Source organism: Canis aureus, chromosome X (genome assembly GCF_053574225.1).
Source record: "Canis aureus isolate CA01 chromosome X, VMU_Caureus_v.1.0, whole genome shotgun sequence".
NCBI lineage: Eukaryota > Metazoa > Chordata > Mammalia > Carnivora > Canidae > Canis > Canis aureus.
The window spans coordinates 101,219,837-101,360,551 of NC_135649.1; the positions used below are offsets into that span (position 1 = coordinate 101,219,837).

Sequence of the window (140,715 nt, forward strand, 5' to 3'; positions counted from 1 at the left end):
CTCTTGGGGATCCCTGGGTGGCGCAGCGGTTTGGCGCCTGCCTTTGGCCCAGGGCACGATCCTGGAGACCCGGGATCGAGTCCCACGTTGGGCTCCCGGTGCATGGAGCCTGCTTCTCCCTCTGCCTCTCTCTCTCTCTCTCTCTCTCTCTCTCTCTGTGTGTGTGACTATCATAAATAAATAAAAAAAGGAAAAAAAATAAATTACTCTTTTCTTAAAATATGTTACATTTGGGTTTCATGTATTTTAATGGTCATATATACTCATTTATCTTGGGTACCCATTCTCAGCTTTAATAGACACTGGAAAACACTTTTTATGAAGTGATTGAACCAATTTACAATCCTACCAGCAGTGGTTGAGAACTAAAATTTCTTCACACCCTTTTCTAATATTTTGTATTTTAATTTTTTCCTCTACATTTTGGTCAGTACACAATATTTCATTGTGCTTTTAATTTGCATTTCACTCATGACTAATGCCTTCCAGAAACTTTCTACACCATCTTATTGACCATTTAGACATCCTCTGTATTAACTTGGTCGGCCATAACAAAATACCACAGACTGGGTGGCTTAAACATAGAAATTTGTTTTCTTACAGTTCTGGAGGCTGGAAGCCCAAAATCATGGTGCCTGATAGTCAGTTTCTGGTGAGAAACCCTTCCTGGCTTGCAGATATCAGCCTTCTCACTATGTCCTCACATTGTAAAGAAAGAGTTCTCTACGGTGCTGCTTCTTATGAGGACACTAATCCTAAAGGATTAAAGTCCCACTTATGACTTCACTTAACCTTAATTACCTCCCTATATGCCTTATCTTCAAATACAGTCACGTTGAGGGTTTGGGCTTCAATATATAGATTATGAGGGACACATAAACATTTAGTCTATTGCATTCTTTTTTGTGAAGTCCTTGTTTACTTATTTTATCTAAATTTCAATTTGCATTGTCAATTCTTTCCCTGTTGATATGAAAACATTCTTTATGTCTGGATATCAGTTCTATATTGGATTGACATATTGCAAATACCTTCTCCCACTCTGTGGCTTGCTTTTTCATTCTTTTTTTTTTTTTGTATTCCAAAAAAACTTTATTGGCAGTGAAATTTGAATTTCATATAATTTTCACAGGTCACAAAATATTCTTTTGATTTTTTTCCCCCTCATATACATAACAATGTAAAAACCATTCTTAGCTTGGGTCCATACAAAAACGAGCAGTGGCCCAGGTTTGGCCCACAAGCCATAGTTGGCTGACCCCTGGTTAAGTCAGAGTTGGCTGCCACTGCTTAATTTCTGGTACCAAGGATTTTTTGCTCACTTACCTAAAAGCAATTTCATTATCTCCACCTCTAGTATTCCCCACCCCCAAGACTTGTTTCATCCTTCTCTTTTTTTTTTGTTATATTTTTTATTGGAGTTTGATTTGCCAACATACAGCATAACACCCAGTGCTCATCCCGTCAAGTGCCCCCCTCAGTGTCCATCACCCAGTCACCTTATCTCCCCGCCCGCCTCCCCTTCCACTACCCCTTGTTCGTTTCCCAGTTAGGAGTCTCTCATGTTCTGTCGGCCTCACTGATATTTCCCACTCATTTTCTCTCCTTTCCCCTTTATTCCCTTTCACTATTTTTTCATTCTTTTAAAATGTCTTTTTGGTGCTTACTTTGAAAGCGCATATACTAAAATGCCATTTTATGAATGGAAGTTCTAAATTTTAATAAAGCGATTTATCAGTCTTTTTTCTTTTTGATTAGTATTTGTAATGGTTTTTATGAAACCACTGCCTACTCCAAAATCATGATTATATTCTCTAACATTATTTTTTAGAAACTCTGTTGGTTTAAATTGGCTTTTATGATTATGATATGCCTAGGATTGATTTTGTGAATGATGGGAGGTAGGGGTTAAGTTTCATTTTTTTCTCCATCTGTACACCCAATTGGTGCAATCATTTATTGAAAAGATCATCTTTTCTTCACTGTATTGCAATGCAGTGTAAGTGTGGGTCTGCTTCTGAACTCTTCATTCTGTTCACCTAGTCTGTTTATCTCTGAGCTTATAGTACACTTTTAAATCACTGAAGCTTTATTGTAAATCTTCATATCTGGTAGTGTAAGATATTTAACATTGTTTTTCTTCAACCTAGCCTTGATTCTTCTGGGCCCTTTGTATTTTCATACATTTTAAAAATCAGCTTGTCAAATTTCCACAAGCAAAATCTAGTTATTGGAATTGCACTGCATTTACAGATAGATTTTGGGAGAAGTGATATCTTAGCAACAGAATGTCATTCAACCCATGAACACTGTATGTAATGTTCTTTTTGGTATGTCTTGCCTAAGTATTCAGGAGCTTGGAGTTTGGCAAATGCCTCAAAAGGGGAAAATGTTCACAGAAAACAGAGCTCAATTTTCAGCAGTTTTCTCCTTTCCAGCATCTTATATTCTCAGGTTCTGACTTTTTGGTAGTCCTGAGCTCCAATTATTTTCAATGAGACAGCCAGAAGCTCTAAGCTGCTACTTCTTTTTGAGTCTCAAAGTTTACACTCAGAGTCTTTAACTTTCCTAGGGGAAAGAAGTGAGGAATGCAGGACTCACTTAAACACACCTTCCTTCTCTTCAAGATCACTGTCCTTTAATTACTAGCCACAATTATTATACTCTGATGCCTTATATCATTGTGTGTCTATGTTATCTAACTGCCGATACTCTGTCACAGTTGGAAGAGGAAGTTCTGACACTTTTAATTTTTTTCCTATTATGGTCTCTATAACCTTTATTCTTTTCTAGTATCATCCTTCAATACAGCTTTGTTAACAGGAATAATTGAGCATCAGACTTGTTAGAAATGTCTTGAAAAATGCAGTAAAGGATGAACCATGATTAAAGACAAAAACAAACTGGGAAACACTTAGAGGAGCATTCAAGGCATTGATGTCAAAGCCAAAGTCAGTGGGAGGTGTTTTGCACAAGAGGTGACAAAACCAAGTAGGAAATATAACTACTTCTTTCCAAACAAGGGTTTTTCAGAAATAATGAAATGCTGTGCGGTTATACAAGATACAGATTTGAACAACTAGAGATCTTTGGTTTGAATCATATCCTCTCTAGGGTAAAGCCCTATGAATCATTCTTTCTTATATAGATAGCAGTCTTGTTCTTAATTTTCCTTACTCTATTTCTCCTGAATTCCTGATTGGGTTATCTGCTCATTATAATATAGTTTTACTTCATCTTATCTTGTGAATGACCACAGATTGATACTAATTTTAATTAAACTACTCTTTTTTTTCCAGAAACTTTTGAGTGATCCACACTTCTGGTAATCCTTAGTATTTAATGTCCATTTAGTTCTGGGTCTCAAAAAGTCAAGGATTATTTCTTATAGGATCTGAGGACTACTTATGGAGGTCTGTGGTAAATAAATAAAGGCTACACCATCTTAACATACTGAGTATGACACATACTCAGTATGTGACACATGCTTTATAATCATTATTTCATTTAATACTCACAAAATAGATACTTATCCCCATTTCACTGGTGAAGAAACTGAGATCTGGTGAGATAAACAGCTATCCTCAAGTGATAAAATGGAAAAAAACTAATATTTGAAAAAGCTGTCTGATTTTAGAATTTTCTAGTATATAAAATCTAATTTCTTGCCAATTATATCTCTTATTGAAATTTAGGTTAAGGGCCCAGGCATTTTCAAGCCCTTACCTAATGAAAGTAATGGAGGATGCATCTCTATTTTATACTAAATTATTCTCTTCCTGAAGCATTCCATGTATAGGTATTTTAGGGAGAGATGATTTCAATGCTTTAAAAAGTACATGTACTCTAAAATAGATTCAGGCAATTTGGCAGGATGGAACTGTCAGAAACTAATTATTATTAATTTTTATTTGTATTCTATCTGAATAACAACCATCAGGTTTATTCACACAAATAACTGAATCATCTACTGTAATAAATTTACTTAGGAGAAAATAAAACCAGGAAAGCTTCCTATTTTACAAAGAGTGGATTATATTAACATATTGGCCTATAACTTTCTATTGAGAATTGGCAATGTTTGTTCCATATAGCTTAATATTGCCAATAACCTGGTATGTGACAGTATAAATCATACAAACTCAATCTGCTTGAGCTTTGTCAACTAAAAAATTAGAGATTTGGCTAAAATTATCTCTAAGGTCACTTACAGTTTAAGAAATTATCTCTTGTATTACATATGTATATTTGCATATGTCAGTGTGATATACAAATAACAATGCCCTGTGTGTGGTTCAATTTTACCCACAGTATAGAATTCTACATGTAATGCAATTTAAGTACAAGATTTAATTTTTCAATGTCTATAGAAATGCTGCATAAATAAGGAACTCAACTATAGCATGGGAAGACACATTAAGTCTTCAAAAATTAGGTACTAGTTCATGTTTATGGAGTAGCTGAAATGTAATTTTACATCATAGAACATAGATAAGACTTGGTCTAGAAATCTTATGACCTAAATACTTAATACAAGAAACTCTTAATCCAGACAGGCAATTTCAGATATCTTATAATCAAAGCTAAGAAACATTAGATGTTTTAATAGCCTTACAAATTTAATAGCTTTAGGAATGTCTATAATTACCCGTGTTAGCAGCCAAGATGCCTCTCAGCCAGAGGCACTCAGCCTTTAATAGCCAGCAAGCCACTTTGAATAGGGTTGAAAACACTTTTAAACCTTTTGGGGTTATTAGGGATAATTAAAAGTGGTTGGAAGTGTATAATATCATTTATCAAAGCTCTAAAAGCTGTGCCATAAGAAATATATCACAACATTAGCAAATCCAGTGCATATACTTCATTCATTGGTTAAGATATAACCAAATAAAATAATCTGAGTAACTTAAATAAAAATATTTTTAAATTTTATTATATATAATCTATATCATTTAGGTTGTATTAAATAAAACTTAAAACACAGGTATATATGCATAAACACATGGATATATATATTTAAGCAATACATATATATGTATAATATATTAAAAACATATATATTATGTGTATGTGTAGTATGTACATATAAAATATCTAATGCTTATTTGCTTATTGCCCAAAGCTGGGAAGCTAGTTGACCTCTAGGGATACCGTCTTAATCTTCTATGTCACTTGTAATAGTTAGTCATTGCTGTGTCATACACACACAAACAAATATAGTCATTTCATCTGTGTAACTTCCACTAAAGACCTTAAGTGCTATCGAATAACGTTTCTACAAATATTATTCTAATGATCGTAGCCTATTTTTAAAGGTAAGAGCCACTATTTTACTTTGACCTAGATTCACAAAGAAAGCCTGCCCTGCACTGAATCATTGTCATTATTAGTGATGACTTAAGTGCTTCTCATTGTTTTAATCAAGAGAAAATTACTATGTATGAAATTTCTAAAAATTTGAATGCTATGGGATTAAATTGCCTGACATAACCTATAGTTCCAAGATAAGTAAACAAGTGTGACTTCAATATATTAACCATTAAATTGCAGTTGGTTACAATTTGCCAAAAGTTATAAAGAGCAATCTCAGGCTATCTCCAAGCACATGTAACATATTTATTTAGTTATGCTAAAGGAAATTATATGTTTATTAAATAATTTAAAACGGATATGCAAAACACTTACATGGCAACAAACAGCTCCATCATTCATCAACCAAAACAAGGTCAACATACTTCTTCTTCTATGATCAACAAAAAAATTAAATGGGCCTCTTTCTCATGCTTTTCCTAGAACCATAAAAACTTCAGAGAGCAAAACATACAGTTGGATGGAGATGAATTCCTTAGGAAGTAGTTGAATATCTAGATCGCTATCTCAGCTCACAAAATAAGTATATGTTACTATTATAATTTGATTTACAGTTTAAAACCCAAATCTTACATACTGAACCAAATAATAAGATCAATCAATGGTTAATCTCCAATGTGCTGGTATCATTTTATGATATTGCACAGAGCTAAGTAGAAATTTTCCTTTTGCTGCATCCCAATAGTCAGCATTTCTACATGTCCAGTGTGCTAGAGCACACACTAAGCCTGCTCTTCATCGCAAATTAGCAGGCCAGTTGTATATAAAGAGTAGAAATTACCATAATTCACACCCTTTAAGGGGCATAGGGAATGGCCTCCTCCTTTTCACAACCAAACTTTCAGAAATGCTTAATTCATTACCGACTCCCTCATATTCCTAAATTTCGCCAATAGGTTTCATGTTTTTGTATACAAATATTTAGAAGAATTAATTCAACTGTGCCCACCTTAAAATCAACATATCTGATCTTATTACTACCTTAACACTTGGCAGAAATTTACAGCTCTGAGGAGAGAAGAGACAAATAACAGAGACAGAACAATGGGGAGCAGGTGAGTGGTCATCTTGATTTTGGCAGACCAATAGACGTCATGGGAAGAGGGTGAACCAAGAATTACATGAAGTGGGACACCTGGGTGGCTCAGCTATTGAGTGCCCACCTTTGGTCCAGGGTGTGATGCTGGAGTCCCAGGATCGAGTCCCACTTAAGGCTCCCTGCATGGAGCCTGCTTCTCTCTCTGCCTACATCTCTGCTTCTCTCTCTCTCTCTCTGTCTCTCATGAATAAATAAATATTTTTTTAAAAAAGAATTACATGAGGGTGAGAAAGAAACTATACTACAAAGTCACCCAGGAGACATCCTTGGAAGCAAATAACTGTTCATTTACATATTTCTAAGACATTTGTAGGAGGAGACCCACACACACTTACAACAAATTAAACAGAATGGATTTTGTCTAATACTGTAAATATACTACAGATACTTACAGAGTCTCTACAATATCTATAGTATCACTGTATATTGCTTATTTTATATTTGAGCAGGATATATACATATTCTTTTGAATTATTGGAAGTAATCACTAAAAAAGCTTACTTAAAACTCTTTTGGGAGTTTTGTTACTCACATTCACTGGCCTCAGTGAAGCCACATTTTGTTAAAATCATTGTGATCCAAGGAAACAGCACTTTTGAAAGATATGGAAATAAATGTCTAGATAGATGAATGCATAAGGAAGATGTGGCATATATGTACATATACACACATGCACACAGCACACACACACACAGTAATATTATATAGCCATAAAAAGGATGTTATCATGCCATTTGTGACAATGTGGATGGACCCAGAGGATATTATGCTAAGTAAAATAAGTCAGAATGAAAAAGACAAATACCATGTCTATTCATTTGTTTTTTTAGAGTGAAATCAAACACAAAAAGCAGAGTCATACCAATAAATACAGAGAACAAACTGATGGTTGCCAGAGGTGGGGGTGGGGCGGGAGGAAGATGGGCAAAAAGGATGAATGGGAGTGGGAGATAAAGACTTATAGTTATGGAGTGAATAAATCATGGGAACAAAAGACATGACATAAAGAATATAGTCAATGATATTCAATAGTCAATATAGACTCTATGTATGGTGACAGATGGTAGCTACACTTGTGGTGAGCAAAGCATAATGTATAAACTTGTTGAATCACTATGCTATACATCTGAAACCAATTTAACATTGTGTATTGACTATATCCAAATAAAAAAAATTAAAAAGGGAACCAAGCATGTAGGAAAGCACACGTGAGTTACACAGAGAATCTTCCAGACAACATTCATTTTAGAAGATACTATTTTTACTTGCATGAAGCAGTAGTGTTTTGTAATCCTTTGCAAATGAAAAGAATATATATTCACAATAGACAGAGTAGAAGGGCTAAGTGCATTATAGTCCTAACAGTAAATGCTATGTATGTGTATGCTATAATTATAAATAGAAAAAAATAACCTATCCAAATCCAAACAAATATAATAGGGAGTATTTCTGAGACAATCTGGTAACTTAAAAGACTATATATTGGTCAGTGGCATAAATAATATGGATGTTGCACTGGATGGTATAAAGTGACATTCAGATCTACCCTTCAGAACTGAGGTACTCATTCCCCCTACTCTTGGACTATTACCTGATGGCAGTTTACAGCAGAGACCTTCCTCAGGAATTCTCCTTAAAGGGTAATACTTCACTTAAATTTATAGCTGTGGCATCCAATGACTGATCTATGCATTGTTAGGACAACAGTGGAGGGCCATCCCAGCTCCAGAGCTCCCCAAGGGTGATGAGGCTTCTTTACTGAATGCATGCACTGTAACTTAACTTCTTCCTTTGCCCCTTTGGGCTACCTTCATTCCCCCTTAGATGTTGATTCTGAGGGCTTTTCTCAATCAACCTCCTACCAGCAAAACTTCATTTCAGAATCAATTTCCAGGATATATAACCTAACACATGTGCCTTAAAACAGGCCTATAGCCATCAATGTTAAGCCATGTCTGGTGAACTGGTGGCCATGCATCAACAGACATCTACGTGGATGATGATCTGAGGCCTTAAGAGAGAATTCAGTGGGAGGTTAGAGGCAACCAGAGAGGCAGCTTGATCCAGTAATCACTCCATAAGGGTCAGGGAAGAGCAGCAACTCTAAATACTCTGTGGTATCATTTACTCTCTTATGCCTTCATCAGAAGTGGGAAACATGGCAACAGTACCATTTTAGAAGCTAAACAGCCTGAGACACAGTCATTACTCATGGATACACCTATGCACAGCAGAAGAAAAGACAAGAACAGAGGGAGCAGAAATGCACCATGGATACAACATTGTAGAAGACCAAACATTTTAATGAGAATGTGTGATGCATTCCCTCTGGACTCCAACAAATTCTGGGGGATTAAGTACAAGTGGACAGAACGTCTACTTTAATAGGTTGGCCCAAAGCCAGTGAAACCTGGGTTATATGAAGAAGTGACAAGGTTAGAATAGACTGGCTTGGAAAATAGAAGCAAACCACTTGAGTCAAAGAATAGTATCTACCATGGACAATTTAAAAAACCCCAATCTGTGCAAAAATGATAATTTCACCTTTCTTGACTGAGCACCTTACTGCTATTCTCTTAAGAATTAACAGTTCCACAGTTATATAATAACAAAGCTCAACCTCCATATTGTTTATACATAAGTGCGGAGATGGGTAGTCAACTCCATACTGTGCACACAGTTCTGTACTGAACAAAGGAGGGAGACAGGATAGGAGAGTGGTCAAGAGCAAGAACTCTGAAGTCAAACTGAGTTTGAATCTCAGCTCTGCTAGTAATTCTTATGGCTGCTTGTGGGCCAAAAGTATAAGAAGTTTCTAGCACTCAGAATTCTGAATTTACATAGTAAGTATAGGAAGGGCTTGCTGCCCAGCTTGAGAAATGTGGTCAGCAGGTAATATCCAGCTGGCAGCCCCTGCAGGGTCAGCCTCAGCTGCTGTAAGCAGCCTTATAGGAGGCCATTCTCTTCCCAGGGGCAGCCTATGCCCAATAACTGAGTGAAGCAGAGGTGTAAAGGTCATGCCTTTTCAGCCCAGAGTGGTACACTCTGATGGACACTACTTAGTCCAGAGTCCCCCCTTACGTTGGCTAGGACCAAGACTTCGTCAGGCTTCATCCAGATCAGCTTCTTCCTCTGTCCAGTCCTGCTTTCTCCCTCTTCCTTTTATAAGTTAGTGATTCCAAATAAATGTCTCCCCACTCCCGATCTCTAAGCATTTGTTTCAGGAGAACCCAATCAACAGTGTGTTAAACTCTTATCATACAAATTCATATTCAGTCATACAAATTCATTTATATATAAATGTCCTTTACAAACCAAATGTCAATTTGGGGAATTGTATTATTACATAAAATATTCATAAACTTTGTTAATAATGGCAAGCATCTGACTACTGGTAAAGGCATAGTTGCAGTTTTATGAGACCATAATAGCACATTTGAAATAAATGTAAAGTACTATTAGCAAACTAGATATTTAAAATTTGCAAATTTTTCTTTGGAAAGCTTCTGGAATTATTACCATAATACCAAATAAATTACTCATTAATTCAATCAACAATATCTACTGCGTATTAACTACCTACTAGATCCTGGGTTAGATATGGCATATAATAAAGCTGAAATGATCCCTGCCATCATGGTGGTCTGGTGGGGAAGAAAGATAATGAAAAAACAATTAAATTGATATACATACAACTTAATGATATCCAGACAAGGCACTTAGTACTATAAAAGCATATAGCAAGGGTAAACTTACTTAGTCTGGAAAGACAAAGTATGAATTTAAGCTAAGATATAAAGGATGAGCAGGTGTTAGCCATATAAAATGGTAAGAAATAGTGTCTCAGGTACTGAGTTGAAAGAATCTTCATGAAAGATTCATTCTTTCTTAGCATCCTACTGGAGGATGTGCTGTTAAAAAAAGTAATGGGGAAGTGATGTTACCAAGGTGGCAACATAGGTCATTTCTTCACTCCATCTCACAAGAACAACTAACAGCTATTCATGAACACAACACAAATGAGAGAATCCTAGCACATGGAAGTGAGGCTACAGCACATCCTGGCACCACAGAGACTACAATATGGCACTAGACAGGTACTCACTTGTGGAGTGGGTCCACGATAACTGCATTGCCCCTCCCCAGAGTAGGGTAGCACCATGAGGAGAGGTCTTCCCTGAGCCTCCAGGTCATCCGGTGGGAAAGGAGAGCCTAGAAGTGACAACTAGCACCCCTATCATTGTGAGCTGCTTTGTAGAGGCCTCTACTCTGGTCTTGCACAACAGGGATTGCAGGGCAATCTGCACAGCTCAACCACTGGGAATCTGTGATGAAAAAGAAGGGCTGGGCTTGCAACAACTAGCACATGGATCTTGGTAGATCCAGTTCATGTTTGCAAGTAGTAATCCCAAATAGCAGCTTTGCTCATTAGCAAAACCAAGTCAGTAGTGCACTCTGACCAGGAAACTCATGGTGCAGATTGCCTGATTCAAGTCCTCTGTTGAGGAGTTTGGCAGTCCTTGAACCTGGTTTGTCTATAACCCAGCAAGCAGCTGAGTCACAGCCCAACCTATGAGGGAGAGCGTTTCCCAGCCCAATATGACCAGGGTGGCTGGTGAGAGCACCTGGAAGCTGTTCAGCCCAGCAATGCTCAAGCTGAGATGTGGACTGGTACAGCTGATCACTGCCCAGAGCAAAGCCAGTACATGCATGGAGGTTTCCCCTGGTACACACAGGCAGGGGGATTAATTTATAGCCATGGCTGAGGGTAGCTTCTGGCCCCAGCCAACTGCAAAACCTACAAGGAAAAATTCTGGGAGATGCCTGGAGTGACCACTACCTGTCAGGCCCAGCCAAGTGATGTGAAACATAGCCCTGCTCCTGTGCTCCTGGGCTGAAACCAACCAGAAGGGCTGGCAAGAACACTCGGAAGTTATAAAAGCAACATAGGAAGCAGAAAGGTAGGCAAGAAGAGTTCAGCACCCACAAAGCAAAGTCAATAACCTGTTCAGCCTAGGAACTTGGGGGTACCATTGGGCTTGAGATAAGACAACAAAGAGACTTAACCAGCTTCAGAATTGCTGTTCCCTGAAGTGCTCAGGCAGAGATACTAATTCATAGACCTGCCCATTCATAAACACAGCCATCAGCCTGCAAAACCAGGGAACCTGGGTGGTTCAGTGGTTGAGCGCCTGCCTTTGGCTCAGGTCATGATTCCAGGGTCCTGGGACTGAGTCCCGCATTGGGCTCCCCACAGGGAGCCTGCTTCTCCCTCTGCCTATATCTCTGCCTCTCTGTGTCTCTCATGAATAAATAAATAAAATCTGTAAAACAAAACAAAATAGGGAACCTAACCAGAGTACATAGTAAGCAGCATATCCCAACCAAAAGCCCTGCTTCCAGTGGCACCTGAACAGAAGGCATGGCCTGTGGCATATCTTATCTGCAGAGTAAAACCAATATACCAGTCCACCAGGAAATCAGTACATAGTTTTGCTTGACAACGAGATGTACAGGTGCTGGGTCCCACCTTGCTGCCTTGCCAAGGGAAGAAAGCTAATTCACAGCCCTACCTTTTACTAAAAAGTACCCATTCCTGACCATCTAGTGAGCCTTACTAGAGAATCCAGACAACTGTGTAGCCCATCCTGTACCCTCAGTTGGGTAGGCAACTAAACCAGGAGTCCTATCCAAGCGTTCTTAGTCATGGCACAATGCCTATCCCTGATTTCAAAGTTCAAATAGTTGCCTTGCTCCAAAATAAACCATAATAGCATGCTCTACCTGCCCAAGAATATTACCATCATACACCCAGTAACTCAAAATTAGTTGACTGGCAAAGATCTGTCTCAACCAAAGTATGTCTGTAAAGTCTGGAAGAGGAACCTGATTACTCAAATGCACAGAAGCCAACATACGGAATCAAAAATAATGAAAAAATCAAGTAAATAATATACCAGCAAGGAAACTAATAAAGCTCCAATAACTGACTCCAAAGAAATGGAGATCTATGAACTGTCAAAGAATTCAGAATAATCCTCCAACAAACTACAAGAGCATAGAGACAGAAAACTAAAAATAGGAAAATAGTTCATGAACAAAATGAGAAGCTTGACAAAGAAATGAAAATCATAAAAACCCCACCCAAACCAAAACAGAAATCCAAGACATGAAAAATGCAATAACTGACCTGAAGAATTCAATGAGAGGTTTCAAATGCAGACTTGACCACGCAGAGGAAGCACCCAAGAAATATTTTCTAAGATATACCATAAGTTACACCACAGAAAAAGTCTCAGCAAATTCAAGACTGAAATGATACCAAGTACCTTCTCTGAATACAGCTGCATGAAACTAGAAATTAATAACAAAAGGAAAACTGGAAAATTCACAAATACAAGGAAAATTAACATTCCCAAACAATCAGTAAGTCAAAAAAGTTAAAGGAGAAACTAAAGAGTTTCTTGAAACAAATGAAAATGGAAAAAAAAATGGAAACACAATATTCCACAACTTATGAAATGCAGCAAAAGCAGTTTTAAGAAGAAACTTCATAAATCAATTTCTATATTAAGAAACAAGAGGGCACCTGTGGGGCTCAGTGGTTGAGCATCTACCTTTGGCTTAGGTTACAGTCCTGGAGTCCTGGGATGGAGTCCCATCTTGGGCTTTCTGCAGGGAGCCTGCTTCTCCCTCTCCCTGTGCCTCTGTCTCTCTGTGTCTCTCATGAATAAATAAATAAAATCTTAAAAAAAAAGAAACAAGAAAGATCCAAATAAACAATCCCAGCTCTACACCTTATAAAATGAGGAAAGAAACACAGAACCCAAAGTTAGCAGAAGGAAATAATAAAGAGGAGATCAGAAATAAGTAAAATAGAGAACAGAAAAACAATAGGAAAGATTAACCAAACTAAGAGTTGGTTCTTCAAAAAAGATAAACACAATTGATAAATGCTTAGCTAATCTAACTTGGGAAAAAAGAGGACCCAAGTCAACAGAATAATAAATAAAAAAGGAAACATAATAACTAATACCAAATAAATGAAAAACTCATTCAAAGCCAGACTTATGCAATACCAAAACCAAAGACACCAAGAAAGAAAGAAGAAAGAGGAAAGAAAGAAAGAAAGAAAGAAAGAAAGAAAGAAAGAAAGAAAGAAAAAAAGAAAGAGAAAAAAAGAAAAAAAGCAAGCAAGCAAATTACAGGCTAATATCCATGGTAAACACAGATGCAAAAATCCTCAAAGAAATATTAGCAAACCAAACTCAATAGCAAAAGCATACACCACAATCAAGTGGCATTTATTCCAGGGATTCAAGAATGGTTCAGTAGCCACAAATCAAGAGGGGGGCAAGATGACGGAGGAGCAGGGTCCCCAAGTCACCTGTCCCCACCAACTTACCTAGATAACTTTCAAATCATCCTGAAAACCTACGAATTCAACCTGAGATTTAAAGAGAGAACAGCCAGAACACTACAGAGAGAAGGGTTTTCGCTTCTAGCAAGGTAGGAAGGCAGAAAAAAATAAAATAAAATAAAATAAAATAAAAAAGAATCAAGTGAGGGAGGAGCCCCGCGAGGAGCCAGGCTAAGGCGGGGTTGGGGGGCTGCGAGAGCCTCTGGGACAGGAAAGCCCAGCCCCAGAGAAGCAGGAACTTTAAAACTCCACACCGGATTCTTCCTGGAGGGGAAGGCGCTCAGCAAGGAAATCAAGCAGAATCGCAGGAGGGGCAGTGGAGCCTCCAGTCTCCCCAAGTCACTAATAGAAGAAATGCGCCTGGGCGGCAGCACACCGCACACCGTGGGTAGAGCTCAGTAAAGGGCTGGAGTGCACCCGGTGGGGCCTCGCGGAAAAGCCGGGTCAGGGCTGCCTTCGGGAGCCGTGGCCCCAGGAGCGCAATTCCAGAGGTGCAGGCCCCGGAGCCCAGGGCGCCAGGGGACAGAGCCCAGGATCCTGTGCTCCCCCCCCGGGACAGGCGGAGGCGGGGAGGGCACAGAACAGCGAGGACTCTCCTGCCGCTGGGCGCCCGGAGCTATGCAGATCAGTGCCCCCCGCCCCCGGAACATTCAGGCCAGCGCAGACTGGGGGCTGTGGTAGTTACTCTGGGAGCTGACTCCAGGGCTGGAGAGCTGGCCGACACCCGTGGGGTTGTTACCCCTTGGGTCACCCTATGCCTGGGAGAGGCAGGGCCGCCAGGGAACAGAGGCCTCATGGGATAAACAGCTCCCACTGAGCCCAGCACCCTGTGGGGGGGGGCAGCTCCCCCAGGTGCACACACTTGAGAATCAGCACAGCAGGCCTTTCCCCCAGAAGACCAGCTGGAAGGACAGGGGAAGAGCAAGTTCTTGGCTGAACAGCTCTGGAAAGCTCCAGGGGAGGTCGAAGGATTTACAGTATATAGTACTAGAGGGGACCCCTCCTTTTTTCCCCCTTTTTCTAGTACAACTCATTTTTATATCAGACTAAAAATGTCCAATATTTCTCTTTTCCCACCTTAACTACAATAATTTACAATCTCTTCATTTTTAAGTTTCTTCCATTTTGACTTTAGTATTTCTACAATTACAGGTATTAGATATATTTTCCACTTGTAGATTCCCTTCGACATAATTTAATTTTGGGAGATATACAAGATATGTTTTTTTTTGTTTTGTGTTTTTTGTTTTCTCTGCCTCATTTTGTTCTACAATGGTGGAATACCTTCTAAAACATGACCAGCATGGTATACCGTGCTGGTTCATTCTGTGAGATTACATTCTCTCTTCATTCCCATTCTGCCCCCCTCTTTTACCTTGTTTATGTTTTGGTAGTCAATGTTGGAGCCTTCTACAAGTATTTCTGGTTTATATAAATTTGGGACTGATCATCTTCTAACATACAGAACTTAATACACTCAGAACCAAGAGGATCACCCTCTAGGACCCCTCAGGTAGACTACATTCTCCCTCCACTACAACTTCTTTACTACCACCATCTCCCCAGTCCCCCTCCTTTTTTCCTTCTTTTTTTTTTCTTTACTTTTGCTCTTTTTCTTCTTCTTTGGGATTCTTGGCCTTTTATTTTTTACTTCTTTGTTTTAAAATTTGTTTTTCACTTTAGTGGTCCTTTTGTTTTATTTCATTCCAATCTTTGTTTTCATTTTCTGGTCTCTGACCTCATCAGAATCATCTAGGGTGAAATTTACTTAGGTTGTGGTTGATATTCTTGACTCAACCCGCTTATACAGCCACTCTGCACTGAATAAAAAGACTAGAAGGAAGAACTCACAACAAAAGAAAGAATCAAAAACGGTACTCCCTGCCACAGAGTTACAGATTATGGATTACAATTCAATGTCAGTCAGCCACTTCAGTAGCACAATTTTAAAGCTACTAGTGGCTCTGGAAAAAAGCATAAAGAATTCAAGAGACTTCATGACTGCAGAATTTAGATCTAATCAGGCTAAAATTAAAGATAAATTAAATGAGATGCAATCCAAACTGGAGGTCCTAACGAGAGTTAATGAGGTGGAAGAAAGAGTGCGTGACATAGAAGACAAGCTGATGGCAAGGAAGGAGCTGAGGAAAAAAGAGAAAAACAATTAAAAGACCATGAGGAAACGTTAAGGGAAATAAATGATAGCCTCAGAAGGAAGAATCTACATATAATTGGGGTTTCAGAAAGCACCGAGAGGGAAGGGGGCCAGAAAGCATATTTGAACAAATCATAGCTGAGAACTTCCCTAATTTGAGGAAGGAAGCAGGCATTCAGATCCAGGAGATAGAGAGGTTCCCCCCCCAAAAAAAAATCAATAAAAAAACATTAAACACTTTGACATTTAATAGTGAAACTTCCAAATTCCAAAGATAAAGAGAAAATCCTTAAAGCAGCGAGAGAAAAGAGATTCTTAACTTATATGGGGAGAAATATTAGATTTACAGCAGACCTCTGCACAGAGACCTGGAAGGCCAGAAAGGGCTGGCAGGATATATTCACGGTCCTAAATGAGAAGAACATCCAGCCAAGAATACTATAACCAGCAAGGCTCTCATTCAGAATAGAAGGAAAGATAAAGAGCTTCCCGGATGGGCAGAAACTGAAAGAATATGTGACCACCAAATCAGCTCTGCAAGAAATATTAAGGGGGACCCTGTAAAAGAAAGAGGAAGCCCAAAGAAATAATCCACAACAACAGAGACTGAATAGGTATTACAATGACACTAAATTCATCTTTCAGTAGTTACTCTGAACATGAATGGGCTAAATGATTCCATAAAAAGATGCATGGTTTTGGACTGGATAAAAAAGCAAGACCCATCTATTTGTTGTCTACAAGAGACTCATTTTAGACCTAAGGACACCTCCAGCCTGAAAATGAAGGGGTGGAGAACATTTACCATTCAAATGGTCCTCAAAAGAAAGCTGATGTAGCAATCCTCATATTAGATAAAGTTCATACCAAAGACTGTAGTAAGAGCTGAAGAGGGACACTACATCATACTTAAAGGGTCTAACCAACAAGAAGACCTAACAATCATCAATATTTATGCCCCTAATGTGGGAACTGCCAAGTATATCAATTATTAACCAAAGTGAAGAGATACTTAGATAATAATACACTAAGAGTAGGGGACTTCAACACAGCACTTTCAGCAAATGACAGATTTTCTAAGCAAAAAATCACCAAAGAAAAAGAGCCTTAAATGATACACTGGGCCAAATAGATTTCACAAATATATACAGAACAGATATATACAGAACTTTTCATCTGAACGCAACGGAATACACATTCTTCTCAAGTGCATATGGAACTTTCTCCAGAATAGACCATATACTGGGTCACAAATCAGGTCTCAACCGATATCAAAAGATTGGGATTGTGCCCTGCATATTTTCAGACCACAATGCTTTGAAACTAGAACTTAATCACAAGAAGAAATTTGGAAGAAATTCAAACACATGGAGGTTAAAGAGCATCCTACTAAAAGATGAATGGGTCAACTGGGGAATTAGAGAAGAATTAAAAAATTCATGGAAACTAATGAAAATGAAGATACCATTGTTGAAAATCTTTGGGATACAGCAAAAGCAGTCCTAAGAGGGAAATACATTGCAATATGAGCAATCCCTCAAAAAATTGAAAAAAACTGAAATACACAAGCTAACCTTGCACCTAAAGGAATTGGAGAAAGAACAGCAAATAAAACCTACTCCAAGCAGAAGAAGAGAGATAATAAAGATTCGAGCAGAACTCAATGAAATAGAGAACAGAAGAAATATAGAAGATATCAACAAAACTAGGAGTTGATCTTCAAATGAAACAATAAGATAGATTTACTATTAGCCGGGCTTATTAAAAGGAAAAGAAAAAAGACTCAAATTAATAAAATCATGAATGAAAGAGGAGATCACAACCAAACCAAGGAAATACAAACGACTTTAAAAATGTATTATGAACAGCTATATGCCAGTAAATTAGACACTCTAGAAGAAATGGATGCATTTCTGGAAAACCACAAATTACCAAAACTAGAACAGGAAGAAATAGAAAACCTGAACAGGCCAAAAACCAGGGAGGAAATTGAAGCAGTCATCAAAAACTCCCAAGATGCAAAAGTCCAGGGCCAGATGGCTTCCCAGGGGAATTCTATCAAACGTTTAAAGAAGAAATAATACCTATTCTACTAAAGTAGTCCAAGGGATAGAAAGGGATGGAATACTTCCAAATTCGTTTCATGAGGCCAGCATCACCTTAATTCCAAAACCAGACAAAGACCTCACCAAAAAAAGGAGAATTATAGACCAATATCCCTGATGAACACAGATGCAAAAGTTCTCAACAAGGTACTAGCCAATAGGATCCAACAGTACATTAAGAAGATTATTCACCATGACCAAGTGGGATTTATCCCCCTGATACAAGGTTGGTTCAACACTTGTAAAACAATCAACATGATAGATCATATCAACAAGAGAAAAAACAAGAACCATGTGATCCTCTCAATAGATGCAGAGAAAGCATTTGACAAAATACAGTATCCATTCCTGATCAAAACTCTTCAGAGTGTAGGAATAGAGGGAACATTCCTCAGCATCTTAAAAGCCATCTATGAAAAGCCCACAGCAAATATCATTCTCGATAGGGAAATACTGGGAGGCTTTCCCCTAAATTCAGGAACAAGACAGGGATGTCCACTCTCACCACTGCTATCAACATAGTACTAGAAGTCCTAGCCTCAAGCAATCAGGCAACAAAAAGAAATAAAAAGCATTCAAATTGGCAAAGAAGAAGTCAAACTCTCCCTCTTTGCAGATGACATGATACTGTACATAGAAAACCCAAAAGACTTCACCCCAAGATTCCAAGAACTCATACAGCAATTCGTCAGTGTGGCAGGATACAAAATCAATGCACAGAAATCAGTGACATTTCTATACACGAACAATGAGACTGAAGAAAGAGAAATTAAGGAGTCAATCCCATTGACAATTGCACCCCAAAGCATAAGATACCTAGGAATAAACCCAACCAAAGAGGTAAAGGATCTATACCCTAAAAATTACAGAACACTTCTGATAGAAATTGAGGAAGACACAAAGGGATTGAAAAATATTCCATGCTCATGGATTGGAAGAATTAATATTGTGAAAATGTCCATGCTACCCAGGGCAATTTACACATTTAGTCCAATCCCTATCAAAATACCATGGACTTTCTTCAGAGAGTTGGAACAAATCATCTTAAGATTTGTGTGGAATCAGAAAAGACTCCAAATATCCAGGGGAATAATGAAAAAGAAAACCAGAGGCAGGGGCATCACAATGCCGAATTTCAAGTTGTACTACAAAGCTGTGATCATCAAGACAGTGTGGTGCTGCCACAACTACAGACACATAGATCAATGGAACAGAGAACCCAGAAATGAGTTCTGTGAAGAAAAGCTGAAAACTGTTTCTGTAAGATCAGGAACAAGACAAGGATGCCTATTCTCGCACTTTTATTCAACGTAGTAGTACTGGAAGTCTTAGCCATAGCAAAAAGGCAAGAAAAACAAAGAGAAAGCATCCAAATTGTAATGAAAGAAGTAAAACTATTAGTATTTGCAGAGGACATGATACTATATGTAGAAAATCCTAAAAACTCCATGAAAAAACTATTAGAATAAATGCATTCAGTCAAGTTATAAGATACAAGATCAATATAAAGAAAACTGTTGTATTTCTATACACTAATAACAAATTAGCAGAAAATGAATTGAGAAAAAAATCTCGTTTACAATTGCATCAAAAAGAACAAAACATGACTATATTAAACCAAGGAGGTAAAGGACCTATATATTGAAAACTATAAGACACTAACCAAAGAAACTGGAAGATGACATAAATATGTAGAAAGATATTCCATGTTTATGGACTGGAAGAATTAATATTGATAAAATGTCCATACTACTCAAAGTAATCTACAGATTCAATGCAGTCCCTATCAAAACTCCAATGTCATTCTTCATAGAAACAGAAAAATCTTAAAATTTATATAGAACCATAAAAGACCCAAATTAACTAAATCAGTCTTGAGAAAGAACAAAGCTGGAGGCATCACATGCCCTGAATTTCAACTATATTATAAAGATATAATAATCAAAACCATATGGTATTGGCATAAAAATAGACACACAGATCAATCAATGGAACAGAGAAACCAGAAATAAACTCTATTTGCAGGGTTAATTAGCTTATGACAAATGAGGCAAGAATATATATTGGGGAAAGGACAGTTTCTTCAATGAATGGTGTTGGGAAAACTGGACAACCACATGCAAAAGAATCAAACTAGATTACTATCTTACATCATACATAAAATTTAACTGGAAGTGGATTAAGGGCTTGAATATAAGACCAAAAATCATAAAGCTCCTAGAAGAAAACATAGGCAGTACATTTCTTTTTTATTTTTATTTATTTTTGACAGTCACACACAGAGAGAGAGAGGCAGAGACACAGGCAGAGGGAGAATCAGGCTCCATGCACCGGGAGCCTGACATGGGACTCGATCCCGGGTCTCCAGGATCGCGCCCTGGGCCAAAGGCAGGCGCTAAACCACTGCACCACCCAGGGATCCCCAGGCAGTACATTTCTTAAGATAAGGGTTGGCAATGATTTATGGATCTGACTTCAGAAGCAAAAATAGACAATGGGACTACATCTACCTAAAAAGCTTCTGCACAGCAAAGGAAACCATCAATAAAATGAAAAGGTAACCTACAGAATGGGAGAAAATATTTGCTAATCATGTATCTGATAAGGGGTTAACATCTAAAATATACAAAGAACTCATATAACTCAATAGCCAAAAATTCAAACAATCCAATTAAAAAATGGGCAGAGGACCTGAATAGACCATTATTTTTTCAGGGGTCTGGTGCAACAGAAACACATACTGATGATACGAGTATACATTAATACAATTAATTTAGAAAGCATTTTGGGTCTATCTAGAAAAAGTAATGATATGCATACTTTATGATCCAGTAATCCTTGTTCTGGGTATATACCACTACACTCTTGTAAATATGTGCCAGAAAAATGAGCAATAAAATTCATAAAAAAACAAAAACAATCAGCAACTGTCTGCCCATCTATAAACAGAATATTGGTATCAGTTCATGGAATACTATATAACAATATGCAGGATGATTTCCAGCAAAAAAACAAAACATGATTGTATTTCAGAAACAACATTTTGAATGTAAAAGTTTTCAAAAATTTCATAGAGTTAATATTCAATTTATATAAAGATCCCAAACATGCAAAAATTAAAGTCCATTTTGGTGATTTAGATACATATATGTTAAACCTCTACAAAAAGGCAAGGGGTGATAAATATTAAATTTATATTAGTGGTTTCTTTGAAGCTGGAGGCAAGGGGATAGTGGTGGGGAAGTCCCCAAAGGGAATTATAATGTAAATGGTAGTGTTTTACCTTTTTAAATAGTGGGTGGATGCATGAATATTTACATTGTTGCAAATCTTCAAAACTTATACACTGTATTTAAGATACATCCAATAATATTTTATAGATATTAAATGTTTATAAAATCTTTAATATTTATATCTAACTTCAGTTATAATATTAATAACTATAAACAAGTTTGCTATAAATTATATAGAAATTTAGAAAATGTTTCATGACATGTAAAATGCACAATCAGAAATATACAACTTTAAACATGAAGTTTAATTTTCATTTAATATTTAAATTTTATAAATATTTTGAAATACGATTAATATTCAATAAAAATTTAAAAGACAAGTAATATAGGAGCACCTGGGTGGCTCAGTCAAACATCTGCCTTTAGCTCAGGTCATGATACCAGGATCCTGGAATAGAGCCCTGCATTAGGCTCCCTGCTCCGTGAAGAGCCTGCCTCTCCCTCTCCCTCTGCCACTTCTGCTCGTGCTCTCTCTCAAAATACATACATACATACATACATACACTCTTTAAAAAAATAAACAAAAGACAAATAGTATGAAAGAAAGACTAATAGGACCTCAAGGGATTCTTATTTGATTGTTACCAAGTGTTTGTATAACTCAGATAAAAATCATAACCAAACACAACAACCTTCCCTTCATCCTTATTTCCCCCAAATCCATAGCTTCATCCAATTCCCATGTACCTCACTTTCAAATATTCTTAAAGGGAACATCCATATATTGTGCTTACATGTATTCACTGACTTACTCTCTAAATTCTAAAGAAACTGCTCTCATATAGCTTACAATCAAGCCCTAATCACTGCATCCAAAAGTCCCCAGTCTTCAAATAATCTGGTATTTTCACATTTTGTCATTGTTTGGAGTTCTATTCCTTTGACTTAAGGCACCTATTTTTCCTGATTTTTGTAATTCTCTTATCACTCTCCCAATTCTTTTCACTGCTTCCTCTTCCTTTCTACCTCATTATCCTCCCAGGGTTGTCATTTACCCTTCCTTTCATTTTATCCTTGGCCTCAGCTCTCATTTTCTTTCATTTATTCCTTATACTCCATTCTCAAGTAGGTATTTGTATCTTGCTATGATTCCAATTCACTCAACGTACCTGAAAACAAACTTATTATTCTTTTTAAAAATGTCTTCTTTTTTCTATTTGTTTTAGCTTTATTTAAGGCATCATTATGCTCTCAGTCACCAAACCTACAATCCTTGAGTCATCTCTGTTACTTTCCTTCACTACACACATTTGATGGTCCCCAAGTCACTCATTCATAATTTAGATTGCTATTTTTTCTGATCCTGAAACTTTCACTGTCTAATGCTACTGAGAGGAAATCTAAGATGGGGACCGACATGTTTCTATTGGATGGACCCAAATGGAGATTTTCATTGACTTTAATTAGGATAATTTCATTAAAGTTGTTGGGACAGGAAAGTTTTTAAAATACAAATCGTAGGTGAGGAACTAAAGTCATCAAGGAAAGAAAAGCAAAACAAAACAAAAACATTTTACTAGCCAAGAGAAAGGATCCAGTAAAAGCTTTAATACTATACAGAGAACATGATAAGGTTGCTGAGAAAGTGGGAGGTCACAACATTAAAGCAGTGTTGGTGAATCTAAAATCATGTTCTATAAAAATTTTGCTGACAAGTTTTACTATATTCCAATGCCTCTACTCTGATTAGCTATTTCATAGTGTATGCCTTTAGTAACAATATAGGCCAGCAAGATGGCATAGCTGAGTTAGGTAAATCTGCCACCTCTCAGAAAATTTCCGCAAAGCACATGCTCTACAAGATGGTGAACTACTTATGATTGGCACATATCTGGCACTCTATAAATGCCAAAAGAACAAATAACGAATGCCATTTTGATGAAGAACTACAAGTGTTAGTTTGGTATTTCATAGAAATTTAGATTTAACCCATTGAGTGTTACTGTTTCTTGAGCCTGTTTCCTTCTTGGCTGCAACACTTACCGGCTAAAGGTCACAAGCTATTTCTATTTTCCTCCTGTCCTTTCTTGGATGCCAACAGATGCAGTATTTTGGCATATTTGCTACCTTAAATCTTCTGTCCAGAATCATAAGCCAGAATCAATGAAAGAAACACGGATAAAAGAAAGAACATTAAATTCATTTGGGATTTTCATTTGAGTAATGGACCAGATTCAACCACTGCAGTACAGTACCATGAAAGTGTCACAGAAATTTATGGAGATTCTGAGGACGAGGATGGCTTATCACTTCTCAAAGTTCGGACACCAAGCCAAAAAGACTAAACCTCTGCTCTTAGTTGCCATTTGAGAAAGGAATGCTGGTCAAATCACTATTTCTTCTAGGGCGCAATCAATTAACATGCTATGTTTCTCTTATATATTCACTTTTAACTTGGCAAATCTTCAGCTTACATGCTCAAGTTTAAGATCGTTAAGAGTTGGAATAAAGGATATTTAACATCCTTCAAAGTACACTCCAATGATCACCACATTTGTCAGGCATCTCTTCACACTTGAATTGAACCCAATACAATAATTTTATGGCTTTCATATTTTTCAGAGATGTCCAATAGTTTTAATTGCTCAATACTTTATGTATTGTTAGCAAACATAACTCCACCGTTAACTGATGATGTTGAAGACCAAGAAGTGGAATGCTTAAAGGTCCTTTTTGTATTCTGTTCCATTTAGTTGTAATTTCTCCTTAAAATTCAGTACCAAGGATACTCTACCTTTTTATGTTCAAAATTCAAAACTCACAAAAATATAGAACTTGGTCCCATTGTAGAGAAAGAAAGCCATAAATATTATACAAGCTAGATACAGCTGCTGTTATGCCTCCCCAATATTCTCTTTTCAAATATACTGCAACTGAAAGATTATGTCTCTCTGACTCAAAAGTAAATAATAAGCACAGAATGGTGATTCCCTCCCTGGAATGCATGTTTATTTAAAAAATAAACAAGTCACAGGCCAGCAGTTATGTTCTATAGCTTGGTGAATGAGTTTTCCTTAGGAAGATAAAATAAAACCATTGACTTCACCAGTTGGCAGTCAGCCACAACAACTGACAACAGCCCTGATTACAGTAACAGAGACTTACATGTAGTGTTGCATGAAATTTGTTGACCTGCAGAATGCCAGCAATATTCACCATCTTCCTTCCTGCCACAGGCTGACAACCATCTTATGCCTTAACACCAATCATCTCTGTTTCAAAACTTAAAACCACAATTAAAAAGTTTATATATTATTTTTAATCATCACAAGCACTACAAAATATTCTATCTCTGAATGATACCTTGGATTTATATTTATGTTTCATGAAACTCAAAAGTTTTCTTTCCAATCAAAACAGCAACAACTTAATGTGAAACTGAGGGGAAATAGTACATAAATCCTGTATGTGCATAGACTATGTATGTATGCTTTGCTTTAACACCTGAATACTTAACTTCACTTCAAGTTATCTATATAAAATAAATGTTTCTAAAATATGGTACTGAACTTTCCTCCTGACCATATTAAAAGCCCTCTAGGAGGATAAAAGCAATTTTGCATTAACTATAAAATAATGATAATCAAATAGGGAGATACAAGGTAAAGCAGGAGCCAAAACTCTCAATGTGTAAATTAGTATAGTTTACTTCCAAATGAAAAATATATGTCACATAAACTTAGAAATGAGGATGATAGTGATTTTTTTTAGAGAAATGAACATTATGCATATACAACAATGGGAAAATTGCTACTTTATTATAAATAAAGATATTTACTATCTTTTTATCTAGTAAATAAAGATATTTACTTATCTTTATTTTGTTGCTAATCAAAACTAAGATAAAGAAAATTTTAAAAGGTAAAATCTTATAGGAAACTATATTTCATTCAATCTACATAAACAGTTCTCTCACCTATATAAAATCTTAACAAAAGTTATATGAAGGAGAGTTCTTCATAGAAAGTACAAAATAGAAGCTCTGGCTTCTAGGATATAACAACATAATAACAAGACAAATGATATATTGACTTTCCCTCTCCACTTATATAAATACATAGATGCAATATATTCATATATAACTATAATATTTATAAAAGTATAAATTCATTCACTCATACCCACAGTTCCCACATATATATTCAAATAAAATGTATCAGTGAATTCAAGTTTACATACTATTCAGTATATTTCATTTATTGGCTCTTTCATTTATAAAAGTATCATCAAGTGTTTGTTATATGCCAGACAATACCACTTACTGAAAATATTCAGATAAATCAGATATGGCTCCTGCCACTATTAAGGTTAGAGTGGGCATTAGGAAGGATATATAATGCCAGTCACTTTATTAATTTTGAAAAATACTCAAATGATTAAAGAAACATTTTGTTCAGGCATTTCATGTTTGGAGCATCACAACAACTACATTTCCTGATTTGGAATTGCATGCCCCCTGGAGCAATCTACTCTTTTTCTTAGATTCCAATTACTTTTACTAATAGAAAACTAAAATTGAGTTGTTTTCCTACCTCACCAGAACCCATTTCCTTACTTTTTCCAGAAAAGATCCAGCCCTCTTTCCCTTTCCTTTTCTATAGCAATGAAAAGGTTAAATGCATATAAGGGGTGTATTAGGGGAATTTTATCACTGCTATATAAAATTACTGTTTTAAGTGCTGCCCAGACCATAATCTATAAATAAAATTGGAGATTGCTTAAAAAAACTTATGAAACAAAGTGTGAGGACTGGACTTTCCCATTTATGATGTTCTTGCTTACTCATCATCCCTAACAGTGTACACAATTCTGAAATACAGTGAACAAAATATTTTAAAATGAAAACATCTATTCCTTTGATGCTATTTCCATTCTCCTTCCTTTCTTATCGGAGTTCATACTGCAGGCCTATTATTTATATTCTTTGTCTATTTGGAATTGTGACAAATTTCTGGTGATTCGTACTTAATCAATTACCTGGGAGATGAAATTTGAATCTATCAATAAAAAACAAGGAGTTGATAACCTTAATTAAAGAAGGAAATAATGATTCACTGAGGAATATGTCTTGCTTATGCTGACTCACACAATAGGAATCCATTGTGTAAATAGAATTATGAAAGATTTCTGTTTTGCATGTCTTTGAAGGGAGGAAAACAAATGCTTTTTAAAAAAAGCTAGTGGAATAATCGCCATGTTCAACACAATGAAAACTCTCCATCTAAGCTAGAAACAGCAAAATGAGGACACATACATTAGAATACCTTTGTAGTAAAATATATGCTATGAACTCGGATGCAAAAGCCAGAAATAAAGCATCCATGGAAGTTTAAGAGACTGAGCTTGGAAGATACAGAAATAAATGCATATTAAAGATGTTTAAATACAAAGCATTTTATATAAATTCCAAATGTTATGCTCTGTATTTGGAACTCTGCTATACTTTTGTACTCAAAATTATTATAAATTCCTTTGCATATATCCCAAATTAAATTTTTTGTAAGTATGTTAAAGGATCTAAGAATGGATTTCAAGGGCTGTGGAAACCTCCTGAAGTTAAGTACACCATCTGCACTTGAGTTTAGCAGAATTATACTGGATGTTGTTAGTGGTGGGAATATATATGAAAATTTCAAAGTTAAATTCAAGCCTAGCAGGCTATGGGGATTTGGAGGTGATTCCTGAGCATTAAGAAAGAGAATTTTAATACCTTTCCAAATAATATTGGTACCTAATATAAATACTGTTTATCATTTTATAGGAACTCTTATAAATGTCTGAGTTAATTGAACTGACCTTCATAATAACTATATAATGTAGGCACTATGATTATCTCCAATTTACAGATGAAGAACAGGTAAGTAACCTGTTCAAGGTGACAACATGTAAGTGATGGCATTCACCAGTTGATGGGGATAAAGGATGAGGGTTTCTTTTTTTTTTAGGATGAAGGTTTCTTAAAGTAGATTCAGAAGAACATAGGTTTGTTTCTGTTGTTTTACCATTATGCCAGAATCAGACCAGATTATAACCACATTTAATTCACTTTTTGAAAATGGCTTGCAAGGTTTTGTTTTTATTTTTTATTTAACAGAAATGCTCCCAGAAGGCAGGCTCTTTTAGAAAAGAGTAAAGAACTAATATTATTGAGCATCTGTTATGTTATAAGCATATATGCTGTCTAATTGAATTATTAGAATAACACTGCATATTGGGTGTTAATCCCTTTTTACATATGAAAGCACTGAAACCAAGAAAAAAAAATCAGCTACTTGTCAAGATCACAAGCAAATGAAAGGCCTAAGTGGAATTCAAACATGGTGTTAAATGACTCTAAAACATGTCTTTTTGCAAATATAACATACTGCTGCCCAAAAGGTACGAAGCAAATTTACTTGGTTAAAATAATTAACCTTGAACACAAACATCTTCCAGAATTTTGAAATAAAATTATAAAAAGAGAATTAAAACAACACTAAAAGATTTGGTTAATAAAATTATCACAATTAACAGGTACTATCAAAAGACACTTTTAAGAGGTTAATTTTTATTTATTTATTTATGATAGTCACAGAGAGAGAGAGGCAGAGACCTAGGCAGAGGGAGAAGCAGGCTCCATGCACCGGGAGCCCGACGTGGGATTTGATACCGAGTCTCCAGGATCGTGCCCTGGGCCAAAGGCCTGCGCCAAATCGCTGCGCCACCCAAGGATCCCAACACTTTTAAGAGGTTAATTTCACTCAACAAGCATTGTGTTAAATTCCAGCTGGTGACATAACTGAATTTTTTCAGCTGAAGAACAGAAATAACTTTAGTAATTTTAAATGCCCCATTCTGGCCTGTAATTGAATAGCTCTCCAGGAAATACATCTACTCATAGTACAAATATGCGAAGTATACTGGATGATAATGATGCCTTTAATCTAGAATTTGATACATTTATTTTAAAAATGGACTTTGATGTTTTAAGACTTCAGTAACTATAGGGAACATAGGGGCACTGGTAAACACTTATTTCACTTGATCATAGGATGCCAATGAGGAATAAGTTTTACCTTCTGCTCTTTAAAAAATTTCATATCAAATTAGTTGTTTTAAAGACTAGGAGTTTAGAATAAGTGGAATAACATTCAACCAAGTCAGTTAAGGCATTAATTTGGAATCACCATTATTAAGTTACTTAAATACAGCAAGAATATACACACTTCTAATATTATAACATCTCTCTTCTACTTTTTACTGTTTTATACAAATCTTTGAAAATTAAAGTAGGTTCTAGAATTTAATTTCTACTTCAATTAATTGGATAAAATGAAATGTAGTTGCATGAATCTTATACATAATACAGTTTAACTTTTTATTACTAATCAACCTGTAAAGTGAAATAAAATTCATATATATATTACATTTACCATTATAAAACTTAACAGAGTATGTGTCCCATTACTGTTTGCTATAAATGAATTTGTGGATGAATTATGGTTTTCTACATACTTTCTTTATAAAATTGGAGACAAATATCTCTTGAAAAGACTTGAAGCAGTAGATACAATAAAACTAAATTTAAAAACTCAGGGTATAGGGATCCCTGGGTGGTGCAGCGGTTTAGCACCTGCCTTTGGCCCAAGGCGCAATCCTGGAGACCCGGGATCGAATCCCACGTCGGGCTCCCGGTGTATGGAGCCTGCTTCTGCCTCTTTATCTCTGTGTAACTATCATAAATAAATAAAAATTTAAAAAAACTTTAAAAACTCAGGGTATAAAAGCCACATGGTTATTTACTTTTTTAAATATTTGCTACCACCACCGAGATCTGCACCTGTGGCAGCTCCACTTCAGTTTCATCCTAGGCTTTAAGGCTTACCTCAGCAGCACACCTACTCCACATAGCTTAGTATCCAAGGGGTGGGGGTTGGGGGAGGCCTTGGCCCTGGGAGGGAACCACCACATGCTTCCTCCTGACCTCCTCCAATCCCTCTCACACATGTCACTGACTGCCAATGATGACCAGTATGGGCTCGACCTTCCAATGCCATCTATTTTCAGGGCTAGTTGATTCAGCAGGTGAGTTGTTACATAACTCCTTGGCAGATTCCAATTTCCATGGCCACTGTCCTACTGAAAAGCCACATATTTAAAGGAAACATAACATTTAAATAAGTATTATTATCTGTTCACTGCTACCATTATTGTTATTGTAATAATTTTATAAGCAATATAGTACCTCTTAACGAAGAAGTCTTTAGATTAAGAAGAATCACAAGGCTTAGGGTGGTGGTTCTAAAATATGATGCAAATTCTTTCTCCTTCTTCCCATAAAAAAAGTGGAATCTAATTCTCCTCCCCTTTAATGTGGGATGGTCTTAAAGGGTCAACTTTAAAATAGTAAAGTAGAGGTAATGCTGTGACTTCAAAGGCTAGGTCATGAACAGCAAAGCTTCTGTGTGGCTCTTTCTCTCTTGGGTGGCTCACTATGGGAGAAGCCAGCCTCCATGTTTTGAGAATACTCAAGTAGTGCTGTGGAGAGGTCCTTATTGCAAGGAAATAAGTTCCCCTACTAAATTAGCACCAAATTGGCAGCCATATAAGGGAGCCACATTGGAAGCAGATATTCCTTCCATGCTAATCCTTCAGGTAACTGAGTCATCAAAGATCTGGATGCAAATATTGAGTCGGAGGAAGCACAAATGTAAAGTTTCAAAAGGGTAACAAACCTTGGCATATAAAGTGTGTTGAAGAAGCCAAAATATAGTCAGTATGATTGCAGCATAATGAAAAAAGGGTGAGTAGGAAGAGAAACTGGATGGTGAGGTAGACTTATGAGCTGAAATTCAGTTACTGTCACTTCCAGGTACCAGTACCCATCTTAGTTCTAATAAGTTGGTGTCTCAGAAAAGGATTGCTTAAATCAGAAAAGCTAAAGAAACAGCCATTTCTACTTACTTAGAACATTTCTGGAAGGCACATTCACATTGCACTTGCTTGACATTTAATCTGATTTTTAGATTGGCAAAAATGATAGGTTGAAGTTGCTCTGTGTAAGTCATAACACCTCATTTGATAGCTTGCTGAATAGATGAAAGTATTATATCCATTTCAATTCATTCTTTCAGTTCATGTCCATGAGTACCAGCTAAAATATGATTGCTGTCACATGCAAAAAAATGCATAACCTCTGTAATACTATCAGAACTTTATTGCTATTATTTTTCGAAGATATGAACTGAATAACACCTTACATGTTTCTTCCTCTATCACTCATATGCTTATGGAGAGGAAACAATCATTATTTAAACACTTATTAAAGACAAATTCAGGCTCAAAATGGAGGATACATTAATGGTTTTAATAAAAATAAAAACATTTTCATCTACATTCTCATTTTTAAGTCACAGATGCTAGAAAATGAAGTTTTGATTCTTATCTCACTTTATACAGAGTAAGGGCCTTACTCTCCTTTCTTAAAATAGAGCTGATTGAGGGAAGAAAGCCCTTATTTCCAACTATGTTATTAAGTCTTCTACCTGAGTCAAGTCACAAACTCTTATATGCCATCATATTCCAGATATGTTTTAAACGGGTTGCTAAGCAGCTTATTGTAGAAAAAAAGAGAAACTTGAAAATAAAGGAGATAGGTAGTCCTGAAACTTAATCTATAAATTAAGTGCATAATTAATCTCAGCAGGGATACATAAAAGTACTTTAAAAATCACTATAGCTCTTTGTCTTGATTAAATGTATTACATATATATTTTTAAGGGACTTGACTGGAGGTCTCAAGTTAGATGAATTCAAAAATGGATTGGGTTGAGGTGGATTAGCATTGAAGTAGATGAGTTGAAGAAAGAAATGCACATAGAACTCACCAAAGCACTGCCTAGGGAAGACTGAATCTTGATCATATGTATTATTATGGTCCCATCAAAGAATGCTTAAGCTACTGTAGGGGAGCAGAATTTGCCACCCTAAACTGTCTCTTTGACACGAAGATTAATTTAAGATTATCTTTTTAAAGATTTGAGAAAGAGAGAGAGCATGAGAGAGTGTGGGGGAGGGGCAGAGGTAGAGAAAAAGAATCTCAAGCAGACTCCCTGTGGATCTCAGGACCCTGAGATCATGACCTGAGTTGAAACCAAGAGTCAGACATTCAAAAAACTGAGCCACCCAGGCGCCCCTTAAGTTGATTATTTTTAAGAAAAAGACCCAGTTAGTTCTTTTTACCTCCCCCTTAAATGCCTAAAAGAGTTTAGAGGACTTGCTCTGGGAAGAGAGGTACTACATAGATAACTACAGTATAATATGAACTGTGTGTGGTAGACAGGGAGGAATTTAGCAAAGGCTGTTTGTTAAAATTCCTATGTATGATTATTTCTGTATGGCCCAGCAAACATTTGTTTACCAAATATTTACACTTGTTCATCTTCCTATGAATTGCTTTCCTTCCCTTTGAAGTTCCAGACCCCTATCCCTTCTCCTTAGCTCTAGATGGCTGATATACCTCATCTTGCCTGACTGCCTTTGGAATATCTCATGGGTATGTAGATTCCCCCCATGTATGAAATTAGTTTTTCTTCTGTCATTTTAATCATTTAATCTGCCAAAAGAATTAGGAGAGGGAGGGGGAAAATTTCCCTGGCCCAATACTACTTTATAGTTCAAGGACGCTTCCTAAGACTCTCTTCTCTTAGCAGATTCCATGCTTCCTTAGCAGTGGCTGGGTTCTAGTATAGTTTCTCACTATACACCTGCCTATTTATGTGTGTATGTGTGTATATAATATATATATATATATATATATATATATATATAAATACATATACACACACACTAGTCATGTCAACATATGTTCTGTTGCATAGGAACTCTGGTATACAGATGTAGGTAAGTAGATAGATATATTTTTATTTTAATTTTATAATTAAAATTATTTTTCACACAATTCTAAGCTTGGTGAATATAAATATAATTTTGAGTGATGAATCTATTATTGTTATGCTCTTGAGATCCATTACCTGAACCAAAAAGTCCACAGACCTAAGCCTGGACAATGGTAAACTAACCAAAATAATGTCCTCCAGTGACACCTTTGGGTACACAGGTATTCATTTTTTACACTTTACATTGCTTTGTCCTTCTTTTGGGTTTATGAACAATCATTTGACAAATTATTCTCAATGGATCTTCTCTGAGTTTTCTTCTCTTTGGAAGGGGGTCCCCTAATACGCACATATTCCCTTCCCCCTTTGGCAATAAAGCAATTATGGGCAACCTACTGAATAGGAGAAATTATTAGCAAATCATGTATCTGATAAGTTAATATCCAAAACATTTAAAAAACTCATGCAAGTCAGTAACAAAGTAACAATCCAATTTAAAAATGGGCAGAAGACTCGAATAACATTTTTCCAAAGATGACATACAGTGGGCAATGGACCCATGAAAAGGTGCTCAACATCACTAATCATCAGGGAAATGCAAATCAAAACCACAATGAGATATCACATCGCATGTGTTAGAATGGCTAGTATCAAAAAGGGAAGAAATAATAGTTGCTGGCAAGGACACAGAGAAAAGGGAACTCTTTCACACTGTTGGTGGGAATGCAAATGGGTGTGACCACTATGAAAAACAGTATGGAGGTTCCTCAAGAAATTAAGAAGAGGATTATCACATTATCCAGCAATTCCACTTCTAGGTATTTATCCAAAGAAAACAAAAACTTAATTTGAAGAGATATATGAGCCCCCACGTTCATTGTAGCACTATTTAGAATAGCCAAGATATGGAAACAACCTAAATGTCCATTGATGGATAAATGGATCAAGAAAATGTGATGCACAGACACAAATACACACAATGGAACATTATTCTGCTCTTAAAAATAATAAAATACTGCCATTTGTGATAACATGGGTGGAGCTTGGATAACATGGATAACATGGGTGGGCATTACACTTAGTGAAATAAGTGAGAAAAGGAGAAATACCATACAATCTCAGTTATATATGGAATGTGAATAAAAAAATCAAGCTCAGCTCAGAGATACACAGAACTGAATGGTGGTTGCCAGAGTTGGGAGATGGGAGTGGGGTGAAATGGGTGGAGGGAATCAAAAGAGACAAACTTCCAGTTCTAAAATAAATGTCATGGGGATGTAATGTACAGCATGGTGACTATGGTAAAACAAACAAACAAACAAACAAACAAACCAGAATTGTTTATCTGAAAGTTACTAGGAGTAAATCTTAAAAATTCTCATCTCTCTCTCTCTCTCTCTCACACACACACGTGCGCTAAGTTCTGTAACTATGTATGGTGATGAATGTTACCCAGACTCACTGTGGTGATCATTCTGCAATGTATGCAAATATAGAAGCATTGTGTTATACAGCTAAAACTAATATAATGGTTTATGGCAATTAAAAATAAAAGTTCCAGCAAAGCAGATTTAAAAGAGCCTTTATGGTAAATCACTATTATTACTTCACTTATGTAAATAATGCCTCCAAGTTTATTGGAATTAGACAATTTGCAAATAAATTAGTCCTGTGGTAATTTTTGATAAAAATGAAGATGATCACAGGCAGAAAAATTATGTTTCAGTAATATACCTTTGTGGATATCAGATTCTAGTACTGTTAATGACACTGAGGTTTTGTTTTCTCCCTATAAATGGACTAGATTCTGAATTCTTCTGGTTTCCTCCAATATTTTGCCAGAACTCTCCAAACTAACATTTCCAGTTCTCACTGTTTTGACTTGGAATCACTATGAAATTAAAACTGTGTTTTCACAAAGTAGTGCATACTAAAGCTGGACAACTTAATGTAACCTTCAGAAAAATCACCACAACAGCTCATGTGTGGACAATCTTTGTGCCTGTTGCTATATAGGTCATTCAATAAAGTTCAACAGAATACCTGATGACATAATCAAAGACATTCAAACTGCAAACTAGTAAAATCTATCAGACTCAAATACCATCCTCGATTTATTGTCTAAATATGATTCAAATGCAGCTTTGGAAATTTTCTCAACTGGCTGCTCTCCAAACTCAAAAAGTGAACTTATAATTTTTTGAACTATTAACCTTTGTTTTTGCTTCCATGGAAAAGCCTCTCATTAAATTACCTGATTATTCACATAATATAGAGGCCTAATTTAGATAGAAGCTCACCTGTAACATCATATCTTGAAATAAAACAACTTCATGTTCATCCTGTCCAAAGTAATCATTGGGATATGTGTTTGCTAATATATCATGTTGTCCTACACATAACTTTAAAAAATTATAACTTAAGTATATAGCAATACAGGCCTACCTCAAGGAGCATGAAAAATCTCAAATAAAAAAACCTAACTTTACACCAAAAGGAACTAGAAAAAGAATAATAAAGCCTAAAACCAGAAGAAGGAAGGAAGGAAATAATTAAGATGAGAGCAGAAATAAATGATAAAAACTAAAAACAAACAATGGAACAGATCAATGAAACCAGGAACTGGTTCTTTGGAAAATAGCAATAAAAATGATAAACCTCTGGTCAGACTTATCAAAAAGAGAGAAAAGACCCAAATAAATAAAATCACAAATGAAAAAGGGAAATAGCAGCAAACACCACAGAAACAGAAACAATTATAAGCGAATATTATGCAAAACTGTATGTCAAGAGGTTGGACAACCTAGAAGAAATGGACGAATTCCTACAAGCATATACATTTCCAAAACTGAAACAGAAAAAACTAGAAAACCTGAACAGACTGATAACTAGCAAAGATATTGAATCAGCAATCAAAAAACTCCCAACAAACAGAAGTCCAGGACCAGAGGGCTTCACAGGTGACTTATACCAAACATTTAAAGAAGAGTTAATACCTATTCTTCTCAAACTATTAAAAGAAATAGAAAAGGAAGGAAAACTTCCAAATTTATTCTATGAGGCTAACATTATTCTGATATCAAAACAAGCTCAAGATGTCACCAAAGAAGAGAACATAGATGCAGAAGTCCCCAACAAAATAATAGCACACCAAATCTAACACATTAAAAAAAATCATTCATCACAATCAAGTGGGATTTATTCCTGGGTTGCCAGGTTGGTTCAATACTCACAAATCAATCAATGTGATATACATTAATATAAGAAAGGATTAGAACCAAAGGATACTTTCAACAGATGCAGAAAAAGCATATGAAAATGTACAACATCCATTCATGATTAAAAACCCTCAACAAAGTAGGCTTAGAAAGAACATATTTCAACATAATAAAGGCCAAATATGAAAAACCCACAGCTAACATCCTTCTAAACAGGGAAAAACTGAGCTCTGGATGTCCACTCTCACCACTGTTATTTAACATAGTAATGGAAGTCCCAGACTCCGCAATCAGACAACAAAAAGAAATAAAAGCATTCAAATCAGCAAGGAAGAAGTCAAACTTTTACTACTTGCAGATAACATATTACTATATATGCAAAACCCCAAAGACTCCACCAAAAAACTACCAGAGCTGATGCATGAATTCAGTAAAGATGCAGGATACAAAATCAACATACAGAAATCAGAACCATTTTTACACTTTACACTATTTTACAATAGTGAGGCAACAAAAAGAGTAATTAAGGAATCAGTCCCATTTACAAGTGCACGAAAAGCTGTAAGATACCTAGGAAGAAACCAAGCCAAAGTGGTGAAAGATCTGTACTCTGAAAAGTATAAAGCACTGATAAAAGAAATTGAAGACAACACAAAGAAATGGAAAGACATTCCACACTCATGGATTGGAAGAAAAACCTTGTTAAAAAGTCTATACCACCCAAAGAAACCAACACATTTAATTCATACCTGTCAAAATACCAACAGCATTTTTCACGGAGCTAGAACAATCCTAAAATTTGTATGGAACCACAAAGACCAATAATAGCCAAAGCAACCTTTTAAAAGAAAAGCATATGGGATTCCTGGGTGGCTCAGCGGTTTAGCGCCTGCCTTTGGCCCCGGGGTGTGATCCTGGAGACCCGGGGTTGAGTCCTGCATTGGGTTCCCTGCATGGAGCCTGCTTCTGCCTCTGCCTGTGCCTCTGCTTCTCTCTGTCTCTCTCATGAATAAATAAATAAAATCTTTAAAAAAATTAAAAAAAGAAAAGCATAACTGGTAGCATCATAATTCTGGACTTTAAGTTATATTATAAACTTGTAGTGATCAAGACAATATGGTACTGGCACAAAAAAAGATCAATGGAATAAAAAACCCAGAAATGAACCCACAACTATATGGTCAATTAATCCTCCACAAAAAAGGAAAGAGCATTCAATGGGGAAAAAAAAAGACAGTCTCCTCAACAAACAGTGTTGGGGGAAATTGGACAGTTACATGCAAAAGAAGGAAACCAGATAATTATCTCTTACCATACACAAAAATAAACTCAAAATGAATTAAAGACCAAAATGTGAGATCTGAAACCACAAAAGTCCTTGAAGAAAGCACATGCAGTAATTTCTCTGACACGGGCCATAACAACTTTTTTCTAGATGTGTCTTCTGAAGCAAGGGGAACAAAAGCAAAAATAAGACATTGGGACTACAGCAAAATAAAAAGCTTCTGCACAGCATAGGAAACAATCAACAAAACTAAAAGGCAATCTACAGAATGGGAGATATTTGCAAATAACATACCTGATAAATAGTATCCAAAATCTACAAGGAACTTATAAAACTCAACACCCCAAAACCAAATAATCCAATTAACCAATGAATAGAACACATGAACATTTTTCCAAAGAAGACAAATGTATGAAACGATGCTCAACGTCACTAATCGTTAGGAAAAGGCAAATTAAAACTACAGTGAGCTATCACCTCACACCTGTCAGAATGGCTAAAATCCACAACACAAGAAACAACCGGTGTTGGCAAGGATGTGGAGAAAGAGGAACCCTCTTGTACTGTTGGTAGGAATGCAAACTGGTGCAGCCACTGTGGAAAACAGTATGGAGTTTCCTCAAAAAGTTAAAAACAGAACTACTTTATAATCCAGTAATCCCACTACTGGGTATTTACCCAGAGGACACAAAATTACTAATTCAAAGGGACCCATGCACCCCTATGTTTATAGTTTCATTATTTACAACAACCAAATTATAGAAACAGCCCAAGTGTACATTAACTGATGAATAAAGAATACGTTACACACACACACACACACACAGACACACATATACATACAATGGTATATTACTCAGCCATAGAAAGGAATGAAATCTTTACATTTGCAACATGGATAGAGCTAGAGAGTATAATGCTAAGTGAAATAAGTCAGTGTGAGAAAGAGAAATGCCACATGATTTCACTCATATGGGGAATTTAAGAAACAAGAAAAGAGAAAAAGAAGAGAGGGTGCAAACCAAGAAACATGCTTAACTCTAGAGAATAAATTGCCGGTTACCAGAGGGGAGGTGGATGGGGGCATAGGTTAAATAGGTGATGGGGATTAAGGTATGCACTTGTGATAAGCACTGGGTGATGTATGGAAGTGCTGCATCATTATACTGTGCACCTGTAACTAATATTGCACTGTAACTGAAATTCAAATAAAAACTTAAAAAAATTATAACCCACTTTAGTTATTTTATTGGTTACATCTTGGCTCCTGGGAAGCTCTGATCTGGGGAATTTTCAAGTCCTTGGCTATTTTTCTCCTAATAGTAATCATATTAACCTCTCTAATGTGTTATATACTCTCAAAGGTTTTAAATGCCTGTCAAAAGCACTCACACACCAAATGGTAGCCATTAGGATCAAATAATAGAATGCAACCAACAATAATCACATATAGGATGAAAACAGTGACTACATGACCCTCTGGCCTGATGACTCGACTAGTGAAAACAGCAAATATATTTCTTTGATTTGATTTCATCACGGTGGTAACTGAAATAATGCTATACTCTTAGGTGACACTTAACCTACTTAATAATCAAGAGGAGAGGCTGAGGTGGGGATTGTTAAAATCAAAAACAAATGGAGACCAGCCTTGAAAATTTCCTGAGCAGGCAAAGCCAGTTTAGTCATACAAACAAAGCTTAATTTAGCTTATTTTGCAAAACTAACTAACCTGGGTCATTTCTTGCTTAGGCCTTAGAAAATCTTTTTTTTTTTTTTTTTAATTTTTATTTATTTATGATAGTCACACAGAGAGAAAGAGAGAGAGGCAGAGACACAGGCAGAGGGAGAAGCAGGCTCCACGCACCAGGAGCCCGATGTGGGACTCGATCCCGGGTCTCCAGGATCGCGCCCTGGGCCAAAGGCAGGCGCCAAACCACTGCGCCACCCAGGGATCCTGGCCTTAGAAAATCTTAAGCAAAACTTAAACTGTTTCCTTAGGTTGATATGAGGTAACCAATGACCAATTCCCCATTGTTTAAGAAAATTCTAATACTATAACCAATCACTATGAAGAATGGTCACTGCTTTCTTACTATACAAGCTTCTTTATAACAATATACTGCTGAACCTCCATGTTTTGGTTTGAGTAGTCCTAGTTGGTGATAGGTCTTTTGGTGTGTGTAAACTTTACTAATTACCATTTCAGTGATTCACTGGTTTCACTTCTGCTATTTCTAAATTTTTGACAGTGAACCCAGAAGACTATAGGCCAAAAATTCTGGTGGGAAGCACCACCCTTGCAGCATTAGTGTGACCATACACTCGGAGGCAGGGGGTGTCCTTTCCACCACTTTACAGACCTCCAGATGTGAGCTCAAAGACCCTCATGGCTACTAGTCTGTCCAAGAACTGGTAGCCCAAGAGCCTTTGAAGATCTAGGCTACCCAATGGCAAAGGAACCTCTAGCTCTATCAGCAATCATTCCTCCCACATGCTAGTGCCTTGGGATCCTTTTAGAAACCCAATTGATGTAAAATCCACAGTTCCTCCTAGGCCATCAAGCCTCAATACAGCCCATCCTTTGAGCCCAGGAGTGTTCTGGAAACCTACCCGCCACCTTGGTGGTACTAGGAGCACTTCCGGACACTTTCTGCCCTGGGGATGGTGCCCTAAGGGCCTTAGATGAAACTGTACACAAACTGTATTCCAGGGTATCCTTTATGGATACCCTTGCTGTAGAATACAATCCTTGTTCTCGGACAGCGGAGACTCATGCGTCCTTTGTCACCTTAATTACAACATGCTAGTGCCACAGAAATCTTCCAGCCACAAGACTTCCTGCCAGCTAGGGTTCCCGAATTCCTTCAACCTCAGCTTGTACGAATGCTGAGGAACTGAATGCTCTTAGGGGATCACTCTGTGAAAAGGAGAGCATTTTCGGTTACAGCATTGGCATCCAGTAGAAGCAGCATGAGTCTTTCGACCCTCGGCCAGCTCATAAGCTCAGGAATCATGAGCCTTCCCGGCTACTGTCTCTCTCTAGCTCAAGTGCCTCAGAATCTTCCTGCCAGGAACCTGTCCGCTTTTCAGGGTTCCGCGGGTCCTTCAGTTCCCCATGCAGTTCTTATGTGGTGGAAACTCGGGCAACTCTTACTAAGCTGTCAACAAGCCCTTTGGTCTGCAGACATCTCTGCTTAGGCAGCTTAGCTATTCTAGAACTTCTTCACCACTTTGCTGGTGTCACAGGGTAGAAGCAGAGGGTGAGATGGGGACTTCTGGACACCTGCCCTGGCAGCTCTTTGGAAATGAGACATCGCTCCCAAATCCCTTGCTGTGGAATATATATGGTTCTTTTCAGAACTAAATTTCCAGTTCCCTGGAGCTGGGGCCCCTCCCCTTTTGTCCGACAAACTAACATATCATTAGCATCACAAAAGCCCTTCCTCCCTAAACAGCCCAGAGCGTTCTTTTTGCCTGTGGTTGAAGTGGGGGACCCGGTAATTTTCTGGCCATTTACCCGACTGCTCGTGATTCCTATCGGTTCATTAATCTGAGCCCTTTCAGCTACCATACCCCCCCTCCCGCCTTACCTGCCTGAGTATCCTAAGGAAGATTCCTTTATTTTTTTTTAATTTTATTTATTTATTTATTTATTTATTTATTTATTTATTTATTTATTTATGAGAGACACAGAGAAGTGAGAGAGGCAGAGACCCAGGCAGAGGGAGAAGCAGGCTCCATGCACCGGGAGCCCGACGTGGGATTCGATCCCGGGTCTCCAGGATCGCGCCCTGGGCCAAAGGCAGGCGCCAAACCGCTGCACCACTCAGGGATCCCCTGAGGAAGCTTCCTACCACCAATTCAGCCACCTCTCTAGAACTCCAGAACTCTTTCTGGCCCGTAATCAAGGATGTATTCTTCAGACTATGTTCCTCCCTTGAGGCTTTGGAACCCAAAAACAACTTTGGGCACCTGGAGTTCTTCCAGACACGTTTGGTCCAAGGCGCTGGTCCAGGGGCACTTCCGGAAGCCTTCCGCCCTGGCACGGGTGACTTGTGGGTCCTTGATGAGACCATGAACCGAGCCCATGTACTGGATTTCAGGGGAACCCTTAAGGGCACTAGCTTGCTGTGGAATACGTGGCCTTATAAGAGACCATCCATCTAGAACACTGGTGCAAGGGGCTCCTTTTCACTACCCTACCTTCATCTCTGCAGTGTGCTGAGGGACCTTCCGCCACCAGACTTCCAGCCAGGTAGGGTTCTGGAATTCCTGCCGGCCCTCAACCTATATGCATGCTATTGAGTCTAAAGTTCTTTAGTGACCAGATAGCCTACCTGCCTGTGATGTTAAGAAAAGCACCCTTGGTTATGGCACAGGCCACTTGCAGAGGAAGGGTGGGCCTCAACCACATTTTAGTCAGCTGGCAAACTGATGAAGTGAGATCCTCCTCGGCCACCATCCGCCCATCCAGCTGGTGCCCTATGGTAACGTTCCTGCAGATAACATAACCCCTCAATAAAGTTCCGGGATTCTTTAGTCCCTGCCCAGGAGGGTTCTTATTGGTGGAACCACGGGCTCCTACCACCGTATCAACAGCAAGAAGCCCTTTTACCCCGGATCCATTAAGCTATCGCTCCCTCTCGCAGCCCCGGACTCTAGCATGTACATTCCTGACCCTTCATTGTTGCCTGTGGTGGAGCACATCTGGACATCATGTTCCCTGACACTGCTATCCTGATGGCCCTTTGGGCAACCAAACTGCCAGTGTCCTGCGGTCCCGTGACCAGAATTAATCCTTGCTGTGGAATATACTGCACTGCTGGAAACCATAGCAACAGCTTCATGGTGCTTGGAGTCCACTTTAGCATGACGTGTTAGGGTGTCATGAGGGCCGTTCCAGCCCTAAAAGTTTCCATGTCCTTCCTGCCCATAGTCCATATGGGAATTCAGGGATTTCTCCACAATCAGTCTGACCACCTGATGTTGAAACTGAAGTACATTGTGTCAAAGTACAGGCCTTTCTCTGAGGTACCACGGGTTCCTTTCACTAAGCAATTTGAGCCCTTTTGACCAACCTCCTTTCCCAGGTGCCACTGCTCTGGTGAACCTCAGACCACCAACAGTTCCCTTGTTCTAGGATTCCACTGCTCCTTCTGGCAGCCCTGTGCCGTTCACATGGCTGGAAATCAAAGGTTCTTTGGCAACCATCCTGCCCGAGTGAAGTCAAATGATGGCATTAGATACTCCTAGCAGTGGTGAGTCTATAGCCCTTCCAGTCTTTAGCTAGCTCATGTCCAATGGAACTTAGAACTGTTTCAGTCACAAGGTTGCTCATAAATTAGTAGCTCTACAATTATTATCAACACTAACAGGCTGAGCACCTAAGGTTCCTAATCTTGTATGGCCCCTAGTCCCACCTAGTGATTTGGGGGCACTGCATACCTTTATAACCATCACCCTCTCAATAGACTGTGGAACTCAGGGCTTTCTGTACACTTGGTCCATTTTGATGAGTAGAAACCAAAGGGTTCTTCTGAAATCACACTGGTTTTGGAGATGGAACTCACAAAGGACTTCTGGACACATTTTGCCCTTGTGTTGTTGACCTGTGGGTCCTTTCTTTTTTTTTAAATTTATTTATTCATGAGAAACACACACACATACACACGGAGACAGAGAGAGAAAGAGAGAGAGGCAGAGGGAGAAGCAGGCTCCATGCAGGGAGCCTGACATGGGACTCGATCCTGGGTCTCCAGGATCAGGCCCTAGGCTGAAGGCGGCGCTAAACCGCTGGGCCACTAGGGCTGCCCTGTGGGTCCTTTCTAAGACCGGACTTCCTGTGCCCTTTTGTGCACTACCCTGTATCCTTGCTGTGTGAAAGATATCTATTAGCCACCACCTATCTAGAACTCTAGGGCTTCTTTTTGCCAACAAAACTATATCTGAGTGTTGACCTAGGAAACCTTCTGGCAATCAAGGGTGCTTCCATTTAGAGTTCTTGGTTTTCTACAGGCTCACACAATATACATGCTCTGGGGAACTCAGGGTTCTTTCGTGACCTGCCTGACTGGCTGAGTAGAAAAGAATTTTCAGTCACAATGCTGCTATCCTGCAGCAGAATCCTGAGCACTTTAGGCCATCAGTCAGTCCTCAAGCTCAGGATTCTGGAGCCTTCATTGCCATCATATTATTCTATCATGGGGGAACCAAAGAATCTTCTTCCCAACAACCTCACAACTCAGTCAGGTTCCAGAGATTATTCAAGCCCCCATATTGTCTTTATGCAGTGCAGTCACGGGCCCCTCCTATTTGGCTTTCACAAAGACTAGCTCTTTTGGTGTGGGTCATTCTCACTTTCTAGGTGCCCAAGACTTTTCCACATGTGTGCTTACCACTATAGTGATGCCCATACTTCCAAGTACCATCTTCCCTGGCATTGCAGTCCTGGGGTCCCTTTTGTACTCAGACTGCCTGCATAATGGAATACTATAGGCCAAAATAAGAATTCATGTTGAGGAAACCATACTTATACTCTCATTGTGTTAGTATCATGAGGGCCCTTACGTCACTATAAATTTGGGGAGTCTTTCCTGCAGTACATGGACATGTTGGGGAACTGGGGTTTCTGACCATCAATATAACTGTCTCCTAATTGAAACTGAATCACCATTGGTCACAGTTCAGTGCTCCTGCTGGGATAACTTGACCCTTTTGGATCCATATTCTGAGCTTCTCAGACACCATCCAACCTCCTCTTTCCACATTCCTCCCTTCCTCCACGTTCCCACTTAGTGTTCCAGGGAAATATTCTAAACATCAGTGTGGTGCTTTGCTAAGCTTCCAGGGTTTCTTCTGGCCTTGAGTTATCACCCGTGCTAAGAATGAAATATTATTTACATACTACCCCAGCTGCCTGGTGAAGGCCCCAGAAGTCTTAGAGTCACTGCACAGGCCTGGAACTGAGTAACACATGGCCTTTTTGGTCCTCAGCTACTCTGCTTGCAATGGAACCTAAAATCTTTTTGGTCAAGGGCCTCCTACAAGGGAGCGTAAGTAGGGACCTTCCTATCACCATCTGGACTGGACTGTGGGCTTCCCCATGTCCTTATGAGCCCTAGCCTATGAGATGGTGAATCATATACCTTCTGACCACCACCTGCCACGCAGGCTGTACAAGCAAGAGTCCACTATGGATTATTTCCATCCTGACTTCTAGGGTAGGGGATGGAGTGTAGTTTCCAGGCATAAGATATCCTAATACTGGGACATTGGAAGCACTTCCAGATACATTCTGTCCTGGAGCTGATGTCTTAGGGGTCCTTCCTAAGATCAGACTATTTATACACTGGTTCTAGGGGATCCTTTAAGGATACTAGTGATATGGAACATAGTATCCTACAAGCAATCATCCAGAACTCTGGTGCAGGAGGGCTCCTTCTGCCACCACACCTCCATCTGGACAGTGTATACAGAAACCTTCGGGCCTCCAGACTTCCTGACAGCTAGAGTTCTGGAAAACCTACTGACCCCCAGCCTGTATTTCTTCTGGAGAACTGAGGGTTCTTGAGCAACCAGTCTGCCATCAGCAGTGAAAAGAGAGTTTTTTCCCCTCACAGGACTAATCACTCCCAACAAGAACTGTGAGCCTTTCAGGACTTCAGTCAGCTTGCAAGCTAGGAAGTAATGAGCCCTCTTAGCAACAGTCTATTCTCATGGGTGCCTCAGGAAACCTTATTGCTAGCAAATTTCCTCCTTCCCTAGATTCTGGGAATCATTCAAACCACCCTTATGTAATGGAAACATGGGCTCTTAGTTATAGACCATCAACCTGATGAGCCCTTTAGGTCTGTATCCATTTCAATCTCTCAGGCCTTGGGACTTTTCTTAATGTGTGCTTGCTACCATGCTAGTTCCACAGGTGTTTATTTCCCTCTCATCCTTTGTCTATCCTTCATGTAAGTGCCCAAAGGAAACTCTGCCCCTCTACTCCCTAGGGTTCTGGGGATCCTTCAAGCTCCCAGATTGTCTTAAAGTGATGGACTTGCAGGATCCTCCTACTAGGCCATCAGCAAGACAAGGCCTTTCCGCCTCAGTTCAGTTGTGCCCTCTCAAGTTCTAGGACTCTTCCTGACACTTACCTGCCAGTTTGCTGGTGCTGCAGGTAGAACTTCTGGGTACCATCTTCCCTGTGAACCACTTCCATTTTCAAATATTTGATTTATTTATTTGAGAGAGAGAGATCATGAGAAGGGAGGAGGGGTAGAGGGAGAGGGGGAAGCAGACTCCCCGTGAACAGGGAGCCTGATGCAGGACTTGATCTCGACCCTGGAATCATGAGCTGAGCCGAAGGCAGATGCTTAACCAACTGAGCCATGCAGGCGCCCTCCTGTGAGCCCTTCTGATGACCAGAATGCCCACAGGCAAATCACATTCCATAGATTATACACTTTTGAAAACCATAATTCCAGCACACTGGGACTTTTTTGGCCCCTGTTATTTCCATTATATTAGTGTTAGGAGGGCCTTTCTGGCTAAAAATTTAATGGAGAAATAAAACAGTTAACAAGAATAGTTGAAGACTTCAATACCCCACTTTTAATAATGAATAGAATCTCTAGACAAGAGCAGTAAGGATATAGTGAGCTTGAAAAACACTATGAGCCAACTAGAGCTAACATGCATATATAGAACCGACAACTAAATAATAGCAGAATATGCATTTTTTTCCCAGTGCACATAAAACATTTACCAGAATAGACCATATGGTAGGCCACAAAACAACTCAAAACCCATTGGAGAGGGGGTAACGGAAAACTGATTCCCCTCAAATTTTAGTGACAAACAGGCAGAAACAGACACTTTACAGAAGCCCAGGAGCAGAAACAACCACTGGAGCCAGTATCAGCTCCTTTCATCCATCACATCATGTCTGGTTTTCAACAAAATAATTACAAGTCATACCAAAAGACAAGAAACACAACTTAATGAGATATAGAAAGTATCAAAACCAGATATAGTATGGCAAAGATTTCAGTACTAATAATAGACACCAAACCACTGATACAAGGAGCTAAAAGGAGACCAAACAGGATAAATACCATAAAGTCTGCTACTAGGCATAGCATAAACAAACTTCAGAAAGACAAAGAAAATATTGAAAGAAGTCAGAAGGGGGAAAACACCTTACATATAGAGGAGCAAGAATAAGAATTGACACCAGTCTTCTCTTTAAAAGCATGAAAGCAAGAAGAGAGTGAAATGAAATATTTACAGTGTTAAAAAAAAACACACCAATCTAGAATTCTGTATTCAGAAAAATTATCCTTTTGAAGTGAAAGAGAAATACATATTTTCTCAGAGTAACAGAAACAGGTAATTTGTAGTAAGTATACTTGCCTGTCTAGAAATGTTGTAAGAAATTCTTCAGAGAGAAAAAAATTATATAGGTAAGAAACTTAGATATACATAACAAAGAAAGACTGTTAGAGAAGGAATGCTCACTTTAGATATCAATAGTCTAGATATACCAATTAAAACAAAGAAATTGGCAGAATAGTTAAGTAAAGTCAACTATATATCTTCTACAAAAAACTCACTTTTAATATAAAGACACAGGTTTAAAATGAAGGAATCAAGATAGATATTACACACTAAGAATAATAAAAAGAAAGGTGGAGTAACTATATTCATTTCTGACAAAATAGACATAAAAGTAAGGAAATTTATTAGAGATAAAGAGGGTCATTAAATAATGATGAAAGAGTCAATCTTCCAAGGAGTCATAACAATCCCTAATGTGTGTACAACTATAACACAGCACCGAACTACATAAGGCATAAGCTGACAGAATTTCAGGGAGACAAATGAATCCACTCTTACAAATAAATGGAGACTTCAACACTCCTCAATCTGTAATTAATAGACTCAACAGGCAGAAAATCTAAGGACAGAATTCAACTAAATAGCAGCATTCAAATAGATCTAATTGACCTTAAAAAATAACTCACATAACTCAGCAGAATACATTTTCATCAGGCTGATACCAAATATTCACAAAAACAATGCCACATTCTGGGCTACAAAGCACAAAGTAATAAGTTTATATTAATATAAATAATTATAATATATAATTATAAAATTCATATATTATGTATCATACACATATTAATATAACTTAGAATTATAAGCTAATATATATTATGCTCTCAAATCATAATAAAGTAGGTATCAATAAGAGAAAAGCAGCCGGAAAATCCCCAAACCCTTTGAAATTAAATAGCACATTTCTTTTTTTTAAGATTTTATTTATTTATTCATGAGAGACACAGAGAGAGAGAGAGAGGCAGAGACACAAGCAGAAGGAGAAGCAGGCTCCATGCAGGAAGCCTGATGTGCGACTAGATCCTGGGACTCCAGGTCCATGCCCTGGGCCAAAGGCAGGCACCAAACCACCGAGCCACCCAGGGATCCCCAAATAGGATATTTCTAAATAACACATAGGTTAATCAGTCTCAATAGAAATGAACTATTTTGAACTTAAAAGAATTTGAAATGAAAATGAGAATACAACTTATCAGAATTGTATGATGCAGCAAAAGTGGTGCTTAATTTATGCTATAAAATTAGAAAAGAAAATCAAAATCAATCATCTGTTTCTTCCTTAGAAAGTTAGGTAAAGAAAATTAAATCCAAAATAATCAGAAGAAATAATAAAAATTAGAGAATCAATGAAATTGAAACAATAAAATTAACATAACCAAAAGGTGGTTCTTTGAAAAAATTAATAAAATTGACAGGCCTCTAAACTAAGAAAAAATAAGAAGAAATTACTAATATCAGAAATGAAAGGGCCAATTACTACTAATCCCATAAACATTAAAATGAAAATAAAAGACTATTATGAATAGCTCTATGCCCACAAATTTGATAACCTAGATGAAATGGACCAATTCCTTGAAAGACACAATTTGCTAAGATTACACAAGAAGATAAATATCATCTAAATTAGCAACAACAATAAAACCTGAGACTAATAATAAGCAATCATAGCAAAGTTGCAGAATAGTGTTAATATACAAAAGTCAATTGATTTCTTATGTAAAAGCAATGGACAACTGGAATCTGAAATTTAAAATGCAATACCATTTATACCAGCACCAAAAAAAAAATACTTAGGTATAAATTGAATAAAATATATCCAAGATCTATGTGACAATACTAGAAAATTCTGATGGAAGAAATAAAAAAGAACTAGATTAATAGAGAGATACTATATTTAAATGAGTAGGAAGATATTAGATATTAAGATATATGATATAAGAATATTAAGATGTCAGTTCTTCCCAACTTTAACTATCAATATCATAGCAAATTATCATTATCAATATTATTCACAAGTGACCTGTGAACAATGCAGCAGTTGGGGGTGTAACCCCCATGCAGTCAATAATCCATGTATAGTTTTTAACTCTCCCCAAATTTAATTACTAATAGCCTACTGTTGACCAGAAGCCTTAATGATAAAATAGTCAATTAACACACATTTTATATGTTATATGTATTACATATTATATTCTTACAATAAAATAAGCTAGAAAAGAAAATGTTATTAAACAAATCGTAAGAAAGAGAAAATACATTTACATAACCATACTATAAAAAATTCATGTATAACTGAACCCATGCAGTTCAAACCCATGTTGTTCAATGGACAACTGTATTGACAGAACTGATTCTTAAGTTTATATGGAGAGATAAAAGATCCAGAATAGCCAACACAGTACTGAAGAAGAACAAAATCAGAAGAGTGACACTACTCAACTTTAGGACTTAGTACAAAGCTACAGTTATCAAGATAGTATGGTAATTGTGAAAGAAAAGACAAATAGACTAATGGAACAGAAAAGAGCCCAGAAATAGACCCATTCAAAATCAACTTATCATTGATAAAGGACCAAAGGCAATTCAATGGAGAATGAATAGTCTTTTTAACAAATGATACAGAAACAAGTAGACATCTAAATGCAAAGAAAGGCATTTAAATCTAGATACGGACCTACATCCTTCACAATATTTAACTTGAAATGGATCAAGGAGCTAAAGGTAAAACACAAAAATATAAATTACTAGAAGATAACATAGAAAACAAAGTAGGTAATTCTGATGGGTAATGACTTTTTAGATACAATATCAAAAGTATGAGTGAGCCATGAAAGAAAAAAATAAATTGGAATTAATTAAAAATAAAAACTGCTACGAAAAAGAAACTATTAAGAGAATGAAAAGACAAGCCATAGACTGGGAAAAAATCTTTATAAAAGACATATCTGATTAGGATTATTATCCAAAATACAGAAAGAACACTTAGAATTCAAAATTAACAAAAAACATTTTTAAATGGGTAAAGGATATAAAAAGACACCTTACCAAAGAGGATAGAGGAGGGCAATCTAAGATGTGGTGTTGGAAGACCCTGAACTCACCTCCTCCCATGGAGACACTGAATCCATACCTACATATAGAACAATTCCTCTCCAAAAGGAACTGAGGGCTGACTGAAGAGCTTCTGCACAATAAACCATAGAGGGACTACATAGAGAAGGGTAGGAGAGGAGATAGGTAATGATGGGAACCCCATTGCTGACACAGTGACCTTCGATAGGAATGGATATCACTGAGTGGCCTGCACACTTGCCTGCCCTGGGCCACAGTGGGCGGGGGGGAAAGAATGTTACAGGGAAAATAGACTATAAATGAAAGAAATCCATTTACTAACCATAGCATGTCCTTGGTAGGGAACTGATAGAACTCCTTCCAGGAAGATGAAGGCTCCAATGAGTGCCATTTTGTATGTTCTCCCCTCTACCTTGATAGCACAGGTGGGAACAGGGTCTGGAAGCACTAGATAGCCTTCTAGGGTCACCCCAGTACACTCAGAGCACATACCAGCCCTGGCCATGCCTCTAAGGTAATCATGATGTGGCATCCCATCTGGACAAGGTGGCCTTGACTGTGTTGGATCTAGCCATCCTGCCAAGATAGCCCCAGAGCAGTGGATTCTGGCACCCACTCCTAGCTGCCCTGCCTCCACTCCAGCCTAAATTGACCAAACTAACTAAAAAAAAAAAAAAAAAAAAGAAATCTTGACATAATTCTAATGCATTAAGAGGTTGAATTAGTCATGAAAAACTTACCAAGAAAGTGAAGTCCAGGAGCAGGTGGCTTCAATGGTGAATTCAACAAAATATTTAAACAATTAATACCAATCCTACTTAAACTCTTCCCTCCAAAATAGAAGAGGGGACACTTCCTAACTCGTTCTTTGGGACCAGCATTACCTCGATACCAAAGTCAGATATAACCATCACAGGAAAGGAAAATTATAGACCAATATCCCTTATGACTACATATGCAGAAATCCTCAACAAAACACTAACAAGCCAGATTAAACAGTACATTAAATGGCTTATATGCCATGGTCAAGTAGGATTTTACCCAGGAATGCAAGTGTCAACATAATAGATCACACTAATAGAACCAAGGGGGAGGGGAACACATGATCATCTCATTTGACACTGAAAAGGCATTTGACAAAATATGACACCCTTTAATAGCAACAACTCTCAGAGAGCTCTAAGAATAGGATTTCTTCAACACAATAAGGGTCATGCGTGAAAAACCCACAGTTAACATCAGACTCAACAGTGAAAACCTGAAAGCTTTTCCCCTATGATCAAGAACAAGACAAGGATCTCTACTTTCACCAATGCTATTGAGTACTGTACTAGAATTTCTCGCTAGAGAAATTAGACAATAAAAATAAATAAAAGACATTCACGTTGTAAATGAAGAAGTAGAACTATCTCAATTTACAGATCACACGATGCTATAGAAAATCCCAAATAATCCACAAGAAAACTGTTTCAGTTATTTTTTAAAAAATAAGCAAAGTTACAGGGTACAATATCAACACACAAAAAAATCACTTGTATTTCAATATATCAGGAATGAAAAATCAGAAAAGGAATTGAGAAAGCAATTCCATTTGTAATAGCATCTAAAAGAATAAAACACCTGGGAATAAATTTAACCAAGGAGGCAAAATTTATACACTGAAAATATAAAACACTGCTGAAAAAATTAAAGATCTAAATAAATGGAAAGATAATCCTGTTCATGGGTAGGAAAACTTAATATTGTCAAAAGGTCAATACTACCCAAAGCAATTTATACATTCAATGCAACCCCAATCAACATTCCAACATTATTTTGCAGAAGTGGAAAAGTCAAACCTTAAACTCATATGGAACTTCAAGAGGCCCAGGACAAACAAAACAATCTTTAAAAAGATAAAGTTGTAAGACACATACTTCCCAATATCAAAAATTACTACAAAGCTACACTAATCAAAACAGTATGGTATCAGCATAGGGAAAGACCTATTGATCACTGGAATAGAATTAAGAGTTCAAAAATAAACCCATACATTTATGACTAATTGCTTTTTGACAAGGGTGGCAAGTCCGTTTAATGGGGAAAGAACAGTCTCTTTAACACATGGTAACTAAGACAACTGGCTTTCCACATTCAAAAGATGCCGGACTCCTACTTTATACCATCTATAAAAATCAACCCAAAATGGAGCAACAACTTAAATGTAAATGCTATGAAACTATAAAACTCTTAGAAGAAATCACTGCTAAATCTTCATGACCTTGTATTTGGCAATAGATTCTTATATATGACACCAAAAGCATGAACAATAACAGAAAAAGAAAGTAAACTTTACCAAAATTAAGAATTTTGGTGCATCAAAGTATATTATCAATAGCATGAAAAGACAACTTGCAGAATAGAAGAAAATATTTAGAAATTATGTATCTGATAAGGGTTTAATATTTATAACATACAAGGAACATCTATAATTTCACAATAAAAGGCAATTAACCAATTAAAAATGAGTGAAGAATGGAATAGACATTTCTCCAAAGAAAATATACAAATGGCTAAAAGCACACCACTTTACACTTACTAAGAGAACTATAATTTAAAAACAAAACCAGAAAATAAATATTGGAGAGTATGTGGAGAAATTGGAGCCCTCATACATTGCTGGTAGGAATGAAAATAATGCAGCCACTGTGGAAAACAGTTTGGTGGTATTTCAAACAACTACACATAGAATTAATAAATGACCTAGTCAATTCACTCCAAGGTGTACACCCAAAGAAAAGCAGATACTCAAAGAAATACTTATATGCTAATATTCTTTGCATTATTATTCAAAATAGACAAAAGGTGGAAAAATCCCACTGTCCATCAATAGACAAATAAACAAAATATGGTACAGAGATACAATGAAATATTCAGCCATGAAAGGGAATGAAGTTTCAATGTATGCTACAACATGGACAAAAACATGGACAAATCGAGAAAACATTACGCTAGGTGGAATAAACCAGACATAAAAAGTACACATATTATATGAGTCCTCTTATAAGAGATATCTGTAATAGACAAAATCATAGACATAGAAAGTATGACACAGGTTAAGGGATACAGAATTTTTTGGGGGATACAGAATTTTTGTTTGAGATTATGAACAAGTTCTGGAAATGGATAGTGGTGATGGTTGTACAACACTGGGAATGTACTTAATGCCACTGAAATGTATACTTAAAAATGGTTACAAGGGAAGTTTTATGTTATATATATTTTAACACAATTTTTAAAAATAATGTATTCTATCAAAACTCACTGAATTGTATGGTATGGGAATTACATCTCAATAAAACTATTTTTAAAAATAATCTCTATGCACAACATGAGGCTTAAACTTATGACCCTAAGATCAAAAGTCTCATGCTCTACTGACTGAGCCAGCCAGGTGCTCCTCAATAAAGCTGTCTTTAAAAAGATGCTTCGGGGGCACCTGGTTAGCTCAGTTGGTTAAGTATCTGACTCTTGATTTTAGCTAAGGTCTTGATCTCAGGGTTGTGAGTTCAAGCCCCACATTGGGCTCCACACTGGGCATGGAGCCTACTTAAAAAAAAAAAAAGATGCATTTAAAGATATTTAGGTAACTGAAAGCCTTACATTTATACTAAATTATGTTAATAGATATTCGTTAAATACCCAGATCATTGTAAATGAGATAAAATACTAAAATATTGAATGCTAGGCATAATTTTAAGGGTATATATATTTGGATTTATTAATGAATGTTTAATTTTGCCAAGTTCAGAAACTGTACTACAAGGATATATTATAATATCCTTCATATAACTATAAAAAGTTGTGAGATGTTTGTAAGTTTTGCTAGTCTGCTATTAAATGCTAGTGTATCATATTTCATAATTATCCACTTCCAAGTTTCCTCTATATAACAGAAGTTACTAATTGTTAAACTTTATAATTAATATATTGTATACAAGGTATGCAGAGTATGTTTTTATTAATAAAAAGAGAATAGTTTTATTCTAAAGCAAAAGAACTTGGTATTCCAGAATGAGAAAGAAAAAAGTGTAGGACAAACTTGAAAAGTTATAAAAGATTCATTGGTGGGCAATTTTGTTGTACAGGGAATTTTGTTGTACAGGGAATTTTGTTGTGGTCCAAGTTAGCTAAGGTTGATAAATTCATTTATATGATTTCTAAAAGAACTTTAGTATCAAATGTTATACTCATGCAAAATTAGAATTTGGTTTTTCCTTCTGTTAAATTGAACAATTTTCTTAGAGAATTGGTCTGCTCTTAATAAGAGGTTATAAAAGGTTTTTCCTTATCTTCTGAGTAATCTGCTTTTTAAGCAATTAGGCTATGTCTTATTAGAATAATTTCCTATGCCTTATGTTGACTCTATAATGCTTCTGATTATGTAAGAAAACAAAATATTCTCACTTTTAAAAGACCTAAGAGTTTTTATAATCATGTTAGTTCCTATATTTTTCTCTTAAAATTTCCATTGTCACTTGGGTAGCCAAGTATTATTTTTCACTTACCCATGATCCTATTTAATTAAGTTTTTAAATGCCCTGACGACTTTTGACATTCTATCTTTCTAAAACTGAATCCTAAATGTTATCTTTTGTACCTAAAACTGTCTGCATTTCCTAGGTCCATGAAAAATCACAAAAGATTTGTTCCTTCACCTTGTAAAAAGAAAGTTGCTACCAATAGTTAAATTTATTTGATGTTTTGAGCTACATGGAAAGCACTGTAAGTCAGAAGAGACACTTAGCCTTTCCTAGATAAATATGTACAGGTAAAAATATTATTAATATAAGTATTTAATAATAAATTAATAAATTAAATGAAATTTCTAGATACTTATCATGCCTTTGATACCAATGATACTTCTACTTATCAGAGTCCTGGTGCTGCTTTTCTAGATATTAGACAACAGTAGTATAATGTTACTAATGATAATTTCAGTTATTATTTTAAATGTGAACTTGGTCAAATTTTACTTCTCAAAAGTGAATCCAGCATGTTCTAGACCAATGGTTTTCAACTGAGAATTCACATCACTAACTATGGAATTTTGTTAATACAAAGATGTTCAGGACCTGCTAGAGATTTGATATGCTTTACTTGATATTCTTGATATATTCTTGAGTATAATCTAAGTAATTAACTGATGTATTCATGGTATATTATATCTCAGGAGTATTACATGTTACATTCGAAGATTTTTTTCTCTGTCAACATTATATTCATCCATTTTTATAAGTTAGATATCCACTTTTCTTTCAAAATAGGGCTAATCATTATGTTTATAATTTTCTGTCCAAAACATTTTGTATTGAATTTTTCATTTTGCAGGCCATAAAACAAGCAAACTTCCTGGTTAATCACATTATTTTCATAATGAGCTCATATCAGATCATCCATTTTGAAAATTATCAGTAATAAGTTAACCATATCTATTTTATCTTTTGTCATATACAACATAGTTTCTGTTTATTCTGAGGCTTCCCTGAAAGTGCCTGCCATCAGCTACATGCCAGAATGTTTGTCTTCAACAAAGAAGGACTGTCTCAGAGATGCATGGAAAAAGACTGGGTATCCTTGGGTACAGTCTTTTGATGACATCACTATAACAACTTTAAAACCATATCAGTGGCTAAAGTCAGAACTCAGTTTCTGGAACTCTAGTGGAAAAACAGATGAGTTCATGAGACTGCTAACCCAGATCAAATGGAACAATAATTAATTACACAGGACTGAATGAACTGATGAAGGATGATTATAGGGTTTGTTAGGAATACTGCTTGTACTTTAATGTTCTACTTCTGCATATAAGCTATCTCTAACTCATGACAATTTAGTAGACTACACTTTTGTAAAAAGAATGAAACATTTATCTTTCTATCCCTGTTTGATCCCTCTATTGATTCAGAAACTCTTACTGAGTATTCTTATTTTCGTGGTAATATTAGTTATTTGCACAGATTGAATGAGTCCATCTTTCTTGTTAATAAAATGTATTTGGAAGCATTGGTTATGCAACTGAGGCTTTGTCTAGAATTTCATATTTGAGAATGAAGTTTATTTAATGAGCTACAACTAGACACTTTTAAGGAGCTAGGGTTAACTTTATGGAGCAAATCCTTAAATAGCCTTCTTGGGAAAACTGGCCTGGTACCTGGATCACAAGACTTCTAGACTTACAGATAAATAAGGAAAATCACTTCCTGATAGGCCAAGGAATCTTAGGATACTTTGGTGACCTCAAGAAAAGAAGGATTCACTCAAATATATAGATATTGTAGGTAAAATGTGATGGCAAATTCTTAACTTAGCATCCTAGCCTCAAGAGGCTTTTAAAATTCCAATCTGAAATTCCTTATGACAACTTCCAGTAAACTTAAAAAGGCTTATGTAGAGAATCATTCTTACTACATCTATATAAATAATCAGGCAAACTCTAATGAGACCAGCCTTATTGTATCATCCCGAATAATATTTCTTTGAAATTATTGTTGCTCAAAAGAGGGAAGAGTTACTGTAAAAAAAAAAATGTTTCTGAAAAGGTGCTCAACATCACTAATCATTAGGGAAATGCAAATCAAAGGCACAATGAGATATTACCTCACACCTTTCAGAATGGCTATTATCAAAAAGATAAGAGAGAACAGATGCTGACAAGGATGTGGAAAAAAATGCATGGTCAGCTACTATGTTAAAACAGCAGAGAGTTTTCTAAAAATATTAAAAATAGAACTAACATATAATCCAGCAATTCTACTTCTGGGTATACATTTGAAGGAAACAAAACATTATGTCAAAGAAATATCTGTACCCCCATGTTTACTGGAGCATTATCTACAGAGCCAAGACATGGAAATAACCTAAATATCCATTAATAGATAAATGTTCAAAGAAAATGTGACGTATATACCCTATGGAATACCATTCAGCTATAAAAATAAGAAAATCCTGCCATTTGCAACAACATGGATGGACCTTCGGGGCATTATGCTAAGTGAAATAAGTCAGAGAAAGACAAATACTTTATGATCTTACTTCTATGTGGAAACTAAAATACCAAACTCATAGAAAAATAGATCAGATTTATAGCTACCAGAAGAGGGGATGGGAGTGGGATAAATTGAATGAAGGGGTCAAAAGGTACAAACTTCCAGTTATAAGATAAGTAAGTACTAAGGATATAATGTACAACATGATGACTATAGTTAACAGTACATTATGGTACATTCTAAAGTTGCAAGAGAGTAGATCCTAAAAGTTCTTATCACAAGAAAAAAAAACATTATTTTCTGTATGTCAATTATATCTCAATAAAACTGAAAGAAAAAATAAATGAGGTTAAAAATATTATGTTGCAATAAAAACCTATAGCACACATAGATAAATGGAACAGGATAGAGAGCACATAAATAAGCCCAGACTTATATGGTCAATTAATCTATAATGAAGAAGACAAGAATATAAAACAAGGAAAGGATGGTCTCTTCAAAAATTGGTGTTGGCAAAACTGGACAGCTACATACAAAAGGATGAAACTGGATCACTTTCCTACAAATAAACTCAAAATGGATTAAAGACCTAAAAATGTGAGATATGAACCCATAAAACTTCTAAAAGAAAACATAGATAATAATCTCCTGGACATCACCCTTAGCAACATTTTCCTGGATATATCTCCTCAGGCAAGGGAAAGAAAAGCAAAAATAAGCTATTGGGACTACCAAACAAAAAGCTGTTGTACAGCAAAGGAAACCATCAACAAGAGAAAAAAAGCAACCAACTGAATGGGAGAAGGTATTTGCAAATGATATATCTGATAAAAAGCTTAATATCTAAAATATATAAGGAACTCCTACAACTCAACACCAAAACATTTTTTTTATTAAAAAGTGGGCAGAGGAACTGAATAGACATTTTTCCAAAGAAGACATACAGATGACCAATAGACACATGAAAAGATGCTCTGCATCACCAATTATCAGGGAAATGCAAATTAAAAGCACAATGAGCTACCACCTCACACCTGTCAGAATAGCTAGTATCAAAAAGATAAGAAATAACAACTGTTGGTAAGGATGTGGAGAAAAGGAAACCCTAGTGCACTGTTGGTGACTGCTACAGTCACTGTGGAAAAGAGCATGGAGTTTCCTCAAAAAATTGAAAATAGAACTACCATATGATCCAGTAATTCCACTACTGGATATTCACCCAAAGAATACAAAAACACTAAGTCTAACAGTTACATGCACCCTTATTGTTATGGCAGCTTTATGTAGAATAGCCAAGACATGGAAACAACCTAGATGTCCATAGATAGATGAATGGATAAGGAAGATGTGGTGTGTATACAAGCACACACACACACACACACACACACACACACACGAGGAATATTACTCAGCCATAAAAAAAGAATGAGATCTTGCCATTTGTGACAACATGGATGGACCTAGAGGGTATTATGCTAAATGAAATAAGTCAGACAGAGAAAGATAAATACCATATGATCTCAATTATATGTAGAATCTAAAAACAAAACAGATGAACAAACAAACAAGAAAGACTCATAAATACAGAGAACAAATTGGTGGTTGCCAGAGGAGAGGGGGGGTGGGAGGTGCGTGAAATAGGTGATGGGATTAAGAGGTACAAAATTTTAGATAATATAATAAATTAAGTCACAGAAATGAAAAATACAGCACAGGGAACATCGTCAATAACATTGTAATGATGTTGTATGGTGACAGATGGTAATTACACTTATCATGGTGAGTATTGCATATCATAGAACTGTCAGATCAGTATGTTATACACTTGAAACTAAACAAACAAATAAACAAACAAAAACTATAGTACATCCTTCTGGGTTATCAAATTCTGGTCTTGTTCATCATCTTTGAGCTATTTCATACCTTTTTATAAATTGGAAGTAACTGGTAGTATGCAAATTCTGTCTTTTATGGTAGAGATTAAACTGGATTTCTCTCCCATGGTGGAAAAAAACATTTTTGTTCTCTACTTGTAAATTAGAATGGATCCAATTACCTTGCCCAAACTGTGAAACTGTACCAGGTTTTTCATTCTTCCCGTTGCTTTTAATACCTGGTTATATCCCTCCAAACTAACATTTCCAATTTTTCTACCTCCCTCCTACCTTGGTATCACCAAGAACTAAAATCTGACTACCAGATTCTTCTAGGGATTACAGGTGGCCTCATAGGTGGCTTTTTCTCCAGGATCTGAAGAAGCACTGTTGAACTAAAGCCAGACCAATCTGATTATATCTTGAAGGATTCATTACTGCAGCAGACTATACACGGGCTGATTTCTTCCAGGACAAGTGTCTGGACCACTGGTAAAATCGGATAAATTGTTCAGACCGGCATTCCCTTATAAGAGAGCTAACAGAGGCTTATAGGTAATGTCACCAAAAGCATCAAAAACCCAATGAGCAATGTTGTGTAATTGTAAGATTTTTAACCACTGACCTCTTGGAAGTCACTGGACTGGATACCTTTAGTGTTCAATTCCCGGCTCTTTACATGAAATGATAATAATATTTATCATTTTGTATTTTAGGCCTCACTCTTTTCAGATGCCTGATCTGTAGGACCCTGAAACAAGTGACTTCTGCCAGTGGGTCTAACAGATGGTTTAACTGGTCCCATAGAGACAAAAATAAGAAAAAAACTGATCCTGAGAACTATTTCACTTAGCCATCCACTAATTCAGATTCTCCTTACCCCTACATTGTTCAGAGACTGTATCATGGAACCTGTCTTGAACAAGAGAAGGGACTAACAAGATTGATGAAACGTTGTGCTTGACGTAGCTGTAGACAAGCTTGACTAGGACAGCTAAGCCCTAAACTTTACCTGAACCTCCTGCACTGTAACTTGTTTTCTCACCTCAAGCCCAGCTTGTGACTCAGGTGATTGGGCACAGATAAACATTTTCTGCCTCGACCTTTCCTTTATTGCAATATTTAATACAGTTGTTAAGTTGTAAGCCCTCCTGCTAATAGCTTTCTGCATTCTCTTTTCTCCTTCCACAGCCACCTATCCCATGGTTTCTGCATATAAAAGCTTTGCTTACCCACCTCTTCCCTAAATTGTTTGTGGCTTAGGTTTTAGACATCTGCTTAGTGTAATTGTCCCTGTCTCTCTATTGCAATAGTCACTTTTTATTAAGGGCCTTTCCTTACTAATTTCCAGACATGCACTTTTTCCTAGACAAGGCTTAACAGTGACTAGTGTGCCTGCCTGCTGGGAAAACAAGGGTCTTTCTAGTCACCTTGCATGCCATCTCCTGGAGCACTAGGGCTCTTCTGGTTACCAGCCAATGGCCTGTCAGTGTTCTAGAGAATTGGAGGCTTTTCCTTTCGGCCATCATTCTCCCCACATGCTGGTGTCAGGAGGTTCCTTTCAGTCACCAACCCGCCTTCGTGGTGTGGACAGAATCTAGGACTCTCACCTGCAACCATCCCAGGCACACACTGATGCCCTGAGGTACCTTCCAGTCACCGCCCTTGAGCTCCTTACCCCGTTGCCCTTTCAAACACAGTATGGCTGCTGTGGTGAGGACCTGTGGGGCTCTTCACGCCACAATCCAGCCCGACTGCGGTGGAACCCAGGCCCTTCTGGCCATCTACCTGCTCCAGTGCTGTGGTAACAAAGGACCTTCCAGTCACTGTTGGATCGCGCGCTGTTGATTTTCCAGCCACTTCCGGCCTTTGAGCTGGTGCCCCTAGGGGCTCTTCCGATCACACGCGTGCCTCCCCACTAGGGTTCCGGAAGCCCTTGCAGCGGGCAGCCTCAGTAGGCTCTAGCGACTGGGGACTAGCGCGCGTCTGCTCCTGCGCATCTGCTCCTGCGCATCTGCTCCCGCGCATCTGCTCCCGCGCATCTGCTCCCGCGCATCTGCTCCTGCACTCAGAGCCTGCCGGACCAAAGGCTGCGACGACCCGTGTCGGTGCCCTAATTGCACTGGTGGAGCTCTCCGGCTTCCAGACTACTGTTTGCTGTTTGACTCCTGCAGAGGGCCCAGAAGCTGGAGGATGCCAGAATGCCCAAGGCATGGGAAGGGGCCTTCTTGGAGGTGAGCTTGTCCTGACAGGAGACGTGCACATTCTGTGACCGGGCTGAACTGCTGGGTCCCCGTTGAAGTAGATGCCGCTTATGCTGACCAGGACAGAGCAAGGCCTTTCTGCCCCGGCAGGTGGGTGGAGCCCCAGACAAAGCCAGGGGAGAGGTCAGCAGGTGGGCGGTAGGCCTGCTGCCAGCCCTGGAGAGTGAGTGGGTGAGAGAAAAGATAGAACAACTTACGATCTTGACCAGTGGGGCAGGCCCCACATTCGGAGAGATGCACTGGTCATTTATAAAACTCTTAACACATATGGCATAAAAAAGACTTCTCTCAAAAAAAAAAGACTTCTTCTTTCTTTCTTTCAGTTTTTCCCTCAGCCTTTTGGAAATCAACTTCAGATTCTTATTGTGCTACATCTAGACTTCGAAGCCTAGATCTGAAGGGGTTGTTGATATTTGATTAAAAAGTATAGTTCGAAATCACAGGTTTTATTAAGTAACTTTTTGTATATTAAAAAAAAATTCTTAAAGAACAAATAAATGTCTTCTGGTAGGCCTTTTGGAAATGGAATCTTTAGACCACCGTTAGGAAGGACACCAAGGATAACACAGGACCACATTTGTTCAGTGGGTTGGAGGTAGAACAAAAAACTCTGAGAAGAAAGAAAGAGTTCAAATTTAGAGGATATTTTCATGTCATAACCACTGATCTATATATGCATTATATTCCACTTTTGCATACATAGTTGATAAAGCTGTGTCCTTTTTTGAAATATCTAATCTTTCATGTTCCAAATTTGCTGAGATGCACAAAATGAGTTAAAAGTAGGGGTACTAAAAGAACATGTTTTGTTAGTATTTTATTAAAATTTGTATGAATCTTATCATTTGGGAATGACATGGTTAAACCTCTTCTTTGAGCCATATTTTGTTTTGCTCTGTTTATAGTACATAAAGGACAAATAAATCCCAATATTGCAACATCTAGTTTCTAGATGTTTAAGAACTGTATGAATAAAATTAGCCCATTTGTACACTTTGTGTTGAAACACATAGGAAAGCTTGTCTTCTGTACAATATTTTTGGAAATTAATTTGAATTGTTCAACCACTTCTGAATAGTATATTTATATTTGTCTACTGGATTGTTGTAGAGAAGGAAGTGAGAAGGACACGTTGATGGCTAGGATAGCCAAATTAGAAGTTACCTTGGATGGTAATCATCCTTACATGTATGTAGTTTTGTTTAATGGTACTATGTATAAAGTGAATAAACAAAAAAAAAAGTGAATAAACAAATTCTTCAGATAGCTAAATTTTCTGAATATGTAGGAATGCCCAGTGTATTTAAGTAGTGGTAGAAAAATAAGAGTTTTGTATAGCTTTGAAAATATTAATGGGAAGTGTTTTCTTTGGAAATATAATTGGTAGACTACTTTTGTGTGCAGTATAGTATCAGGAGTTGAATTGAAGGAGGTTGGAAGGGAGAAATATGGAAGGATGACATTCCTCCCTACTAGTTTATGTTATGTCCTTTTTTTAAAAAAAAATCTTGTCTTTTTACATGTTCTGAGATGCACCAAGTATATTAAAAGTAGAGCTACTAATGTAGCACATTTTTAAAAATATTTTATTTATTTATTTGAAAGAGAGACGGAGAGAGCATACTTGTGCCTGCCTGAGCAGAGGGAGAGGGATAAGCAGACCCATGCTGAGTGCAAAGCCCAAGGTGGGCTCGATCCCATGACCCTGAAACCACAACTCCAGCCAAAATCAGGAGTGGAGTGCGCAACCAACTGAGCCACCCAGGCAACCCTACCATAACACCTTTTGTAAATTTTTTGGTTAAAATTCATATGAAATTTTGTGTTGAGGTAAGGGAATGGCTAAACCTCTTTGAGCAGTACCCACTATAGTTATTATACTGGGTCAAAAAGGGAGGAGAAGATTGGTGTATGTGTGCTTACTTTTGGCCATTCTCTGAGTACATTGTAAAACAATTGAATAGAAACACCATACCCTATTATTTTAATGCTACAGACCTGATAATGGATTCTCTTAAAAGCATTATTCTTATTGCATGCCTGCTTTGTGTCTCACTTTAAATTGAACATTAAGGGAATGTAATATTTTTTAAAAAATAAGCTCTACATCCAACATGGGGCTTGAACTCAGGGCCCTGAGATTAAGAGTCACATACCCTGCCTACTGAGCCAGCCAGATGCCCCAGGGAATGTAGTACTTTACTTGTAATTCTGCCCCCATTTTTTTTTTTATCAAAGGCTTGTCATTTTTGTCATTTAAGCAATATTTGACCTTGGGAAAAGTAAGGTTACATTTCTATCCTGATTGAGTTGGTGTATTGTATTCTTGGTTATCAAAGTAGTCATATACTTTGATCTATGACCAATATAAATTGTTAAATATCTTTACATGTGAAAGAGAATGATGTGTACTATCAGATCTCAACCACAAAATGAGTGCTTACTTGTATAAATGTACACACGTGCACATACACACACATACACAGAACTAGAAGTTTAAATCAAACAAAACTGCTCATGATAATTAGTGTTTTTTTGTGTCCTTTTCTTGTTGGGTTTTTCATTTTCCTATAATGGAACATCTAGTTTCTAAATGTTTAAAAGTTGGGGAGAAATAATTATTTTTTTAAAACCCAGTAGGTATTATAATTTATACTTCTTATGTCTAATGTTCTTGAAAATAAATAGTAGTTAATGTTAATATTTTCCCCTAACTTAATGGCTTGATTTTCTGACTGAAGGCCTTTAGGAATGTACCTTTGTGGTTTAGTCATTTCACAAGGATATGTGTTAGCATTAACATTCATTATGAATTGTCTTGGTACACAGTGAGCACTTTCAGGTTGAATACCTGGTCTTCTTTTATTATAGAAAACTTTCCTTGTATCATATTCTTAAAAATTTATTTTCTATTCCAAATATTGTATTTTTTTAGGTTACCCACTATTCTCTCTTTATTCTCCCTGGAACATTTACCAATACTTGCTTCTAGACCACTTACTTTCTGGCAGCATTGTTTGTGCACTTTGCTACTCTGTGTGCATTTTAAAATTCTGTGTTTTATTCTCAAATTGAGTTCCTTAATTCTGAATTTCTCTGTTAATCTCATTCTGTTTTTATATCAGCTTATAACTCATAACTTCGTTTTAATAGAGGCAAGTTTCATTTGAATTGCCTTGAAACTATGAAAGATTTCTTTCCTTTTCCTTCATTTTTTTAAAAGAATACTTCTAAGGTGTGCTACACTCCTCTCTCTTTTGCCTGATTTCTCCTTCCCTTCTGCCTTCTTTTTGCTTCTCTCTAGAGCGTCCTCCTCTTCTTCTTCTCCATCTTCCTTTTTCTTCTTTCTCCTGCATTTTTCTCATTCTTTTTTCCTTTAAAAGTTTAATAGTTCCCAGTTTTATTTTTCCCCTACTTATCTATTAGTATATGGATATTTATTTTTTAATATTTTTTTATTTATTTATGAGAGAGAGAGAGATTGAGAGAGGCAGAGAGGCAGAGATACAGGCTGAGGGAGAAGCAGGCTCCCTGCAAGGAGCCTGATGTGGGACTCGATCCCGGATCCTGGGATCCTGCCCTGGGCCAGAGGCAGACGCTCAACCGCTGAGCCACCCAGACGTCCCGAAAAAGCTGTTTTATATGGTCATATGTACTACCATTTTCCCCAGTTAGGTATTTCTTAGCAATTATTATATGCATTGTAATGAGCATTACATTTATAGAATGCTTACAGTTTGTCAGGCACAGATCTTTGCATAATTCTGTTTTAGGAGACAAATAACTTTTCACATTTTTCAGAGGAAAAAACAGGCTCAGAGGGATTAAAAAATTATCGCACTTGTGGAACTACTGACCAAGATTTTTATCTCAGGTTTGTTTGTTTAAAGCTGGTAGGGTTTTTAAGTTTGTATATTTTTGTTTGATTTGTTTGTTTGTTTTATGATATGCTACCTTCAGCCAAAAAGAGATCAAAAGTATAATGTTTGCTCGACTTCAGAGTTATGGTCATCAGTAATATTAGTAATATTAGTTCATCTATGGTTTGTTCTTATAAGCTTGCTAATATATTTGGATTATACCTCTTCACCATGTATGTTCTCTACCTCAAATGATCATTAGAATTTTGAAGGCAGGCATATCTCCTTATACAACCTAGTACAGTGCTTAATCTCTGAGTCCATTGAAGAATAATTTTGCCTAATTGACATGAAAACTCCAGAATGAGTTCTTAATGATGCAATGAAGGCAGCCCAAATGGGTTTTTAACTTACATAGATGTTTAAGCCTGTCTTTCCAGAGGTGAGGAGCAAAAATATATTGTAGCCTTTCCTAATTCACTGTGTAGCTATATCAAATGAAGATAGCCTCAAAAATATAGGAAAATTATTACTTCTATGACTTAATTTTTATTTGTACCATTAACTCTATAGTTTTAATTAATTAAACATGTTAAAATATATATGAGATAATTATGAAATGCATAATACAAAATATGCACAGGTATGGTATAGAGCCTACTACCTAAATTCTAATTTCTCTTCTTCCCAGAGGAAAACTGTAAAATAAACAATCCATATATCAACAAAGACCCACCTCCATTTCTGGCCTAAATCATGGAATGGCGGTATAAGCACAGATTCTCTATCATTTGGGCAATAGCAACATATTCCTTATTCAAAAAGAAAATGTTTAAGGGATATTTTATTGAAATAAAAATATTTTAGTGGCTCTGATTCAACAATTTATATTTCTATAGGGAATATTGAATATTTGTTAAATGTATTTTTTTGCTAATTTTTAATTTTTATTTTAAATAAGGCTTTCAGGGGCACCTGGTGGCTCAGTCTGTTGAGTGTCTGACTCTTGATTTCTGCTCAGGGCATGATCTCGGAGTTATAAGATAAACCCTGCATTGGGCTTAATGCTCAGTGCAGAGTCTGCTTGAAATTTTCTCTCTTCCTATCCCTCTGCCCCTCCCCTAGCTCACACACTCTCTCTCTAAAATAAATAAACCAATCTTTTTAAAAGTAAATGTTTTAAATTTTGTTGAATTTACACTTTAAGCTAGATTTCTTATGAAGAAACTAAATGTTTCCTTGCCCTGTTAAATTTCTGAAATGCTGGCCACCATATATGAGTAAAATAAATAAAATATTGATAAATCTTTCAATAGTTTGCCCATAAAGATACCTTTAAGTTGATGGTTGAGAACAATAACACATCTGAAAAGCATTCTTGCAGTGGGTATAGATCTGAAAGGAAACACACTGGTATCAGCCTGAGTAACTCTCCCTGATGTGTAATTCAATAAAATCATCCTTGCTATTTTAGAGAAGGAAAAATTTTTGTCTACCCTTCCAGATTCCTCTGCCTGGTCTTTTTTTTTTTAATTTTTTTTTATTTATTTATGATAGTCACAGAGAGAGAGAGAGAGAGAGAAAGAGGCAGAGACACAGGCAGAGGGAGAAGCAGGCTCCATGCACCGGGAGCCCAATGTGGGACTCGATCCCAGGTCTCCAGGATCGCGCCCTGGGCCAAAGGCAGGCACCAAACCACTGCGCCACCCAGGGATCCCCTCCTCTGCCTGGTCTAATAAATAAATTCACATGAGAGATTAACAGAAGAAAATAAAGTTTAATTGCATATGAGTTGGGGCCCCATAAGAATATGAGAACCACAGGCAGTCAGGCAATTGAGGCTTATATGCCATCCTGAGCTAAGAAGAGGTTAGGGGTCTGGGACTGCCCTAAGGAAGAAAATATTTTACAGGAAGATAGAAGAGCAAATGTTTGATAAACATGTTTATCAGAGACAATGGGATACAGAGACGACTTTGAACAAACAGGTTCTGTGAGGGCTTCCTGCCATCTTACCACACCGAGCCCATATTCTTTGTCATTAACTCTGGTGAACTCTTCCCGGACCAGGCCTTCTATCTATATTCTTTTGGGGAGTTAAAGGGGAAGTAAAAGCTCTTTCTGAGTCTTTTGGGCCTTGATTGTCTTCAGCTCAAAATAGTCTATTTACCAAGATGGCACATTCTGGGGAGAGTCATTCTGAACCCTATCAGTATGAATGTTGTTTGTTTTAGAATTAATAATATAAAAATGCATTTTAAAAATCAGTGAATGAAATATTAAAGATTAAGTGCTAACTTATCTTTTTTCTTTGTAACTTTTCCCACTGTACTCTCCTGTTCTTATCTTAGCATTCTACATATTCATTAGCTATGTAATTTTAAAAATATTATATCTGATAATTTGATTATAATTTTCCCAGTGTGTGTTTACTTAGCTATTCTGACTTTATTATGAATAACCCATTCATAATATGAAGAATGTAAAAACAGTATGTTAAATGGAACTATTTAGTCTTATTTATGTCTGAGGCCATAAGATATTAAGTACTAATAACCTCCTATTCCCAAATTAGGAGATCACCTATGCAGGGCATGTAAAAGAGACATAAAAATACCAGTTTGGTCACCAACTTAAATGTAAAAACAAGTGGAGGCCACAGAAGCAGGGGTATTAAAGAGAATTTCATGGGCATTTGTAAGGCATTTCTCTACCCTCTCATGGAAGGACTGAAGCTCTGGAACTCAGATTATCAGTGGGGAGTGAGATAGTGGTGAAGTAGGCTGCAGTGTGGACTGAATCAAGGAAAATAAGTTCTTCTCTGTCTCTGGAAAACCTCACAGATTTTTGCTGATGACTGTTTCCCACTTCTCATGGAATTGGGATTTGAGCCATTTTATACTATGTTAAAGAAAAAGATAATGTCTAAAAACAGGGTAGTCTGTAGGAACAGATACATATGCTAAATTTAAGGAAATGGAGATTAAACCTTGAATCTCTTAATTGGCAGCCTAAAGTAACAAAGCATTAGATATAAAGGAATGGTCATTATCCTTCTCATCAAGATGCTTGTGGATCTTCAGAACCACAAACTGCCTGATTATACTTGACCAAGTGTTCAGCATTGCCCATTTCTCACTTACCCTCTACTTTGTCTTGACCAAACTCTAGTTAGGCTTCTCTCCTTCCGATTAGGTCCCTAAACTCGGCTTACCCCAAAGCCTTGGCAAATACCGAAAAGTAGAAATTGTCCCCCTTCTTGGTTTCTCCTGGGTAATCAGCTGACCACAGGAAAACTTCTCTTGTCAGCCGGCACCGGTTGTTTGCCCTTGCCTGTCCAGCACCCCTTAAAAGATTAAGCCTGTCTTTGCTCCTCTTCTTTATGTAATGGGAGAAAATGTTTTTCCATTTGATTTTGAGACACAGATTTCTGAGAGTGGAGTGTTTTCACAACTGCACTTGTCTTTTTTTTTTTCTAATTAAAATGTCTCCTATCTTAGTATGGATTTCTTTTTATTTGATATACTTCATGTACTAAAACGTTAATGTGAGGGAGTAGGAGAACTGTATTTCTGTTGGAGAAAACAGAAGCCCAACCAGAGAATACTTGAAACCAAAAGGTAATTTATTGGTAACTAATAATTTCATGAGTGTTTTTTTACTTCAAATAGAGGAAATATTCACAAGACTAAATGACAACATGATACAGTCTTTCTCGATATTTTGGCTCTGCTTTTTTTGTGTTATTTATTTCTTAAGAAAGCTCTTCCAACATAGAGACAAAAATGGCCACCATAACCTTCTCAAAAGGATCCTGAAATAAAGGCCTGCACAATGGAACAAGAAAGCCTTTATTGGCCATGTGGGGAGGAGGAAAAATAACTTTTTCTCTACTCTTCTAAGGTTTTTGGCTGAGAGCCCTTTGTAATAAAAAGATTAATAAGAGAAAATCAATAATTATTTTAATAGCATGTATACCTCCTATATGCACAGGAGATACCCAGGAAAAGTGCATAACTCCCCAAGCCACGACATTGAATTAACATCTCCAGCTAAAGGTAAACTGTATTGGGGGTGGGGAGCCAGTCTGAGAGGTTACAAGGCAAAGCAGAGTAATCAAGGGAAAGGTTGTTATGCAGAGTTAAGTCCGTTCCTTCTCCATTGATAAGAGGTTCTAGAGATTGAGTCATTCGTTTGGTACTGAGAGGGAGAAATCTATTCAAATATGTTTCCTTTAGAAAATGTAAATGTCTCTTACAAAAGGGTAACTTCTACTTGGTTTTCAGAACTTCCTTCATGTCTGCTGTTTTTTAAAAATAATCAGCCTAAAATAATCCTTACGCCCAAGAGGTATATTTTGGGGTGACAAATTCTGCTCCCCATCAGCTGCTAGTAGGAGGGTTGGTCTGTCTTTTGGGTTCCTGGACCCAATTTCCAACGTGTGGAGGGGGCGTTTTCCTGCACCACCAACAGGCAATTCTCTAGACACCAGCTGGGTGTCCTACAAACCAACTCAATTTTGACACTATCTACCTGGATATAGTGTCAGATCCCACAGATTAAGGGTTCAGTTCTAGAAGACTGACCCCCCACTTCAGATACCAATCACAAGCCTAGGTTATCACTTGTGCTTCTGACCAACTAGATATAAATCAGAGGTTCCCACTACTCCTTCCTTAGGTTTGATTAATTTGCTAGTGCAGCTCACAAAATTTGGAAAACATTTTACTTATCAGGTTACACATTTTTTTTTTATAGAAGAGTATAACTTAGGAACAGTCATATGGAAGAAAGGCATTGGGCAAGGCATGGGGAAAGGACTCAGAGCTTCCATGCCCTGTCCAGGTACACCATTCTCCATACATCTCTAAGTGCTCACCAACCCAGAAGCTCTCTGAACTCCATCCTTTTTGATTTTTATTCAGGCTTCATTAGATAGGCCTTTCTCCTCCACTTGGTTGGTTTTCCTGGTGACCAGACCCCTTATCTTTATACTTCCTAAGGGTTTTCCAAAAGTCCCCTCATTAACATAGCAAAAGATACTTTATTGCTTTTATGACAGGAAATTCCAAAGGTTTTAGAAGCTCTGTGCCAGAAATGGGCAACAAAGACCAATTAATATGAAAAATAGATTTTGGTCATCTGAGTGACCAAATGTATATATTTCTTATAAAGCACAGTATTACAGTCTGAAAAGAGATTGTTTAGCCTTCTGGCAGTTAGTGGAGGTTTTATGTGCCACAGGCACTCAGGTGGTTAAAGAAAAAGGAACAGAAAAACAAAAAATATAATGTATGAGGCAAAGCAAGTAGATAATTGTCAGTTTTCCGAAGTAGATGTTTTATGAATAAGCAAATCTGGGAAAGTACATACTCCAGTTCAAATTTAACAAGGAAAATGGATAGTTTAAGAAACCATGGTTTTGTGTTTAGCAGGAAATCCAGATGCTTTAGAGTAGGGGCTTACAACTCCTGATGTAGAGATAGTAAAAACATCTTAACCCATTATAACCTCTGGGCCTAAATGGTCTCATTAAAGAAATACACCTCTTTCCAGGTAGCTTCAGCAAAATTTCTATGGGTACTGGCTGTCATTAGCCCTCCTTGAGTCAAATGTCATTTCTGAAACATTCACTGTATATTGAGAGATACAGAAGTTTCGTTCACCAGACCTACATCATGTGCCCATCCTTAGAAGGACAGAGTCAGTCTCATCAGAACCAAATAGTCTGTGAATAGAGAGAAGTGGTTCTCTACTGACAACCTGAATGTACACTGAGAAAGAACAAAGCATTCCTGACAGCTGTATTCTGGTAGGGATCTCTCACTGAACACAAACGAGAATGCACAGAATACCAACATCAGATGAGGTCCATCTGTGTCCCTGATGGAATGAAACAAAAACATGGCCATTTCATAATCATGTCTGAGCTCAGCCAAAAACAAGAATGCTGAAAATCACAAAATTGTCCACACTTTCCTCTCTTCTAGCTTATAAGATGGCCACTCTTTCTTTACCAATTCCAACCCTATTTTATTTCTCACACCTCTTGGATAAAAGTTATTAAGATATCCTGTCACTAAATTGCCTCTGCTTTCTGATGGCACCTAATCCAAACCAAACCTCCACTTCTTTGAAAATTTGCCAAAGGCACCACAAACCCAAATCCTAAAATAAGCCCTCCCCAACAGCCTTTTGTTGACATGTCACCATGATGTGCAGGCTTCTTTGCTGCAGCAAGTAATAAACCTAGGTATCTTTCCTGGTGGTCTTTGGCTGGTAAGCATCAATACCATAAAACTACTGCTTAGGGAATCTTAGTAGCTTTTCAATGACCGCTGCTTTTGTGTATGGAAAAAAAAAACTAGAAAATCATATATTTAAAATGAACAAGAATGAGAAGACATAGGGTAACAGAATACTGATGATTTGATATTCGTGACAGGTTGAAGATGCTACTGGTATTCAGCTTCAGTTGGTATTTTCTTCAACATCTGATGGTGTGGTTTCCAAATCAATCCAGTATTCTCATTGAGACAGGGACTTATATGATGAGCTATTGTTTGAGGTTACATTAGAATACGAGAAAGTGTTAGTAGCAAAATTATTTTTAAAAAAGCTTTTGGAAATTCATTTTCTAAAAAGACAATTGTTGATTTACATTTTCAGTTTTGGTAGTTTGTGGTTTTCCAGAAATGCATCCATTTCTTCTAGATTGCCTAATTTATTGGCATATAGCTGCTCATAATATGTTTTTAAAATCATTTGTATTTCCTTGGTGTTGGTAGTGATCTCTCCTTTTTCATTCATGATTTTATTAATTTGAGTCTTTTCTCTCTTCTTTTTAATAAGGCTGGCTAATGGTTTATCTTTCTCATTAATGTTTTCAAAGAACCAACTCCTGGTTTTGTTGATCTGTTCCACAGTTCTTCTGGTCTTTATTTCATTGAGTTCTGCTCAAATCTTTATTAACTCTCTTCTGCTGGGTGTAGGACCTATTTGCTGTTTTTTCTACAGCTCCTTTAGGTGCAAGGTTAGCTTTTGTATTTGAGTTATTTCCAGTTTTTGGATGGATGCTTGTATTGTGATGTATTTCCCCCTCAGGACTGTTTTTGCTGTATCCCAAAGATTTTGAATGGTTGTATTTTCATTCTCATTAGTTTCCATGAATCTTTTGAATTCTTCTCTAATTTCCTGGTTGACCCTTTCATCTTTTAGCAGGATGGTTCTTAACCTCCTCGTGTTTGATTTACATTTTCAAAGGCCATGCTAAAAAAGGAAATAAATAGGCAGTTTTCCTTTAAAATCTTAACATTTCATTTTCCACCTCATTTTCCCTTTGTCAAAAGGCAGCTCTACCTAGAGGCATCTACTGTGATCCTGTTGTGTCTCAGATATTCAAGGTGTTCCACAGGCTGGACAATGTTCCATACCCATGATGTTTCCTTTCTTCTCTCCTTGCACCCCTTCCTTCGGGGTTCTTTGCTAAAGAGAGATGCAAATTTGAGCCAAAAGGTTAATGGCTGTTAATAGCTAAATGTGTTTCCCTTTCGGGGCAAAATGCTATTATAGAAAATAACTTTTGGCCTCTGTTGCAGATGGTCTGAGTTTTAATTCTCAGACTTTAGTGTACAGGCTTTGCCAGGCAAGTTATTTATTTTTTCTGAACTATTATTTCTTTATTTGAAAAAGTAATCTTCATTCATTTTAGCACTTCCTGAGTGCCTTTGATGTGTTCAGGCCCATGGATAACCACTGGATTCACAACTATGCCCCTACATTTGAGAATGTCACAGTTCTTGTGTTGTTACCTTACATAATTGTTTTGAAATTCAAATTAGACCAGTAATATGAAAGAATTTGGACACTTATGTGTTATCATTAGAATGATAGTATGTGAAATAGTTCATTGTGTTCAACCATAGGAAAAGGTAAGAGTGGGTATTTCAGGGAAAGAAATTGGCTAAGAATGGAGAAATCTTTAGTCAGAGATAACTTGCTTGGTGATTTTTAAGTTCATTACAAAGTAATTGCTGCCTAAACTGAAGGATTGTTTTCTCCATAGTTTGATTCATTAACATGTAAACCAAAAAACTATGCTTTCCTTTCTGTCCATATTGAAGTATCTTATTAAAAAAATAAAAATAAATAAAGTGTCTTATTCTTTCCTTCTAGTTTGCAATACCAGTATACTGTAGAGAGGGACAAATGAAATAAAACATAAGACCATATTTGTTTTCTATGTTGTGTAACAAATTACCACCAATTTAGCAGTTTGAAACAATGCATATATGTTTTCTCATAGTTTCTGTGGGTGGATCAAGAGTCCAGGCTTGGTTTAGCTGTGTGGTCTGTTCACGATCTCACAAATTTTAATCATGGTGTTGGCTGGATTGTGTTCTAATCTGGAGGCCTGAGTAGGAAAGAATCTGCTGTCAACCTCATTCAAGTCATTGGCAGAACTAATTTCTTTGTATTTGTATCACTGAGAGCCCTGGATTTCCGCTGACTGTCGTCTAGAAGCTATCCTCAGGTCCAGAGACTACCCATAGTTCCTTGCCACGTAGGCTTTTCCAATATAGCCATTTCATCAAGCTGCTCAGAGAGGGGCCCAGTCCCTTTTCTAATGGCTTTCATTTGATTAAATCAGGCCCAGCCTAGATAATCTCCCTTTTGATTAATTCAGTTTGGACTGATTTGGTATCTTAATTGTATCTGCAGAGCCCCTTTAACTTGGCCTTGTCTATGGCTAGAATCAAGTCACAGGTCCTATCCACATTTAAGGGAAAGGTATTATGCAGGGCATGAATTACAAGTGGGTGGGAAATATGGAGGGCACCACAGGAATCAAAAGCAATCAAAGAGAAGATCCTTTAAAAAAAAAAAAAACTCAGTTGATCTTTTTTTTTTTTTAAATCAAAGATACTATGCCATTTCCTTAATTTCTTAATCACAGTTATTTTTGTTTTGTAAGCTGCTTTAGGAAATAGAGCTGTATTTTTCCAGGGAAATAGGCAGTGCTTCATGGAATGGATGGATATAGTATGAGTATTAGAATGGTGATATTACCAGTAATAATACTTAGCAATTCATTATGTGCCATAAATTATTCTAACTATTCCTCATGAATTGTTTCATTTAATCCTCACAACAACCCTATGAGGTAGGTACTATTAACATATAAAAGGAAAAATGTAGATCTTTTGGAAGATCTACATAGTAATGTATAGTAATATTTGTGCCCTCAGTATTTAATGTGGCATATGTATAGTTGTTTAATCTAGATTTGTTGCATACTTTGCAATATTTATGATTAACATTTAGAGTCTACAATACTTATATAGTTATTAAACCAAAGGTTTTTGGAGAGTTGTAAACAACAAAGAGCAAGCTGGTTGTTAGGTGTTTGAAATCTCTAAACTTGAGCCTGCTTTTTTGTTTTATTTTTTTACTTGCTGAGAACTTGAGGCAATCACCTCAACTACTTAGATCCCCAAAACCTTTCCTTTAAAATAAGGGTTTGAAGCCATATTATCTGTAAGAATATACCTGTATTTAAGTAAAGCACATTTAAAATGTGGGGAATTTTTCACACTGAGTGTACCTATAACCAAAAAATGTCTAAATACATTAACTATAGTAGGAATAATGTTAAGTGAAGAGAATTCATATGTAGGCAAGGATTTTGCAAGTTAGGTTTGCATTACAGCCCTAAAACTTACTAGCTGTAAGTGACATGGCCACTTTGAGCATCAGTCTCTGTGAAACTGAAAAAAAGATACTGTCTTGCCACCCTGTTTTGGGAATCAATGAAGATAACTTACATAAAGCAATTAGTATAATGTCTGGTGCCATGATGTTGCTCACTTTCTCTTCTCAGTAGAAAAAACTTGAAATGTAAAAGAATAATCTATAAACAACACAAAATAAATTTTATCTGCATATAGCAATTCAAACTTTGAAAGTATAAACTTTTAAAATTTTATTTTGGGTGTTTATAAACATATGACACTCCAGAGTGGATAGAGGTGTGTGTGTGTGTGTGTGTGTGTGTGTGTGTGTGTGTGAAGCTATTGTGTGAATAAAGAAGTTCCCTTGTTAGCTGAATGAATCTTATAAGTTGGGAGACTTGAATATAAAATGTCTCCCTTGATGATTATAAAGGAAAGTCATGTGTACATTTCTGAATGTTCCATTACACACATTTTAATTGCAGTGGTATTTTAATTGCACAGTGATTGCAGTTTTAAAAGCGAGACTTATAAAAATAGTCTATGCTATACTATATTGAATGAAGCATTTCAGCATTTAAGAAGATGATATAAATAAGAGTTGTAAACTACATTAAGCTCTTTTTATAAGGTGATTGCTCTTTAATTCCACCTTTACTGCCCATAGACTGAAAATGGCTGGAAAATGAACACTGTAATTGACTGGCATGGGAGATTTTAACACGTACTTGCAGTATTGAGGGAAATCAGTTTCTGTACATCTTCTGAACTAAGCTAAAATCTCTATCTAGAGCTTTCCTATTAAGTGGCCATCTTATCAACCTTGCCTTTATATGTTTCATTCTCATTTCTTCGTGGGATACTCTTGCTCATATAATTAAAAATAAACATGGATATGTTATGCTTTTAGGATCAAGTGTGGCCCCTTCAATCATTCCTTTGTGATTATTCCAGGTTATTAAGAAAACACATGGTTGAAAATTTACCTTTTTTAGAAGTCCTATGCCCACAATATCTGTTTCTATGCATTCCCACTCTTTTTTGCTGTTACTTACTTTTCTATTTTTCGTCCAGCTATATTCAAAAAAATTGATATCATCCTGGAGAACGTGCTTAGATTTGTTTAAAGAAATTAAAAAGACTGAAGATCAGAGCAGCTGTTTTTTTGTGCAAGTTCCCTTTACAAAGGACCATATTTTGAATGAGTGACTGATACTTATGAGGGTTTAACCATCAGAATCTGTTAGGATTGAACAAGCCTTACTGAGAGACAATACATCACAAAGTTGTTGGAACCATTGTGCTTCTGAATGAACAGACTCAACTAATTCTGTGTCCAGTGTCCTATTCAGTACATATATTGGAAATAGTTTTTCTTTGAACTTAAAAGTACTGTGTTTATGATTTTAGTTTTTTCCTGTCTACTCCTGAAAATTGACAAAATCTAGAACAAACAAATGTGTTTCTATAAGTTTCCTAATTTATGAAGTAAGGAAGTTGGGAACTACTTGGTTTTTAAGATTTTTTTGAGTCATGTTCTATGGTTTTAGCTTTCTAGGCTCTCATATTTCTTGATGGTATAATTGAAAAAAATTTTGATACCTTTTATTTCTTCTTTACTTTCTTCATATTCCAATTTATCTATAATGAGCTTGTTTGGTTATTTTGGTTTTTTGAAAATTTTATTTATTTATTTAAGAGAGAGAGTAGGAATGAGAGAGCACAAAACAGGGGGAGTGACAGAGGGAGAGTCAGAAGCAGGCTTTCTGCTGAGCAAGGAGCCCTTTGTGGGGCTGGGAAACCAGGACCCTGGGATCATGACCTGAACCACAGGCAGATGCTTAACCGACTGAGCCACTCGGGCACCCCGAGCTTGTTTGATTATTAAATGAGATTAGGGATAGATGCATAAAATGAGATCACCTTCTTTCCTGTAAACAGTTGAGGAGAAACAACATGGAAAAATAAATAAGTAAAAATTCAAAAACTTAGTGAAAAAAAAAAACACAAAAAATTCCAAATCAAGTCCCCAATGAATTAGAGTAAACTTTGGACCAGATCAAGATAGTAGCCCCAAAGAAATTACATGCCTTTTAAGTTCTCAGGCATCAGTCTCACAAAACTGTTCATAAGCTAATATTAGCCCACTAAATTGGCCATCCATCTGTTGAACCATAAGGCCATTTATCATGGACAGGCTGGAGAAGTATGGCAAAACTCATGTGATAACAAGAAGTTTAGGAGGAAAGTAGAGTTCAAAGAATTAGACATACCATCCTCAGGGGAATCAGATTTTAATTATGGCTGAGCATGGATGACTTGCAGGTGAGAATAAAGATCTATAGTTGCTGATCTTGTTTAGCTGAAGATTAGTGGAAGCTAAATCACCATATAAAGGATCCCTAAGGTACTGGAATGAATCACTGAGAGTCAGGCCTTCTACCAATTGGTAAATGGAAAGTATTCTCAGTGTTGAATGACAAGGAGAAAGAGTTTTAATTCTATTGATCTAAATCCAAGATACTTACTTCCTCAACATATCCCCTGGGTCTTTCTCCCTCACACTATTTAATGAAAGCTTGAGTGTAGAAGATATCTTCAGTTGGCACTTAGTATTCATTTCAACCACATTTTTGTTTATTTGTTTGTCTTTGTATTTCAAAGTCTGGAAAGCTAAAAAAAATATTTTCTAGCTCTCTTTACCTAGAGACCTGAAACTTAGGTAGAATCTGTAAGTTAGATGCATTTATGTGAATTTTGGAATGAAGTGTTGTTCCTATTTTTTTCTGCTGTCAAGAAGGCCATGTTCCCCCGTTCCCACCCCTACAACACTGAATGTTAATTGCTAGCATCCAGAAGATGCTAGCATCCAGAGTGTCAAGAAGCAGAATGTGGGATATATATTTTGGGCTAGTGGGGATCTATAAAGAATGACATGGCTCTGGAGCCAAGAACTGGAGCCACTTAATGATCACTGGATTGAAGCTACAGTGGTGTGTTCTTGCAGTCATTAGTTTCAGTGACATCTTTTTGATAGCTACAGTCTTGATAATAAAAGATGTAGCTGCTTCAACAGGTGAATTTGTTCTATGTTGCTCATTATAGAATGTCTGTCATCCCACTCCTTAATATGTTCTAATTTGTTTTAAATCCGTTCTTAAAATAAATAATTTATGTTCCATATAACTGGAATCTGCTTGAAACTTGTCCCAAAAGGAAGTTTACCTATTCAAAGATGAATCATAACATATCTAAGGTATGACAAATACAAAATGTAATGCAAATAAATAAGAGAGTCAAAACATTAAAAAAAGGAAAATCTTTTAGAAAAAAGTTGCATACAATAAAAACACATTTAAAAAATTTCTACATTTAATCCGGGATATTAAAGTAAATATGCCTTCTCTGAAACAGAGCTTAGGAAATGTGGTATAAGATTTCAAAGAAGGGAAATTAGAATAAAAGAGAAAGACAAACTAGCAGAATGCAGAAAATAAAAGGAAAAAAGTCATTAAAAGAAAGTCAAGTTTGAATCAGCAAAAATAGAAAGAAATGAAAAAATGAAACACCAGTGAGCATCTTTAATTGACATCTGTCAATTCATGTCCATTCAAGTAAACACCAATTTGAATGGCTCTAGTAGACATATATCAAAATCTCTGCCATAAAATCAGAAAATATATCTTCATTTGAAATGCCCACATGGCAATTCTATAAAATCAACTGTCAATAAGAATTGCTAATAATTTTCTAAATATTTAAAAATAAGTATATCATAATCTCCTTTCATAATATAATGAAACCACAAATTAATAATAAGGAAAAACCCACATGACTTAGGAAATAAACACAGGTGCATAACTTTTAAACACTTCTAATTGTGTGAATAAGGAAATAAAAATTAGAAGTTATAAATATCTAACATAACCATAAGCAAACACTATATATATCAGTATTGGTAGGATATGGCTAAAACAATGTTCCATGTTCTAATAATTTAAAATATTCTAAATCTTAAGAAATGTGGCAGATATTGTTATTTTCTAACCAACAGTTCCTTACCCCCTAATTACTTGCTGGCAGAAATTACTTTCCACGCTTTAGGCTTAAAATATCAAATGCTTTGTTGGATACAGTTGAATTTGCATGTGAAGCTGGGAACTGTTCTAGCTACCTATAAAGCCTGAGTGGTGACAACTCTGATATGGTAAGAATGGTTGAATTGAAAGATAGAAAATACAGGGTGGCCCTTAAAGATATCGTTGAACTGCTACACCAGCTGTGGAATCACCCTGCCTGCAGGCTTCTTGTTATAGGAGATAATAAATGTCCTTATTGTTTTTACCATGTTTATAAGGATATTCTCTTTCAACAGAAAGTGATACTACAAGCAAGAATGAAAATAAATGAATTAAGCATTCAGTTTAAAAGTTAGAGAGCAATAAAATAAATATAAGGAAAGGAAATGGAGGGAACAGAAAAAGAGCAGCATAACTTAATGTTTAGTAAACCTTAAAAGAAAGAGATGTAAAAAACAAATAGAAAATTGGTTATTTGAGGAGAATGGAGCAAAAAATAATAGTTTAATTTATAAAATAAGAAAATGCAAATACATGCATTTAAAAATGAAGATGGGGGAAATGGCAGTTGAGGAAAAAATAAAAGGCTGTCTTCCTCAAGTCTTTGTAAAGATACAGAAAGTATTTATTAATTGTATATTTTAGGATATTAATTATAATAACCTTTATCTCAGAAATAGACAATCTAAACATTACAGTTCCATTGAGTAAATTGAGAGTACTTTTGAAGAATTACTCTGAAAAAGTACTAATCCTTAGCAATTTCACAGAAAATTGCTAGCAAACTTTCAAGGAGTATGAACCCAATGATTTTACACTGTAGAGAACATAGAGAACAGTGACAGTTCCAAATTCTTTTTACCAAACTTGCAAAATTTATATACCTATTATTCATTACTCTTGCTTAATTACATTGGCTAGTACTAATATTGCACTGCAAAGTAATTAAGATATTTATGAACATGTTTCTGATATTAATTAGTGATGAGATGAAACATATAATTCTCACTGTAGGTGTACAAATGGATTTCAGAAAATTCAAAACCAATCCTAATTTTGATAAGGATAATATATTTTTATAGAATAGGAGCATAGGGATACTTTACTGTGCATATAAAAAGCCAACTTATTATTACTTATTAAATACTACATGAAATTTAATTTAGGAACATGAAAAATTCCTCTATTATCATCACCATTATTTTGCATTGTTATTGTGGTATTAGCCAATGGAATAAAGCAAGCAAAAGAAATAAGAGATACATAAACTAACAAAGAGTAGGAAATGTTTTATTATTTAGTAATGTGTTCATATGCCTGAAGACAAAAGAAAATTGGCTTAATGGCTATTAGAATAATCTCAATTATAAAATGGTTATTAAACTAATGAAGTCAGAGATCAACAAATTTTATTTTCAAATTTGCTATTTAAATTCTAGTTAGTCAAAATATAGTTCAGTAAATTTCTTTTTCTAAAGGACCATAAAGTAAATATTTTTGGCTTTCTGGGCCATATAAACCATTCAACATTTAACTTTGTCTTTTAGCATGAAAGCACATCGACAATATGTAAACAAATGGGCAAGGATGTTTTCTAATAAAACCTTAGTTACAAAAACAGAGAGAGGACTGGATATAGCATAAGGGCCTTAGTTTGTTGACCTGTGACTTAATGGATAACAATTAAAAATTCTCTTATATTTGCATAGTGTCCAGTTAGAATATGTAATGAAATAAAGCAATACCACTTATAATAAGAAAAAAGAGCAAATTATAGTTATGTGAAAGATTTATATGAAAAAATTTTAAAACTCAGTTGAAGTAAGACTATTAGAAGCCTAAGATTACTTTTAGCCTTAAAGACTTACTCGTGTAAATTTACCATTTCTTCCCAAGTTAATCTAGAAATTTATACGACCCTAAAAAATAACATAATTATCTGCATATATTTAACTTCATGTAAAAAAGAAAACAATAATGCTCCATAAATTGTAGATATTAAACTATATTTGTATCAATAAATGAAAGGATAGACAGATCAAAATAACAAAATAGTGAGTCCAGAAAGATTTCCAAAATATGAAAATTTAGCATGTATTAAATGTAGTATTTCATGTCAAGTAAATAATCCAAAAAAGATTTGAGAATAAACAGATCAAAAACAAAACATATTTTTAAAATATCTATTTTATAACTGTATATTGAGCAGGAACATTTTAATGGTGAAAACTAGAAGCTCTAAAACAGTTGCCAAGCCTGATTAAACAACCAAAACACTATGATGATAATGATGATGATGATGATGATGATGATGATGATAACTAACAGCTGCCAGGTACTTATTTTGTGCTAGGCATTTTTCTAGACATTTAAATGGATGAGCTCCTTAATGCTTCTGAAGAATTTATGATATTAGTGCTACCCCCATTTTATAGATAGGGATCTGGAACAAAGAGATCAGCTAGTAGAGGGGTTAAATTTTCTTTAGGGCAAAATAGAACATTCACAATATCATAATACAAATAAAACAAAAAGCAAAAACAAACAAAAAATACAAAAAGCATTAGTTAGAAATATGGTGAAGGGCTTATTTTATTGGCATTCAATGGATTTTTTCATACTAATAAAAAACTTGAAACAACAACAAAAATAGACCAATGCAATTTACAGAGAGAATAGAAAGCATTTGAACAGGTCTTTTTGAAAAATCAAATCCTAAATAAAAGAATGAAGAATAAAAATTGGAGGCAGTTTTTCATTTATATTGGCACAAGTCTGAAGGTTTATAATTCACAGTACATATTTTGATGGAAAAAGTGAAAGAAGGAAACATTTTGAGTGCAATTTGTCAATATCAGATTTTTAAAAATACACATATTTTTAATGTGGTCATTTCATTTATGTAACCTATGCATACATTTATAACCATGATTGAAACTTGCCATGTAAAAATATGTAAAATGTTTGTCATTTCTGTATTATTAATTAGTGGTAAAATCCTGGAATGGGCCTAAAGGTTTGGTAGTCATAGTCTGGCTTAAAAATTGTAATAGCTACAACTGTAATATTAGTTGTTAAATTGTATTCCTGTTCTTACATGGTGATAAGTGAAACACATAAAACCTATTCTAAGAAAATGTAAAACTACATACACACACACACATATAAAAAGTGTGTATAATGCTCATTAAATAAAAGTGTTTTGAAAGATAAGAGTGTATGCATAGGATATTTCTAGGTGGTTCACAAGAAATAATAACAGCTTTCTGTGAGGAACAGTAGTGTAGGTTTGTATTTCAACTTGGTTTATTTAAGGTTTTGTCATTGGGTTTTTTTGTATGAAAATAACTTAAAAGACATTAAAATAAAGGTTACTTTTGTGAAATTATACATTTTTAAAATACTTTTGAAACAAAGGAACGGTTATAAAATATGGGTGTACCTTAGTATGCTGTTTGACAGTTTGTTTCTTGAAGAGGTAAATCCATGGCAAATTGAAACTTTTCATGGTAAATAGCTATTGTGAATACACTTTAGAGGATTTTTTTTCCTGAAGGTTGAGATCCTAATGAATATACATTTCTCATTCACTGAACTATTGTGAATACACTTTAGAGGATTTTTTTTCCTGAAGGTTGAGATCCTAATGAATATACATAATTTCTCATTCACTGAAAATTTGATGAACATAGGAATATTTTCTACTTAGGACAACATCACAAAACATTGAGCTTTTAATGAATCTGAGGACAATTATTTGCCTGCAAAGAATTTTATTATTCATTTTAAAAATCAGTTGTAGGCCATTAGATTGCCATGGTTCACTCTCCCTACTTCTTTCACTATTTTCTTTGTCTTGCTATCAGCTAAAAATGAAATGCCATATGCATGTTTAAGAAACATGATGAACACAGAAGATTTTTGTTTAAATGCAGGGTTGAATAATATTTGCGTTGAGCTTAGATTTAATTCTAGCTCTTTACTGTTTAATAACATTTCTAGCAATTACCACAGTTGGAATAGATCTAGATTTTGCCTGAAGTAATGTGTAAAATATTTTATAGCAGGAATTTTAGTCTGATTAGGTATAGAAGTTTATGGGAATATTTTTTATGTTCTTTTGGATTTGAGTGATTGCTAAATTTAAAAATGACAAATTTAAGAGGAAAAGCTAACAATGAGTAGAAAAGATGATGAATTGTAACTCTAATATAAATGCAAGGAACATATTTCCATCCTCTATTGGCGTGATCATTGAAACAAGCCACCTCAGTAAAAAAAAAAAACAAAAACAAAAAACAAAAAACAAAAAACCAAAAGGTAAGGGGGATCCTTTTAAACTAGTCCTTAGTATAGTGATTAGGGGAAACAGTAAATATTAATATATGCCTTTCCTTGGGATGATGACATGCATTTAATTTACTCATTCTTTTATATCAGGTTGTTCTGCAGAGGTGCAGTACTCAATTCTTCAAAAGAAAAAGGGAATGACCCCTACTGTGAAGAGATTTATGTTTATGGCTACAGATAATATATGATCATGTGTTTATAAGCCAACACTTCAGCTAATACATATATGCAATTTCAACACATTGCTATGATAAAATTACATTATGGAAGATGAAATATTAGGCCCTTGGTTAAAAGTATCAATTATCTGCAAAAACATAAAGTAGATCTCCATCAATGAAAACAAGGAAAAGTTATTGAGAACATCAATTATGAGACAGGCAGATCTGACCATTAATAACTTTACTATTAATAACTTATGAATAATAGACATGAGGGAGAGAACATTTGTAGAAAAAGAAGGAAATTATATCTTGCCTTCTTTATTTGTGCTTTTCCTGTACTGCTAAATATTAACTTTAATTTCAGAGACAATGAATATATGAAGAAACATATATTCTTTCCATGTGTGTTTTATAAAAGAGAATAACGCTATGATAATAGGACACCCCCATGGGAAAAAAATCACCAACACTTAATAAGGTAAATATGGTTGTTGACCCTTTGTTCTTAGTCTGTTGTCAATGTAAATTCTTTATAATCTGCAAGAAACTTAATTTTTCCTGGTCTCAGTTTCTTTAATTCATATATTAATTAGAGAAGTCCTCTTAAAATTCAATGTTAAGCTTTTTCCAGGTCTAAAATGATAAGATACTCCTTGTAATCCTTTGTTTATGTCTACAAAATCTACAAAGGTATAACAGAAGGAAGAAATCTATTAGAAAATCTGATACAAAACATAAAGAGTGGTGAATATGTCATCCAAAGGACAAGGTAAATGTCCCCTTTTTCCTTTCATGTTTCAGTACATCCAGCTGGGCTTCCCTCTCCCTTTTCTATCTCTGGTTCCCCCAGTCTTGTCTTTCCTAACCCATCAGGATCAAGGTTCTTCTTAAGTGTTACGAGGCTCTCTAGTACTGGATTACAGTCCTGGCTCTTTCCTAAAAGGGAAAAATAGATTCTAACTCTATATTTCTCAGGAGGTTTTAGATCCTTTAAGTTTTTCAAAGCAGACAAACCCATCTTTCTTTTGCTAATACTGACAACTATTCATAACATAACTGCAAAACATTATTTTATTTTACGTCAGCCTCTTCATGATTTTTTCCCCTAAGGATAGCATATACCTCTAGAGATTAAAGACAAGGTGTTCAACAGAGAAGGTGAACTAGGAAGAAATTCCATGTTGCCACAGAGAATTTCACGGAAGGTTCACTTTATTTCTTGAAGGCTCACCATAGTTTAAAAAGTCCTATATGGGACCAGCCACATAAATCTTGCAAACAAGTGTCTTACAGTGTGTGCCTGCAAGAAGTTTGCACTCTAATAAGAAGGATTTGGCATGATATAAGTAAAATAGTAAGATAACTAGATGAAGTGTGTACCAAAAATGAGGAACAAAGCACCATGAGACTCCATGGTCAGTCAGTAACATCACAGTGGTTTCTATAAACATTATTTAACTTATAAGGGAGGAATATTCCAGTTTCCCAGCTTTTTAAGTAGATTTTAGAAGTTTCTCAAGAGCAAAAAATATACCTTTTCATGATTTCATTTTCTTAGCACCTAGCAACATCTCACATGTAAAAGATGGAGTGAATTCTTATTGATTGATTGAAATGTGCAACTATATTCCACTGTGAAGGTTGGGGAGGTTTGTGGGATTATTACTCCTCACTTTGTTTTGAAAGGATGCTCATGGCTTGGGCTCTTAGTCCAGGCCACAGCCACACAAACCAAGTTAAAATTAAAAGCTCAAAATTCCCATGGAGAACAATTCCTGGAATATACTTTAAAAAAGATGTTTCATTTTGAGAGAAATTTATGTCATGAGCTGAATTAGACATATAAAATACTAAGAACACTGGATATATCAGCATTTGTATGTAGAGCTAAGTGGTGAGGGAAGATACATTATTTAGTTTTTGAGGATTCTTTTTTTATAGAATGAGAGAGTATTTGTATTAATCTCTGCTAAAGTCTAAGCACTTCCTTAAGATATTTTTCCCCTAGGGAAACATATTTTACTAAAAGATCATTTCAAAATATTACTTAATGAATAAGAACAAACATTGATGAAAGATAAGTTTATATGTGTTTACCAAAATTTAAAGTAAAAATTCACTTAAATCAGTAATTGTTTATTCCATATCTACTATATAGATCATACAAAGCTAGATGCTATGCTTATTAAAAAGAAGCAAATAAAATGTCAAAGCAATATGATACATAATGGTGAGAAAAATATATTAACATTTCAAATTTAACTTTATTTTTTTAATGTTGCTTTGCTACAGAATATGCTACTGGTTTCCTCATGTCTTACTTGTTTGTGTGTTCCTGGATTTTTTAGGGAGTAGAATAACATACATGCTCTGTTATTTTTCTTTGCTATTTTTCTTTCTAAGTATTTTTAAAGTACTAGTTTCATAGCATTTTTCAGAAGAAATTTTGGTTATAAAAAGAGGACTTGTGTGGTAATACTTAATATACACACCTCACAAATTTCAAAACTTATTTCTTTCTCATTTTTTTGTTGTTAATGCACTGTAGCAAACCACAGAAATTTACCTCATGACAAATTCTCTGTTCTTTTCAGAAGCCTACCATGGATACCATTTCAAATTAGCAACTCCATTGTTTTAAATATTTGATTCTAAAGAATGTTTCCTGATGACCAAATAACTCTTTACTTACAAACATGAAAAGGGAAAAAAATGGAAAAGACAAGCTGAAGGAAGCAAATTGTTCTTAAAATACAGTAGCTGACTGAGTTAAATTGAGTCAGTTACAGCTTGTATCTTCCATTGAAATAGTTCTCAGCAAAGAGGCAATAGCGTGATGATTTAATTTTTACATGGGATTCTTACTTATTGAACATGTAAAATAGAAAAAAAATGACAATTATCAAGAAATACATGTTAAAATTTTAACTCTCTGGGTTAACAGACTCTGTCATAGTAAAACTTAGTAGTGGGAGTAGAGCTAAAGGAAAACTTGAAGGTTATCTTTTTAATGCAGCACTAAATAAGTGGGCAGATGTCTTAATTGTGATGTAATTGGCCTACTTTTCCACAAGCTAAACTTCTTTGCCCATCTGGACATGAGCAATGACCTACTTTCCTCAATTCTACTAGTTTTGTAAACTAACTCACAAAAGTGAAAGGTGATGTATGTATTATAAGAGGAAATAATGTAGTTGAAATGATGTATGATATTTAGCAGTCACTCTTACTTATTTTCCCTTATACAATGTTGGGGTAAATATACCTTTTTAGAGCCAATTTTGTGTAGATTTGAAATTTAACCGTGATATATGACAGAAAGGCAAGCCTAGTTTGAAAACACACACACACACACACACACACACACTCATTTTGACTTTGTTTTCACATCTTAATTTAACATTTTTAATGATAATTTGTTTGTTTGAGAGAGAGAATGGGGAAGGGAGGGGCAGAGGGAGATGGAGAGATAGAAAGAATCTTTAAGCAGACTCCCTGCTGAGTGCAGAGCCCTACAAGGGCTCAGTCTCAAGACCCTGAGATTATGACCTGAGCCAAAATCAAGAGTAGGATGCTTAATCGGCTGAGCCACCCAGGCACTCCTTAATTTAACAGTTTAAACCTGCATTTGAACATGTGTCTTCCCTTAACTGGACTCATTATGAGGATGGCATAAATTTACTGTTTCTTATAAAATTTTCAGAGAAAGATCTGGAGCCTGAATCTTAGCCACTGTTGCCTATATTTTCTTTATGTGCAATTGTTCACTGTTAGATTTTTACATTGGTATTAACCTCAACATGGATCTCTCTCTTGGGCTATTCACTACTATATCCAGAATATTCCACATTCAATACATTTTATTTTTGTTTTTGTTTCATTCTTCTATATATTAATTCATATGTATATGCTTTAATACATAAATTCATTTAAAATATGTGTTGAATATCTTTCTTGTGCTGGATACTTTGCTGTTATGGACAAACATCACCGTCTTGTAATGGATATCCAGAAACTTAGAATATTTCAACTCCTGAATACTTTGTGTTCCTCTCAGTATAAAGTGTAAGTTAATATTCTGAAGTGTTAGAGATTTAAATAACAAACATATTATGGCACTTTGAGGCTTACTTTGTCTCAGATAGACTAGGCTGTTCGGCAGTAACAAAATATCCCTGATTCTCCAAAGTGAATGATGACGATAAAGTTGATTTCTTGTTTATTCTACATATCTATAATGGGTCATTGGGGAAGGATAGGGGCATTGTTTTTTGTTTGTGTCTGTTGTGCATGGAGTCAAGTGGACAAAGCAGCCACCATGTGGAATATTGTTGGTCATAAGCAAAGAGATGAAAGGGATCTATGGATGGTAGCACATCTGCAATAGAGCCAGCTGTAGTGACAAATAGTACTTCTGCTCACAAGTGAACAGCTAAATCTAATGACACAACTTCTATTCAACCATACAGAGACGAGAAAGTTCAGTCCTACCATGTATACGAATGGGAAAATACCCAGAAGTATTTGTTAAACAGCACTAATAATCGAAGAACCAGCAGTATTTGACAATCTCTACCTACTGATTGGTGAATATTTGGCTCAACCTTTTCTTTTCTTTTTTTTTTTTTTTTTAGATTTTTAAAATTTGTTTATTCATGAGAGAGAGAGAGAGATTGAGGCCGAGACACAGGCAGAGGGAGAAGCAGGCTCCATACAGGGAGCCCGACGTGGGTCTCGGGTTTTGATCCCGGGTCTCCAGGATCAGGCCCTGGGCTGAAGGCGGCACTCAACCGCTGAGCCACCCGGGCTGCCCAACCTTTTCTTTCATACAGAATACACCTGTGTGTCCTCCTTGATGAACTAAACCAAAGGCGTCTTTTAGTCAAAGCATCAATTTCAATGTCCATGATCACACAATTGCCTCTGCCACAGAGACTGATGTGTGGTTGTCTTCCGTAGTTTCTGTTGTGGCAGAATCTACAAACGAAAACAAAACAAGGTATCATCGCCCCTATTACCCCCACTGTATACAATGAAGGAGCAAGTTCAATATAACTCAGTATATTTGGGAAAAGAAACAATACGGATGTGTAAAATGGTTAGCAATACTGAAATGTTACTGGGCAAACTGAATGCAGGGAATATTCCTTGATTAGACTTCAGTTTTTTTCCTAGTAGGTACTCTCTGGCCATTGATATTTAAAACCCTTTTCTGTGTCCTATGGTAGGATTTTACTTTTTATAACTATCTTTGTCCATATTTGAAATAGGATTTGAGGCTAAGTCCTTCTTGAGGGCTGTACAGCTTTCGAATCCTGCTTTGTCTATTTCAAAGTTTGGAATCTTTAGTATTGCTTTGTGTCTCAAAGAATCATAAAAAATTTTATTACAAGTTTGTAGTTTCTTTCTATTCTATTCCAGCTCTTACCTGTGTAAACACATACGCACACAAAGAATTGCATCAAGAATTCTTTACTTGGGGGCAGTGCTGGTGGCTTAGCAGTTTAGCGCCGCCTTCCGCCCGGGGCGTGATCTTGGGGACTTGGGATCGAGTCCCGCGTCAGGCTCCCTCCATGGAACCTGCTTCTCCCTCTGCCTGTGTCTCTGCCACTCTCTCTCTCTCTCTCTGTGTCTCTCATGAATAAATAAAATCTTAAAAAAAAAAAAAAAAAAAAAAAAGAATTCCTTACTCGGGCACCCGGGTGGCCCAGCGGTTTAGCGCCACCTTCAGCCCAGGGCATGATCCTGGAGACGTGGGATCAAGTCCCGCGTCGGGTTCCCTGCATGAGGCCTGCTTCTCCCTCTGCCTGTGTCTCTGCCTATCTCTCTCTCTCATGAATAAATAAATAAAATCTTAAAAAAATTTTCTTTACTCACCTTTGTATAACACTTTTGACAAAGCTACCAAGCCTTCCTCCCACTACATCTTTTTCTTTGACTTTTTATTTTGAAATAATTTAAATTTATAGAAAAGTTGTAAAACAATATATATATCTTTCATCCAGCTCTCCCTAATATTAACATCTTACATAACAGTAGTACAATTATCAAAACCAGGAAATTAACTAAATTAACTAGATTACAGACCTAATTCAGATTTCTTCAGTTTTCCCACTAACATCTTTCTTCTATTCCAGAATCCAATCCAGGATCTCATTTTATATTAAGGTCATATCTCCTTAATCTCCTTTAATCTATGACAGTTTTTCATTCTTCCTTTTTCTTTCATGACCTTGACACCTTTAAAGAGTATTGGCCGGGTAGTCTGTAGAATGTTTCCTAACTTGTCTGATGTCATGATTAGGTTATTTATTTTTGGCAAGATTATCACAGAAATATGATCCATAGTTATTTTTGAGATCTCTTTTTCGGTTTCTCTCTCTAGCCTAATTGTAGGTACCTCATTGTAACAGTTTTCTTTCTGTCTGCCACCTAGTCCTAAAGCTAACACCTCATATTTGAGGCTTTCATTATAGCATAACCTCTTTCCTAGGAATCAATTTTATGTTCATCATAATGTACTAGGTTATATTAACTACAACTTGTGTACCTCAGTGCTTAAAGAAATAGAGGCTCAGCTCTCACCCATGCTACATGGCAATCACAGGTTGGAAGAGAAGCTTTGCTCATATAGTGTCTCAGGAATTCAGGCTAATGAAGCAGCCATCAGTTTCAATGTTTCTGGTCATCCCGGCAGAGTATGTTACATCAGCAATTAAATGTCCCAGCCTGGAAATGACTCATCGTGCTATTGCTCTCAGCCCACTATTTTGGCCTAACCATGAGGTTACCAAGAAGTGCATCCCTACCATGTGCTTGGAAGGGGGAATCCAGAAATATTTGAAAAACAACATCAATGATGACCATATTCCCACTATAATACTTTATAAATTTTGAATTATTTCACAAAATTCTTTTCTGATTTTACACTCCATGCATAATGGGAAAATCTGGAAAGAGCAAATCACATAAAAGATAAACAACAAATTATTCCTAATTCAACTCTCAGAAATTATACATGAGTGTTTATGTTTATTTCCTTGCATTTGCTTTTCTATGTGTGTGTATGTGTATGCATATGTGTAACTGGATCACACTTCAGAAACAGATTTATATACTCCTAAATTTAACTTACTATAAAAATTTTACCATTTTAGCACAAATTCTTTGAAATGATTTACTAAGTAACTATAACATTTCATTACATATATGCAAAGACAAGTCATTTATATTTTTCTGTTTGATATTATTTTTAATATTCTGTTATTTTAAAACTGCTATGATATAATCTATTTAAAACACATTCTTGGGATGCCTGGGTGGCTCAGTGGTTGAGCATCTGCCTTCGACTCAGGGCATGATCCCGGAGTCCTGGGATCGAGTCCCACATCAGGCTCCTTGCATGGAGCCTGCTTCTCCTATCTGTGCCCCTCTCTCTGTATCTCTCATGAATAAATAAATAAAATGTTTAAAAATTTTTTTAAAAAATAAAACACATTCTTCCTGTTTTATATTTATTAGCTTAGCTGGACAGATTTCCATGAGATTTTTGGAAGCTTACATGTGGTGCTTGGTTTATTATCACTATTCTTGAGTATATGCTAACATGAATAAATATATTTCTTGCTGTCTCACACATTATAGCACATAGAGTATTCTTACTTGCAAAGCAATTTCATCCTAATTCCAAAACATCACCAGCCCTGCAGATGAGTTTTAAACCATCTTTTAAATAATAAATGTTTTGCTGTTAATCTTTTTGGGGTTTCCAACCATATCTACACGTTATCATGGTTTTCTCTTATTAAAAGCTACATGGGGATCCCTGGGTGGCTCAGCAGTTTAGCGCCTGTCTTTGACCCAGGGCATGATCCTGGAGTCCCAGGATCGAGTCCCACGTCAGGCTCCCTGCATGGAGCTCGCTTCTCCCTCTGCGTGTGTCTTTGCCTCTCCCCCCCCCCCCATGAATAAATAAAATCTTAAAAAAATAAAAACTACACTATGGCAGCCATTAGAATAAGCTTCTTAGATCTCTGACTGCAGGGGTAATAATTGACAGGGGTAATAATAATCCCCAGTTATTGCCCTCTGAAATCCATCATGGAATTGATGGATTTCACCATGATGGCACCAAGGCCACGCTTCTCATGAGCTGTTCCCAGCCAATCACTGAATATGGAGGATACCAAAACAGTTGGGAAACACAGGGTTCCTCTGACAGCTGATTTAGGCTTAGGGACTCCCCATCAGCTTTGTCAAAACTTTCTTAGAATCACAATCTAAGGTATTTCTTGCCCAAATTTATCTTCTTTTCTTTCTCTTTCATGGGATTTAGACCTTCCTCATACTGTGACCACTCTTTTAGTTCCCTGTAGTTCCTTCCAGATTTTTCCTTCATAGGTGTTTTCCCCAGTAAATCTCCTGAACGTCAAATCCTATTTTGGCATCTGCTTCCCAAATGACCCAAAGTAATCTATGCATTTTTTCTCTTATTATTTTCTTTGCATTAGGAAGCATGCTACCTTTTTTTTTCCTTTCTTGTTTCAGATTTTAATGGCCAGTATTCCACATATTTGCCGTGTGTTGTATGATTGGTCAGGGCAAAATATCACAAGGAATAGGTTCAGAAACAGGTTTTATTGGAGAAAATTACAAGGCAGGGGTAGCAAGAGAGGGCATAAACACCCTGATACTCTCATCTTTCCACAAAGAGGTATGCCAGAGTCAAGTGAAAGAACATTGCCTGCTTCTTGCTTTTCCTTGTTAGGGGATTCATATGAGTGAATCATATGAATGATTCACAAACTCATCAGTGTGGGAACAGAATGTTGCAGTACCAAGATCATCAGGGTTGTCTGGAAAAGGTAGGTTCCCTACCTCTGGAGACACTGAGGTTCACAACAGGTGTGTTGCCCCTCCTTTCAGTAGTAGGAACTCATCTTGGAGAAGTTGAGTGAAAATGCACCTCCTCCTCCTGAGAGAAGAGCGTAAGGACCTCGGGCCCCAGGCAACTCATTGCCTAACAAACTGAAGTGAGCTCCCAGGATCACATTTGGATACTTTTGCTCATTTCCCCCTTTCAAATTTTAAAGTGTTATTAGCCAGTAGTTCAAGAATATTTATCATGACACAGAGGTGTCCTTATTTTATTTTCATAGAATTCTTAACACTAAGCTATTCTTTCATTCCTGAGATAGCAAATAATGAACCATTGGGTTTGTTTTCATGAAATCAGGTATTCTTATCTGAATTTACTTGAAATTGGACTGTTGTGGAACCATGGTTTTATGTAGATGTGTGTATGTGTGTGCATATGAATTTATGAATGTCTATTACCTTTGTCAATTATTGATAGACTAGCTGTGCTACATCCAAAAATACATTGCTTGAGGGGCACCTGAGTGGCTCAGTCATTTAGCATCTGACTCTTGGTTTCTGCTCAGGTCATGATCTCAGGGTCCTGGCATCAAGCCCCATGTTGTCCTCTGTGCTCAGCAGGGAGTCTGTTTGAGATTTCTCACCCTCTCCCTTTGCCCTTCCCTCTGCTCATGTGCACTCTCTCTCTCTCAAATAAATAAATAAATCTTTGAAAAAATAAATTGATCTTGGAAACTAGCCCTTTATCTGATACGTCATTTGCAAATATCTTCTCCCATTCTGTAGGTTGTCTTTTAGTTTTGTTGACTGTATCTTTTGCTGTGCAAAAGCTTCTTATCTTGATGAAGTCCCAATAGTTCATTTTGGCTTTTGTTTCTCTTGCCTTCGTGGATGTATCTTGCAAGAAGTTACTGTGGCCAAGATCAAAAAGGGTGTTGCCTGTGTTCTCCTCTAGGATTTTGATGGAATCTTGTCTCACATTTAGATCTTTCATCCATTTTAAGTTTATCTTTGTGTATGGTATAAGAGAGTGGTCTAGTTTCATTCTTCTGCATGTGGATGTCCAGTTTTCCCAGCACCATTTATTGGAGAGACTGTCTTTTTTCCAATGGATAGTCTTTCCTGCTTTGTCGAATATTAGTTGACCATAAGGTTGAGGGTCCACTTCTGGATTCTCTCTTCTGTTCCATTGATCTATGTGTCTGTTTTTGTGCCAGTGCCACACTATCTTGATGACCACAGCTTTGTAGTACAACCTGAAATCTGGCATTGTGAACTTATTAAATTCAACAGCAAAGAAACAAATAATCCAAGCATGAAATGGGCAAAAGACATGAACAGAAATTTCACAGGGGAAGACATAGACATGGCCAACAAGCACATGAGAAAAGGCTCCGCATCACTTGCCATCAGGGAAATACAAATCAAAACCACAATGAGATACCACCTCACACAAGTGAGAATGGGGAAAATTAACAAGCAGGAAACCACAAATGTTGGAGAGGATGTGGAGAAAGGAGAACCCTCCTTCATTGTTGGTGTGAATGTGAACTGGTACAGCCACTCTGGAAAACTATGTGGAGTTTCCTCAAAGAGTTAAAAATAGATCTGCCTTCTGACCCAGCAATTGCACTGCTGGGGATTTACCCCAAAGATACAGATGCAGTGAAACACCGGGACACCTGCACCCCGATGTTTATAGCAGCAATGTCCACAATAGCCAAACTGTGGAAGGAGCCTTGGTGTCCATCAAAAGATGAATGGATAAAGAAGATGTGGTCTATGTATACAATGGAATATTACTCAACCATTAGAAACGACAAATACCCACCATTTGCTTCGACGTGGATGGAACTGGAGGGTATTATGCTGAGTGAAATAAGTCAGTCAGAGAAGGACAAACATTATATGGTCTCATTCATTTGGGGAATATAAAAAATAGTGAAAGGGAATAAAGGGGAAAGGAGAAAAAAATGAGTGGGAAATATCCGAGAGGGAGACAGAACATGAGAGACTCCAAACTCTGGGAAACGAACTAGGGGTGGTGTAAGGGGAGATGGGCGGGGGATGGGGGTGACTGGGTGACGGACACTGAGGGGGGCACTTGATGGGATGAGCACTGGGTGTTATTCTATATGTTGGCAAATTGAACACCAATAAAAAATAAATTTATAAAAAAATAAAAATAAATTGCTTAGCTTTCCATCATTTTCCATAAGAATAAATGGTTTAAGACTCTTAACTATAGAGAACAAACTGAGGGTTCCTGGAGGGGAGGTGGTAAGGTTTTGCTAAATGAGTGATGGGTATTAAGGAGGGCACTTGTGATGAGCACTGGGTGTTATTTGTAAGTGATGGATCACTAAATTCTACTCTCAAAACAAATATTACACTGTATGTTAGCTAAATAGAATTTAAATAAAAACTTGAAACAGACTAAATGTTGTATTTAGCATAGTAATTATCATAACAGAAAACAACACATCAGCTTTGCATAGAAGAACCTATTTGAAAACTTTGATGTATTTGTTTATTTATTTTATGCTAACTTGTTGGTTGAGTTTTTGTCTACTTATGTCCATTTGGATAACTTGTATTTCCATAAATATTTATTTTTCAGATTATAGAATATATGTATTCTGTCTCTATATTTTAAACAGCTCTGTAGTGTTTTCTTTTTTGTTTCAAATTTTATCAAAGTTATCTATCATTATTTAATTTGCCAATACATTATGCATGAAATATTTTAAGAAAACAAGTATTCTATATGTTGTATTGTAATTGATTTTTCATATTCTAATTTGTTAATTTTACTTTAAATGCTCTGGACTTTTTATGCTTTTCTCCAGTTTTTTTCTTTCAAAAATCAAACATTTATTTAATTTAAATTATTTTTTCTCTAAGGAATGTATTTAAACCCATTAACCTTTTTTCAATGAGTAGTGCTTTTACCAACTTTTTTGTTATAATAAGTAATCTCACTATTTTATGTATTATCTACAATTACATTTTCTTAGATTTTTGTAATTTATATATTTTAAACATAAAGAATAATGCATGCTTGCTATAACAAATCAAGCAATACAAAGATTTATAAAGAAATTTGATATCTTCTCTACCCCAGATTACCAATGTTACAAGTTTCTTTAATATCCTTTGTGCTTCTGTAGATATATTCGAATATACAAAAATGCATGGTTATTCCCCCTCATCAATGTGTTTACAAAGATATGATTATTCTATACATATTAATTAACTATTTTAAAATTTTGTTTGTTTTTTTCTTAATAATATACTATACATTAGCCTTCCATGATAACACATGTAGAGCTACCTCATTATTTTTAAATAATCACCTCATATTGACAGATTTAGGTTCAGGCTACAAATGATTTCTTAGTCAAGCTTCATTATCCTTTTTAACTAATGAGATTCTTTATAGGTTCTACCAGTTAGTTTCAGTTAATTTAATTCGAGGTATGTTGAAGATTTTTGTTTTGTTATTTTCCTTTGTCTTTGGCTCAGCAGATAATATTTGCTAAGAATACAAGAGAAGGTATGTTGGCATTTTCTAGCCAGATCCAGTTTTAAGTTAGGAGTTTCTCTAACTTTTGTATCTGTGTATTATTCTTTTCAACAAGTCTTGCTCCTCCATGCTCTTCCTTTATGACAGTTTGTTCCTTCCCAAATTAACATTAAAGCTGGAAATCAGCCTTCTCAGATAAACAAGGACCTCCATGACATCTGCTCTCCTCTCTCCAGCCTCATCATCACCCACTCTCTATCTTCAGCTCATCAAATACTACTCAATAGCTTTCAATCCTAGATTATTTCTTGTTCTTCTAGACCTCCTTACCTAAATTAATATTTTAATTTCTGTCTTGAATATCCTTTCTCCGTTTCTCTTTCTGATTGATTTTTACACATCCTTAACAGCCAACTTAGAAAGCACCACTTCTGTAAACTTCACCCCATTCCTACCCAATCCAATTCTAGGCTCTTTTGATTCATTTGCAACTGTGTATAATAGCATCTATCATCCTGTTGGTGCTGTATCTGACAGCCCAGAAAGTGTTTCCTGAGTTTCCCTGACTCCTCAAATTCTCATCATGCATCTCTTCTTTGTTTTCTCAAATAGCAAAAACTTGTGTAGCACATAACACAAAATTTAATATTTAGAAATAAATAATAAAGTACATGAAATATATATATATATTTATTTGTGAATTAGTATGAATAGAGATAACAGATATCGACATAGACTTAAATTTCCAGATATCTAAATACAGAATGCAGTGGTAATCACTGAATATATGTTAAATGATAGATGTACTTTCTTTATTTCACAGGGAAGAAATAACCTTACATGCTTTAATTCTTTTTTATATCATGTGCAATGAAGTTTTTAATGGCTGAGTCATAAGAAAGGGCATAGATGCTTTCTAATGAACAGAGTAGACTTTTCTGCCTTGAATGAAGGCTATCCATTAATCAATGCAATGACAATTTATGGTCAATTCTGTCTTCAGAAAGACTTAATGTTCAGAATGATTTAAGAAATAGAAGTTTCATTTGTAAGAAAATACATGTATGAGAACGAGACAAAGTTTTTATATGGATATAGATTTCTTTTTTAATTGATTGTTTAGGCATAAAAAGAGTAAGCATCAAGGAAAAAGAAGGATTAGAAAAGTAGATAACCATATATTATATATGTATGTGTTCATTTATTGCCTTATAAATCATAATACAGAATTGAGGAAAATACTATAGGGTTTACAGCATTCAGCAAAGGCGATAAAATGGTTAAAGACTCAAACAAAGCTAAAAGGCCCTTTAAAAAGCTAGAGAAATTTACATTAAATTAGTAATTTATTTTATTTTATTTTATTTATTTTTTTTATTTTTTTTTATTGGTGTTCAATTTACTAACATACAGAATAACACCCAGTGCCCGTCACCCATTCACTCCCACCCCCCGCCCTCCTCCCCTTCTACCACCCCTAGTTCGTTTCCCAGAGTTAGCAGTCTTTACGTTCTGTCTCCCTTTCTGATATTTCCCACACATTTCTTCTCCCTTCCCTTATTTTCCCTTTCACTATTATTTATATTCCCCAAATGACTGGCACAAAAACAGACACATAGATCAGTGGAACAGAATAGAGAATCCAGAAGTGGACCCTGAACTTTATGGGCAACTAATATTCGATAAAGGAGGAAAGACTATCCATTGGAAGAAAGACAGTCTCTTCAATAAATGGTGCTGGGAAAATTGGACATCCACATGCAGAAGAATGAAACTAGACCACTCTCTTTCACCATACACAAAGATAAACTCAAAATGGATGAAAGATCTAAATGTGAGACAAGATTCCATCAAAATCCTAGAGAAGAACACAGGCAACACCCTTTTTGAACTCGGCCATAGTAACTTCTTGCAAGATACATCCACGAAGGCAAAAGAAACAAAAGCCAAAATGAACTATTGGGACTTCATCAAGATAAGAAGCTTTTGCACAGCAAAGGATACAGTCAATAAATTAGTAATTTTTAAACTTAGGGAAATATTGGTAGAGACTAACTTGAATGAAAATATTATTTACCTCTAGAAATATAATATGGAATCAGAGTACTGTCACTTCCGAAATTAGGCAAATTATCTGAGTCTTGGTTTCCGTCACTAAAAAGTAGCGTCAAATAGCATGCCTATTTTTCACATTTGTTTGAGTGAGATAAATACAGTAAAAGCCCAAGGATAATGCAAATTAGTATATGATCTGATTCTCAAAGGATAAGGGGAGGGATTAAAGTCCAGAACCCCAAAATCACCCATTGTCATCCATATTTAAACTGTACTTGCAAGTGATTTTTATTGTATTTATTGTATTTACAGATAATTGTGAGTTGTAAATCTCTATAGAAATATCTCCCTCTGCCTATGTCTCTGCCTCTCTCTGTGTCTCTCATGAATGAATAAATAAAATCTTTAAAAAATAGAAATGATAATTATTATCCCTTAGGATTACTAATGGATAATTATCCAGTTTGTTTAAGGAAAAGATTTTGGTTAATAAAATCAGTCCAAATTACTGGGGATATTAAAACAGAGGCTTGAAAGGTTTACTTTGTCTACAGTGGTTAAATTAATTTTTATTTTTTCCTTAAACATAGCATTGGTATACCCGTTAAGACAATGATCTCCTACATTTTGTAGTGAGCAGCTTGAGCCTAACAAAGGAAATTTAAAATTTTCAGAAGGCGAAATGGGAAAGGAATATGAATGATTTTCCAAAAAAATGGAAATCAGTAATTCAAACATCCGTTTACATATCTGAATATAATGGACACCATGAATCTTGTTCATCTCTGTTGTCTAGAATATAACCTGATATAGAGTAAATGCTTAATAAATATTAGATGAATGAACTTTGTATTGGGTTCTAAAGGAGAAGGAAAATCACAAATAGTAAAATTATTTAAGTTAAGAACAAATTGATTCCCCCAACCATGAGCAATGCATTGCTTTGTGTTTCCTGCGAAAGGTTTAGTAGGATTAATACATTATGAAATGTGCATATTCTTTTATGGAAAACTTTCATCATAGCTCCACTTGAGCAAGCAGGTTTGTCATTTGAATGTAAATATAAAATACCAGTAGACTCTGGGACAATTCATTTAATCAGTCTACTTGGTTTCCTCAGGAATAAGATCAAGAATTTGGGTTGGATATTCCTTCCAATTCTGGCATTCTGAAATTCTGATTTTGAGTTTTATTTAAATAAAACATGTTCATTAGATAACCTGGGTTTTATGGCTATAAATGGGAGAGCATACACTTAGTTCACAGTATCAATAGTATATAATAAAAATTTATTTGATATGACTTTTGTAGTTCATTTTTCCCTCTATCTTCCAGAATGAATACATATTTTCTTAGAATTAATTTTATTTTTCGTGTAACTATACAAGGAAAATTAAAACGTGACAATGAATTTTTTAATGGGTGTAAAATGACTTCATGTAGGAGCCTTGGAAGTTATAACAATAAGAGGAATTTCTGTTTCTAAATTCAGTGTCTGTTATGGTTCTCCAAGGATTGAGTAGTGTTTTTAAAGCATTCTGCAAGTTCATGTTCATGACTGATTGCTATGAAGAATATTATGCTCATGTATTATCAGTATGTATAATACAGAAAATCCAAACTGAAGTTCGACAGTACCCATCCCTTATTTTTTTAATGGCAAAAAACACAAAAAACAAAAAAAACAACCTATTAAATTTCCTGAAGCACAGATTCTATGGAACCACTCCTCTGAGTTTTATCTCATGTTGCATGGTAAGAGAGACCAGTATTATCTGCTCCTCAGTCAGTCAACGCAAATATAGTGTTGTGCTAGTTTCAGAAACTTACACATATGATGGAAGAAGATATTTATAGAAAATTAAGGGAAAAAGGGAAACTTGTTATTTTAATGAAAATAATAAGTGACTAATAATTTGAAATTTTCTTTTTGCTCATCTATGCATTGCAAAAGAAATTGGGGGGAAATTGTTCTGTTTATTTAAAATAACATTGGCAGGCCCATAAACCTTTATCTGGATGTGTTTTAGTTAAATTCCTTAAAATAATTCACTTCTGGGCTAAGAGCAAGCATGAGATTTCAGCCCCCAAAAGTAATTTTTCACGACAAATAACTGAAGCAAGGATTTGGAAGGAAGGTGCCATCTGAACTCAAGTTATAGCACTGATAATTTCAAGCCTGAGGGAAACTGATTATAGTGTTTGCTCATCTTAGAAGACAGGGAAATCCTAGGTAATGGGGGAGAAAAAAAAATGTAGGTTGAAAATATAGTTGACTATCCATGCTTAAAATAAATAATGCAAATAACAAAAACACAAAAGAGGCTTATTTTTATTATCACACAATTACATGTCTTAAAAATCTGAATTTGGACCTTTTGAAGCAACAGAATTTACTTGAAGAAATTCTAAGTACCTCTATCACTACAATAAGTCTCAGTGTATATACATGGGTAGAGTCAAAAGTCCTTGCATAAAACTGCTGAAAGTAGCTAATTAAGTCATTGCGTGACTTGACAAATATGATGAAACATGGAGCTGCATACCTACAAGGATAGAGTGGTTCATTTTCATGTCTATTTTTAAGTAAGTATGAGAGGATAATGTCTTTTTTTAACAGAAATTCTGAAAATTTCCAAAAACTTAGAAAATGGAATGGTGGAAAGAAAATTGAATGACATTTGACTACCTTCCACCTCCTCCTTCTCCATTTTAAAGATCTAGAAACTGAGGCTCTGGAAGGATAAATGACAAGGGAAAAAGTTTTTCTTAGCCCATCTCAGGGCTGGAATTTAATTTTATGACACTCTGTCCTTGGTTTTCTCTCCTACTATATTGATTACAATATTCAGCTTTCCCTTTTATTCTTGTATATTTTATGAGATTTTTCTCTTCATTGCTTAGTAGGAAGCAATATTAATCAACCAAGCATGCATATTTTGTTTCCCAGATAATTCCCAGCTGCTATAACTGAGTCCAGGATGTCAAGGTTTTATGAGTCCTGAGAGGAACGGGTGAAGGCCAGATGGCAGGACCTTCTCTTTTGTCCTCCTGCATCCTGATATTATCACTTGCTATGGGATTTCTATGCTTAGGATCCATCCCTGCCTAGTGATGTTTTTAACTGTTGATGCCTTGGACTGACTTTTCATATCTGATAACCTCCTGCTCTAATTTCTGTCACCGAACATTCATATATAATGTATTCCCAAAGGGTAGTGTGGCCCAGCTGTGTAGATTGCAGGTAAAAGATGACATTTTGGTCCTCCACCTTATTTCTGATCCATCATCATACATGGTTCTGGGATGGCACATGAGTTGTTAAGAGTTCAAGCTCTGAGTTCAAAGCTAGCAGTATGCTCTTGAGGGAGTAGCTTGAGAGCTCTATGCTTGTTTTCTTATCAGCCAAAGGAGATAAGAATAAACCATAAGTTATAGAATTGTTAGGAGAACAAAATAGGAATTTATTTGAAGAGTTTAGAATTGTGCCTGACAAAGAATAGTGCTTGATAAAATGTGATTATGATTGTTCCTATTAGTGTGAGGGCTTTCCACTCTCCATATAATAATTGCCACCACCATCTATTTCCCTCTTTTAAAGAATTTATTGAAATCTGCTGTGTGGAGAAAGGATGGGTTTTTGACTTAAACTTATATGCATTTAAAATATCAACTGTACAAACTAGTAGGTATATAAATTCTGGATAATTTATTCACTCGTTGAGAGCCCTAGTAGTTTTCATCTGTAAAATGGGGATTGTATCTGAGAATTTTTTTTCAAAATGTAATGAGAGCTGATGGTCAGTGAGAGAGAAAGAAAGAAAGAAGGAAGGAAGGAAGGAAGGAAAGAAAGAAAGAAAGAAAGAGAAAGAAAGAGAAAGAAAGAAAGAAAAGAAAAGAAAAGAAGAAAAGAAAAGAAAAGAAAAGAAAAGAAAAGAAAAGAAAAGAAAAGAAAAGAAAAGAGGTTGTGTGTTTCTGTCAAGTGGTGATGTGAAAGTAAGCCTAATGGAAAATGTGAGCAGGCTGAGGGGAGGGGTGGATTGAACAGGGAATTCAGAATCCTGTATGGTTCTTAAGGAAATAATTTAATTTTGTGTATATTTGTGTATTTGGTAGTACTTCAGGAAATTTTGTAGGTATAACATAGAAAATAAATTGCCCAAGTGAAAAATAAAATAAGACATTGTCTCATATCTCAGTAAGACATGTTAAACAGTATCCATGGCAGTTTGCAGCTCGTTGTGAGTATGGCATGTGTGTGAGCCCAAAGGTCTTTGGAAATTTGAATCCTCATAGCTAATAAAGAACAAAAATGAAAATGATAATATTGCAGTTTCAGTAGACTAGGTTTTGGATTGTTTTGTAATTATGATGTTATGGTTTTCTCTTATTAAAATACTAACAATTCACTAGGCCAGTAAAGCCTAATAAGTTGGTGGCTTGCCAGCTATGGTGAGTACATCATTTGATTTGCTCCTATGGTTGCAGAAGAGATGGAGTGTTTCTGAAGCAGAAACGGAGTAAAGAAGGCTTATTTAAATAATATAATTCAGAATTGAAATAGGGAGGTAAATTTAAAAAAAAAACTTTCCTGGTATTCAGGGCTCATCTCTCTGTGGTCCAATATGATCTCATATATAAAGTCCTTCTCCAGAAGTAGAGCTCCAAGATGTTTGAAATGACACCATTAGTGATTACACTTGTCCTATGTTTGTTTTTTCAAAACAAAAATATTTCTCCAGTGAATAGTATGTCAAGTCTCTTATACTGTGATTTAATTTCTTATTAATTGGCTTTTCCTCCAGAGGTCGGGGAAAGAAAAGGGCTGACAGAAGAGAAGCAAAGAAGAAATGAAAGGGGGCATGGTAGATTATATTATTGTTCAGAAATATTTACTTACCTTTGCCTCTCCCTAGTAGAGAGGTGGAGTATCTTTTCCTATCCTTTGATTTTTGGGTTTGTTGATGTGACTTGCCTTGGCCAGCAGAATGTAGTGAAAGTAACATCTTACTTGGTCTGAGTCTTGGTCTTAGAGGGCTTTGTGGGTTTTGTTTGTTTTTGCTTGCAGTCTTGTGCTTTTGCCATTGTCATGAGGATATTTTTGAGCTAGCCTGTCATTTCAACAAGTAGGAAGAGAGATACATGGAGCAGAGCTGTTCCAGGCAAGTCTAGCTTAAATCAGGTTATCTCTAACTTACCCATCGATGTATTAAAAAATAGATGCATGGTGTTGTATATAACCAAGATTTTGTGTTTGTTATACAGTATGCTATAGCAATAGGTAATTGATACATTAGGGCATACTGAAAACCAGTTTTGCCTACTTCACAATTTCTCAAGTTGCTTTCCCTTCACCTGAGGCGTGAAGAAAAATTCCCTTGTTGAAGGGAATACAGTGTAGACATAACTCTACTAAGGTCTTTATGCATTTTCTGGGCCCAACTAAAGAATCAAAAATTATGTTTTCTCATTTTTTTTTTTGTTGAGAGGGAGAAGCAGTGGGAAGGGGCAGAGGGTGAGGAAGAGAATCTTAAGCAGGCTCCATGCCCAGCATGGAGCCCAACTCGGGTCTGGATCTCATGATCCTGAGATAATGACCTGAGCCAAAATCAAGAGTCAGACACTTAGCCAACTGAGCCATCCAGGCGCACCATGTTTTCTCTTGAAGTATATCAAGTCTCTTCCTTAAAGTTTTATTTTTTAGTTGTATCGATTGTTTTTAATCCATATCCTGTTACAAATAATCTTTTAAGCAAAACAAATGATCAGTGAAGGATGTTTTACTTGTCTGTTTTGCTCTGGTTTTCTTGAATCTTCTCTTGGTGATTTATACAAACTGCATTTTTTTTGTCTAGGATTGTCTATTCAAATCTCTGGTCCTTAGTCTTAATATTTTCTTCTTTAGTTCCCTGTTACTATTTTGTATTGTGCTCAGGAAAAGAATCATTGGAGCTTTTAAAAAGTGTATGAGATAAAATTAAAGTATATTCATCTTTATTTCGATCCTTTCAGACGTGCTCTTTCACTACTTGTATAGCTTAACAGAAAATTGGACACATTGTGAGGGCATGTCCAAACTCTCTTTAATCTCTATAAACATACATCAGTTACAAAGTGAATCAATTCAATCAAAACTGTAAATTAAACATTAGTTTACTCCTTCTCTCTTTATTCAGATGAATCCTGCCGTCATCTTGTAAAAGAAGATTTGAAAATTTAGTTACTTGTTAAGTTATGAAAAAAGTTTTAGTATGTTGAGTGGTATACCTCAATGGAAAAAGCAGAACTTGCATAAGATTTTTTTCTACATATCTCTGGTATTTGCATGGTTTACTTAAAAATTGACCTAAACCATTATTTTTTAAAACATAGTTTTCTCTTATTCAGGCCTCATCCCTTCATGGTATTATTATAACTTGACAGTTGTGAGTAGTCCAGTAGTGATTCTTTCTTACTGCCTACTATTGATTGATACCATTAGAGAACCTTTGTATGTACCATAAAAGTCTTTCATACCCCCACTTTTAATTTTGATCCAAATGTCATCAATCCATTCTCTATCCAGTAAAGTGATATTTTAAAATTGAAATCAGATTATTTCATTTTTTGCTTAAACTCTTCAATTATTTCTAGTTACCCTTGGAATAAAATCTAATGTTTTAAATGTGGTCCTAAATCTTATTCTCCTGCTTTTCTTTTATGTCAGCCTTATTATCTTCCTTCATATCCTCTGAAAATTCCTTTTCTACAAAAGTCTTTTCTCATCTTAGGCCTTAGCAGGTTGTATTTGCAAAAACATGGAAGTGTAAGAATAGATGGAAAATTCAGGAAAAGAAAAATGGTTCTTTATGAATGTGGCATAAAGACATATCAGGAGTGGATACAAAGATTAGCCTGTGTTTGCCCATGTGCTACAGAGTATACCTGTGTTTATGTTTATGTAAGTAGGTGTGATAATATATGTATTTCATAAATAATATATGCATTATATATATGCATTATATAATGCATATATCATCATATTTTTAAAAGATTTTATTTATTCATGAGAGACACAGAAAGAGAGGCAGAGACATAGGCAGAGGGAGAAGCAGGCTCCCCATGGGAAGCCCAATGTGGGACCCCAGAATCACAACCTGAGCTGAAGGCAGATGTTCAACCACTGAGCCACCCAAGTGTCCCTGTATCATCATTTTTTTGGTAAATAAAGATAAAGTGTATTAAATTCAAGTTAGCAAGCATCATCAAATGTTTCTTACAGTATAGGCCATATAAGTTATCTAACCTTTTCGAGCCTCAGATTTCTCATCTTAAAAAAAAATAATACCTACTTATAGGGTTGTATCTGAGAGGTTATTTTTCTGTAAGTCACACTAAGCACTCAGCACATTGGAGCTACTTTGTGCACATCAGGGAGTTAACTGCAGTAAGGAATGTTAAACACAAAACACAGATTTTACTCCCAATGAGATTATAAGCTCTCTCAGAACAGAAATCTTTAAAGGGAAAAAGGGGTAAGTGCCTGTTAACCTACTCATTTTTTAATATAATGACTAGAAATAGTAAAACTTTCTGGACTGAGAATTCTATTTCCCAAATGCATACTCCTGCCATAAGGTCACTGAGGAAAGCTTTGATGGTGGGCATTGACCTCAAATATTTAAAGAGCTAAATTCACCATGTTTGTGTGGCCAGGACCTATTCCTCTTTAGGTTCAACCACTATACATCTCTCTCTTTTTTTTTTTTTTTTAATTTTTTTTAACTTTTATTTATTTATGATAGTCACAGAGAGAGAGAGAGAGGCAGAGACACAGGCAGAGGGAGAAGCAGGCTCCATGCACCGGGAGCCCGACGTGGGATTCGATCCCGGGTCTCCAGGATCGTGCCCCGGGCCAAAGGCAGGCGCCAAACCGCTGCGCCACCCAGGGATCCCACATCTCTCTCTTTGATTAAGCACATGTTACAATATTAACTAACATTTTGACTTGATTATCTTTTGCTAATAAACCTTCCAGGACTACTCCTAGCTATATCACTTAGGAGAACAGCTTAAAATTACTACACTACTTTAAAAAATATTATGAGCAGGTCAGACCATTGTAATGCCTAATGGAAAATGAATATAGAAAACATCTGAGAAAATAAGTTACACAGTTTATGTGTCACTTTACAAATAGCTCAGAAGTTTAGACTTAAAAAATAAGTTGAACCCTGTCCTCACAAAACTCATGAGGACAAAAATTTTTTTACCCAGCTGTTAATGCCTTTGGTAATTACTATAAATCCAACTTGTATTGTAATAGTCTAACATTCAAGGATTTTGTTTTGGCTGGAACCCATAGTTGGAGAAAGGGTTTATTAAAAACAAATTCAACTTCAAAATGTTGAAGATCCACTTTGATACTAACTGGGAAGGGTCTAGTACAGTAGAATACAGATATTGATCATGAGTTCATAAACTGAGTAACACATCCAATAATAATTTCTTCTTACAGAAAGATTTTTTTTTTGTTTTTTGATTTAGTTTATGCCAAACAGAGGACTCAATCCAATAATTTTTCTATGGTACAGTTTTTCACGTGGAAATACAGAATGAATTTGATACTGGCAAAATTCATTACATTTGTTGTGAAATGTAAGGTTTAAATCCTGGGTAGTAATTTCATGACAGCAGGCAAATAACTTGTTCACATGTCAGTTTACTTCTGGAGATGGTGGTAATGGTGCTTTTCATTATTTGATGAGATAATAGCTATAAATTGTGTGTGTTGCTCTAGCAGATTGGGTTCCCCAGGAAGCTAACTCTGATTTGAAGATTAAGTTCATTAGGGAGTATTCGTAGGATAAACAGTATGGAAGGGAATTCACAAAATTGTGATTATTCAGAGGAAGTTGAGCAGAAATGCAGCCTTAGCCAATAAGCCTATCAATGGAAACCTTAGCCAATCCATGGAGAGTTCTGTGGATAGGATGAATCTTCAGGAGAGTCTTGATTTTGGATGAGAGGAATGGGTCTTTATATACCTTCCTAGATCAGTCATTAGATGGAGGCCTTCTGGAATTGAGGAATAACCTTGCCCAGGGCTATTCTCTTAAACTGAGGTAATTACTAAAGTAGGCCTGACAGACAGTTGGGAGCTGTCAACCAGCAGCAGTATATTATTACCTGGGGTAATAATCAACCCATCCTTTCTGAGGAGATCTGGGTGGCACTTTAGTGTCTACCGTAATCACCATATCATCTGTAAGTATTTAACAGTATATGTTATTATGAAACATATTGTCTTTCATATTTCGAAGAGATCTCAAAAGTTCTACTCTTCCTTTTTGTTACAATTCAACTGTGCTGTTTTTCTACTGGAATTTGCTCCACTATATTTTGGTCAGAGAACCTACAAGATGTCTTGCATATTTCGTATCACTTAATTTTTGTAATAACTTGGTAAATTTTGTGTCATTTTCAGTTACTGTGAAGAAACTGATGTCAAAATGGAGTGCATAAGCTTTTTAATTTACATCTCCACTATAAAGTGAAATAAGACTTTAACCCCAATCTTTTTTTAATCTAAATCCCATGAGATATTTTATTTAGAACTTTGGTATGAGTGAACTTTGCTATAATTTATAGTTTATTCAAGATATTTTGACATTTTTAATGCCATGAAGATTTTACTTTAGCATATGCTGTAGGCGACAATTGTTATATTAAGTTCTAGACCTTTTAATTTTTTATATAATTTTATAAGTAGGTTAATTGCATGGATTTCATTTAATTATTAACATTTATATTTAATCTGGATAGATGGATAAGTAGATCTAGAATTTTCATGAACATCTAATAAGTATTCTTATGTATCATATGAAATATAATTTCTTACTACATAATTCACTTATTTTGATTTAGAAGCACAGGTGAACTGTTTAAAATGAGAAGTTACCTAACTATCCAATGCTAGTATCCAAAATAGAATAAATCAGAAATATCACAAGATAGAATGTTATATGTACACATTAGGCAGTCTTCAAACAAATAAACTTTGTTTTCTTAGATGAACCAGATAGAGGAGCATAAGCAGTACACCATGAGAAGATGGTGGAGAATAGCTGGGATTTTGAAGTAGTTCATTTGTGTGGGTGAAGTACTTGGAATATTCAGTGAAGGGAGTGATGATCTAGGGACATAGCTCAATAACCAAGGGCTCAGAAAAGAGCCTTGAAGGTACAGAGAAAGTGAAAAGGAGACCCAACTGAAAAAATGCACAATGTATCATCGGCATACAAATTTTGAAGCAGACAGATAACAGGAATAGCTTTTATTTTGGCCTGTGATGAAGGATTTCAATAATATGAAGCATGTCGGGGTTGGCTATTTTAGAATGCTTCCAAAAGTGTTATTCTTAGCAGTTTAGTGGTAGAAGAGAACAGCATCAGCCTCTAGGTCATGGGATCAGAGATCCCAACTTCATCACAATGAATTACTAGAAATTTCCCCCAGGTTATGGGACCAGGTTTTCAGACAGTTTTAGCCTCTGATCGTGATATGATCTTTTCTTCAAAATCTTTTGTCAGTGTGTCTTCAAGATATTTTAGAGTTAAATTAGAATTTATTTCTTTGAGACTTGGCTGCCATAATAAGATGAATCATTTATTTATTTTTCTGTCAAACGGGTAATGTGCTGAGGTCGTAACAAGGTTTGAGGGAGATACATGTCACACCGTGGCCTGAACATCCAGTCATCACACTTACGAACTACAAAGGGATAAGTTTAATTTTAAGTTAATAAGTTTAATTTTAAACAAGTTTAATTTTAAACAAGAATTCTTGGAGTGACATAGGTTGTTCCCAATTATGCTCCCCCCACCCCTTAGAACAACGACTAAGAACTATTCATGGACAAGGCAACACTGATAAAATCCTTTTGTGAGGTCAGAGCAAACCTCTGTACCACAGAAACCAAGGCAGACTGAATTAGAAGGGTAAGAAAAGCAGCTATTCAGTAAACACATTGCCCCTCCCCCAGGCTGATGCAGCACCATACTGCGAGATCGCCCCTGACAATTCCTACAGTGAAAAAAGAGGGCCTAGGGTGGACATCTAGCTTCCCCATCATTGTGAGTCACTTGTTGGGAGTCCCTACTCTGGTCTCACCTCATGGGGATCAAAAGGGAATCTACAGGGATTGACCATTGAGAATCTGATTGTGATAGAGAAAGGGGAGGAGCTTGAAACAATCAGTACTTGGATTTGAGCCAGCCAAGTTCCTACCTGCCACACACAAGTAGTAGTCTCAGCCAGTGCCTTTGTTCACCTGCAGGAGCCAAGATAGTGGTACAGTTTGACTGGGGAACTTAGTGGAATACAAATCTGCCTGATTCTGGTCCCGAGGAAAAGCAGTTTGAAAGCCTTGGAGGCTGGTCCCCAGGACTCCCACCCGCACCACCCACCCAGGCAGAGCAGTTTAGTTATAAGTCCACCTACTACTGAGTATAGTTCCTTGGCCATGCCCCACAACAAAGTGCATGCAGAACACCTGGAAGCTCTGTAGCCTAGCAACACTTGAGCAGAGAGCCTGGCAGGCAGAGCTGATTATCCATAGAGCAAAGCCAGTGGCCTTGTTGAGCCAGAGAACTTAGGGTTTGAGTTGGTTTGAATCAAAACCACAAATACTCTTGCTGTCCTTGGAGCTTGTTCTCCCACTGTCCAGACAGGGAAACTAATTCATAGCCCCACCCTTTGCTGTACACAGCCTTTAGCCATGTATGACCAGAGAACCTAACCACAACACACAAGAAGCAGAGTATGCCATCCAACAGTCCTGCTTATAGTGGCAGTTGAACAGAGAGCACGGCTGGTGGTTTTCTCTATCAGCAGCCCAAAAGCAGTGGCCCTGTTTTGCCAGGGAATTCAGTATATAGTCTTGACTGATTCAGGTCCCCAAACAATGAGCTGTGCTAGCCTTGGGGGCCTGTTTTCCTGCTAGAGGCAGGAAGCTAATTCACAGCCCCACCTAAATCTGAGTATGGTATCCAGGCCTATCATTTAGGAAGCCTGACCAGAGAATCCAGGCAACCATGGAGCCCATCCTATTGTCTCACTTGGGCAGGGAACCAAGCCAGTAGTCCTGTCCAACTGTTCCAAGCCAGTGGCGCCTCCTTACCCCAGAGTTTGAGCAATGGCTTCACCCCAAAGTAGACTCTGATAGCAAGCTTTACCTGCCCAAGGACATTACCAGCTAACATACCAAACTGAGCTGAATGGTAATTAATTGTTTCTGCTAAACACTAGGTTGGTTCCACATACATAAATCAAATACATCACATTAATGGAATGTAAGATAAAATTATATGATCACCTCAATAAATGTAGATTAAAGCATTTGACAAAATTCAGTATCCTTTCATGATAAAACTCTCAACAAATTGGGTATAGAAGGAATAAACTTCAGCATAATATGGGCCATATGTGAGAAGCCCACACTAACATAATATCCAGTGGTGAAAGGTTGAAAGCTTTCCTGCTATGATCATAGCAGGGTGCCCACTCTCATCACTCTTACTGGTAGTCCTAGCTGAAGCATTAGACAGGAAAAATAAATAAAAGGCATCCAAATCAAAGGAAGAAGTAAAATTATCTGTTTGTAGATGATATGATCTTACATATAGAAAATCATAAAGAATTCACCAAAAAGAATTAAAACTAATCAATGAGTTCAGTAAAGTTGCAGGATATAAAATCACAAGCAGAAATCAGCTGTTATTTCAAAGTACCAACAACAAAATATCTAGAAAAGAAATAAAACAATCCTTTTCACAATAGCATCCAAAACAATAAAATACTTAGGAATAAATTTAACCAAGAAAGTGAGAGATTTGTAGAAGTAATACTTTGATGAAAACAATTAAAGAAGACACAAGTAAATGGGAAGATATCTCATGTTCATGGATCAGAAGAATTGATATTGTTAAAATGGCTATTCTACACAAAGTCATCTATAGATTCAGTTGCAGTTCCTATCAAAATTTCAATGGCATTTTTCACAGTAGAAAGATTTCCTTACAATTTGATTCCAATGGCATTTTTGTCCAAAATGGAAAGGTTTTTTTTTTTTAATTCGTATGGAACAACAAAAGACTGTAAATGACCAAAGTAATCCTGCAAAAAACAAAGCTGGAGACATCACAATTTTTTTTGACATCACAATTTCTGATCTCAAACTATATTACAAATGTATAGTAATCAAAACAGTATGGTACTGGCATTAAAAAAAAGACACACATTCCAATGGAACAGAATTGAGAGCCCCAAAATAAACTATAGTCAACAAATATTTGACAAGGGAGGCAAGGATACCCAATGGGGAAATGATAGTTTCTTCAATAAACAGTGCTGGGAAAACTGGACAATCACCTGCATAATAGTGAAATTAGACCTCTCTTTTACACCTCTCACAAAAACTAACTCAAATTGGATTAAAGACTTAAACATAATACCTGGAACTGTAAAACTCCTAGAAGAAAACACAGAGGAAAAGCACATTGACAACTATTTTGGCAATGAATCTTTGGATATGAACCAAAAGCACAAGCAAGAAAAAATAAATAAGTAGAACTACATCAAACTAAAAGCTTCTGAATAGCAAAAGAAACAATTAACAAAATGTAAAAGTGGCTTTTGGAATGAGAGGAAAATATTTCCAAAACATCTACCGAGTAAAGGGTTAATGTCTAAAATATGTAAGGGGCTTAACAACTCAATAACCAAAACAAACATTCTAAAAACGGGAGGGGGGGAGGGGAGGCAAAGCACCTGAATATTTTTTTTTATTAAAGGCCAAGTTCCCTTATGAGGTTTTTTAAAGTTATTTATTTATTTATTTATTTGTTTATTTATTTATTTATGAGAGAGAGGCAGAGACATAGGCGGAGGGAGAAGCAGGCTCCATGCAGGGAGCCTGATGTGAGACTCGATTCCAAGTCTCCAGGCCAAAGGCAGCACTAAACCACTCAGCCACCAGCGCTGCCCTGAATAGATTTTTTTCTAAGAAGACATACAAATGGCCACCAACAGATATGTGAAAAGGTGCTCAACATCGTTTAATCATCAGGGAAATGTGAATCAAAATCACAAAGAAGTATCACCTCACATCTGCTAGAATGGCTATTATCAAAAATATAAAAGATAACAAGTGTTGGAAAGGATATAAAGGAAAGTGAACACTTACGCATTAGTTGGTGGGAATGTAAATTGGTGTAGCCACTATTGAAAACAATACCTAAGTTCCTCAAAAAAATTTTTTTTAATTTTATTTATTTATTTATGAAAGACACTGAGAGAGAGAGGCAGAGACATAGGCAGAGGGAGAAGCAGGCACCATGCAGAGAGCCCGATATGGGACTCAATTCTGGGACCCCGGGACCACACCCTGAGCTGAAGGAAGACTCTCCACTGCTCAGCCACCCACCCAATTTTAGTTCCTCAAAAAATTGAAAATAGAATTACCATATGACCCAGTAGTCTCACTTCTGGTTTATATCCAAAAGAAATGAAATAAGGACCTCAAAAAGATATATGTACCTCCTTAAATGAATGTCTATTTAAGTATTATTCACAATAGCCAAGATATGGAAACAACCTAACTATTCATCTATAGATGAAATGATAAAGAAGGAGTGTGTTTAGCCATGAGAAAAAGGAAATCTTGCTATTTGTAACAATATGGATAGACCTTTAGGGCATTATGCTAAATAAGTTAGAGAAAGACATTGGATGCCTGGGTGGCTCAGTGGTTGAGCATCTGCCTTTGGCTCAGGGCATGATCCCTGAGGCCTGGGATGGAGTCCTATGTCGGGCTCCCTGCATGGAGCCTGCTTCTCCCTCTGCCTATGTCTCTGCCTCTCTCTCTCTCTCTCTCTGTGTCTCTCATGAATAGATAAATAACATCTTTAAAAAAATAAGTTAGGGAAAGACAAGTACTATATGATCTCACTTATGTGTGGAATCTAAAAAAGCTGAAGTCAAAGAAACAGAGTAGAATGGATATTGCTGGGGGTTGGGGGATGGAAGAAGTAGGGAGATGTTAATCAAAGGATACAAACTTCCAGCTATAAGATTAATAAATTTGGGGTATCTAATGTACAACATTGTGACTTAGTTAGCAATACTGTATTATGTTCTTGGAAGTTGCCATAAGACTAGATTTTAAATGTGTTCACCAGAAAATTAAATGGTGGTTCTGTGATGGAGGTGTTAACCAACCCTACTGTGGTAATCATTTTGAAGTACATAAGTATCAAATCATCACATTGTACATCTTAAACTTACACCATGTTATATGTTAATGATATCTCAGTAATGCTGGAAAACAAATGACTAAAATTCTTTGCTTCCCAAAAGGCCAGTCTTCAATTAGATAAGGACTTGTGCTAGAACAAAGCTCAATATGCTACTTCTTTAAGAAAGTTATACTGTGAAAAATGAGAAGTTAGCCAAATAAAACCATGTTCTTAGTGATATAGTTGATTTACACTTTGGCATAAACTCCTTACCTCGTTGTAGCCTGGGCATGGACAGGCAGTCATGAACTTGGTGTAGCATGGTTTTGCAGGTATCATTTAATTTAATCCTTAAATCTGTGCTGTGAGCAATAATTAACCTCATTTTACAAGGAATTGAGATCCAGAATTAGTGCAGTTCACTGAAATGTTTGCAGTTAGCAAGTTCTAGTTGAGGATTTTCAAGGCAGACTGACTCTTTTTTCCTCCAGTTTAATTACTGTGCTATTTTGACATTTGGTATATAAAAGGCTTTTGAACTTTTTACACGATAATCTTTTAAATGAAATCTCGTGTATATCCCAATACATAAAAAAAAATAAAAGTGGATGTGTTTGGTTTGATTTGAGGAAGCACAGAATTTGACATTACACTCCATCAGTCCCATATGCCTTATTCTCCATTCCTAGAAATAGCTTGAAGCCCTCTAGATTAGATTATGCTGGAGATTGGCATAATTATTAGAGTCCAGATAAGCTTCATTTTGTTCACTTGATAACATCACCAAAATATGTATGTATATAATCAGAGTACGAAAAGTAAAATATCATTTTGTGGACCAAAACTAGATAGAACAAAAGGAAGTCATTGTTTGAAAGTCTGGGAGATACTGATAGAATCAATCCCAAATCCAACAACCTGGGAATATTTTAGCTTCTTGTTTCAGTGGCTTCTCTAAGTTTCACTTTACCATGTTTTTATTTATACAAAAAATCATTTGGGAAATGCAGATGTGATAAAACAAGCATGACTCCTCAAACTGTTAGGTACAGGTTAATTCCATTGAAAAAAATTTTTTTCAGAGAATGCTGAAAGAAAATCAATATTTCTACCACATTATTATGAACCCCATGTTAGGGTTATTTGCCTCAGGTTAAAAAAAAAGTGTAAATATGCCGTTTCTTTCACTGAGAAGTTCTTTTAAGGCCTGGAGGGATAAAGTTTGAATTGCATATGTGATCACTGATGTTTATATATTGAAGTTTGCATATAACTAAGGTTCTACACTGTTTTATAGGGATGATCAACAAATCTGTTAAGATTGCATTTCTTCCAGGCAAAGCTAAGGATAAAAATATAGTTAACAAAGACTCTTTACAATGTGAAAATATGTTACATGAAAACAACTATGTTAACATAAAATATGTATATGTCATAAGCTTAATTTTAGTACAATACTTTTATATCATATGTATAACTAGTCTTAATAAGTGATCAAGTAAAATAACAGCCCATTGATGTTAATTGTTTGGCTTATCTCCCTCAGAATATTTCTTAAAATATGCTTCCATTATTAAAACCATAGTGAAAAAGCCACAAACATCAGTCAAATAAATATTCCTGATTATGCAGTTTACCACCAAGAGGAAATGCATTATTAAATATCAAAGGTTTTGCTAGTTCCACTCACATTCTACTGGGTAGTAGTTACTGCCATTTGCCATTCCATAATTTACACTCCACTCAGACCTAACTGCTTGCAGCTTCTAAAACAAACAATTTTAAGTCTAAGGTACTTGCTGATACTGTTCTTTATATCTGGGAATCACACTCCACTTTTAATAGAGTAATTAATGCTCCATGCTATAACAAAACCCCCACAAGCTCATTGCCTCAACGTAGAAAGATTTACTGCATTTCACCAAATCTAAGATGTCATCTATTGTAAGATGTATTATTTTGTGTAGTGTCAAGGAAGAAGATGAATTCTCCTAGCTAAACTATGGCACAGTCCTTCCTGATCACCTTTATTTTAAGAACCATTTGTGTGTGTTTGCTCTGTGTGTGTGTGTGTTTGTGTGTATGTAGGTATATGAAAGGAGATAACAATAAAGAAAGTGGGATGAAATGCAAATATTAACAATTAATTAATGCAGTAAGGCTGTAAGAAAGCTTTTTGTTTTTTGTTTTTTTTTTGCAAGTTTTAAGTTTGAAATCATGGAGGACATTATGTGAAGTGAAATAAGCCAGACGCAGAAAGACAAATGTTGCATGATCTCATTTATATATGGAATCTAACATATTAAGACTCCGAATCAGAGTAGAATTGTGGTTACTAGGGACAGTTGGGAGGGAAATTGGGAAATGTTGGTCAGAGTACAAAGTTTCAGTTATGTAAGATGAGTGAGTTCTGGGAATCTAATGTACAGAACAGCAGCTATAGTTAACAATACTATATTGTATCCTTGAAATTTGTTAAGAGAGTAGATCGTGAGCATTCTCACCACAAAAGGAAAAAAAGAAAGAAAATGGAATTTATGTGTGGTTATGGTTATGTTAATTAGCTTGATTGTGGTGATCATTTCAAAAGCATCAAGTTGTGCACCCTAAATACACATAGTTCCTATTTGTCAGTTATGATTTGGTAAAGTTGAAAAATACAAGAAAAATGAAACACACTAAAAGAATGGAATAGAAGGAAATATCAAGTATTTAATTCATAAGCTTAAAGGAATACAGATTCATAAACCATCAAGCTCTAAAGCAGGCACTAAGGATCAAATGAAATTGAAACTAAGTATCTTCATTAGAAATATAATTATCTGAGAAGAAATGTTTGAGAGTAATAAAAACCTTCAGTTAAATAGAGAAGTGGGGTATATTAGTTTAATTGTTTTTTAATGAAAAAAGTATCAAGAGAATAAAATAATATATTCCAGCTAATAATAATATTAAAATATGTTGGCTTTTTAAATAGGAAATATCCATTTTAGTGATAAGAATCTTTCCTTTCTTGTGGATCTTCTTTGGTAACTTTTTTGATGAATATAACCTAGGGACTTTCCATTTATTTACTTTAATTCACATAATTATTCTCTGAGTTCAGTGTTATTGTTTCTGTTTTTGTAGATGAGGAAACTGAGGCTCAGAGAAAAATTACTTGCTTAAGGGCACAGAGGCATTAAGCTTCTTGGATTTCACACCCATATCAGCTTGATTTTAATCCCATACTTTTTAGACCTTAACCTTACTCTGGCATTAAGTGATTCATTAAAATATAAAAAAAACTGGAATAGCCAAGACCAACTTTCAGTGAAAAATGAGAAAGGGTTATTCTTAGTGGCAAAATGGATTTGGAACTTTGCTTTTTAATGAAATGCTAGCCCTAGCCCTTTACAAATTAGAAGCTGTTGATCTTTAAATCATGGTTCATTTCAGTTTACTGAAGGAAACAAAGATTAAAAATGAAAAGAAAGAATACAAGGAATACTGTTTTTATCTAATAATGTGCTAGACATCAAAATGGCTGATTAATAGAAAATTTTCACTTTTCACATAGTTGCTTTGATACTGAACAGTCTTAGACACATTTGGCCTAAAACCAAATGATTCCTTTGAGACCTTTTTTCTATCCCCAAAGCAGCAATGCACCTTAAGAAACCCTTGTTGGCAGGAGTCTCAAAGCTGCTGCAGCGTTTTATATGACAAAATATCTGACAGAAACTCCTTTCACTGGGACAGCCATTAGAAGCCCAGGAAATATGCCAATAGGATAAGTGATCCATCAGCCCTAGGAAGATGTGCTACCTTGGCCTTTTCATTTTACTTTAAGCAAAATCATAAAATAAATGTGTGTCACTGCCATTGACATCTGAAAGAATTTTTAAAGGTATTATGTGATTATTTACTTAACTATTTAGTAAAGAAAGTAATTTGTGTTAAGTAATTATTTTATCAATTATTTAGTACTATTATTGCTCTACAACAGAGGTTTTCAAAAGTGCATTAGATTCACCTGAGTGGGGGGAGCTTATTAAAAGCATATTGCTGGACCCCAACCTTCAAGTCTGGTGACTTAAGTTTAGGGCAGGGCTTGATAATTCACATTTCTAACAAGTTCCTAGGTGATGCTGATGTGGTCTGGGGACCACATTTCAAGAATCATTGGTCTAAGATATATGTAAGATTTTGGATTTGCAAATACAGATTCTTAATTGATCATCTACAATCACTTAGAATCCTTTGTATTCAAGAAAATATTGTAAATATGTAAACATAACTATCTTTAAAAGGCTGCATCTCCAGCTTATTTTTTAGCTGACCTTTGGAACTAGATGTTCACTGTCTAGTACAGTAAACATTAAGGTACATGTGGCTATTAATTAAAATTAAGTAAAATTCAAAATTCAGTTCTCCAATCACACTAACCACATTCAAATGGTTGATAGCTACATATGGCTGATGCCTACCAGATTAGATAGAGAAGAACATTTTCTTCAAAAGTTATGGAAGACTGGGCAGCCGGGGTGGCTCAGCAGTTTAGCCCTGCCTTTAGCCCAGGGCATGACCTGGGATCGAGTCCCACGTCAGGCTCTCTGCACGGAGCCTGCTTCTCCCTCTCCCTGTGTCTCTGCCTCTGTGTGTGTGTGTCTCTCATGAATAAATAAATAAAATCTTAAAAAAAAGTTAGGGAAGACTATTAACTTTTGTAAATAGCCTAAACCCAGGCCAGCCTCAACAGAAACAGAGCAGGCAGGTCCATCTGTGCCATGATTTCAGGCGTTTGGCCTTCCTCACCATCCCCCTCCACCTCAGAGCATCTGTGTTTGTGCATGCACTTATACACAGGATTTTCTCATCTAATATCTAAAAGCTAACCTTCAAGGCTTGGACCTAATTTAAAGATGTACATAGAAACATTGGTTTGTTGTTTATCTTAAATTCTAACTGGGCAACTACCTACATTTAACTGGGCAACTCTACTAAATCTCACAACCTTAGTTTAGGATAAAATTGCATAGGTCTAAGGATTTTTGGAACAGTTAAATGAGTGGGCACATGCAATATGCATAAATTAATGCTTGATAAATACTGTATGTGTTTTCCTATTTCTTATCCTTAAGTTCATTTCCAGTTTGGGAACTCTGCATAGGTAGAAGCTCACATAAGGAGAGATCTACTGGTCTTAAACTTTTCTCATTTGACTAAATACAACTTTTAGGGCTAAATTGTTATTAATTTTCATGACTAAGCTATATGTCAGTTCCTATATTCTACCTTGAAAAATTTCGGTGCACACAAAAAAGATGAACTAAACAGTATTTTGTTTAAGCTCTGGAACACGTTAATAAATATATATAATAACAATGAAAAATCCTTATTGACATGAAAGATATAGATTAGATATGAGGTATAGTACAGAGAAAGTAATTTCCTTTGGGTATATCTTAAAAATTTCAGAAAAACCTCATGAAATTACATAACTCTTTTTATAATCCAGAAATGTTGAAAGAAGCCAAAAGTAAGCCTGTTTCTGTACCACTTCACTTCTTTATAAATAAAAATGATGTTTCAGTCTAAATTATGACTTTTTTGCCATGAAAATTCATATACAAAGAGAAAAAACAAATATGTATACTTTAACTTTAAACTTCATGTTAGGGACCTGGGTTGCTCAGTGGTTGAGCATCTGCCTTCAACTCAGGGCATGATCCTGGAGTCCCGGGATTGAGTCCCACGTCAGGCTCCCTGCATGGAGCCTGCTTCTCCCTCTGCCTGTGTCTCTGCCTCTCTCTCTCTCTGTCTCTCATGAATAAATAAATAAAATCTTTTTAAAAAAACTTCATGTTAGATAGTTATATAAATAAGTCTAGATTTACTTAGTACTTTAAAAATGGCAGCCTTATTTATTTATTTGTTTTTAGAGAAAGTGAGAGTGAGCAGAGGGGAGGGGCAGAGGGAGAAGAAGAAAGAGAAAAATCTCAAGCAGACTCCATGCCCAGCGTGGAGTCCAAAGCAGGGCTCATTCTCATGACCCTGAGATCATGACCTGAGCCAAAATCACTTAACCGACTGAAGCACCCAGACACCTCCTAGAAGTCTTATTTATTATCATTTACATCAACTTGATGATTTCATTTTTAGTTGGTCTTTATTCATCAGATCAAATTAATTAGAACTTAATACAGTTCAGCAAATACTGCTAAGGAATTTTCAGTTGTTCTTAGCTGATAATTAAAAGGACAATAATTCTTTGGCCTTTTTAGATAAAATATGCCAACATTTTAGATTGAACATGTCTAATATTAAGTAAGTGAGTACACTTTGCTTTCATAGAGTAAAGGAAAATGATACAACCTACCTTTGGTAATTCTAAGTCATTGAGGAGATATGTTTGAACTTATTTTGTTTTCCAGAGTTTTAAGTGTTTTTTAAATAAAAGTCTAAACTGATTTTCCAATTATCAAGAGATTATTACCTAACAAATGTATAAAATTTTGGTAGAGATACTATGTTGTTTTATCACTAGACTGTGGTCCTCAACTTCTTTCCTCTTCCAAAGTGTAGACACCTTTATGAAGGAACTAATGTGAAATAGGAGGCTGAGCCTGCTTAAGGAAAAACGGTTCCCTAAATAGTTAACTCTTTGAAATTGCAGTGGGTAATTGTAATTAATTTAGGATCTCCCTTCCCAATCTCTTCTTAACAATAGAAAATACCTTGTCTTCCAGTAGTAGCATTGTTCCCACTGTGTCGTATCTTGACAATTCCAAACCTGAGAACTAAAAATGCTGTAGGTATGTCAGAGGAATCACTTTTTTTTTAATTGGAGTTCAATTTGCCAACATATAGCATTACACCCAGTGCTCATCCCATCAAGTGCCCCCCTCAGTGTGAACAGAAAACAATAAAAGCAAACACTAAGTGCTTCGGTTTGCCATGCACTTTTCTAAGTACTCTACATATGTTAACTGTTGATATTCTCAATAAATCTCTGATGTGGATTGTATTATTGTCATTTAAAGGATGAGGTAATTGGGACAAAAAAAAAAAGTTAAGTATCTTACCTAGTGTCACATAAGAATGAATTGGTGGTGACAAGATTTAAACCCAGGCAGTCTGACTCTAGAGTCCCTGTTTTTATGATTTATATGCCTCATAACTGTAAGGAAATGGGTAGTCCTTCATAAGTCGACTTTGTCCAATCCGGAAATCTTTAGTATTGAGTGGAGCTCAAATTAAATCTGGGAGCAGAATATCTAGCCTAAATTATTGTTTTCCTTGTAGTCTGTCACATACCTTTAGTTTCTCAGCACATTAAGTTATTCAACAAATGTTTACTGAGAATCCACTACATTTGAGGGATTATTTAAGACTTTAGAAATGCAGTTTGGTATTAGGGGAAGTCAACTATTAAAATACACCATCAGGGAGGTATTAGAGGCACCATGAATAATATTTGCTGGGAAGCAGAAACAAATAAGGTCCTCAGTTTTGCCTGGGCCCTTGGAAAGGCTTCCTTCAGATTTCCTCTCTAAAATTATGTGATTTTAAGATTAAGATTAACTTAAGATCTTGACTGCTAGCATCAAGGATCTACAGCAATCACATTCTGCCTTTATACCAAGACATCAAAAATGAGCCATATAGAATTTCCTATGTTGTGAAGTATTATTTATATAATTTTGAAACTGGCCCTGCTAGTTCTCATTCACAGATCCTGCTAAGCAAACACATTATATATATATATATATATATATATATATATATATATATATATATATATATATATATATTCTATCTATCTATCTATCATCTATCAATCTATCCACACTATTATATATACTATTTAGTAGTGATAATAATCTTCTTCATCCAAGGTATGACTTCATCTTCATATCCCTCTGGTATTCTGCCTATCCACATTGGGAAAGAAATGTTGGAAAGTTGCTTTAAATTTATAGCATGGACATGCTCTCCCACTGTTGCTAGCCTCTCAGTTCTCTCTGTAATGGCATCCTAGTGTCTTCAGAAGACGTTTTGCATTATTCCATTAAAATGGACATGCATGTTGTCTGAAACTGTGTGCATGTGTGTATGGGCATGCATGAGGGTTGATTTTGGCATTTTGGGAAATGGAAGGGTTGGGGGATCCCTGGGTGGCTCAGTGGCTTAGCGTCTGCCTTCCGCCCAGGATGTGAACCTGGAGTTCCGGGATCGCGTCCCACGTGGGGCTCCCTACAGGGAGCCTGCTTCTCCCTCTGCCTGTGTCTCTGCCTCTCTCTCTCTCTCTCTCATGAATAAGTAAATAAAATCTTTTTAAAAATTGCGGTAAACAAAAAAAATTGTGGTAAACAAATTTTTAAAAAAGAAGGAAATGGAAAGGTTTTGTGTTGTTACTTATGGCAATAAAATTGCCTGAGGTACCTGGGATTCCCATGCCTAGACTAAGATATAGGATAACTTGGTAGAGAACAAATATAAAACCTTGACATATACTTCTAAGTTAATATGTACCCTTTATTTTACAAGTATATTTATTTTTACAGGTAGTTCATTTTTTTCTGATTGAATCACCTGTACAGAATAGAAAGATACAAAAGGTTATATCAAATCGTCTAATAGCCTATTGAATTTACGGGCTATTTAAATCCTTACCATAATTAATGAAGCTTGTAGTAGACTTCTGGTGCTCTCCTATCTTCAATTCTCTTCCTTCAAGAAACACAAGAGAACCATGCTCCCTTACTCTTCTGCAGTTATGTGGGACTGTTGTGACTAGTTCTTGCTGATGGATTGTGAGTGAAAGTTAATTAGGTCTTGGTCCACTTCTAGACTGAAGTGTATAATTCCTACAGGAAAACTCTTTAGTGCTTTTCTTCCATTCTTAACGTAGGCAACTGTATGTTCCAGACAGTACGAGAAGAGGATGGTAGAGCTTTTATTAGCCTGGACTGGTATGTTAGTACATGGAATATTGCTTACCTGAAGAGTTGCACAGACCTACAAAGAAATTTGCATGTTGTGTTAAGCAGCTGATATTGGAGGTTGTGTGTAACAACTAACTAGTCTATCCTGTTTAACACATATTATAAGATATATAATTCCATCAGCTTTTGTTTTAAAATAGTTTTGGCCATTTGGTATTCTTGCTCTATTTTGAATGTCTGGTAAGATTTAAAACTAAGTAGCTAACAATGACATTCCATATATATCACTGATTACAGTTTCATAAAATGATTCCAAAGATATTATGCCACTTGATTCTCAGTCTTTATAAAATTTGACTTAGGAAACTGAGGCATAGAGAATTTAAGTGACTTTGTCCAGTGCTTAGAAAAAAATGGAGTATAAATGATTTTTCTTGCTTTTACTAGTGTTTATAAATATACTCTTGTTTGTCATGTGAAATATCCAAATCATAATAAATCTTATGACAAAAGGAAGAACGAAGTATGGTTTGATGTATTTGAATCCTTAGAAATTCTTTAGCTCATCCATTTTTAATGGTGTTAATTTCTTATATTCAAATAATATAGGGAGGTTGCCTATAATTTTACAGTGTGTTCCATACAGTTATTTGTTATGTCCATCAAAAAAAAGATGGTTTGAATCCCAAATAGTCCCTCTTACAGAATTTAACTAGGAAAAATGGAGTCCAGTGATGACAAGATCTCAGGATCATAGCTATAGCAATGAGGCCTATATTTCATCAGCTTGACTCTACATCTTAAAAAATGTCACTGTGACCATTTGCTAATTTTCAGGAAAAGTGGCTCTTTTAGCATAGACTAAGGGAAGAAGAAAAAGAAATTCTGCTATTATTTTCCCCATACAGCTTTTGGTGGTTAAATTATGGATGGAATATTAGGGCATATAATAAACACATTAAAAGTACACACTAGAAAATATACCTCCCCTCCCATCCATAATACGTGCCTATATACACACTAATATACACACAGGAAAACACAGACTCAGTAAATATCCATTTATCTCACATTTTATACAGAGCAGAAAAATGCTCATATTTGTTTTTTCCTTTCTAGTTTGCTTTTCTAAACAATTCAGGATATATGACAATGAGATGACACAGATATATTACTCTGTGGAGATATGTGCGTTCCCAATATTGGCAAGTGGTTTGAGATTGATGACACAGAACTGCTCCAGCAGTTGATCTGGCATTGTATGCGCTTCTCCTCTAATGAAAGAAGGAGCTGCACATGGATCATAATTATCAAGAACTATTTGTTACTGTCAGTGACAAGAGGAAATCACATTCAGTTTTACTGTGTGTATATTAGATATTACTGCTGAAGATTAAATAAAGGTAATGCATTGTAGATACAAAAGGAATACATTACAAATTAGCTGCGTTATTTATAAGATGCCACAATAGGAAACGAAAGAGTTCATGGCATTATCCAAAGTAATGAAGATTTTGGCATTGAACATGACTTACATATTCATGCAATTGGTAAGTGTTTTCCTGTTTCGGAAGTTTCTTTTTATAGAAAAAAGCAACAAGCATGAAATCACTGATATTAAATGCATTAGGGGAAGTAACTAAGCAGATGAAATCTTTCTGAACCATCTCCAGTGTTGTAAAAATATGCTTAATCATATGGCCATATTGTTGGGTACATGACCTGTTTTTCCAAAAAACAAAATCTAAATGGAAGCACAAATACTTTAAAATATTTTTAGTGTTAGAAGAAGCAAAAACAAATATTGTGTTTTTAGCAGAGAATAGAGATGTATGTGATTTTGTCTAAGTTCTATAAATTGGGATGACTTTCTATGATGTTTTAAAATCTGATTTTAACGTTATTTAAGTTTGAAACAAATGACATGCAGAAATACTATTTACATTACTGGATATAAATGTTCAAATATTCAATAAGGGACAGGAACCAAGGGAATAGTGATTTCATTTAAATTTGGATTTGGAATTGTAATCTCCTATTCATAACCCCAGCATGCAGCTACCCAGTTTTTCTATTACACTGTTACATTATCTTAGCTATACCTATACAAATATTAAAGGCTTTGAGTTTATGGTAACTTAACAATTTGCTAACTGAGGAGAAAGTGAGTGACCTTCTATAACATTAATCAGTTGCCACAATTGATGACACCAAGCAGAAAGAACAACTAAAATCAAGAGCTCCAGAATTCCCAGTGGGTACTGTATGGTTTCATGCAGCAGCTGTTCTACTTTGGCTGTGTGCATGCAGCAGCAGGGTTTGGTCTCCCTAACTACTCCTGTTTTTGGGTATTTATGCTTTACTCCAAAGTCCACTTTCAGAGAATCTCCTTTTGCTAGTTTCTGGTTTGTTTCTTTACTAGTGTGGCAATTAAAAGTATGTTTCTTAGAAGTTTAGACAATAAGGTCATACCTAATGGGTAGTTAACTGTATAAAGATAGATGAGCTATCCATACATATTTTTTAGAGGCATTCTAAAACAGGAGTTGAGGTGTCTGATGTATTCAATACAGGTTTTTTTAAATAAGATTTACTTATTTATTTTAGAGAGAGAGAGAAAAAGGAGAGGCAGAGAGAGAGGGAGAGAGAGAATATTGAGCAGGCTTCCCACTGAGCTTGGAGCTTGATGTGGGGCTCAGTATCACAACCCTGAGATCATACCTGAGCCAAAATCAAGAGTCAGACGCTTGACCAACTGCACCACCCAGGCACCCCAACACAGGTTTTAACAAGGTATTATAATAATTGAAATAAATGCTATGCTTAATATTTTTATGTAGTTTACTTTGTTATTTTTATTTTTCCTTTTTATTATTTTTCTAGACTAAGTTACTTTACATGTTTATCTTTGTCTCATAGAAGGCAAATTCTTTAAAAATTCTGTTGGAGATAGGATAACTGAAATGTTTGACGTTATCAAGTATTATCAAGGATATGGAATTTTAGAACACTTGCACTGCTTGTGATGAATTAACTTTGCATAGCTGTTTTGGGGACATATGTTAAAGTATTATATTAACTTCAGCTACACAGCAACTTAAGTAACTTATTTTGCTCCTGGGTATATAATACCCAGCAGAAATAAGTGTTTATCCAGGTACAAGGCCTGTATGAGAATGATCATAGAACTTTTATTCAAAATAGCTGGAAGCAATGTAAATGTCCATCAGAAGTTGAATAGGTAAACAAAATGTGCTATATGCAATGGAACACTTCATAGCAATGAAAAAGAGAAAACTAATAGGTGCAACAACATGGCTTAATTGCAAAGACATAATGTTTTTTTTTTTTTTTAAATTTTATTTATTTATGATAGGCACACAGTGAGAGAGAGAGAGAGAGAGAGGCAGAGACACAGGCAGAGGGAGAAGCAGGCTCCATGCACCGGGAGCCCGACGTGGGATTCGATCCCGGGTCTCCAGGATCGCCCCTGGGCCAAAGGCAGGCGCCAAACCGCTGCGCCACCCAGGGATCCCTGCAAAGACATAATGTTAAGAGGAAGAAATCAGACACGAAAGAGTACACAGAATGTGATTCCATTCATATGAAGTTAAAAACACAAAATTAATCTCCAGCGATATAGATCAAAATAGCATTTATCACTGTAGGGTGGACACTACTGGCTGGACAGAGACACAAGAAAGACTTCTGGGATCCTGGAGATGTTCTATAACTTATGGTGGTGGTTACATATGTGAATATTTGTAAAAAATCCATAGAAATTAAGATTTCCTTTTGTAATTTAAGTAATTCCTCAAATAAGAAAAATATACTGGTAGTAACATATAAACTTCAACAAATATTTAATTAGTATTTTCTTATTTGACAGTGTTAAGAGTTAAATTAGACCTTCTGATATTTTCCGTGCCCACATATGAAAAGAAATTGATACTTTGTCTCTAGATGTTGGTATAATCCAGAGTTTCAAACTCAGTATTTTATCTTAATTTTAAACATTATTTTGGTTTCTGTTTTTCTCACTAACTTGAGACTTAAGATTTTTTGGATTTCTCTTTGTGATAACATTTATAACAATTATTTAAAATTAAATTTTCACTAATTGGTTTTAATAATTTCTTCCAGTTCATGTCTCCCTGTTCTTGAGAGTTTTTTGATTATTCTTCAAATATTCCTTCAAGGTTGACTGATCTATTTCCTAAATCCTGCACATGTGACACTTCATATGTAAACAAAACCTCTTCTAAGGTTAGGATTCTTTTTCACCCCAAACCATACCTATTGTTTCATTGATTTCTGCCCTTGAATTTAAAACAGCAGACAAATCAGTTAGATTTTTCTTTCTTTAAGTTATTTTAAAATTTGTTCAGCTTTATAGAGATATAACTGACAAATAGAAATTACATATGCTTAAGGTATAAAACATGATGTCTTGATACATTTATACACTGTGAAATGATCACAACAGTCAAGCTGTTTAGTTATCTGTCACCACATGTGGTTACTATTTTCCTTCTTTTTCTTTGTGTATGATTGTGTTGAGAAAACTTAACATCTACCCTCTTAGCAAATTTCAAGTATACAATACAGTATTGTTAACTACAGTCACCACACAATGCTGTACATCAGATATCCAGAACTTATTTATCTTGACTAACTGAAACTTTGTACCCTCTGACCAACATTTCCCTATTTCTTCCTCTGTCTTGCTCCTGGCAACCACCTTTCTACTCTCAGGTTCAATGAGTCTGACTATTTTAGATTTCACAGATAAATGATATTATGCAGGATTTGTCTTTCTGTGTCTGTCTTATTTTACTTAGTATTATCTCCAAGATCAACCATGTTGTTGCAAGTGACAAGATTTCCTTCTTATTTATGGCTGAATAATATTCCAGTGCATGCTATACACCATATTTTCTTTATTTATTTGTCTGTTGACACTTAGGTTGTTTCCATATACTTCACACTTCCTTCTCTTATTTTCTGCCCATTGACAAACTTCTCCCCATATTTTGCAAAGACAAAAATCTACAGCAGAAGTCCACATTATGTCAGATTTCTCATATTGAGAGCTCTGCTATGCCACTGTTGAATTTTCCCCCAGAATTTTTTCCTTCCCCTCCCAAATTCTGCTTCCTTGGACATATTTGGCAATAGCTTTGTAAGTGATGTGGACACAATTGCCTATGATAATGAAAACTTACAGGAATTTTTTTATTTTTCATTTTCCCCTTAGGCATACTTAGTCTTTTTTCCCCCCAGGCAGATCATTCTGAGTGTGCGAGTGTGTGCACATGTTACAGAGACAACTACCATGTTAATAAAATATTCTATTTGAAATTAAAAAAACATGTAAACATGTTGCAATGAATATGGGAGTGCAATATCTCCTTGAGATCCAGATTTCTTTTCTTCTAGAAGTGGGATTGCCAGATCATTTGGTAGTTTTATTTTTATTTTTTGAGGAACTTTCATACTGTTTTCCATAGTGGTTGCACCAATTTACATTTCCCCCGAAAGTACACAAGGGTTCCCTGTTCTCTAGTGCTTATCTCTTATATTTTTTATGATAACCATCCAAATAGGTATGAGGTGATTGTTTTTCCTCTCTTTCCCCTGGATTGTTGTATTTAATTTCATTATATTGATAATAGCTGTACATTTCAAGCCTATATCTAGAGGTATCTCCTCTTTGACAACTTGGTCTGGGACTCAAGATCCCTGACTTTACACCTGTAGTTTTGTGTCTTTATTCAGAACTGGGTTTACTATCACATCTTTGTAGCATTTTTTCTAATACTTTTAGTTCTTTCCTTGGTCACAAATCTTATGTATATTCAATTTTAATTTTCTTTCTTATACATTTATTACTTTCTCTTTCTTTGTATATTCTTTCTTTCTCTGTTCATTTTTAGAGCAAATCTTAGATTTGTCTTCCATATTATTTCCATAATTTTGGAATTCTGATTTTGACCTTTTCTGATTCTTACATTATTTACTTTTTATCATCAGAATTATATTTTCATTACTTTCCTTATGAACCACAGCTACCTAATCTTTACTTCTGTACCTTATTCAGCGCCTTTCTGGGTAACTGTTTTGTCACTATCTCATGGTCTAATCTTGCTTCAAAAATCCGTATTTTTGGGACGCCTAGGTGGCTTAGTGGTTGAGCGCCTGCCTTCAGCCCAGGGTGTGATCCTGGAGTCCCAAGATCGAGTCCCACATTGGGGTCCCTGCATGGAGCCTACTTCTTCTCTGCCTATGTCTCTGCCTCTCTCTCTCTCTCTGTGTCTCTCATGAATAAATAAATAAAATCTTTTTTAAGAATCCATATTTTCATGAATTAGATGACATGACAACATATATTGATCACTCTTTATTTGCATATTTTGCAAATATTTGTTTCTTTGTGTTTCCTATATTTTTATTATATAAAACTTATTTTACAAGCTCTACATGTCTTTTGATTTCTGCTTATTTGAACAATGGGTATCACAGGTGTGGTATTTGTTTCTCCAGTATGGTAAATAGGGAGGGACTACTTTCATCCTTTTGCTTTCTACTTTATTGCCGTTACTAGCTTCTTATGATTTACTACGCTCTAGAGTGGCTTGGCAATTCATTTATGCAGCAGTTATGGGGAAGATAGTATCTGCGAGGTTTATTAGTAGCATATCTAATCAGGGAGCACTTTTATCTGTCCCTTCTCTGTATTTGATCTGTGGTGTGACTTGCCTGGACTCCTTCTAAATGTTGCTCTCTTAATCGGGTAAGAAACGTATTATTTGAGGTGAATTATCCTTGCTATACCTGTAGATGATTTTTCTGTTTCCTATTGCAGCCTATATCCTGGGTCTAACATTTATATAACCCAAGTGTTGCTAATCAAATATAGTAAAAGCATTGAATGGTGCCTTCTCCGTCTAACACCCTGCTTTTTCCTTTTGCCCTCTTTCTTGCTTTTAGCTTCTCTTTTTAATTTCCACAGATCCATACTCTATAAGATAAGCTGCAAGTTATTTCTTGGTCTCTTTCTAAGATTTATTGTCACCTGTACCACATTTAGCAGAAATAACTTTCATGTTTCTGGCATGTGTGTAACACATTTCCCACCATCAATAAAACAAAAGCAAATGTGTTGCTTCAGAAGTCAGTTTTTCTGACTGTTAGAATGAGATTTTCCCCAAGAGATCTCATAAGGAAAATGTCTTTTTGTCCTTTATTGTGCAATACATGTGACTTCTTAATTATCAATAAATAAGTAAACTAATTTTAAAATCTCAGTTTGAAGCATTCTACATTCTGACTACCATGTTTTATTCTTGTAGATCATTTATACCAGTACTCTTAGTTCAGCAACTATTTGTCTTTTTTGGAGGCTTCTCATCTATAGATTATCCACTGTCCATTGCCTGTGGATGTCTGTATTCACCTTTTACCCGGGTAACATTCCTTGATCCATCAATAAAGTCACTCCTTTGCAATTACCTGCAATATTATTGCTCCCCTCTTTCTCCATTATACATGGCTGGTTAAAGATATCCATCCAAATACTTTGTGCCTTCAGCCAGGAAGCTGAAGTCAGCATAAAAATACACATGAATATTCTACTTAGATATTTATTTTCATGATTACACATTTAAAATATACACAATATTGCCAGACAATCTTCTTTTACTTTCTTAATAACTGATTTCCTATTCTTCAAATTATTTTTTATAAGTTGTCCTCTCTTCTCAAAGAACCAGTATTTTCCCATCTACTCCCACTTTGTCAATTGATATTCTTTTCTTATCTCGCTTTCTCCTGACCAAATGGAAGCAGTAATGAAGAAACTTCCTTAGCTCAAGTTTATCATTGAGATTTCTTTTGTACTCACGTACCATACCCTGCCTTTCTTTTGTTGTAGTAACTCTGCTTCTAAAGCCAACCTCAATAATTGCTACTCTTGAACTCAGATTTTCTTATCTTCTCAGACATAATATTCTTGCAGTTATATAGTCTCTCCTGCAATATCAATCTATCTACCTACTAGTGCAGTTTTTTTAAAAAAAGCAAAATGATATTTTATCAATCATCTTAAAAAAATTGCTGGGATAATAGGATAAGCTTAGCTCTGCTGAGGTTACTTATATAACTCAGTGCCCAAACACAATAAAGAGTTCTTTTCTTCATATTGGAGTCCAAGGGATGCCTGGGTGGCTCAGCAGTTGAGCGCAAGCCTTTGGCTCAGGGACTGATTCCAGATTCCTGGGATCAAGTCCTGCATCGGGCTCCTTGCATGGAGCTTGCTTCTCCTCCCTCTGCCTGTGTCTCTGTCTCTGTCTCTGTCTCTCTCTCATGAATAAATAAATAAAACCTTTTAAAAAACAACACAAGACAAAAAAACATATTGGAGTCCAAGATGAGTAGTTTGGCTCTTCTTGCAGGCTCTCCTCAAGACTAACACAGAAAACTAGGTTGCTTCTACTCTCTTGTTGCTCCATCTGGAGCACAGGACTTTTGAGCTTGACAATGAAGGGGAAAACTAAGTGGAAGACTGATGAGATGTTTTTAAAGATCAATGCCAGGAGATGGCATACATAATTTCTACCAACATCTCACTGTCCAGATGTAGTTTCATGGTAGAAACCAAAATGCAAGGGAGACTGAGAAATGTACTCTTCCAACACTCAGGAAGAGGAAATGTTGTGGACACATAATGTTTTCCCTGACATAGTCACACTGATCCACATGCCCCATCCAGCTATTGCTTTATGTCTCTGCTCTTATTAAGAGCAAAGTTTTTATTTATTTTTTTAAGAGCAAAGTTTTTAAAAAGGCCTCTCTCTATCCCTATTTAAACATCCTCAAATTCTTATTTATCTTCAACATTCAGCAATCCATTTTTCATACCTACTCACTTATGCTGCTTTTATCAATTATCTGAGAGTTGACAAAGCAAATTTCTGTCTCCTTATTTGTACTTCTAACAGCATTCTGCACAGTTGGCCACTTCCGTCTTCCTACTATTTCTTGATTTGTATCATTTTTCATGTCCATGAAACCATAGTTCTTGTCTTCTGTCTACTCGGCTAACTTTTCCACTCAATTTACTTTGCAGTTGCTTGAACTCTTTGTCAAGTTTCTTTCCTAGGCTCTCTGCTTTCTTCTGTAGGATCACATCTGATTTTGTGTCTTTAAAAGTTTAGATGCTACTCTCTTCCAAATTTATATTTTTTGCCACATCCTTATCTGAATGTGGTTTCTCATATTTAGTGGAATTTGGTTTCTTTCTTTTCTCTTTACTGCCTTTCCATGTAATCTATCAGTGAGTCTGTTGACTTCTTCTCAAAAATGTATCTTGACTGTTAACCTTCTTTCTATCTCCATTTCTCCTCATTAAGAGAATATTATACATTTTTCTTTTGTCTAGATTAGTATAGTAGTTTCATAATCAGTATTCTTGGTTTTCTCCTGTTAGTTTATAATTCTTGCCTCCCTAAAATCTTTTCTCAAAATCATAGACCAAGGTTTATTTAAAAATCAAGTTATATCATTTCGTTGATTAAAATCTTACAAAGACTGATTATAAGCCTGAGTTCCTTAATATCACCTACACAGTCCTCTAAAATGTATCACTTACTTGCTCCTTTGACACCATTGACTACCACTCTATTCTAGCCACTGTGGTCTTCTTGGTGTTCACTGAACATTGCTCATTTCTACCAGGAACTCTCTCCTCTCGATGTTCCCATGAATAGTCACTTCTTGCTATTTAGATCTCATTTCTAATAATATTGCCTTAGTGTGATCTTTCTTTTTTTAAAAAAGATTTTATTTATTCATGAGAGACACACAGAGAGGCAGAGACACAGGCAGAAGAAGAAGCAGGCTCCCTGCAGGGAGCCCGATGTGGGACTTGATCCCGGATCCTGGGATCACACCCTGAGCCGAAGGCAGAGGTTCAGCCACTGGGCCACCCAGGTATTCCATTGTGTGATCTTTCTTAATTACCCAATTCAGTTTTTCAATTTTCCTCTCTTACTGTGGTAGTTTGTTTTCTTCAAAAGCAAATCTTGAGACAAGGGCTTGAGTGCAGGTAATTTATTTGGGAACTGATTCCAGGAAAAATAAATGAAAAATGGGAAAAGTAAGGCAGGGAAGTGAAGAAAATCTATGAAACGTGTCTGAATCAGGAGGTTGCTGCTGTGACCACCTCAGGGTAAATCCTTTTGGAAAACTTTAAGAAATTATAGAACACACCCTAGAATTGTCCCATCAGAGAAGGCTATGCTGTTTATATGCTATCTCTCGTGCCCTATTGGCTGAGGATTGAGGTGAACTCTGCCCTCTGCACTTCTGAGCTGTGCCTGGGCAAGCATACTACTATGGTGTCAGAGAAAGCTCTGGGCTGAGAAGCAGAAATATGTAGGTGCTTGAGGTTCCAGATGGAGATCTACCATAGTTGCAGATGAACTCAAAGGCCAAGGAGATATAGGACAGGACATTAATAGCATCACACACCTTGTCCAAACACACACTCGCTGTTTAGATAGTTTGTCAATTATTAGCACATCCCTATATGTTCTCATTTATCAGTATGAAAGTTGTCTTATTTACATATTTTCTTTCTTAAGTGTTTTCTGTCCACACAAAGAATGTGAATTTCAGAAAAACATGGCCCTCGTGTTTCATCTTCACTTCCTAAGTGCCTTGGACAGTCATTAGAATGCACAAAGCAAATGTCTTTTTAAATGAAGGGAAGAATGATGTTTTCTGCAAATTCTTACTGTAAGTACCAGGATCATTTTCTAGAACACTCTAAATTAAGGGCTACCTTATTGTATTAAAAGTCTATGAGTTTCCTTTTTTTTATAAAAGCAGGAACTGTGCTTTCTAAACTGTGACTGTCTTGCATTATTTACTACTGAAGATGTCAGCATATTTTGTGCAGTTGATGATATTTCTTCTAAAAAAAATACCATCTGCTAGCTATATCAATCAGTAGGTGACAAGGGATATATAGAAGAATGTCTTTAAGCTCAAGCAACAGGAGCATATAAACATGCCCATCACCAACTGCATGCAACTGTCCCAAGAAAGAACTAAGTGCTATACATAAGATGAAGTAGAAAGAAGAGAGAGAGAGAGAGAGAGAAGAGGAAAAGGGAGAGAGAGCATCATTAAAATGGTAGGAGTTATAGATCCTAAGTAGGTTCTGGCTTAGAGGCCATAAAAGGGAGACACATTTTAAGTAGAATTTTGAAGGAGCCTAAGTACAGGGGCTTGTAAAATATATACATCAGGGAAAGGTATATGTACTTGTTCAGAGGTGAGTGAGGGTGCATTAAGGTTGAGGTTTCAAATTTTTAAAGAAATTTCTTAGATTTATTTATTTTAGAGGGACACACACACAAGTGGGGGGTCCAAAGGGAGAAAACCTTCAAGCAGACTCTGTTGAGTGCAGAGCCTGATGCAGGGCTAGATCTCACAACCCTGAGATCATGACCTGAGGAGCTGAAACCAAGAGTCAGATGCTTAACTGCCTGAGCCACCCCGGTGGCCCAGGGCTTAGGGTTTTAATGTTCATAATCGAGAGAACAAACTGGGCTTTGGCTGAAATGGGGATCAATGCTGTGAATCACTGTTAATCAACTAAACTCTTGAGACACTAATATGGATGTTTTTAAATGCTTATACCTATGAAATGGCTCAGCTTTTTAGATAACCTCAATGGGGGATAATAGCTATGAGTTCAGGGATCCCTGGGTGGCGCAGTAGTTTGGCGCCTGCCTTTGGCCCAGGGCACGATCCTGGAGACCCAGGATCGAATCCCATGTTGGGCTCCTGGTGCATGGAGCCTGCTTCTCCCTCTGCCTATGTCTCTGCCTCTCTCTCTCTCTCTGTGTGTGACTATCATAAATAAATAAAAATTTAAAAAAAATAACTATGAGTTCAGCACCTAAAGTTTTTCCCCCCTAAAATCACCACCATGGTATTTTTTTATTTAGGATGAGTTGCTATGGTGATCCATGTCTTGAGCAGTTCTAGAGAGGACTATAATAATGCATGATTATCTGGATTGGTGCAGTGGGCTAAACAAAGGCTATTTCTGAAGCAAACTGTAATATCTTAGTAAGTGCAGGTTCCTGTTTTGCAGATCACTCCTCAACTTTGTTTCTTACATTTATTTCCAGGTCATCCTTTAACTCTAAATCTGCATTTAATGCATGAAACTATTTGACATACAACTTCTTTAGAAAGAAGAAAAAAGAAGATAAATTCCTTGAAATATTTTTTGCAATATTTTATAAAACAGTCAAGGTAGATACTGTTGGTAAGATGCTTAAAAGGAAGATGCAAACTATTTTCAAAGACAAGACAGTAACCAGACAGTATAGTCATTTGTATCCACATACACAGGGATTGATTCAGAGCATGAAAATATAAGCACTTCAAGGAAAAGTAGTAATTTTATATATCCTTTTAATTTCATTGGCTTCAGTATTGGAGTGTCTATATATGATCCTCTCTTTACATACATGTGAAGAATCAATGTTCAGGATGTATAAACCATGACATAATCAAGTAGAGAGGCCACTCAAATTGATTTTCATATCCATATATTACACCTCACATGGTGTGACATGACTGCAGATGGAAGAGAAACAGCTTTAACCTGAAGTTACTTGTTGTACTCTTAATCCAAGGGATTCTCTGTTTGAGGAAAGATGAAACTATAACTGTGATGTTAAGAGGGAAAGTTAAATCATTTGCCACTTTTCCACAAAACAGCTTACAGATATGAATAGAGAAATTTCAGTGGCACTTGGGGTAGAAGGTCATTATTGCGTGTGTCAGAATTGGTCAGGCCACACACAGATTCTAATCACTGAGAATAGTGTCAGTTTTAATAATAGAGGTTAATAATAGATGTATGATATAGGATATTCCATTCATGTTCAAATTCACAATGAAAAGGCTCTTTAATGTGTTGGTAGTACTGCATGGGAATTTTTGTTTTGTTTTTGTTTTTGGTTCTCAAAAAAACAAATCACAACAGAGTAATATAAGTTTTTTGGAGGGGGATAGGCATAGTAGAAGTTATACATAACAAAAGAATACATAGCATAGTAGAAGTTACATATAGCAAGAACAGTGAAAGTTAAAGAAGAAAACCAAGAGCAACAGAGGGATATAGGAAGAAAGAGAGGGAGGAAAGGAAGGGGGAGTGAAAGGAAAGAAGGTACTAATCAACAAGTATTCTTAGGATGATTAAATTTTGAACTCTTTGCTAGGTATTTTATACATAAAATTCCACTCACAGCTTTACACATAGCACTCTAAAATATCTTTTTATTTATGCATTAATTTGTCTATAAGGATTTCTCCACTAGTTAAGTAAACTCCATGAGGGGAAGGACTTTGTTTTTTCTTAATTATTTGTAAATATATATATATATATAATTATATATATAATTTACTTGCTTATTTATTTAAATTCAAGTTAGTTAACATGTAGTGTAGTACTGGTTTCAGGAGTAGAATTTAGTAATTCGTCACTTAATAACACCCAGTGCTCATCCCAACAAATGCTCTCTTTAATGCCCACCACCCATTTAGAGCACCCCCCACACCCTCCTCCCCTCCAGCAACCCTCAGTTCTCCGTAATTAAGAGTCTTTTATGGTGTGCCTCCCTCTCTGTTTTTATCTCATTTTAATTTTCCTTTGGGAAAGACTTTGTCTTATTCATCACTCTATCCCCTGTGTCTAAAACAGAATCTGACTCACTGAAGACATTGAGAGGACATTGCCAAATAAACAGTCCAACACAAAGGAATTTTTTTTTCAGAAAAGGTAGTTACTGAAAGCTGAGCTACTGGTGGCAGGAGGGATTAAGGGAAGAACTTTTCTACCAAAAAAACCCTAAAATTCTAGTAATTGTCTTCTTTTTTTCCTTATTAAAGACTTTTCATATGCCTGATATTCATTGTCAACTTTAAGGTTTTATTATCCCTGAAGAACAAGGTACAGTCTAGGGTCTAGATATATTTACTTTGATTATAAACTCTTAAGGTATCATTCTGTATATTTTTTAAATGCATCTGACTCCAGTACTGAGAAGGTATTTGAGGACAGAATCTATTTTTTTTAAAGGTAGCCTCTTGGCCTGTTGTACCAATTAAAATTCCACCAATAATGTGTGAGAGTGCTTTTTTTAATAAGTAACTTTTACATGTTGTCAGAAAAAAAGGCTAAATGGAGTTATATTTAGCTGAAACAGGTTAAACAGACAAATAAAATTTGTACAAACATTTGACAAATGGGAAAATTATAATGGCCTTTCAGAATAGCCATTTGATTTTTATATGTGGGTATAATTTGAGTGAAATTAATGAATTTTCATTTGAGAGTGTTGGCTTTTTATTCATAAAGAAAATGCAGTTCAACCCTGAATAGTCAAAAGCAAAGCCTTGCTTAAAATTTACATTCCAAGAGATAATTCAGCCTTCTTTACTTTGTTACTTTGAACTAGGCTGCTGACATTGAGCAAATTAACTAGATGCTTTACAAACCTTTGTGTGTGCTGGAGAAACCTAGCCAATATCTGAGGAACTACTCTACAATCTCCACATCAGATGCTTGTAACCTGCTTTGAGCTGAATTTTAATTTCTACTTCCCTATTTCTAGTTATTGATAATTGTACCTTGTCTATCAATAATTTTCTCATTTAAGTCCTTGCTGTAATAGATACACATTTATCTAGCTCATTTTCTCTTACATAAGATTCTGACAGTTAATTCTATTGTCTAAGTACCATTTTGTAAAGAAATTTTGCTTGAATTGCTTATAGAATAATCCCCTTCTCAAATTTGATCAATAAACCTCTTGTTTTCCTAATTAGTTATTACACTAGCTCAAACAGCTTACTAAAATCAATCCATCTCTTTCTATTTCAAATTTCTGTACCATGCAGTGATCTTGCAATTTCATTTCCTTAACTCTACAAGTCAACTCTGACTAATCTGTCTCTATAATTAATACCCACAACCCTAAACTATATCAGCACCTTCTGACCCAATCTTTTCAATCTCTGCTAACCTTTCCTTAGCTTAAGGACACTGGAGGCAAGCCTGATGTTTCAAGCATGATACTACCTCACTTTAATAGGACAGACTTAGTGATTCGGTTTAAAATACACTTTATGTTCTTTTTCCATTTTGTCCACAGTATGAAAATGATACGACTTTTTGTTTCATTCGTTGCTGGTACACTAAAACCAAGTAAGTTATGCTCCATAAATCTGAAACTTATATGATCCAATATGCCACAGTTGAGATGTATTTCTAACCGATGACAAATTAGTGTTTTATTTTATTCTTCTTAAATTTATTTTTTATGTTGCATATAGTAAAATTTACTCCTTGTGGTGTAACACCCATTTTATCACTTTTGACAAATGTAGAGTCATGTGTCCTTAACCAAAGTCATGATACAGAAAATTTTCATCAACTCAAAGGATTTCTTCATACCTTCCTTTGTAGTCAACTCCTACCCTAGCTCTCAACCCATAGCACCACTGACCTATTCTCTATGTCTATAGCTTTGCCTTTTCCAGAAAGTCATTATAAATAGAATTACTTAGTTTATAGTCTTTTGATATGGCATTTTTTCAGCTAGCGAAAAGCATTTGAGATTTATTCATGTTGTTGCATGTATCGATAGTTTTTGGTTTTGTTTTTGTTTCATTTTATTGCTTAATAGTATTCTACCAAATGGAAATACTACAGTTTGTTTATCTGTTCACTGGTTGAAGAACATTTGGGTTGTCTCCAGTGTTTTGTGATTATGAGTAAAACTAGCGGCTATACACATCCACATACATGTTTTTGTGTGAACATGTTTTGTCTCTTTTGGTGAGAAGGGGGATTTCTGGGTCACATGGTATAGGTGTGTCTAACTTTGTAAGAAACTCCGAATCTGTTTCTGCTTTCTAAAGTGACAGCACATTTTGCAATGTATAAGTGTTCCAGTTGCTCTGTATCCTCGCCAGCAAATGATTTTCTTTTACTCATTCTAATGAACATGTGGAAGTATTTTATAGTGTTTTTAATTTGAATTTCCTTAATGACCAGGGATAGTGAGCTTCATTTAATCTGCTTATTTGCCATACTTTTTAAAAATTAAATGTGTATCCAAACCTTTTGCCCATGTTTTTATTGGGTTGTTTATTTTCTCTTTGATGAGTATTAAATAGTTATTCATATATATTGGAAATGAGTTCTTTACCATATATGTGATTTACAAGTTTTTGCCCTGTCTATGGCTTGTCTTTTCATTCCTATAACAGTGTGTTTTGCTTTCTCAGGTACCTTACCAGTATTTTGGGGAGGGCAGTGAGGTACATGGAGAAAGTTAGGTCCTAAAAGTAGGTTTGAATTCCTCCGACTATGATCCTCAAGGGATCCACATTCTCTTTCCCATCCCCATTGGTTTCCTACTAATTTGTTAACAATTTCAGATGAATTATTTTTAGATATTGACCCTAGTTCATTACCATGTAACTGAATGTCTCTTTCGGATTTGAGAAAAGTTGTAAACTTGAATTTGTCCAGCTTTGGTTCTTGTTATAAGGACGGAATAATGTTCCTTTTAGTTCTCAAGTAGAAACCAGACTTCCCCTCAATCTTTTTTTTTTTTTTAATGTGACTTTTCATTTACCTATGTTGGGAAATATAATTAGAAACAAAAATCTTCTGCCGATCCAGAAAACCTCTCCCCAAGGCAGAAGAAGAGAAAGAGAACCATTTTCTTATTGAATAAGAATTAAGCAGAATGTAAATCACGTAACAGGCCATCTAAAAAACAGTAGAAAGACAGAAAGAAATCTCACCTTTTATATAGCCAAGCAGATGCAACCCATTGTATGCTTGTACCCAAGATAAACAAAAACTACTCCTTAAATAAGAGAACATGACAGCATTCTTTCTCACACATAGTTTATCCTAAATTCACTTAGTAATTGCAGTGACCATTTGTGTTTGGTAATTGCGTTTATCCAAAAGAAAAATAAGTTTCTCATATCTTTATGACAGGAGTTAAGTTTGCAACTTGGAGCCAGATGCCAACCACCTTTTAGGCTCCTATCCTCTCTTAGAAACTAGGAAATAGTGCTATTTTCCTTGATGATTACATTTCAAAGACAGGCTCTGGGGTTTGAGGAACTGGGTTGTAAACTGACAAAAAACTTATTTATCTTTTGAAAAGATGGACATACATTTCAAAAGTCCAACAAAGATCTTATAATTACAAAATTTCTGAAGTAAATACTTTAAGAAAAGGGGGAGGAATCTGTTTGCACCAGGAAGAATTAATTTAATTTTTTTTAATTTATATTTTCTCTTATACTTAAAACATGAGGCACACTTAGCCCACAACAATTTTATACAATATATAAAAATGCTTTAGTTTACTTGAATTTCACAACAATAACCTGAGGTCAGCCAGAAGGTGATAATTTCTATTGGTCCAATTTAGTAGATAAGGAGAATAAGATGCAGGGAAGCCAGTTGAGTTGTCCAATTGCACACTAGGAAGAAATAAAACCAAGGCCTCCAAAATCTAGCTTCTCTGGTGGCTAAAATCTAGCTTCCCACTCTAGGCTGTGTTTCAGACCAAATAGTAAAGATATGCACACTTTTCAGGTCTCATCAAACATTAGGATGTATAATCTAGCCATATTAAATATACTCTTGATTGATTCTATTGGCAGATAATTTGGCTGAGAGCAAAAGGGCCAGCAGAGTTAATACAGAGAGACCAGATAGGAGACTGTAATTCAACTGAATTAATGGTACTAAATAGGAGAAAACTTACTTGCTTTTCCTTATTGTTATAGTTTTAAAATCCATTTTTTTTCAAAAAGTTTTTTTAAACAAATTTGACAGGGGTTATAACTAATTAGATTTATGACACCATGTAATAGGAAATATTGACTTAAAGACATCTGAAAAACATTTGCTTAGAAAACATTTCTTTGACATTTCTTCTAGAAAACAACTACACATTTGCCTAAGATAGGCTGAGACCATGACGGAATGAGCCAGTAAGAACTCTCTCAGTTGTATCTTTCACATAAGAATTTACTTGATAGTTTATCAAGTAGAGAACATGTGGAGTGAAAGAACTTGTACATCCAAATTTATTTTGAAGTAACATTTGTGATTGTGATTAAGAAGAGATGTACTGAAGGAAGTTCTTATCCGTTTATGAACTGACAAAATTTAATTTATGTTTGTCATTTTCTCAAACATTATTGAAATATGTATTGGTCCACTAGTCAACTTTTGCAGAATATCTTCCACAAATTCAGTAACATTTTTTTCTGCATGGTGTCTCTATTTTTATTTCAAATGTGACAAATTATGTAATACATGATTCTTCAACTTAAGGATAGTCTTCAAATTATTTTCTATGTTAAGTAAAAATTTATCCAAAGGTCCTTTTAATCTTTTTATAATTTTACTGAGATCTGAAATGCAATTTCTAGGATCTTTCTACATTAAGTTTGAAGTAGCAAACTGGAAGGCTTTGGAAAAAAATTAATATTTTAAATGCTTTCCCTTTTTTAATATTAGAATAAAACAAATTAAGCATTGAGATCTCTTTTGTCACCTTTAGATTTCTCATTACCCTTATGACATTATAGTATTTGCTCTGTCCTTAACTGAAGGACTATTACAGGTATTCATGATCATAGATCTTTGTAAGCTCATGTAATTTAATAGACTTCTTGTGTGGTACTTGTTCCTTAAGAAAAACCTGTTCTTTGTTATTCAGCTTATTTTCACATTAATGGGTGTTTGAGAAGTGGCACCTGGTCTTTACTTTTTTCTTTTCTTTTCAGGCAGTTGTTAACTTCTCCTTCTCCTCTTTGTGTTCCTTCTCCTCCTCCTCCTCCTCCTCCTCCTCCTCCTCCTCCTCCTCCTCCTCCTCCTCCTCCTCCTCCTCCTTCTTCTTCTTCTTCTTCTTCTTCTTCTTCTTCATTACTATCATTATTATTATTACTATTTAAATAATCTGGATCCTACCCTTGGCTTTTACATAGATTTAACAATAAAAATTACTAAAATAAAGATGTCATTAACATCTCCATGGCCCCAACCTAAATAAATCCAGTCCAAATTAAAAGCTGTCATCATCCAGGCTTCCATTTCTTTGGCCTATATACACCTAGGTATTTTTCTTTCTCGTTTAAGTAAAGGCGACCATCTTTACTTTCATACTCTTTCTAAAATCATAGAAATATAAGTCCAATTCCATAAAGTCACTTACCCAACATAATTTATATATGTAGCATATGGATCTAGTGGTGTCAGAAAAGGCAAAGGAATACACATTATGTCCTAGGAC

General features: G+C 35.9%; 1 long non-coding RNA gene and 1 other non-coding gene across 3 annotated transcripts; both read right to left on the reverse strand.

The window, feature by feature from the left end:
• Positions 1 to 60,220: 60,220 nt before the first annotated feature.
• LOC144307774 (uncharacterized) lies at positions 60,221 to 108,632 on the reverse strand. 2 transcript variants are annotated; one of them, XR_013374491.1, is made up of 3 exons: positions 108,358 to 108,508; positions 65,641 to 65,702; positions 60,221 to 61,057 (listed from the first exon to the last, which is right to left on the reverse strand). It is a non-coding gene; the product is annotated as an uncharacterized LOC144307774 (long non-coding RNA). The 2 variants fall into 2 exon arrangements; XR_013374490.1 differs by lacking the exons at positions 60,221 to 61,057; positions 65,641 to 65,702 and adding exons at positions 107,421 to 107,841; positions 108,571 to 108,632 and having other exon boundaries at positions 108,358 to 108,400.
• Positions 107,750 to 107,853, reverse strand: LOC144309332 (small nucleolar RNA U13). Its single transcript, XR_013375374.1, has one exon. It is a non-coding gene; the product is annotated as a small nucleolar RNA U13 (small nucleolar RNA).
• Positions 108,633 to 140,715: the final 32,083 nt, after the last annotated feature.